This window comes from Grus americana, chromosome 3 (assembly GCF_028858705.1).
Source record: "Grus americana isolate bGruAme1 chromosome 3, bGruAme1.mat, whole genome shotgun sequence".
Taxonomy (NCBI): Eukaryota; Metazoa; Chordata; class Aves; order Gruiformes; family Gruidae; genus Grus; species Grus americana.
Window position 1 is genome coordinate 123868502 of NC_072854.1, and position 144179 is coordinate 124012680.

Below are 144179 nucleotides of genomic sequence, written 5' to 3' on the forward strand. Positions count from 1 at the left end.
TGAAGAAAAACACACAACCATTTCTTGGTGTCCTAAGATGTAATAATATACGTTTCAATCCAAACAGGGTTGCAGCAATTACATTTATGCAGATTATATTTCATGAGATTTCATCAAGGCAGGGAATGATAGAAGAGAAAGACTAAAGCTTCAGAAAGGATTCTGGAAACTAAATATTCCAGGAAGGACCCAATGACCCATCCTACACTGTAAGCTCATCTCCTCCATGAGGCTGAAGCAGCCTCAGGGCTAAGCTTATCCAGTTCAGCCTTTCCAAAAGCATAATTTCATGGTTACAGAGTGCAAACACGTAACATCTTATTCAACTAATTTCCGAGCACATTACACTTTTTTCAATGCTGTGGTTATTTTGCCATTTCTACGCTTACATCTTTGGTTCTCCAGGCAGATGAGCAACCTGAATCATGGACACCTCAAACAAGCAAAGTCACATCTTTTTTGGACCATCCCCAGTGCTTTTCTTTTCTGCAACAGCCTACTTTTATTGCCGGTTGGGTGAAAAGTGTTTTCTCACAACTCTGAGTAGCCCCATTTCTCTACAGAGCCTATAAATTGATTTTCACTAATGCAAAACAAAACAAAGGCAAGACTACAAGGTTCTTCACTCTTCCTTTTCTTGGGAAAGCAGAACAACTTTGCAGCCCCTTCACCTCGGATGATGCAATGAATGTTTCTCCTGCTTCACCCAGTTTAACCCCTGCAAAAGTGTATTGTGGTGTCTACCACAGGTTCATTCCTGTGAGCCTGCAAACTCCTGTGAAACGCTGAGTGGTACCTATTTCTCCTGACTTCAAATTAATCTAAAGTCATGCATATCTTTATAGGGGAATTAAAGCTTTTTAGGATCCCAGCCCTTTGGGTCCAGTTTTGCCTTGGGTAACAGAAACTACCAGAGAGAATATGAGTTTATGCAGTATTTTATGCTTCCTTTACCAATCAATACACTATAAAATACATGCTGAGGTATATACCGAGAGCCAAAGTTTACAAAAAGTTACACTCGCACAACCCCAATCAGCCTCACAGCATCGAAGCAGAGGCTTTCAGCAGTACTTCAGCTTCCTTTGTGCCTTTTGCCTGCAGAGTCCGTTCCTGTCGTGCCCTCAGCTGGAGGACAAAGCTAAGTCATTGCAGAGGGTTGCAAACAAGCGGCTGATTATGGTGCACAATTAAGAGGCAGCGCGCAGGTCCCTGCAGATTGGTGCATCGTGTAACTTTCCATGCTCAAAAGGTCAAAGAAAGTGAACGAGTTGGGTAGTTGGATTCCTGTCACCTGGGAAGCTCACTGCAAGCAGATTCTGGTCTTTTGGGGAATGCATGTATATACATTTAGATTTAATTGAAAATGGCAAACCAGTACGCCAACAAGATGACAGCAAGCTACTCTACTGCAAGCATGTGAGCTTCTGTCATCAGCCCAACGCAGGAAAAAAACCAACAACAAACCTTATAAGCCTGGGAAGGTGATAAACTTTTCTACAAGGATATAAGGATGCTCCTTAGCTGGAAGTGTGACTTGCATATATTTGTTGTCTTTGAGACATCTGTCTCATAAACACAGCCTTTACACCACGAGTCTGACGTGACTTTCACTTACGCTACATTTGCAGCACTTTTCTGCTGAGTTTAATGATATTCTAGTTTGGAGAAGCACATCTCCATGTGAGTTTTAAGATCTATGCAATTTAAGCATATCCTTCCATATTTTAGTTCACTACCTGAAATAGAGGCTGACCAGATTACAGCCCTATGTGAGCAAACACAAGCGAAGAAAATAAAAGCAAAATGGTGAATGCACAGTTCTCCCTAACACAAGCCGATGTGTATTTTTGTTCTACCTGCACACCTCTGGTTCCAGCTGTTACCACAGGTATGAAAACTGAATCTGACACTACAAACCTCACAGGCTAAGTTTTGTCTCGGTAAATAAAACCAGTGGGTTTTTTTTTCTCTGAACAACCTTTAGCAGTTTGATCCTGTCTCCAGGAATGATACTTCCCTTCCAGAAACCAGTCTGAAGGATGACTCACACAGAAGCACTAAATGCTGAGGAAAACCATCAGAAAGAGCAGACCCTCTTGTGCCAAGTCTGCCCCGGGAGGTGAGTGCCGCTCACTTTGAACTGTAAATCCTTTGGCTACTGGTGAGATCCAGTGTAACCTGACATTTTTGCTCCATTTCTGCAAACTTCTCATACCAGGATCTGACCTTTGCTAGATAAATTATGTTCACATATACTATTCAATGAATAAAGTTATATACAATTTCTGTTCTTCCTTGTGCCTTCAAGGGGTGATTTTCCTGGATTCGATGGAATCTGTGCTGATATTTGGGCCATCTGGTGCCAGATGCTTAAAACTGCAGAGTAACCCACAAATCAAACCAGAAGTTGTGGGTTTGCACAGTCTGACCAGAGAAAGAAAGACTGACACTCTTAAAAATACTTCCACTTGAACTTTCTTTTCTGTCTTAGAGGAATAAAGCATTTTTCAAGGAGGTTGAATTTCCTTTTTTGCAATGCCTTCGCTGGAAAGGGAGCACTCTTTCAGGCTCCAAAGACAAAAGATTAAAAAAATCTTTCATGTCTAATTTCAGTTTAACTTCTGTTATGACTCCCTGTCTCTGGCTCTATACCAGGATTTCCTTTGCCTTCTGAAGCAAGAGTAAATTCAAGCATTAAACAAAAACTTCTCTTAAAAAAAAAAAAAATCGAACTTTTCATGTGTAAATGTACACATTTGTTCCAGAAATTTAAACTTAATCTATTATGTCTAACATCTCTATCAAAAAATCACACTGAACACAATGAATAAATTCAAAACAAGAGACAACTATGCACACACAATATAATAGAGTGATAGCAGCTGAAGAGTTAATACTGAAAGGCTGATTTTCTATTCATTTTCTGGGCCTGAGTTCTTCTCTCATGCTTAAATATCTATATTGTGCTATTATTTCACAGAGCCAGAAAAGCACTTGGCAAACGTCGATCCCTATGTAGCAAGTAGGCAGGTCCTGTATAAGCATGACATGCTGAGACACGCTCTGGCCCAAACCATACGAAGACAGTTGTAAAGTCAACCTTCGGATCTAACAATGAGAAAATAGGGACCCAAAACAAAAATGAGAAGATTTATAATGAAAAGATAAGCTGAGGACACAGCACCGCCTTGATCTGGAGCTGATCTCATGCTCTGACTGGAGCACAGCAGGCATACATATACCAGCCCCAATTTCATTTACTTTGGCTCCTCTGGTAGCAGAGGCTTAATACAGAGCAAAAAACTTAGGAGCATATTTAAAGCCAGCTGAGGTGCCCTGGGGCAATGGAGATGTCCCCTTACATACACTCAGATGCAGAGGCTGAGCTCCTTCCAGTCATGCTGACAGCACTCCATGCCCATGGCAGGGATTTGGGCATAAAAATAGCAGATCACAGAGGAAAAAATCTGTGGCCAGTGACATATGCAACCATCATCAGTCACTGTAGATGCGTTGCTGCTAAGTCTGTTTAAAGGCGATCAAAAAAATCATACTCCATTAATTTTTTTCTGAAGTTGCAAATATTGCCACGTGTGCTATGCAAAAATCATATCAATATACTCCTGACATGCATTTAAAAAAAAAAAAAAATACCACTACCTAGGACCAGAAGCATATGGAAAGAAGTTTGAAATGCAGAAGCAGATGATCAGTGACATTCGTCCTGTTTGTTCTTGCCAGAACAATGTTCAAAATTCCCCGAGAAATAAATTTCCTTATAAAGCACAAGTGTTATTTTAAAAGGAGCTTAAAATCACACCACAGCTCAACAGACACACATATGTTCACAGACACAAAGCTATATAACGCCAGGGGAAACTCCAGAAAGATTTCCAGTATATTTTTGCTCACAGCATTGTATGCAAAGCCCACAGCCCATTTCCAACGGCACTAGTGCAAGTGTCGAGCCCTTGTTCTCACATCCTTATCCACGATGTGGCAAGTCTGACTTTAATGGGGTACTTAAGTTACTGCAGAAGGAAAAGCCCAACATCCCCACACATTTCCTTCAGGGCAGAAAACTGGTGTCATTCCATAAACCACCTTATTCATTTAGGTAATAGCAGTTCAGAGCCAACCTCCCAGCACTGCACAGCCCCAAGAGCAAGGGCGTTTCAGGTACCGAATACAGGGATATGGCATAAAAAAGTAATAACTTCTGGCTGTGTAATTATAAGCTGCATCATTATGCGTATGCACGACGGAAGGAGAGGACAAACTGAGGTCACCCAGGAAACTTTGATGCTGGTATTTCTTCACCTCCGAGTGTCTGACTTTGCAGCTTTAATAATATTCTTGTTGTGAAGGGGGTTTGTTTAATTTATATATAGATTATGGGTTGCTGTCTATTGGCAGACACCTACAGTATCGGCTGAACGCAGTTTAAAACAGGAAACCTTCCCCTCTGTTGAAAACACCTGCTTTAACTAGAAGACCATTTCATTGCAGGTGTTACACTCTGAATGAAATAGGAGCCTAATTTTGATTCTGTGATATGCCCAGGGATGACAGCATCATTTAATGTATCCATCAAAAGTTACTAACTTGATGGTAATTGAATGGGGAACAGTGCATCTGACCTTTCCTTTAAATTACCATCGCAAACTTTTAATTGGTTTCTCATAAGTTATTGTTATTAACATGAATATTACAAGAACAAAATCAGGCCATTAAAGCTAGTAATCACAATGCTTAAAGAAAACTGATACCTGCAAATAATCTGCTGAGGTATCAAGAACTGTCTTCTCCCTAAAGAAAGACTAGATTGAGACAAAGATATTGACTGGTAGAGATAAAGATAACGATAGCAACAGAGTTAATCAATTGTTTTATTGAAAGTAATAGAGATAGTGAATTAAATGGGACAATTTAAGAGGCGATATGAAGTTACTTTACAGTGTGTCCTGTGGTTAATAGGCATAAGGTGATCTTTTGCATCTTCCACACTTGGTTTGTTCATAGAATCATAGAATCGCTTAGGTTGGAAAAGACTGATGGATATTAGCTGTATGGTGCAGGGTATCGACCTGTTACATACGCCGTGAACCTGCAGCTATTACCATGGGAGATCCTGCAGCCACATATTATTATTAATGTCAGCTTTGCAGGCAAGGTTAGTGAGCAACACAAGGGAACAAATTCCTAAGCCGCTGTTAACCGCTGCTAACTAGTAACTGAATTTTTTTGAAGATGCCCCCTTTTTATTCTTATTTCTAAATTAGGAGTGAATAAACTGTTCAGTCATTCAGGAGGAAGGAAAAAAAATCTCAGTCACATCTAACTCTCTGTTAGTCAGCTATTAATCTTTCTTTAGTACTCCTAACCACTTGGATCAGTGCTCCAATGGGACTCAGCATCTGCTGTGTATGTATCACTTTTTTTTCTCACTGGAGGAAAAACTACAGAAGTGGGTCTGGAAGATGTCTGCTTATTCATGGAAGAGGTGCAATACACATAGCAGTGGTAAATACTTCCCTAACTATCTTGCCTGTAAGCATGCCCCAGGCTGAAGGGACCATCTCTAGGTTCGAGACAAATGTTTGTGCTTTGGCCTTTTCTGCTAAGAGGCAGGCTAGTTTTTATAGTGTGCAGATTTTTTTATTATAGCCTCTCATTTCTCATGGTCCTCATAAGGAGTTATCAGATCACTACCAATAATACCAAAGCGAGAATAGAGCCCTGACTGCCCTATGTGGTCTAATAGCCCTTTGTCCAATGTTCGTCTATACTTGATTTAATATGCTAAATGCCTTCTTGTGAGCTAAAGTACCATTTACAGAAATCAATGTATAACTAAGTTACTAAGCATGTAAAATTCGCTACAAATAGCAAAGGCATTCTTCCAGTGAGGATTCAGATTTTTTCTACCATGCCATAGTTTCCAGCTATTATTGCCATTTCTTAAGTATAATTATATATAGTTGGTCCTCAACTAAGTTTACAACCTTCTGTAATTCCCTGTTCTCATTTATTTTCTGCCCCAACATGCCTAACTGCCAGTAACAGGAAACATCCACCCCATTTACAAAGAGAAAAACATATTTAATTCCACAGATATATCAACTTAAATGCCATAAAGTTTAATACTGGGCATTGGAAAAAGACACTTAGCTATGTACTATGTTGTTTACATGGACTCAGTATATGCAATGGCTATGTAATACAAGTCACTAAAGACACCAAAAGCTATTGGAAATGGAGCATATCTGGATCTATGAAGCACCATGCCAATAGCTATGTATTATCTGCCTTAGCATCCAGCCTTTTACCTGGCGTTTGGCCAAACCTAATAAAACTAATTACCATGAGATGTTTTTTTACAAATGCAAACGCTGCAGATAGATACAATCTGAGTACTCCACACTGAGCACTGTGCATCAGGCAAACAAATGACTGCCAATTTTTTTTCCTGTGGAGAAAGCAGCTATTTGCTCCTGCTCACTCCAACAGAGAAAGTCATAGCTCTGTTCTCTGGGTCTGCTGTTCCTGGGAGACTGCAGCAGAGAAGATCTGCCTTTTACCATTACGAAAAAGAAGATTCTCGCAGTGGTCTTTATTGAAACACTTACCTGCAGATCCCCTTTCATTATATGCAATTTCTGGTTGCATTTTGCAGATCACATTTTCACACATCCTCAATAATGTTACTGCTGCTGTGTTTCATCTAGTCAAGTCCAACACACAGACACAAAATTTCCTGTTATAGAGAATCCCACAGACTCCTTCAACCCAGCATTTATATAAAAGCTTTTTGATAATCATCTATCCTCTGCAAGAACTATCACATTTCACATCATGCCTGATCATATGGCCTATGGTCTCACTGCAACTTGCTTTCAGCACGTGACAGTGGGCAACTGGTCTGATGCAGGGTTCCTGCCAGGAGGAGCAGAGGCACAAGCAAAGATGCTAAGCAGCTCCAGTGCCTCCAGCCATTGCCCAGGATTGTCTGCAGCCACCACCACAGCTCATCCCGGTCTCACAGCCAGGATTGTGTTGGCACCAAAAAGCACTGTTGATATTTGCCCTGACCTTCCGAAAAATTAGTGGCAAAGGAAATAAAATACCATCAAGGAATAACAGTCTCTGTTTACTCAGGATGAGAACACCAGGAAGGTTACTTGATCGGGAGAGCAAATCTGTCTCCTATGCAGCTGGTGATATTTTAGATGGCACTGAGAAGCCATTTTCACTATTCCAGAGATGCTCTTTTTGGTCTGTGACTACAGACAGCACCTTCAGGGCTATCAGATACAGCTATCCCATCTCAGGTTCCTACACAACTCACCCTGACACTTCCAAAACTGTATGTATGACAACAAAGTGGCTGCATCAACTGGTCTGCTGTGCCACATGCTTCAGAGCCTCCTGGGTTTGGATTGGAGCTGCCCACTGCTCTTATTTGAGAATATTTACTGGAAGGTGCCAACACAAGGAATTTCAGTTTGTCGCTTATTTTCCTTAGTCATTGCCCACATCCTAAGGATCCTGCACTGAGCCTTCCTGGGAATCCATCAGACGTATGTCTTCCTGTCAAGACTAGCCCAGGAAAAAGTGGGTGGTAAAAGGCAAAAGCTATCACACAAAATGGCAAATTAAAAGCAGTGTTTAGCATAAGAAAAAATAGCAAAGGCCCTTCTTGAATGAGAGGATCTGCATCTGAGAATGTGTATCTGGCTATATGGATAGAAAAAATATTATGATATAAGGAAGGACACACAAAAAGGCTCTCAGGAATGTTTTTGCCTGAGAAGAAATCTTTTCCTGAGAGTCTACAAAAACCATTTTTTTTGCCTCGCCTGCTGCCCCATTTACTATGCTGCTGTACAGGTCAAGAGAAGTCAGCTCAGAGTGTTCAGGAACAATTGAACACATTTTTCAATCACCAGTATCCAAAGGAGCGCAGGCACCATGCTGCCATGGACACCTTCAGACCTGGGGGCTCAGACCAGGATCTCTCGCTTCTGCAAGCTTTCAAGGGCATTCCCTTCCTCTCTCTGCATGGTACAAACAAAGTTGCCTGAGCAGATGACTGCACCATTTTGGAGCAGTTTTTCCACTGCTGCGGGCACCTCTGCAGGCTGTGAGTACTTGGTCCAGAGTTTTCACCAAAGTCATACAAATTTTGAAACACAGTGACTCTGCAGCCTTGGCCAAGGATTTCAACTGCGTTCCCCAAGCATTATGCTCACTGTGCTAAAAAGCACCTGCAAAGCATTTCTTTGTGATATTTACTTTATAAAATTAAAGCACAGGGAGAAAAAATCCCACAGTTTCTTTCTGCTATTCCTTAGTTTGCATATGCAGTCGATTGTAAATGTCAAATGCCAGTGGTGCATTAGAAAAGGATCACACTGAAAAATTCTCCTGAAGGCCAGAGCCCAAACTCCTCGCCAGCCCCAAGACTGCTCTAATTTCACCTACAACATCCTACATTAGGACTGTATACAGTAATGCCTAATTTAGCCATCACAACTCCAGTAGCATGGGAGTTAGAGACTCCAACAGCATGCATACAGAGGGCTCACCCTATGCTAAATTTTGAGCAGCACCCCTCTGCTTCAGACAGCTCTTGTCCAGGTTCAAAGGGGTGAACAGGGAATACTGTGAGATCCGAACTCATTAGAGGAGCAGGTGGGGATATCTGCAGCTGAATAAGCAGGTTGCTTTGGGAATAACATGAAACAGATGTCCTGTCTTCGCACTCCCTGAACATTTTCTTCAAATAAATTGCAAGTGCAGGGTTTAAGGCTGAGTCTGTCATTTATCTCTTTAGCAACTCCTCTTCTGCCTGTTTTCTTTCAGGGTAGGAAATCTTTTCTGTAAAAGGATGACTTTAGAAGCTAGAGTGCAAAAAATGCTTTTTGTTTGAGCAAGGGAAATGAAGTGCAGCCTGCCAAATGAGTTTTCTGAAGTTTCAGGTAAAGAATACTGGGAGGTGCTCTGCACATGTTACAAGATAGGCACATATTCAAACAATGTCAAAGCTCATTGAAGAAAACCACATACTAGGCTTTACTAAGGGCATTTCCCTTCAAGACATTTTCCCAGCAACGCTTCTTGTTCAGGTTAGGGAGAAAGTTGGGTTTTTACATATGCTAAGTATAGCTTGTCATCTGTAATTTCAGCACAGCAATGCACTTATTCATTTCAAATGTCTGAAATAGATGAAGGTACACCCATTCTGATTACACACCCATGTCCTTTGGAAATACTCAGGCAGGTCTAGAACCATTCAGTTACCAAAAATGTGCTCTCTTTAAGTAAGAGATTACTTAAAGCACTTACAAAAGCAAAAGAGACTTGATTCTTCTTCATGCATGAAAATTTTACTTTGAAAGACCAAAGCACCCAACCTTCTACAAACAGGCAATGTTTTGGGATGTCTCCTTTTTGGAGACACCACCCCAGCCTCTACCAGTAGGCATTTACTGATCATCAGAAAGTCCTTACCACTCATCATCTAGAAGTATCTCAATGGGCTCCTTCAGGTTAGGCAACCAGCCCCCTTTGTCACGGTCCAGGATTTATATTTAAAACCACACTGCACAGGTAATGTACATGGGACTAAAACAGGCAACAAACTTCTAAGGTCTATTAGTGGAAAAAAAGGGATTTACAGGTCCACTGTCTTACCTTATGATTGCCAACTTAACCCACAGCGATGTAGGAATGCCATTTACTGTCTCCTCTACTGCCTATGCTGCTGGGATAACCATTCCTATGTGCAAGGCTCTTGATAATGTGTATAACTCAGAATTGTGCAAAAGAAACATCCAAAAATCTGCACAGAGAATTAGTTTGAGTCTCAAGACAAAGAAGCAATAATTCACCAACTCCATCAGCACTGTCAGAAGTTAATGCAAAATAAATTCCATGGGAGTTTGCAAAAATGTCAGATGACAATAATACCTTAGTGAGACAGAGCATATTTTATGCATCCTGCTCATTAGCCGTAAAGCCTGTCTGCATGACTGTTTTTTCTCATTTGAATTAATCACACCGTATATTATGAACAGACCCGCTGAGCCCTTTAGTACATAATGCATTTAAAAGATGTTATTAAAAAAGTTATTTTGGAAATTTGCAATTACACATCTATTTGTACACTTGTATTTATTGCTTTTCTTACTGTCAGTCTGTGTCAAGCTAAAGACATAGGAGTCTGTTTACACAGATGAACGTTTGGAGCCATTACAGGCAAGCTTACAAGAAAGTAACAGTATAAATTTTAAAACCCAAGTTACAGAGCAGCTGTTTGGCATAAGTAGATTTGTCAAACTATTGCATATTAAGTTTATAAAGCATCTTAACTTTGATACACATCCCAGTTCCAAAACCAGGAACCCTGAAAATCCATGTTCAATCTAGGCCATGAATAGTGCCAACAACCTCGAAAAAATGCCATGTACTGAAGCTCCTCTATGTTCATTATCTTGGTTAGTCTGGAGCCTTAAACGTGCCTTAAAAGGCACAGAAAAAGCCCTTTGCAAGTCAATGAACCCAACCATCTGTCTACCGACTTACATCCCCTCATGTGAACTAAGTGTCAATCTTAAAAAGAAATTTGACTTTTTGCTTCACCCTTTATACAAAGACACTTTTGCTAGCTTGAAGCACTCTTCCAATTGATACAATAAATGCAGCCACTGCTAGTTTAACCCCATTTTTCCTGCACCAGACAGGTCTTTTCCATCTCTGGTGTTCACCCTCAATCTATTTACAGACAGCAGTATACAATGTCCAGCCAGCCCTAAAAGTGAGACTTGGGCACTGATTTTGGGCTACAGCTTCAGTTTTGTGTACAAGTCGGACAAGAATAATTTCCACACAGAGGGGTCTTCACTCTGCTAACATTATTAAAAGCAGGAGAATAACAGAGTATGAATTTCACAGCCCTAACAATCTTATGAAATTTGTGAAATACAACAGACAAACAGGTTTTGCTCAGGCTCCCACGGACCATGATGGTAGGGCAGTGGACCCAAGTGCTAAATGGATAAAATGGCATCCCATCAGGTTTTTTTCCTCATTCATTGTCAGTGCACTTTTAGAGTCACCACATAACCCTGCCCACCCTTCCCCACAGCGATATCAGTATTGAGTCAATGTCAGCAGAATATTGTCACATTTTACGATATCACCCTTAAATACAAGAGCCCTCAACAGGACAGTGCTGGAGGTTATTGATTTTGAACCACTGACGCAGCAGACAGCATCCCCCCCAGCAGGAGAGATGCCCAAGGTCAAATGCCTTCTTAAAATACACATTTGGCTACCAGGAGTTTCATTAAGTTCAATAAACCATTAGGTATTGACTGGCGGTACTATTTATAAATAATCAGCCTGTATAGTGCTGACCCCTTTTTTTATTTAATGAAATTTGTTTTCTCTTGTCAGTGTCAGGTATTTTGAGTTAGCGAAATGCTGTGACCTCTCCCACGCTGAAAATGAAACTGTGTATAAAGACTGTCATAAAAGCCCAGCAGTAGCAACAGCTCCCGGAAATAGCATGTATCTATTTAGGTAATACAAACAAGATGTCAAGTCTTTAAAAGCCTGAGCTGTTAAACCAAGCGCCAAACCATCCATAAACGTTTGCATACCACGGAACGAGAGAGGGCCCTCTCCTTCATTCAGCCTCCGTAAAATCAATAATATATTATGCACGAGCAAAATTTGTGTTATTACAGCAGTGACAAGTCGTCCTGAATTAAGACATTCAAGAATTAAACCTCTCCATCTTTCTGTGTTTCCTAAAGGGAATATTTCTTGCACAGGAGCTGCGATGTCCCAGAACACTGTGGGCCCAGCTGGAGGGCGCTTGCCAGGACTGAGCTTCAGCAGAGCCCCCCAGCTCCCAGTGCAGGGCCAATGTCCTGCTGTGCACAATCTCCCACACTTTCTTAGTTCAGCATTGCTTTCTCCTCCTTATCCTAGAATTGGAAGGAACTTTATCGACCATAGGCTATCAAAAACTCATTTTGAATTAATGGTCCTTTATTTCCTTATGGACTTTCCTTATTTCTATTCTTTATGCCACGGTGGCAGAGGTAGGGATCCCTCTTCCTCCTCCTGAGCTAGTCTGCTCACCTGACCTTTAAATTCTCCTGCACCATCCATGGGGGTGGGGGGGGGATGGAATCACAACAAAAAAAATCAGGAAATATAAGCTTAAAACTTCAGGCCATACTATATTTAGCAGTTCCCTGGTGTGCTGCTATGTTTTTAATTGCTGTTGTCAGAATATATTTGGGAGAGGTAGCTGCTGTTTTACAAAATAAGAACCCTTTATACCCAGGTGTTAAGTGCCTGACTGTCATCCAACCAGTTAACGGGAGCATGAACTGTCACGGTCAAACACAGCACCTAGACCTTCTTATTTGCCCAAGGCACTGCTCTGCTATACCTGCCATGGAAGTTGGTTGGTTTGGTTCTGTGCATGTGCACGCCCATTCCCACAGAAAGGGGTGCATTTTTGATGTATGTATACATATCTATACATACTATATTGAGTCATGATATTTTGATTTGCAAGCGAGCAGTGTTCAATGATGCAACATTTGTAATGTATATGGGGGATGGATAGATACAGAGTTATTACAAGGCAAGATTAAAACTCTTCAGCTGATCTGTATTGATTTTATTTTTGCAGTACTGTCTGCCTGATCATACATCTTCCCATTTCCACCCTGCTGCTGGGCAGGAGGGGGTGCACTATTCGGCTGAAACTGCAGAGCACAGCATATATCTATGTAGCAAAGAAAAAGCCGCCGGCATCCTTGAGTGGTTACAAATTACAGACCTCTCACTAGGGGACCAGACCAGAGCCAGGATCCAGTTTTTAGTGTGCCAAAGCCAAATACAACTAAATTATACTCTCATCTGCTTTACCAAACAGCCAGTGTGGCAGATGCAGTCACTGGCAGGTCCTCGCGGCCATCCGCACTGATACATGCACAAAGCACGGAGGGGCCGTGCTGCAGGAGGGAGACCCTGTTTGTGATCTGTCATGCTCTGATCAGGTTTAGCCCTTGTACCAGTGCATGAACACATGCAACAGTCAACCAGTTCCCACCCCTCCTTACCAACTGAGAAGCAGCAGATTATTTGAAAGCAGGAAGCAAACACAACCTTGTCAGCATTTGCCTTTTCAACCTTGTTAGCATTTGCCAAGCATCATTTCAACTCTAACATTATAGATGTTTAACAGGTCCATAGTGAAAGTCTTTGAACCTTGCAATCAATACGACTGAGCCACTGCACAAAATTTACCATTGATCCATGTTTCACTTCATTAAATGTTAGTTTTACAAGGTTCAGAATGGGTCTGCTTAAAATTGTTTAACAACCTGTGGTTGCATCATCAGCTCTAAATAGCCACGCAAGACTGACTGCAGGCAAACCCGCTAGTTATTTATTTCTTGCCCTACAACAATATCAGTTTGGCAAACTCACTTTTAAAAGTTAGTAACGTGTTCAGCAATATTCACTTTAAGCTCAAGTATGCTGACAATACTGCTTAATGATAACTCGTTGGGATTCAAACAAAGCCACACCACATCCAACTGTCCCCAATGCATACTCACCGGTAGGTACTGCAAAAACAATGCTGCAAATACAGATAAATTAGACCCCTGAGAAGCTGCTGCCATACCAACTGCATTTCAGCTGTCTCCCCCCGTATTACAGAAGGAAAAGTCAGTACAAAGATGGGAACAGATTGGTACCAGGCTATGTCCTCAGCTTATGCATGGCACAGGGGCAAGACTGTCCATGTGAGGCAGAAAACAGTTGCAGGATTTCTGCGTGTATGTTGCAACTCACCACAGGCAATGCAAGCTTGATGGCAGCGGCACAGAGAAGGAGATAGCATGAACAATAAAACTTTAATGGTGGGCTCACCTTCTCCTTTGAGTGCTGCGGCCAAGCTGCGTACCCCATGGGCCCCAAGGAGGGACTCTCTCCTCTGGAGCAAGCATGCACAAGTGCTGCGGCACATGCCATTAGTCCCTTAAAGACCATACGATCCTGAAGGGGACTAAGCCATACAAATTTGCAACAGCATAAACGAGCATACTCAGCAAATTAATAATCAATTTTGCTTTTTGGCTTCTCTTTCTTGATCCACTGAGTTATGTATGAAACACAAAATCTTGATTCCCGCTACACCAGGCTGGCTGAGAGTATTTATAAAGCCTTTGGTCTACAGGCAATGCTTTGCATGGGATAAACTATGAGAGCTGATAGCAAACCATCACTCTCATACTGCTACTAACAAACATCGTTATTTATCTTTTGGACAAGTTTAGTATTTTAGTGCAAATGGTTTTATGTACTAGTATTTCCTCATTTCTATGGCCTTGGGTTGCCAGCCTCTCTATTTTCACTTCCACAGCCAACAGCTAGTAATGGAGAAAAACATTGTACATTCATTACAGAGGAAAAGCAAATTTCAAGTTTCACATTAACATGATTCCTTTGTGCTGTGGTTAAAGGTTGGACTTTCCCCTTTATTCTTGTCTTCTGTACTTTATTAAACCCTCTGCCACAATAAAATTAATAGCAAGTCTTGGAGTAGGTAAAAATCTATTTATGCAAACAGTTGATATATTGCACAAATCATCAGATAAGAATCAGCATTCTTTAAAGTTTTGTTGGTTTTTTTTTTAAAGCCTATCAGTTGCAGAGGAACTTTGCCACCTACCACTTGCAGATGTGCCAGGCCAGTCAGCCGGAGGGAGAGGCCTCCTTGCTGCCCCCCAGCTGGGACCTGCTTTTGCAAATGGAAATCTGCTCAAGTGTTTTGGAAGTTGCTACTCACTTTTGCTTGTGCTGAGAGCCCAAGTGCCAGTCCAGCAAACGCCTGGGTGTATTGCTCCTCTCCACACAGCACTGTGGTCTTCAGAGGAAGCATTCCTGTTTAAGAATGGGGTATCAGAAAATTAGACCAAGTTTACAGCCCAGAAATGGCAGCTGTCTTGTTCACAAGGCAAGTAATTAGACACTGCAAAATCATAGAAAAGTGCTGGGTTTACACTGGTACTTCATATTACTAAGCTGTGAACTGCTCAATACCAAAATCTCCCAGATGCCATTTCTGAGGTGTTACACTTCAGTTGTTACTCACTCCCCTGTCAACAAACGGGCATTGCTAAGTTTTGAGGGAAACCTCTTTTGGTTGCTCCAGGGCCAGGAGAGGGACACGTGTATATATGTTCAGATTTGGAGGGCTGCACTGCACAGTGATCAAAACCACCCCTGTAATTACATCACGAGGACTTTTAAAGTGCCCACTAAAGTGGCATTAGCAAAGGCATCAGAAAATTCTCGTCCTTTGTGCATTATTTCACTCCATCCCCCAGTTTTGCTTTGAGTGGAGGAGCCCCTCCAACAGCAGAGGCTGTTGGACTTACAGCTAAAGCATCACGCAATGCAATGTTTTTATTGTCATCATCTGCAGGATAAATGGTATTTCTCTGACAGACTGAAAATCATACCCAAATAAACAAATACGCCTACAGGGTAAAAGGAATGGAAAGCCACTCTGGTCACAGACCAGCATGATTTTGCAAGGCCTAGCAGCCTCTGCCAATTTGCTTGGCACAGCCACAAAACCAAATCCAGCATCAAGGCAGGAAAGGAAAAGGACTGAAATCAGCTCTCATCTGTGAAGTTTTATTCCTCTGAGCATCAACAAAATGCAGATGGTCTTTTCTCTGAGCGAAGACCATTCTGCACCTGGAAAACTCAAGTCAGGAAAAGAGACCAGAAGGCGAAGGGGAGAAATCCGTGTGCACAGGCGCTTTGCTTTGCAAACTGAACCGTACCCCTCTAATCAGCAGCAAATGTTCACTGCACAGCAGTAGTATGTGCAAACCAAATGTGTCTCTCAAACAGATGAAGGCATTTCTTCGCGTAAATATAGAAATATTTAGCATTGACTTAAAAATAAAAACAAACCACAAAAAGTGCCTGTTTGGATTTTTAAAATAGAGGGAAAATAATAATAGTGTTAATAAGGCTGCTTGGGACCTGCCTTTCTTTTCTGAAATCATTTTGATGGCACAGAGATGAAGTCAGAAGTGGATTGAAGGTTCCTTTCCCCAGGAGTAGAGTTCAAAAAGCAGTATTTTTCTGAACGGTGTTCCCAAGGAAAGGCCATCAGGCACTTTCACATATCTCCCACTGGTACCATAGAAAATAACGCCATGTCACACACTATGCTAAGGCCAAATAAACTAAGCTTGCATTTTAGCACCAGGCTCCACAAACCTGGAGTAAACCCCATACAGATTTACCTGTCTCTACTAACAGTTTACAAAGCGTTGTCACTGAGCATGTTCACTGGGTTATCCTTCAAGGCATTAACGCATCCCATCTGACAGGTTCCCCTCGAACAACAAGTTTTAGCAAAGCATCCAGTGAACCACAGACCAACATGAAATGAATTTAAGTTCTCACGAGCAGAGGAACACCTTGTCCAAGCTGGTGCCTTATTCGTGTAAAAATACCCCTGTTAGATCTCTACTCCCTCACTGAGTTGTTCTGAGCTGCATAAATTAGTTACACGGGAGTGAACAGGAATGGGAGATATCTGATAGATCCTGTAAATTCCCTGAAGCCCTTTGAAAAATCTAAGCTTCAAGATGATGAAAACATCTTTTAAAACTCCTTTAAGCTGACTTTTAATTACAAAGTATAGATCACTGCACTTCACCCAGTAGATTTTTTTTGTTACAACCCAGCTGCATTTTGTTGTAATTCAACTAGAATTGTATAGTTTGTCAAGTACCATAGCTGTGTCCTTTTGATAAATACCTAATTGTTCTACTAAGCTCTACTATAGCTATTCATGAGAGCAAGAGAGCCTGCAAAATACAATCATTTTTGATCACAACAATTAGATTTCTACTGTTTATGGACCAAATTTTTCTAGGAGGTACAGAGGGGGAAAATCCATTTACAGCTGAGGTATATCAAATGGCATTAGTTCAGGAGCTTACCTAGTGTATTTATCTTTTGTTGGAATAGCTTTGTCACTTCCTTTCAACACACATTATCATTTTTACCATAGTTAGAGGTTTACAATCTCTGCTTCCCTTCCTGAGCCTTAGGCCATTCCCAGCAGCTGCTGACGATGGGCAGTTACCAGTAGTCACAAATGATGGACATGTCCATCATTTCCAAAAATTGTGGTAACCATTGCTTCAAGATAAGAACGATTTCAGGTGTTTTCACCACAAGAAAGGACTTGCAAGGTTAAATTAAATTTTAAATCTTTTTCATTACCAAATTTGACAATTTCCATAGAAAATGCATAATTTTGAGATAATTTTCCAGTCATTTATACCCATGAAACCCCAGTTAACAGGGCTGTGTCCATGAAGCAGCAATAGAAACACAAAGAGAATCAGGTCCTTTCTTTTAAGTGAACGTCTGTCCAGCTAAACTGGCACTACCTTTCCTGGTGGTTAAATATTGTACAAATTGCTCAAGTAATTGAAAACAGCATAAAAAAACCTGGTTTTGCGTGCAGTTATAGTTCAGCTAAGACTCCATCACTGCAGTCATATTTTTCCTGCCCTTTGGTCATCTTTATTTCTCTGTAAAGAATGAAAACTTACAGGACACATCTGAACAGAAACCAAGCCAGAGCATTATTTTGGATTGATTATACAGCGCTCTTCTAATACCATCCTTTAATTTATATAATTTTAGCTCCTCTTGTTCAGGCCACCAGAATTCAGAGCCTAATAATGTGTGAAATAGAAATTACAAATGTGGTTAATAGGCAGTTTAGTTAGAAGCCTTTTAGGGAACATATTTAATTACTCTTAGGAAAAAAAAAAAAAAAAAAGTCTGCCTAATATTTCCTCCCCATCCAAACAAATAGCATGGGATAATTAGACTAAATCTCTTTCCCTCTTGCAATCACTCTGATTTATGGACTTTGCTGTTTATATTGTTTCTACGATGACAGAAAACTAAAATGCAGCAAATATGACTTAGAACACATTTTTATAACATGCATTCAAAAAGTTTTCCTCAATATTTGATACTGATGGCTGCTGAGCATGCAGTTAACCATGGGCAGTAAGCAGAGGAACAAATTATTTATGTAGATGCCGTTCTGCCCAAGGAAATAGTCTTGTCCCTCTAGGACATAAAATGACTGGAAATCTCCAAATTCAAACCAATTTTTCTCCTTCAGACTTGCTCAGCTACGTTGGCAGGGGAACAGGGTTGTGCCCTCACATGCACAGAGTTAAGAGGTCTCAGCTCTTCCCAAATCTTACCACCACCTTGGAGAAATACTCACAAAAGGGGTCAATTTGGGGAGGGAGGACCTGGCTCTGTCCACAACACAGGCTGGGTGCCATGTCCTCCATGCCTGGCTTCGAGGTGACGGGGAGGTAGTTCAGCCCACCCAGAAAATGTAGAGCTTGTTGTGAGGCTCCAATCTACCCCTTAGTGTGAAAACTCAGGTGCAATTTTTTATATATATATCACGAGTACCTGCATTGGATGTTGGTGCCTGGGCGTCGGCCGCACTGTGAGGCAAGGCAGTGAGGGGAGGCGGGGCTGCCCCCTGCTGGGCACAGCTGGTTCCAGCCGGTTCCGGCTGGTTCCGGATGGTTCCAGATGGTTCCGGCAGCCCCAGCACAGCCCTGCTCCTCAGCCTTGCCAGAGGCACCCTCAGGGGAAACAGGTTTAAGAACAGACAAAATGGCACCCAGCAGTGAGGCGTGAGGAGAAAAATGTGAGAAACATCAATTATTTCATCAAGATCAAAGATAAAACCTTATCTGCGCTAGTCTCTGCACCATTCAGTAGCAGACCAGATCAGATCGCTGTCTGAATGTTATCAAAAGCCATCTTCTCTCTATTGTTCTTTCTTCCTGCTAAGGCAGGGATATTAGCAGGGAAAAAGTCAAGTATATGGTCACATGGACCTTTCATCTGAGAAAAGGAAGAGCTTCAAAGGGCCGAGAGACACTACTCAGTCTGAAGTAGTCACCTTTGTTGTTGTTGTTGTTGTTCAGGCAACCACTCTATCTTTTTTTAATCTGAAAATTTCCCCAAAATGACTTTAGAGCAGCATGTTCATTGCACACTGCTGGCACATATCTGCCTTTACCTCAGTCTCAATTTTCCCTTAGCACTTGCTGGACACAGTAAAGCTATTACTTAACATAAGCACATATGGATTATGGATGCCATATATGAATATTCCTGTAGCTTCCATTCTGTCAGAGTACCAACATAGCCTTTGTCGCCATGGTATTTAAACACATCCAGTACCCTTATAAAACAGGGCTGAGGGAGGTGATCCTTCCCCTCTACTTAGCACTGGTGGGACATCGGGAGTGCTTGGTTCACTTTTGGGCTCCTCAGATGGACATGGACATACTGGAATAAGGCCATGGAGGCCACCGGGCTGGCTGTGTGCCTCTTCCCAGAGGTGCCCAGCGAAAGGATAAGAAACAAATGGGAACACAGGGAATTCCGCGCAGATATAAGGATAACTTTCTCATGATGGGGATGATCCAACAGGGTCAAAGACAAAGCAACGCTGTGGTTGGTAAGGGGTGACCAATGCACAGGGATGAACCCCACACATTTGGTACAGTCTAGTCCAAGAGTCTGGTCCACACAGCTCCCCGCTGGCACTCAGCCGCTGGCACATGCCACGGCCAATGGCAACAGCTTCCCTTGCAGATGATTGCAGGGCACTCCTATCCTGTTTACTTGTTATGAATTGTTCCAGCATGTTTTCCAAAGCCTGATTAAATTGTGGTAACTGCTCGTCTGTTCACAAGCGGCTTGTCAAGGTCCTCAGGTGCCTGACCCCTTTTCTCCGCTGTCACGCGCAGTCAGGCCCCGATGTGTAATCACTGGGCAGACCCGCTCTGGCGGACAGCTTAATTACAGCCACATGTTATTGAGGTCAACGCAGAATTTAGAGACTGAACTCCAGGTAACGTATGGCATAATTTATGATTACAGAAATACACTGGTGCCTTCCTGCCTTTCTCCCTGTCTGCCCGGTTATGCACACGGCTGCAAGCCACATGCAGTACATCAGGCCCAAACAGCCCTTTCCAAGAGGGTGAAGGATGGTGGCAGCTCTGCTTTGCCACATCATGCACTCGGTCTTGGGACAAGCTGGCCAGGCTCTCCCTGTGGGATGCAGCAAGAGTATCTGCCCCGACCACAGGGATTGCTGGCCCTTCTTGATAGTCTGTGGCACCTTCGGATACAGAGTGGATATTTTCCTGAAGAGAAACAAACAGTAACGTGCTAACTATGTAGCTCTGCTCGTCTAGTGAAGCCATCTCAGACTATATCGCATTCAACACCTATTTCATTTTCCCCCTAATGTTATTTAATGTGATTTCTGGAGACATTCATCGTTATTTTACCTTTTCTCCCTCCTTTCAAAGTTATTAGCAAAACAATTAAGAGTAACATTTTAACAAAAATTTCTAGCTATAATTAATCTCTGAGAGGTGAAATCTTTTGTTTTGTTTAACATTTACGTATAATTTATTTACTGGGATTAAATGAAGAAGCTTTGGAGTCCTCTTAGCTACAGGTTACCTCATCTGGATGTGAGGTGCTCTACCAGTCTGCAGGCAGCAGACCATCTCCTAGGAGCATGTTTTATTTTGAAATCACTCAATCAGATGCCACTTGAATACCAAGATACGAATAAGCAGTTTGGCTACACATCTTTTTGCTTTTTATTTTACTTTAGGTTCTCTTTTTAAATGTTTGATATGAGTATCCTGATCAGGAAAGCCAAGAAACTGTGCTGGGAACCTTACCAAGAGAAATGTGCTGCCTTTTGGGCGTTGTAGCAGAAAACAGACTTTGCTCAGAAGAGTGCAACATCCCATCTGCAACACCCTCTAACTGCACTACGCACCAGGCCACAACTAACCTCAGTCCTGTTTGTTTAGTGACCTTGAAATAAAGCCTAGTGTGCGCGTGTGAGACCCACAGAGCATGTGTGAGCACCTGAGCAAAAGGGAGGCTGTACCATGCTACGTATTGATCCTGGCAACTAGGAAACTAATAATGTATACTATTCTATTACTACACTGTGCATAAGCTCAGTAGCAGCTCTTAATTCATGCATCATTATGAAAGGCTCGATGTACATTTTTTTTTAAGTGTTTTCACCATTAAAAGGCATCTAACATATGCTCTCCTTCCAGCCCTAAACACCTGTTGGTCATTTAAGGCTGCCAGCAGTCCTGCCAGCGAGGCACGGCGATGCTGCGTGCACCAACAGACTAACGCTTCTGCAGGGATCTGACGGATGGCGGTGCCGGGAGGCAGCTAAGCAAGGCCAGAGGGCATCATGGTTCAGCGAGACAAACTGAACCACAAAGCCTGTGATTTAGGGGTCCTCATGCTATTTGTGATATCTTGTTCCCTTGGAGAGAAGATTTCTTCCCATGCTGTGGAAGATTTGTCTTTCTAGATGGCACTTTCCAGAGCAGGCGGCCTCCAAGAAGCAGTTTTTGCAGTTACGCATATTCAAAGCTTGATGTAAAAGAAAGCTAAACCAGAGCAATCAGTTACACAACAGTAAGAAGCAGCCTTCAACCCCAGCCAATTCCTACTCCATCTCTTCATCCTTTTCCTACTAACTTGGCCGCACATACTTATAAGTTCATCATTGCTCCCCTTGTCTATTGGGCCATGCGACCACCTGGCCTGAACATCAGTGACTCCAAGGGTAGGAGGAAGGCGGTTAACCAAGTCTGAGAAGCGCTCGCTTCTGGCATTCAGTATCACAACTTCTTCCCTGCCACTTTGGTTTTATTTGTCGATAGCTACAAATGCTAACGTTCAGCTAAGCTACTCCGCAATGCCACTCGCACACTGCAGGAGAAAAGCATAAGAGGAAAACTCCAGAATCTTTAGTGAGAAGCCAAAGGGATGCTGCAAAATGGCCATAACAGGCTTAAAAAAACCCCAGAAACAAACATGAGGAAGTGTGAAATTCACAACAGAAAGAAAAGAATGCATTGCTGTAACATCAGTGTAAGGCGAGAACATACAAGAATGCTTGTAAAGGAGGCTTTAAAGTGAGTTTCATAATCTGCTGTGATTGAAGGAAAGGCCTTATTTGAGACATCATTAATCTTGCACTTAACTGTAAGCACATGTTGGGGTTCCAGCCTGAAGCAAAGGGTTAATTCTCCAATTATTTCACAAGATTAAAACTACATTTTTTTCCTCAGGAAATGTAGTGTTATTGTGAAGCCCATCCAGACATGCTATTTCATAATTAATACTAAATAAAAAGTGAATTCTCTCCTTTGTCTAAACAGTTTGCTTTGGCTCAGCTAGGAGCAGCAATTAGCAAGACAGCCTCCCTGAATGTATTTGATCTGCTACAGGGTTTCCTGCTGCGTATCAGAAGAACAAACCTGATTTCACACAATCCGTGGGGTTTATGTTGGCTGGATGTACTATAATTAAAATGATCTTTTTTTCTCCCCCGCCCCCCAAGGGCTTTGTTTCTATGCTTGTGTTTTTTTGTGGGGAGGCATGCACATACCTAATTTAGCAGTTTTGTTGATTTACACTTCTGCTCTTTACTGGTTCCCTTTGTAGCATTCACTGTAGTTTGGTGCTGAAATTGGGACCTGTTATCATTTGTGTTATAGGTCCGTTTTATTAGCAGGAGTAGACAAACAGTTCCCATGGAAACGTTTCCGTGTTTCATGGTGTGCTTTTCCTGGGATTTTCAAGGTTGTGTAGGGTGGGCTCTGGGGCTTTCTAAATGGGCACGTGCAGCAGTCTGTGAATGCTTCCCCTTCAGCAGGGGGAGAAAAAGAACATCTTTTTAGATTGTGTATTTCCTCTCTTACGAAGTCTAATGCCTGTGAAAACAGAGTGGCTCAACAGCCCCATGCCACAGATTGATATTCAGGCCAGTTCCCACCACTGTGACAACAAACCAGATCCTCTTCTGAAGGGCCACCTCAAAACCCAAGAGAGCGCTTTCCTTTCACTCTCTGACCTGTACGATTAAGCCATGAGTGATGCTATGGGTTAACAGGGCTCAGCGCACTCGCCTGAGCCACGATGTCCTCGTGTCACTAGGGATCTTCACAGCTTCTTGAAAAAAACATGCCATCAACCCTCTCCAGTTGACATGTTCAGGCCTGGGGAACGCTACTGCTCATGGGCCAACCCTGTCCCCCAGCATTTACTAAGAGCAATGCTAAAAAAAAAAAATCACAAGTGAAAACATTAAGCCACCTTTTTTTCCTCACACAGCCTTTCTCTCAGGCCTTGATGACTGCCACAGGCACAGGTGAGTTGCATAGCAAATGGCTTGTACCACTAGTCACCTAAATGCTGCTCAAGATTCACCTGCAGCCTGGATCCTGGCAAGACAGGTCCTCATCCCCCTTCCCTTTGTCCTCTTTCTTTCTAGAGTCTGTGGATGGGCTCCCAGTGTTACTTTTTCCTTTACTTCTTCATCTGAAGACTTTTAAATAAATTATTTTAAAAATTTACTTCAATCTATTTACAGTAGTGGGGAAAACCCACCAAACAAACTTCAGAGCCATGGCCACTGCATTGAAGAGACAATTATAACAAATTCTTATCCAAGTGGAGAGTAATTATCATGTTCTAACAAACATATTAAATAATTTATTATTATTACTTTGGCACTTCTTTGTGAACCAGGTGTTTAGGAAGCTGTTTCAGACAGCAGCACGTAATGAAGTCCCTGGGATCCTTCCCCACCAGGCGGTAAGCATGAGAGGGAACCACAAATGCTTGGACAGGGCTGGAGCTACCCAGCGCCTGGCTCCAGCACAGCCAGCAAAGACCTCATATCAGTATCAGAAGATGCTATGGTTTGATTTATTTTTCATCATTCCCCATGAATATTTCTCAATTTTCTAATTACTCCCATGGAAATGTTTGAGCTTTCTCAGTTAAGATTTGAGTAAGGTTTATGTCTCTGGTCCATGCTTTTAAAATGTGGTAATATTTTTATTTATGTAAGACTATTTAAAACTTTATTTTCATTCACACTACTATTTTTGGGTTGTCTGACCCCCCCGCCAAAGTTAGCAGGAGTGCCCAGGAGCATCCCACGTAGTTTCATGCTCCTTTAGCCATTACTAAGCCTTCTCCTCCTCTCTCATCTTTTTATGAAGTGGCCCCAGTATTTGGCTTTTCATAACAACTAAAGTTTCTCTTCCACATATTGAAAATTTCAGCCACGCCATGCTATTTCTGAGATAAAAAAAATCATGAAGAACCTGAAGTCACCATGGAGGAGGGGAGAGAGGTTTTTTTCAAAAAAACCCCGCATTACTAGCAAGAAGATTATTTGCTTTTTCCTCCATTTGCTGTTTCTCCTTCCCCCTCACTCCCAGTACTGCATAGATCAGATGCGAGTTGCCAGCTCTGGCTAACACCATCTCATGATTCACTTCTGGGCCTGACTGCATGTGCTAGAAAGTACCATAACCACGAAGCAGCCCAGCGAATGCCCGTTCACTGGTTCCTTAAATAATGCAGAACCTCTAGTTATTAAATCCAGGCAGAGCTGCTATTGAGTCAGCTGTTCTTACCTTCAGGTTTTTGGATGACCAGAGCTAGTTGCTGGTTTGGGGACGTTCATGGCTGGGGTCCCTCTGTACACAGTTCACGCGAGCCTGGAAAACACAAGTGTGGGGATATAAAGAGGTCTCGGCATTACATACCTGGCAGCTGCATTTGCTAGTCAATTCTGCAGGAATTCAAGAGTCTCAAGACTTTTTCCTCCCAGAAAGTGGGCAAAAATGTGGCTGAACCACTTTTTTCTGTATCAAACTGGTGAGATCAGGATAAAGAATTCACACCACCCTGGGACTTATTTCAAAAAATGTATAAGGAATTAAACAAACCAGTGCCCTGGCAAGAGTGGTATTTGTTGGGGAGGAACCCGACAGCAACACAGAAAGCCTGTGGGGCATTTGGTGTTTGAGAGGTTCAGGCAGCATGAAGAAGCGTGGGGTGAGGTGCCGTCCCCGTGCCGCAGAGGCTCTTTGGGCTGGCTGTGCTCAAAATGTTAAAAAGGGCACACTGGCTTTGTGCCGTGTTCATAAACATGTCCATCAACTGCAACCTTTAGGGAATGGGCTCTACTGAAACCCTTTCACTTGCTGAAAAACAAACTGCCATTCTTTACCTTCTAACCCTTCAGTAAAGCAGCTGTTCTCCACTGCGGAATGTAAAATCCACTCACTACATCCACTATGTGAGTGCTATTTAAAATTCACTCGCATAGTGAATTTTATAGCTCATTCATGCTCAGCTCAGAAGCTGGGAACAGCCCCGTAACAACATGTGCAAATTTTCGATTGAAGCAGAATTATGCTAACAACAACTCAATGAGGAGTCCATGAGGCTTGGCACAATTACGTTTTAGTGAAAAACGCCTAACTGTGTGGGCAGAGAGCAAGACAGACGAGCTGAAGGTCTGTAAGTACTACAGCAATTTTTATTCATTAGTGCAGAGACATACCAGTAGGCTACTGGACCCCTCCAAAGCACTGGCCGTCTTCTCCACACACTGCCCACTTTCTCCTCTCAGCAAGCTGTATTTTTAGGAACCCCCACAGGATTTATTAGCTCCAAGATACTGACTTGTATCTTATTTCCAGAAAGTTTAGTGCAAGTTTTCTGCTCACTGGCACAAGCAGTAATAGGCAGCCCTTTCGCTGCACTTTCCCCTGACACATGCAGGTCCTGGGGCAGAGATGCAGGGGGCACGGGAGGCCACCGAAGACACGCAGCAGGACACAACCAGCCTCCCCCAGTACCACAAAAATGCCTTGCATATCTTACCTGAGTGAAACAGGTCCAGGAGCTCCATATTGCCCTGTCCTTGCCTCAAAGCCACACTGTGCAAGGAGGAGAAAGGGCCCCGCACAGGTGCCCTGGGGCTGCCCTTGCAGCACAGCTGGGGACTTAACACATCACACCTGGGGCACGTGGCTGGTGGCAACCTGGAGCTGCCACACAGTGCCCCCCTGTCCATATTTAATACATACAGTAGCTACCTCAGCATAAAACATATAAGCAAGTCCACGTATCTGGGATTTTTTTAAGACACCTGGAGAGAAAGTGGGAAAAAAAAAAATCTACAACATGCAGATAATTTCTCAAGCAAGCAGGAAACATTTCAAACAGCTCCTTCAAAGCAAACTGCATGAGCCCAAGCACCTCGTGGCTTCGGTCATTAAAGGAGAGCAAACAACGGTGAGATTCTATAATTTATTACTGTCGCTAAGATGAACACAGATACTTGATACCTAATCATATGCAGAACTGTAAAAAAATAGTTTTAATACAGTATCAAAATTTACACAAGTGTAGTGTCAAAAGACCAGTGTCTCTCAAGTTAGCCCCTGCACATACGTACTGCAGGCACAAGTACATGTTTTACAATTTTTCATACATATAGATAGATATATAGGAATACAACAATTGAAGTTTAACTATGCAAACAATACATATGGGAGAAAACAACATGTAAAGATAAGAGACAACTGTTTGGGCTGGGTTATATATAAGAAATTATGCAAGAGTGCAATGTTTCAAGATGGAAGGACGGATTCTGCATTTCCAACTCAAGGAGACAGAGCGAACAGGAGTTTTGCCCGAGAAAGCAATGCTGGATCGGAGGCCTTACGTCAAATGGTACCAAGTAAAAATAACAACAGAAACCAATAAGTACTGCTGCAAATTAACACACTTTTTCTGAAGACAGCAGATTTACATCATACTCCTATAGAACAAAAGATTGTACAGCAACTGAGCTACATTCCACTGCAAATAGCCCACGAATACAGCATGTTGCAAGCTCAGAGAAAACAGAGGTTCTGACTTTGGCTCAAATCTTAGTAACCAAGAACAAACCAGAAACCCAGGAATTGTTGCATTCCTATTTTTTTTTTAAACTTTTATTAGTCTTTTTGATGCTCAGCTATAGTAAAAAGTTAAGCAACAGCATTCAGTCACAAGCCTGTTGCACATTCATACATGAAACTATCATTGCTTTTAGATATACACAAAATACCTATCGTTGCAATTCAATACACACAACTAGTATCATACACAGAGATAAAAATAAACTAAGCACACCTAGAGCGCCGTCTGGTCAAATCTCAGGCAATCTGAACAAGAGCTTTCTGCCTCATAATAATGAAAGACATGCTCTGAGTATAATAAAACCTTTTTTTTTTTTTTTTTGAAAGCTACAGTGGCAAGAAAAGCTTTTTTATAATGCAGTGCAATCTTTTAGATCCTTATAGACTCTTGTTAAGTAAACCAGCATGTCTCTAAATTAAACGGTAGAAATCAGCATCCTGACAATTGGAAAATACTTTCTGAAAAAACCTCTGATGGAAATTCTGATTTGAGACCTGTAATAGTGATACCTAAGTATTCTGTTCATTAAAGGGCTGCGAACATCATACACATCTTCAGAAGATGCGCATCAAAGCGAATCAAAAAGAAAGCTATCTTTACTTTCATTTAGAAAGAAATTGTGTTTCACTACAAGTACTGTAGTTATGCTACACTACTGGCTGGTTAGGAGACTTTATGGTCTTTTAGCACCTCCAAAGGCAGGTATTCTACCAAAGCAAAAAAATCATCTGGAAATTGCCTAAGCACCATTAACCAATATTTTACAGACTGAAGTGTGAGTTACTAAGTAGTGATTTTCTCAAAACTGTGGAGACCAAAGGCACAGTTTATCAATGTCTCTCCAATCTGGTGAAAAACCTCTGTTAAATCCAGTGGAAAATTCATTCAGACTTACTAGAGATTCACTGCAACTAACCAAAATAAAACTTATTTCATGTAACTCCTGCAGAATCCCAATTATATTTTAATTAGGATGGAAATACCTCAGTGCTTCTAAGCGTGGGGTGTTGAAGTGACGATGCAGCGGCAGCGTTTCTCTAGCCAGTATACCAAAACAGCAGTATCCAGGGGACACTGACAACACGGCTCCTCTGAAAGACCTCTGTGCAGAATCTCTACTAGTTTCCAACAAAGTCTCTCGTAGTGCATACAGACGCCCTGTCGTCAGCTGAGAAGTCGCTGTGGACACAGTCAGTTCTTTCTCTCTCATCAGCAGTTCAAACTCTTTCTCTTCAGAGAGCAGACTTGCTCAGGGCCTTTTACATAGGTCCTTTATATTGATTTCCTGACAAATGTTGTCTAATTCCAGGGCACGACCCTGCAGCATCTCCAAGTTTCCTCCACACAACCTAAAGGGAGGGATGGAAAGAGATCTCATTATCACCGGTTAAGATGTACTGGCGTTCATATAGACATGCATCTGGAAACGCCACACGTTCATTTAAAGCAGACCATGCAGCACGTGACAGAGGGGAGGGACACACGACAGGAGAAGAGAATACTTCTCAAGGGATACAACATTCCTTCTGAACACAGAAAGCACATGCTTCTAGGTAAAAATGATTAAAAACAGAGACAAATGAACTAGCACGTGCATCACCAGGATATGTTGTGCTTCAGATACAAGACTGAGGGCATTTACAGGCCTCAACTGAAACTTTTTGTCCAACTATTTCCCAAACTACATTTCTCGCAGGAAGCAATTGAGAAGCACAAAGCTCAGTCCAGAGGAGTCTAAACCGAGTTTAAAAGGAGTTTAAAAGCACTGAGCAGTTCACCTCTTTTTTCAAAGAATTTACTAGTTCTCTTAAAATCAAGCAAGGCATTAAAAGTGTTTATTTCATTTGTTCTTCCTTGAGATCAGAGGAATTGTGCATATAGTTGCTGTTCTATACACGCTTCTGTGTTTCATTGAACCAGAGCAAAATCTACAATTTAGTAGAAGTTAGCAATTTTTTTCTCAGTGCAGACTATATGTTATAAAGGTTTCCTTCCTCAGACTCACATCCACTCCCATTCATGATTGCACAACATCCATGTTAGAATTATGGAATTAAAAACGCAGAGAAGTTATACGTCCAAAAAATTAGGCTAGTATAATACAATGATTTGTAAAAAGATTGACCAACTATAAGCAGGAGAATCACTAGCTTGTGTCGCATCACGAGGCATCTCTTCCAGGGGCCACCAGAAACAAGAATGGTGATTACCACCATACTGTGTATTGCAATTTAAGATTATTTCTGTTTAATAGTAATCAACTAGCAACCAGCTAAAGTATAACTGCTACTAAACCACTCATTAATCTCTGGACAAATAGCAATATGACCGTCAAGAAAGGCAAAACCTGTTTTCCATTGTCATGATTTATTATTTGTATTTTAACAGTGCCTAAAAAGCCCAGGAGCGAATAGAGATTGCATTGGCTGGACCTGAAACACCAAGCAGCTGGATCCTGGGAATTCGACATCCTGAAGAGACAACACAAGCCCCAGTTCCTACAGCTGATGAGCAAAGGCAGAATGACCCCAAGGTCCTACTGTTATTCTGTGTGAGAGATGGGAAAATAACCCAGGTCCCTCTGAGCCTTTGCTGAAGAAAACCTGAGTATAAGCATGAAAAACAGAACTACTCCAAGACTGGAAGCAATAAGACTATCATCTTACTACAGAGGGCCAAACAAATTAAAGTCCTTTAAAGGGAACTGTCTTTAATACTAACAGGTGGGCATAATCCACACCCTGCAAACCTTCCATATGACCAGAATCTTGCAGCCTGAAGTCAGAAGTTATCATCACAAAAATACACACGTGTTTTAGCTATGTTTGCTGTGTTGTGAAACATTGCCATGGTGAAAACGTGAAAAATGGGTTTTCAGTGAAACCTCCCAAATCAGCTGCCTATGGCTGAGCCATCGGAAATGGCGGAGGGCTGGATAGGATGAGACAGGCTTTTCCAATATTTGGTTGCTGATTTTCCTCGCTGACTGTTATCAAAGAGAAAGGTCTCTTGGATAGCTTTTGTGAGAAGGCACATTGTACCTACATATGCCTTTCAACAATTTTTCTGGTCAATAACCATTGGACGATATTTACCAAGCAGCTAATGCTGACACAATAATAAACTAAAAGGTGACACTTCCCAAAGTCCTTCATTTCCAGCTGAACAAACGAGCCCTGATTGCTAGGAAGGGACAAACACACAGAGGACAGCCCTGGAAAGCCGACTTGGAATGGTGGGGTCAAAAGGAATATTCATGCCATTTTGATGGGTGGGAAATGGAGAAATCTTTATCAGCAACCACTTCTGCTTGTGCATACAATGCAACAGATACCTGGGTCTCAAAGGTATCACAGTAATTTTATTTGCCTCCTTTTCAGGAACGCAGAATGATATAGGCTAAATTTCTGCAGACTGATCACCACACTCTCCTTTTGTGCTGGCATATATACAGTTCTCTGCACAATCATGATAGCTGTACATATTGCTGCCTTCTGCACACATATTTATTTGGCCCTCCGCATTGTATGTGCATTTTGGATTTGCATATAGGGTTTTCTTCTCAGTTCACTAGTTCAACACTGACTTGTCATGAGCAGCACTAATAGAATTACTTTGTGTTTACAAGAACTCAAAAGAAAATGTAATACTTAAGCATTCCTGAATGTGTTTTAAATAGTTATGACAGAGTAAAAAGCCCAGTACTCAAAATTTCAGCAGAAACCTTGACTGAATAAAGGACAGTTCATGATATAGTCATGGCAATTCATTTCTAGCTTACTTCCAACACACTGGAGTGAAAGGACAGAGAAGTCTACTCCCTGGAAGCCCGGCAGAAACCTACACCCTAACTGCAGATGACAGCAGCTACATCACCTGCCGACTGCGGTAGCATTTGAGGCCCGTGGTATTTCACGTGCAGCATGAAATACTCGTGGAGATCTATGGGCTTGCTGGCCCCTCTTGCCCAGCGACCCCACCAATCCCATAGGGCATGTCTCATCTTCCCCTCGGCTCCCAGCCCAAGTGAGTGTGCTGCAGCCCTGGGAACAAAACTTACCAGTTCCCCGAGGAAAATCATGAAGAACATCCCTCCAGACAATCCAGACATTCCTGTGCTTTGATATTACCTCCATGCTCACTAACACATGATAAACTACCTCTAAACCCACTGCTACATATTGCTACATTCTCCTAAAACAATGCAAGTATATAAATACAAGGCAAAACCATTCCCAAGTATGTTGTTGATGAGGTGGCACCAATACCATACGCACATCCTGAGGAGAGAATTCACACATCTGTTATCTTGATAAAATATCAACCTGATCATGCAACACCATAAAGTTCATACAACATGAGCTATACATTGTATTTCAGTACCAATTAAGATTATGCACCAAAATTAGAGCACCCAAAATGAAACTTGTCATCATTCCACCGTTTTCAAAGGCAAAACGATGCTGTGGCAATTGTTTCATGTAAAACACCCACAGCGCATAAAGCTGCAGCAAAACAGCGAGCTACAAACTGGAAGGAACTGCAATGAGAATGCAAAAGAAAAGAAACATTATAATTAGTTTATCACAAATCCACTGTACTTTTAACATGGACTAGATGAATATAAGAAAAAGTAAAACCAGAAAGGAAATAACCAACTATTTTAAAAGTATAATAATATATCAATAGTCAAATCAGACATAGATCATAAAAGGCAGAAGAAAAGGTAGTATTTTCAATGCCAACGGCAGAGCTTTGAATGGCTGGGGAGCAAAGAAACAAGGCAGAATACAAGTATATATTTGGGATTTACAAAAATTATTTGATACTGTCAAGTTTAGTATATTAGCATTTTAGAAATGGCATTACTTACATCATGAGAACTTTTATAGATTACTATTAAATATGTATTAGTCAGAAACTGCTTTTTTATCCATAAATTGCAAAGGAATAGTGTAGGCGAGAAAATACACAGGTGCCATTGTACGGATGGGGAAACTGAGGCTGCCAGACTTCATCATACTTGCCAGATCTTTTTCTTATGAAGGATAAATTCAGGTCATCTGAATCATACACTACTTTATCCCAGATACATTATCACACATAGATTTTTCTGATCAATACTGACCAACATGTTAAAATTATAGTGTTCCTAATAAAAGAGTAATTGCATTACAGAAACAGTAATTGACTTAATTTCCATATAAAAATCTTCAAGGGCATATTGTCAGCATTTAAACAAAAAATACTTTGCATCTTCAAGTGTTTCCAGGCTCAGTATGGAATATAAAATTAAACACCTTAAACTTACTGCACATCTCTCCAACCACAGCTTTATCTGTCTCACTAAGGTAGTGGTAAGAGTCTTTAACAGCCTGCTGATTTATATTTCCCTGAGCTTCCAAGACAAGGGCATGTAAAAAAAAAAAAAAAAAAAAAAAGGAAATTTTATTTTACGAATTTGCTTTGCAGCCACAAGTAAGAGCAGTAGTATATTTAAGCTTTCATGGGTCCTTCCTGAGTATAGGCATACGTATATAACTGACCAATTGCATTTAAAGATAATTAGACTGATTACAGTGCTTTGGATTTCAGGGCAGGCAGGATCGTTACGTTTTCTTGCTTGACCTCCTGGGTGCTACAGAACCCTTACCTTTCTGCAGCAACTCCTCCACTTAGCCTCAGAGCTTGTCTTTGATTAAAGCATACCTCACTTTAATTTGTAGATGGCATAGTGGAGTTCCCAGGAGGTGACACTGAACTCAGGATAGGAAAAGCTGATGCAAGTTTCGCAGGTAAGCCTGTGCCCTTGGTTAGTCAGGCAGTCAGACTAGATAACGATCAGCATTCCGTAAATATAAACCCTGGTCTGCAAAGCAAACCTGTGCGGAATATGCACACGTCCATGCACAAGCATGCAGTTTGGTCATATACAACTTGCAAAAAGAAACAAACGCATCCTGTCACATGAAATAACTACTTATATATCCCTAGTGATACCACGTGCTCGTAGGGAATAATCCCATAACCACTGGCAGGGTGGGGAAAATCACCGAGTCCCAGGCATGGGGACACACACACGGAAATTTCTTCTTTCAGCCACCCTGCGTGATGGATCAGGTCACAGAAGAGCCTTTATCAGACCAGCTGTACGGCAAAGCTCCTCTCGCGCTTTCACCACTGTCTCCACCAGTAGGAGATTCACAGGCAATTTTGTTGTTGTTGTTAAAAGTTTCCTCATTACTCAGGAGAAAAACAGCACTATTTTTAGCAATGAGCCCCCTCTGTTTTCTTATGGATCTATCCCTTTGAAATATATTCCCACTCCTTAGATTTCTTGCTGTGCAGAAGGGGATGGCACTATGCTGAGGTTTTGTAACAAAGACTATTTCTTTTTTGCAGGAATTCCAAATTGCCAAATTTGTAAAGAAAAGCAGGCTCCTGACTTTGCCTTGTTCTTCCTTCTGCATCTGATTCTGCTAAGTGATGCAAGCAGGAGCTCTGCATTCCCCAGAAAGGCGGGATAAAACCCGTGTACTTCAGTCTGGAAAACAGCGGGGTTTCCTCCCTGGGTGGGGATGGGGAAGGTTGGGCAGTCTGTTTAGCTGATAGCTCACTTTCCATTTCAAATGGAACAGTATCATTTATATCTATTTCTGCCTGCTGCAATACCTCCTAGCAAACTAAAAGCTGAGCTTTCACATCATATTGAACTAAATTCTGTGTATTTCTTATCAATCCATTTCAGCAACCAAGGTATCAGCCATTGCTCAAATATTTCACTTACACCAACCAGCTATTACAGGTTGTCAAAAGCATGTTGTTAAATGTTCCATCCAGGGAAGTGTCTTTGCCAACGGGTGTTTTAAGAGAACTACAAAAGGCTTTTTTTGATAACTATGCATGATCTCTTGACAAAATTACTTGGTATAGCTTTATCTTCTAGGCAACAGCAGGTGAAATACACCTTGAGCACTGCTGAACCAGGCATGCCTCAGCAGCTGGGAACGGTGGTTCCTCACACCCCTCCTGTCGAGGGTGAGGCCGGACACACTCGCAGGCACGTGGGGGGACGTGGTCAGGGCCATTAGAGAGAGGACTTGCAACTGTGCACGTGGAGAGGGGCTCAAGCACTCTGCTCCCGCTCTCCCCTTCGGAAACCAGAAGAACGGGCAAAGTGGCTGTGGTAAAGCCCTGCGCCCAGGTTTTATGTTACAGGAAGGCATCTGATTGCTGTAATTTGTGCACAGTTCACTTGCATAAACCTATTTCCTCAGGCTTCACAGAGGAGAAGTCAATGTGACCCAGCCATGTGGAAGATAATCACCCTGAGCATAAACTCAGATGTCCAAGCAAGTCAACAGCACTACTGAGCTCTTACTGTGCATCTCCACGAAGCTCAGAAACAGAGCAAATATCTACAAATGTCCCTTCCAATTCTCCCCTGAAGGAATGCAAACCTATCCCCTCCAAGATCTGTATAGGTGGGCAATAACACTCGCTTAACCGAATGAATATTAAAGCAGTTTAGCTAATGAGTGAAGGAGGAGAAAAGATGACCAGAAAACTATCTTGTCTGAGCCAGCGGTAGGAGACAGGAGTACAAAGTCCATGCTCTCTGCTCAGTTCACCATCAGTTTTTAATCCTCTCCAGAGGAGCATGGACACAGCTGACGCCCGTGCTGCAGTGGGACAGTGAACTCACCCAGCTGTTGATTCAGATCACCTGAGAAACCATTGCATCTTGGAGCAGCTTTCTAGGTTTTATTACCTGCAACAGTTTCACTGTTGACATAGGCAAGAACTTGCAACTTTGCCCCTCTGATTGCTTGTGTCAATTGCTGTTTATCAATGCAACATGGGTCTTTGCAATCCAACCCTGACTTCAGGGTAAATCACATCTGCTCTCACAGAAGTTTCAACACTGACCTTGGGATCACGATGCATGGTCTTCAGCCCAAAGTTCTGCTATTGTTATTATGAATATACCACGTGCATTCGCTTTATCTTTACATTACAGTATTTCTCTCTGCATGGGTTACAGGAATCCTTTATATTTCACTGGAGAATAAATATGCATCCTAGATGAAGTAGAAAGACTTCCTCATTCAGAAAAACACCACTTTCAGCTTCAAAGAAAAACTGCAAGTCTGAGTAATTTGGATAGCAGCACAGCTTGCATCATCCCCATTGTAAGGGCCGAGGAACACACAGTCCACAGATGCAATGAGTGACAAACAGAAAAACAATCCCGTTCATGACAGTAACATCCCAGTGGTGTCCACAGGAATGTTGCCAGGACAATACGACACGTGTTGAGTAACAGACACGACGTTTTGCATGGACTGTACCGGAGGAGCGTTACCTTCAGAGCATTTACCACTGAGTCAGACTGCTGAGAGGCTGAGCCATGTCCACTGATGCTAGCTGGCTCGTTTGCAGAGCAGTAACTCCCCTCCGCCCCTCCTGGCATCCTAATGGGATCCTTTGCAAAAAATTAAAAACTATTTAATAGAGAAAAGGGTTGGTACCTAATTAAAACAGATGTAATTTTTTTTTAAAAAAAGCTGAGAAGCACTGAAGGCATGTTTCACTCCAAAGTCCCCGTTTCTGTGCCACAGTAACCAAGATCCACATGCGGTAACTCAAGTGCTACTGTTGAGTGTCACCCCAACACTCTGGCCCTCAAGAGTGTCTATCTGGAAAATCAGGACACAGCAATAAAATTTCTCATGTATGTATGTTGCCTCACAAAAGTGCTGCGAGGTTCAGAGAGATGATTTCAACTCCAGAGGAAGGTTTTGAGAATGTCTAATTTTATCCCACCAATTCTGAAGGTTGCTCCTTCAACAAAACTCACATTTTTAAATGTTGCTGCAAGGTTTGCAACACAAGCTCAGCTACAGCTGACCAGGGAAGGAGCCAGGAGCTCCAGGCTGCCAGCTCACTCCTTCCCTGCCTCTGGCTGCCTTGGTGGAAGGACGTGTCCCTGCTCACCTGCGAGATGTCAATTTATACCCAACAGTGACCACCTCAAGGGCTTTTTCCTCCCAGTGAACACCTGGAAGTGTTCTTCAGGACGCTGCCAAACAAATGCAGGCTACCTAAACACTTACAGCTCAGTCACCTCAAACTTTGCAGGATGTAAAGCATCTCCTGGAGCGACTGTAGTGCTGAGATAGCCTGAGCAAGCAGCCTGCTTTGGAGGAGTGCTAAAAATACCCCTGCTGCATTCACAGGCAGCAATGGGATAGCTGCACCAACAGCCATGGCCCAAGTAGATGCTTCCAAGGTGCTTTCAACCTGTCCAGCTCTTCACTGTCATTCTTCATGCAGAATTTTGGTTAAAAAAGAAAAAAAAGAGAAACATAAAGAAGAAAAACATTTCAAAGACTGAGAGAGGAAAAGTTCCTTTCTTACTGAGTAAGAAACACTGTAGGAAACATTAAGAAATAATGTAGCAGGAATTCCTGCTGGAATGTGTGGGAAATGCATTTCTAAAGGAAAAATAATGACAGTGGAAAGAGCCTCTGATCAGAATCAGTGCCCCGATGTGCACCAATTTGCCCCGCTGAGCAAGTACATAGCAGGCTGCAGTCTTTTTGGGGGTGTCTATAATCTAAACAATAGGAAAGATGAAGGTGGGTGCGGGAGAAAAAGGGCACGGAGAGATGACATGAGGCTAAACTTCGCTGATCCAGTCTGCCTGAAAATGTTTAATTGAAAAGTACCCCAGTCCAAAGCAAGTTTCTATGCTGTGCGTGACTTTGTCAGGATACGCCCAGGCCTTTGTAACCAACACTGCGTTGCTCACAGCATTGCCGAAGGGGCACATCACAGCAAGAACCCTTGCAACTACTGAACATGTTAGACTCGATCCCAGCAATCCTCTGCAGGACTGAACCTCACATCTTAAAAAAACCCCTAAAAACATTAAAAAAAAAAAAAAAGAATGCTGCATATGCTAAGCCCACAGAAAAGGTACCTTGAGTCTGAATACAAAACCTCATTTGGTACATGAATGCATGTTCCAGTGCTGCCCTCCTGCCAAGCAATGGATGCAGTGTAAACTGTAATAGTGGGCACTAATGGGTCTCATAACTAGGCTGATGATACCAGCACACACTTAGGGCAGCGTGCAGTGTATCATCCTACAATTCTCCACAGCAATGACTATTAGCAATTTGCTGTGATGTATAGAGAGAGGCTTAGGACTTATTTTTCTTTGGGAAGGATTCATAGATCTGTTAGTGACTCGGCAGACTTAATGCTACACTTTGGGAAAAGAAACGAAAGAGGAAGGAAAAAGGGTAATAAAGCAGATTGGAGCAATTCTGGTTTAGGATAAATTCCCTCAGTGAGCTTTGGGGTTTTTTTTTAATAAGTCAAAGGATACTGTTTCTTTACTGACACCAGGGCCAGCAAAGATTTTGATCAGTTTTGAATGGTAAAATATAAATATTGCTATTAACAGGTTGGGAAAATCAGTATGAATTGTACATCTAAGGCCTCTTGAATATGAGAAAATCCAAAAGTCCTGTGAATTGTGCTGTTCTCAGAGTTCAGGCCTTTCTCCAGGCAGCTGTCCTCCACAGCCAATTCTGTGTCATATGCAGCACGTTTTTTGCCTCCCTTCATGAGAACGAGAAACTTGTTGTGAACACACTGCTTTAAGCAGACAGCGTTCTCAACACATGCTGGTAGGAAACTGAAAATCAGTATTTCCCCTGTGGACATCCTTCTCCCTCCTCCCTCTGTCCTTGATAAGAGACATAAGCTTTTCTTAAAAAACAAGGCATGCTTTGCAGCCCTGAAGCCCCATCCTCAGCTCAGAGACTTCTCATGTCAGGTGAGGCCACTCCACAGAGGCAGGACAGTTTCTGTCACCTTTGGGGAAAGCTTACTCCAGCAGATGATGGGATTGGGACCAGACTGAACATGGGTCTCCTGTTCCTTGGCAAGTCCTGTGAGCCTGAAGACACTTCGGCACTACTGACTGCATTACGAGTTTCTGAGCCAGTGAAGCAAAACGAGGAAAAGGCACTTTGCCAAAGTGGCAGTGTCTGAAAACAAGGAGCTTTTGGAGACTAGAAAAGCGTGCTTTTCAGTCCTACCACCACAGCTGCTGCTTGCCAGAGGGGAGCATGGCAATGTTTAACCTTCCACCAAAACTTAACCTGAGCTTCCTTGCACTGAGTCCCTTCTCTGCCACTGCCCAACCTAGATTACAACTGGATCCTGAGCAGGACCTTGAGGACGGAAGGTGAAATCCCCTTCCCTTCCTCCTCTTCTCCAGCTCCACACACGCAGCACTTGCGTTCAGCCACTCAAAGTAGGCATCCCACGTGTGCCCACGTGTTTTGGACAGATCTTTTTATTTATTATCCAGTAACAAAGCTGTGGAAGTGGAACCAAATCAGACAGAAGGGATGAAGTTGTGGCTCCATTGTGCTGAAATCTGTACCGACTTTAAATCTATTGCGTCATTTTGAATAAACAGTGCTGCACAACCTCAGCATCTGGGACAGAACTGGGTTTTTTGCCTATCCTACACTGCTAACCTTCCCTACTGCCCCTGTCCAGCCCTTGTGCCCAAGCTAAAGCACGGTTTGCGTGTTGTGTCCTCCGAGTCTAACATGTACTGTGGGCGGATTATACTGCTGCAGAAAGCACACTGACTGAAGCAAGTAAAAACCACATAATACTCCCTGTACATTTTGCCATAAAAACAATAGAGAGAACTGCAATCTCTAAATGTGCAGATCCCTTTTCTGTTGCAAATAAATCTACAAAATATGTAATGCCTATAATACAATGCTAGTGAATAGAAAGCACAGGAAATCTGACTCAACTCCATAATATCACATAACAAAAAATGAGATGAATGGAAATTTAGCTTCTCCCTCATATTGACTGCAAAATGTTAAAGATACTCGGCCATTCTCCCAGAGTGCCAGAGGCAAACCCTGCACTGTACCCTGGTCAGAGTCAGAATAAAGACCCCTGTCTAGAACAGGATACTCTTTGATGGAGAGAACTAATCATAAGCCTACTTCAGCCAGTAGGAAACATCATTTTTTCAATCCATGCTGTTGATAAGGTCAGTCATGAATGAAAACCACTGTAGTGCAAAGCACACTGTACAGCTCAAGCCAGTGGTGGTTTATCTGCCAGCCCCTCTGGAAGAAGCATGTCACTTGCTGCCTGACTCGCAATCTCCCTGAGGCACGCAGGGGTAGCCGAGGAGGAAAAAAAAAAAAACCAGTCCATCTCTGCCCCAAGGACACTTGCAGTCACCTCACCAAAGCTTCTGAGAGAATGCAATTTTCCTGTCCGCTGGGGACTGCTTTGTTCATTTGCCACCCGAGACCACCAAACGGACAAGACATTGTTCTCCAGCTGCCTTTTATTCCAGAGGCAAGTGGTTTACTGGGAAGTATATCCTTCCTTCTGGGTAACTGCCATGCCAGTCCAATCACTACCTGATTTTCGAAGCTTTTTTTCTGATTTCCCCAGCCCTCAATTTCCCTGTTACCTCAAAGAAAACACAGGCTGTGTTTGTCAGCTTGTTTCAAACAGGCAGGAGAAAGGAAAACCAGAAAGCAATAAACTGCAGTATGTTGCTCTGCTGGATTAATAATGCACTAAAAAAAAGGCAACAATTTTTTTAGGGAACATACCTGTCAATTAAAATACACAATTTTAAAATGCTGCAGTTGTTCACCATAATTCCTGTTCTCAAAGACCTCAGCAGAAACCTCTACTTCTGCATAATGCTGCCAAAATCCACATATCCTCATAGCACATTTGAAGCACACTCAGATTTCTAAGTGACCAAAACCATTGCTGGCTACACACCTTCAGAAACAACCATTTTCAGCAGATCCTTCATAAACTTTTTTGCTAATGAACCTGTAAGAGAAAAAGGCTCTGGGCTGTAGCACCTCCAAATCTTGGAGGCCACATGTACAAAGACCACCACTATTTAAAATCTGGAAATTTTGGAAATTAGCCTGGGAAAGAAAAAAAAAAAATCCGTCCTTTTCTCTCAGCTACAACTGGTTTTGTACACCAGTTTTTTCTTGAATCTGTATCCTGGTAACATCAAGCCCATAAGCTCTTATGATATGGACCACCCATGCCCATCAAGATGGAAGTGCTATACGTAGGATGTCCCAAGACAAAGACTCTGGTCAGACCCTCAGCTGTTGTAAACTGAAGTCGCTCCATTAACGACCTATTCATTTAAACTGAGGATGAGAGCACATGAAAGAACAGGGTGGGTGGATGCTGTTGATTTACTTTCAGCAAATATTTGATGACATAGGTAACATAGGTTTGTTCAATAGGTTTTAATTACATTTTGGTTGAAGGATTCCCTATTCTTCTACACGCTATGGAAGGGAGGACACAAACAGTATTGGACTGTGACTGACACAGATTTTACAAAAAAAAATACTAACCAAACAGTTCCTATCTTCTAGTTAGATTTATAACTAAAACCATGCCATGCAGAGAGAAAATAAAAACGACAGATCTCAGCAAAATGTTTTTTGAAAGCTTTGGAAATGGCTTGAAATAAAAAGTGATAACCTAACGGAAGGGGGAAGAAAGAGGGAAACGGAAAATGTTGGAAGTGCTTAAAAATAGCATGTGCCTAAGGGTCATGCCTGCCATTTCACACTTAAACATACCAGGGCTGGAAAAGACTAGCAAGGATGCAAAAACCAGAAAATAGTGCCAGAAGCAACAGCAGAAATGAAAGAGAGACAGCAAAAAGAGATGGAAAAGGACCAAAAGACTTGTAAAGGAAAGAATGGGGACACAGAGGCAGAAAAGCCCAGATGAGAGGGAGCAGAAGGGTTCCGGTTCAGCCTTGCACCACATCGGCCTCATGGCTCTGGTGCTGTGCCCACATATAGCCTCTGGCCCCACTGACTCACGCAGTTTGTTCGCTCAGAAAGCGGCGTCCTAGCAATACTTCCTTTCCCCTTCATTGAAAGGTAAATACAAGGACAAAGAGTGAGAAGGATGAACTGTCTGACAATTCTCCATCTCTGCCTCTTGTTCCCTCCTCCCATGAAACAAAAACTGAAGCAATTTCAATTGGGTGGCTTGCCAAGTATATCTTTTGCAAATGCATTCACTGTCATTATATGACAGATGTCCACATTTCCATAACATTTCAGCTGAGCTTATCAGCCCTGAAATACTACCCCTACAAAAATTCAGGGATATCCTCAGTTAATTGACATGCGGATGCCAGAGCCTGATCTCGTTTCCCCCAGCATAAGGCACGGATAGCAGTTATGCACCACATCAGGTCTGGGAGGACACGCCTGCTTTCAGTTAGCTGAAGTTACCCACTGACATAACAGATCTGTCACAGCCCAGGAAGCTGTAACCGGGATCTGAATACATTGTTTGGTCCCTACATGTTTTCTTAATTATCGCTGAGAATCTTCATTGCAATATGCACAGACACTATGTTCTGGCTAGAACACTGGCCTTACTATCATGGTTTTGGGGTTTTTTTAATCTTAGCAGCAAGACTCAATCCACAGTGATGCTGTGGTTTTGTATACATTTTGAGGCAGCAGAAGGCAGCGGCACTGCCAGAGCCCACGTGCTGCAGAGAGCGTTCCTGCCCCAGCCCCACGGGGGAACTACTCTAGCCTGAAATCCATCCAGCAAAACAGAAACGGTCTCACTCAAATCCTTTTGCCTCCACGCACTGCTGTCACGTGCCCTTATCTACACGTGTGTTTGAGAAGCACCAGCGCTAGCTGCACACCCCTGGTCTCAGGCACAGCCGGCACAGTTTGGCATTCTCAACAGAAGACCCAGCTGCATACCATAAATCTTGGAAAGTATCTGCTTTCTTGCACAAAAATCCTATTTGTGGCCAGAAACTGAAAGGGTCTGGATCATATCTCGTTACATACTACCTAAGAGAAGGAAAAAACCAACAATGGCGAACAGCTAATTACAGGTCTCACCAACACAGCAAACCTACAACCCATCTATGGCTTCTCATAACTCTTCGACCCACTACTATGCTATAAACCACCACCAGAACAACTGTGCAGCACAGGAAGAGACATAAACAGGCTTACGTGAATATGCCCATTTTTATACCTTTTCTATTACCTGATCAAACTAAAATATTGACTCAGCGGTGGTACTGCATCTCGCCTGACAAAGAAGCTCTTCAGTGCAGCAGAGTGAACTAAAACTCAGATTCCATTTGAACAATGATGGCAGCACTTAAAACCATTTTCTCTGGAAATGTTCTTGCCACTAAATATTAATAAAACCTTTACATTTGAGGTCTGTGGGGTTTTGAAAACTAGTATGTATGGAGGGAGACAAAGCAAAAGAAATTGGAAAAGAACCACACCTAAGTGAAAGGAGTGATTTATCTGAAGAGGGTGTCAACAAATGTGCCAGTGCATTTTCATGAGTAAGCAGAAAAGGGGGAAAAGAAAGGATGTTGAAAGCAGAGAGGAAAGAGAAGAAAAGCATGGCAGAAGGAGAGAAAAAAGCCTCAGAAAGCAAGGCAAGGACTCTTCAGTAAAGACCTAGCAGAGGCGTCACAAGTGTGAGTCGTCACCTCTCTCATACGACGTGCAGTCCTGCAACTCCCAGACCCTCCCAGCGCGCCAGTACGCCATCAGAGAGGTGCTATGCAAAAAGCAAAAGGCAACCTCTTACTGAAGCACTGGTGAAATTTTAAGGCACAACACATTAACTAAGACCTGTGCCAAAAACCTTCATCAGTTGTGGGGCTCGTATATTTTCAGCTTTCGTCAAAAGCACTTGGTTTGGCTTAATGCCCAACAAACTCCCATTCCTCCCATTAAATAGCATCGAACCAGTGCCAGGAGCTCATGCATTTCCATGCTGCATCCTTGCCTTTGTGACAGGCCCTGATCACCGCTGATAGCACGTTCAAGGTCTTACTTCCAGGAACAACAAACCCCCAAAACAAACTCATGCAAGTGTAATGTTGAGGTAATCGAATGCGAAGTCAAAATAAACTTGGTGTCTACATTTCCTTCCTCTCCCCAAAGCAATGACTTTCTTCAGGAGGAAAGGTGAGTAAGGTATGCCAGGGAATGCAAGCCCTTGTCACTCATTATTTCTTATAATAAAGCAGCCAGAGATATTAGGAGACTTTTTAAGAACTCTACTACAGATCCTTGTGCCAACAAAACCAAACACAAGACAAACTCTGACCTGTGTAGTTAAAAACAAAAAACAGTTTGCAGGCTTGCTCACCTAGTTCTTCCTCTTCGAAACTCCACAATCAGCATATTTTGTTACAATTACTTTTGCAACAGCTACAGACTTAGGTGCTATTTTCACAAGTGCTTATTTCTGCTTTTGGCAGAAAATATCTAAGATATTTGCAGTGAACTCAATGTGGGCGTTCCAATCTTTGGCAAGATCTGGTAATGCATTTCATGGGTCTCCACCTGAGCGCCTCAAACCCCAGAGAAATAAAACATACGGCCATTTCTAAAGATTTTGCCCACAAAGAATGTTCTGCGCAATTTATCCCCCAGTGTTGTTCCAGACCCAAGACAAACCACAATGGTATGTTTCCGGCAGGTTTGTTAACATTTGCCCTGAACATCGTTCTTGACAAGAAAATAATATTCTTTATCGCTGAAGATCAACCTTTGCCTTCCCTAGTGAAGACTGTATACCTGTTAATGGACAGACATTTAACCATCCTTGCTGTCCCTTCTTTTCAAAAAAATTAGGGTACAGAGAGGTTACATAAATTGCTCAAGTCACTTAGCAAGTCAAGAGCTAATCAAGAGCTATAGAGGCCCTTCCAACTGTCATAATATAGGTGAGAAAAAAACCACCATGCTTTACTTAAAATCTGCCTTAGGAAATTGTTAACCTGGGGCTGAGATCGTCTAGGTAATCTTGGCTTACACAAATGAATAAATTGGAATAAACTTCTAGCTACATCTCACTGTTATCTTGGATTTTACATTCAAATAACAGTACTATGTTCAATAAAAAGCACTTTTCTTCTTCAGACCAATGTCTTCATTTAAACTAGTGTTTGATTTAAACGAAATGCAACTTCTTTTTTCTTCCAGTGGGCAACTTAATTTGCAGACTTTATGGATTCTCCTAAGGATTATTTTACGAATTATAATAGAAATATGTGCTGGGTTGTATGTGTACATATAGCAAACATACAAGTGTCTTTGATTAATTCTTAATGAACTTCAACATTTTTCATCCTTAACATATTGGGAAAATTTTCAACTTCATATTTGCTTACTTATTTAATTTAATTTCTGTCTTGTATTTACATATCTCATATATTCCTCAAAATATTAAAACCAATATAATCCAATTATTATTACTTAAAACATTTGCATTTTTAAAGCAAAATATTTTTGTTAACTATAAAAATTACTTGGTATTTTAATAACAAGAAGCTCTTGGAATAAAACCAGAATGTAAAGGTTCAGTTCACTGTGATTTTCAACTCTTAAATTAATTAACTATAAGTAGCGGCTTCCAGTGAATTTTTCTTAGCAAGGTATCAACACCTGCAAAGGAGAAAAATTAACGAAAGCATTGTCATAGTCTTAAATAAATATCTCACTCAAAAGCAAGAAGAACAAACAGATGTGAGTGCCTTCAATTATCCGAATGATCGGCCTGAGTGTTCAAATGCAGTAACGTGAAATGACAAGTAATACTGGTTTCATCTCAAGCACGAAGACTTGAGTGTTGCTGTCTAGCTGCCGGCTACTGTTCCCACCATCAGAAGTCACCCACCTGGGGCAGCATGCGATTTTCCTCCTCCAGCTGTCTTACTCTTGCCTCCAGCTGCCTAACATAGGACAAGGTTGATTCTAAAAATCAAAAAGAAAAAAACTCACATTATCCACAGAGATCTGCTTGTGTTTACTAGTGTCAGAGCCTGTGCCACATTCTGACTTGTACTCACAGCAGACTGCCTCTCTCAAACGTCCATTAAACATTCAGCTCCGCTCCTCTCAAGAGCAGTGCAAATAACACTGATACTAGAATTAATCCAAGTCCTTGTCGCTTGTGATTCTCAACTACTGTGCTTTAAGGTGGTCCCTTCTCAAGCACAAGGTATCTTACAGAAAGGCAATGCAGACTTGACTTCTTCCAACCCATCCCCCAAGCTCTGTGAGTTTGCACTGTATTTTGGAAATACTCCACAAGACTAATGCGTTATCCCACCAAGTTACCACTGAAAAGCCCACAAAGAGAAGATAGTCTTCTGCAGGAAGACACAGTTAAAGAGGCCCCTCTACAGTCCAGCAGAGGTCTGGTGGCAGACACACACAGCCTCCCCCACCCCTGCAAGCCATGATCTCGCCTGCGGGGAATACAGCAGCTTGCCAGGACGGAGGCTCGAGCCTCAGCCTCTGCTAGGGATCAGACATGTTGTCACAGCTCAAGCCTGTGCTAGAAACCAGATGTGTGTCCCCAGGGCCCTGAGAGAGTTTGGGGCCCAGCACGACAGCCTGGGGCACGGCATTGCTCACAGCGTGTACTCCTCACCCCACGCACGCCAGGGCAGTACCATACTAGGACATGCTCTCACAGCGCTGCTTTCCTATGCCGGCTTGGTTGAAGAGCACAATCCTGCCCGCTCTATTCACAAGTAACCTCAGTGATTCACAAGTAACCTCAGTGACCTTCGTAAGATAATTTGGTTGATTATGGAGAACATGAGTCACTCCTACTCTGCTCTGTTCCCAAGAACTTAATGTAAGAGTAGATCCATGATCCATCCCTAAAAGCATCTGAGAGCTTTCTTATCACGCATTTCTTGGGTCACACAGAATTTCTGCTGTTAAAGTCCTGTATCTAACAGAAATACATGCCTGAGAAAGTAGCACTCGACTGCAAGAGAAAAGATATCTTCTCAGTCCAGAAACACTGCTGTGACTCTTGTACCTCCTCGTATGCAGATGGAAGTCCACCATGTACTCACTCCTGACTCCACGATCCACTCAACTTTCTCTGAGATGTCAATTCCAGTAACATATTTGTACTCATACTACCATGTAACTAGTAAAATTATCTCTTTGATGATTAATGGTACAGAATCCATGGGTATTGGGACAGTACTGTCAGTTGATATAACCCTGCAAAGCTGCACAGATAACAGAATTGTTCACGGGTTTAAATTGACAGATGAATTTGTGCACCAGTTTCCTCAGATAACTAATCACCATGCCAGCCTGCCCATAAAATAAAAGTGATGGGAAATGAGGTGTCACTTACTGCTCTTACGAGACTGTGATAGGCTAAAATATGCATGCACAGACAGTGCATGGGAATTTACACAACATGAAGACAACACACAGTAATTTGTCAAAAATGATTAATACACAGCAAGGCACTGGATTAAAAATAGCATTGTATAATAAAAGGGAAAGAGGTAATCTGAGGTTCTGTGCGCTCTGCTGCATAAGGATTTTCATAGCTAGTGATGGGTGCATCTCTGGAGAGTCACTAAGCCCAGCTCAGATGAGCACTTAGAAGATGAACAGCTTATTCAATTAACTACATATGACAGGGTCCCTCCCATCAAATCAGTTTCCTTCCCAGCAGCAGCACTTTCAGGAGGAGCCGCAGCAGCTCCCTCACCATTAAGGCCATTAGCATAGGCAATAGCTCCCAGCATCTCTCATCTCTTCTCTCTGTTGTTTTCTACATAAGATGGTTTCTGTGGAGCCATCTCTTTGGAGGGACTAACGGTGCTTTCTTTGGCCCTAGCCAGCTCTAAATTCACTGGTTACAAGTCCACTGCTACGTTAGCTTGGGCTTGGACTTCACGCTCAAGTCCAACTTCCCAGCTGTGCCTATCAGCCCACTTCGTGCAAGCTCCCATCTGGATTCTCTTCAACTCTGGGTCTTTTGTAATTTTCTGGTTTGCCATTTATTAGCTCCTCATACAATGTATACCTCTTGGCAAGGTTTGCCTCTCAGTTTTATTTCTTCACTTATATGTTGAGAGTCCAGAGGGGAGATCTCTGCTGCTTCAAATCACACAGCTCTGCTGTCAGTTCACAACTTCCCAATGCCAGTTCATACCAGCTGAGGATTTGGTCTGAAATCTCTGCACCTGTTAACCCTTCTGAAGTGTGAAACAGTTATTTAAATCTCCTTTTGTAATCTGATTAAAATGGAAAATTAGGTCATCTACCAAAGGCTTGATCTAGCAAATCCTTATTTATGTGAGTCTTCTTGACACATAGACTAGGTGCATATATATTTCAGTATCTGTTAATATATTTATGCTGTGATGCTATGAGCTTAGAGGAAAACATGAACAGAAAAGCCAGTCAAGGACATAAGAGATGGAGGAATTGAAAATACACAAAGTGAAACACTGGCACTAGCAACATCAATAGCAGACTTTAAAAAAAAAATAATTTAAAAGTTGCATCTTAAAGGTATTTATGAGAAGGATTACATGATCCATCTATTCTTAATCAGCCTGAAGACCAGTGAAGAGCTCTAAATAAAAAGTAAATCTTAAAATGCCATCCAGAAAATGGTTACCTGATACCACTCCCATTGTCATTCCAGGCAAATTTTCACAAGACAATTAAGCAATTTAAACTGAAGCAGACTGAACTGATGATACTAATGCTTCAGCATCTGAGCTGAAAACAAATGTCTCCCAAAGGGAAAGCAGTACAGAAACTTTGCATCACTTCCATAACATTACTGTTGTCTTATAATAAAGCATTTAATAAGATAGTACAATGTGTCAGACAGCCACTGCTCTGAAAAATAACCTGTGCAAACAAGACAATCCCTAGTTGATGTCATTAGTCATAAAACCTTTCTGTGTTCTATCCTTCCCCAAACAGATTTATCTAACATTGCTCATTTTCTCAGAGCTGCAAGTACACAGAAAAGCCCTCCCTTATTTGCAGAATCTTAAACTCAGGATGTAGACTGCTTATAGATAAACTTCCAAACACACATCTGCTGAGCTTCATCTGCCCAGAACACAGCCAGGGAAAACCAGCAGCTGTATTAACACCAAAAAACCTCAACTATTATGTTCTGGGTAATAGCACAGAAACTGTTAACTATGTTGAGATGCAATGCACACTCAAATACAAACAATTAATTCGGGCCCACATCTAAACAAGATCTGACCACAGAGACATGATACTGCAGTAGCCAAACCACCAGTTTCATCACCTGTGGGCTTCTTGGTTACATTATTCCCACTCCTTCCCATCTTCCATCGCCAGGATCTTCTACAGGAGCAACAATTTTGAACAATTCCCATTCTCAGGAATGGATTCCAATCAAATGAGCTTCCCAGCTTGAGCTTCCCATGCTCTTAGCATGACTGAAAACGTGATCATTGTGTGATTGAAACTAGAATTCTTTCCCAAATTATTAGAGAGACAGTAATATCATGCTTTTAGGGAAATTCAGTGACGATCCACCCTTTCTCCACATCCATCACTCTAACATGTTATTAGAGAACATCAATATTTATGTAGCTGATCTTTTTCTTTTGACATCCACACTCTTGAAGCTAGTACATATTATGGGGTTATGTCAAACTTTATCAGATGTCTACGTTGCTGCCAAAGGTATATTTGTGCCTCAGCTTTATCCATTTTTGTGTCACTGCATCTGATCTCAATCTATCAAGTAAGTCATAATGTTCTTTAAGCTAGATTATCCTCTGCTATTTTAGAATGGTTGAGGATGTCATGTTAAATTCAGATACTTTCCTTTCTTTTTCCTGGGTTTGTTGTTTTGCAGAGACTGGAGGGTTACAACTCACTGGCAACTGTGGGATTGCACTGGAGAACTTCTTAAAGACTGAGGTCCTCTACCTGCCTATTAGCTCCTTGCAAAGCAAATAGACCAGAACCCCATGGAAAGCAAAAACTCAAGGGTTCAACTTACACTTCTACTTGTCCAAATGAGCTTGAGTAATGAGCACAATAAAGCAGGTGGAAGGGATTTTATCTAATGACCAGAGAAGTATCTGAGGTAAAGAAAGAGTAGGAGATGCAACACCTCTAGTACCGATACAGACTCAGAAAGTAATGCACAAGAAGCATTTTAATTCAATGACTAAAATTCATTTTTTCTGCATTTAAAAAAAAAACAATCCACACTGATTCCAAATTATAATAGTTGTCTGCAAAAACTGAGCGCAGGGATTCCATAGACCTGCTTTTGACTGACTTCAAAGGACAAACCCATCAACGCAAAAGATGCTTCAGGGAAGTTAAAAAAAATAAAAAACTATAGAAACTTTTAACTTTGGAGAAAACTGGTAATACAGTGGATAAGCAAAGCAGACATCCCAGAGGAAGTAAAGCAAAATCCTCCAAACTGAAAATACTTAGAAGACTGGAGTTACTAGGAGAAAAGAATAATATTGTTTGCCTTGATCCCTAGCCATTAACTTATGGCCAGCATGAAAAGAAGCTGCTACACTGGGCAGACGGCTGCTCTGAAGCAGCAGCCGGTCCTTACATCCTTACGGCCAGAAAAGGGAAAAAACACGATTTCATGATAACGCAAACATCACCTCAGTTCTGTTAACATCAATGTTTTCTGCTTCCACTGGCTCAGCTCTATTTGGTATTCATGTTCCTAAAGGAGGTCGCCACAATCTGGAGAGCTGTCACATCCCAATACGCGTATTTTAAACACTTAATGCTATAAATGGGGGAAACTGCCAACAATTTACCTCAGCAAAGAATTTAGCATGTTACGTGTAGTGATGCTTTGATGTATGGCAATGAAGGTTCGGTTAAGGTATATTCAGCTTCAATGGGGAAAGTCATTTGTTATGCTGCTCTTCCTGCACTGTGTTGGCAGGAATATAATAATTGGATATCAAATCGTATTTTGGTCATTCAAATCCACACCCAGCATCCCGCAATGAAAGCTAAATAATCTTTCAATAAATGGAAGATGAAAAACAAGGCTGTGCAAGGGCTATTTTAAACCCTCCTGTAATTACCTGACAGCTCCATACGTTTATGAAAGAGTTTCTACGCTAGCTGGGGAGCAGATTCAATGACACACAAAGTATCTCCCTGTCCTATAATTCACAGTCATCTGATTTAATTACTTCAATATTAATATTCATGACTAAAACATGTTATTACTGCAATCCATCCCCTCTCAGCTACCTTGTTCGAATTTAAGAAAAATCACACTGTTGGATTTACGCTAACACAAATTTACACCGCCTACATCTCTACATTGGTGAAGCTGCTCGGTGTTTACACTGGTGGTGTCCAGGCTCCCAGCGGCAGGATCAGATGACCTCCAAAGGTCATTTTTAGCCCTGTCTTCTATGATTTTCTATTATGGTTGCACATCTTACATAACGCTCCTATTGAGTAAGTGCTGGAGAACTTCTCATTAAAGTGCAGCCCAATTCCCCTGTAACGCAGCGACATTAGGATTAGTGCTATCGTGTAGACAGAAAGACGTTTGCCTAAGGCAGAATTTTATTAAGCTCACCAGAATGTTTAGGAGCTATTTACCACTAAGGCACATATTCTGGGAAAGTTCTGGGGCAGCGAACGCCACAAGATTAGCATTAAGAGAGGGTTTGCATTTCTCAATATTGCTGTTGTCTGAAATTCTCCCACCCCAAGCTGAGATGTCTTGTGATTACAGATCCAGCACGTCTTGACTTCTCCATGTAATTAAAAATATAATTAACTAAGCTTAGCTAGTTCACTGAGTATTTCAAAACTGAATCCTAGCAAAGGGAAAAACTTACATATGTTAATTCAAACATCCAGAATGCAACGTTACCCCTGCCACTTAGTTTTATTTCTCAGGCAACACGTGCCATGTTTCCCCTTTTCAACACACATAACACCCAGTCATGTGCTACTTACGGTATCTCTGTAACCAGCCGTTTTTACCCAGATTTCATATAAAAAGTGTTTTCTCAGTTGCAGCAGCTTTTAATCACAAATTATCTATGTATTAATAGAAAAAAATACTTCTGATTGCCTTGAGGCAGCCCTAGCCATGCCTTTAATGATTCGTCAATGCTGTCTGACTCAGATTGCTGATGTGTTTGCCTTTGTCTGGATTTAAGTGTCACTTTGACACTGTGGATGATGCAGTTGTAGCGAGCGGGTCTGGGCTGACCAGACTGTCGTGCACACGCTTCCCTGTGGCGAGGGGCAGCAGGCATCGCTCTGCTGCGGCAGCACCCGGGGCTTTCACTCGTGCTGAGGTCACCCAATTGCTGCCTGTGACACAATCTACTGAAAATACAGGGTTGATTTCCACTTAAGAACTTTATTGATTTAGGTAGGCATTTGTTGGAGGTTTTGTTGCATATTTAGCTTTAGGGTGCAACAAAATTTCCAGCTGAATTCATCTACAAAAAAGCTCTGGTTTAAAAACTCTCATAAAGAAAGAAGATTCGACTACAGGAGCACCTAAAAATGATATCAAAACTCAGCCGAGGTAAGGTTTTGTGTCCTACTTTTCTGAAGCTATCCGTAACACTCTTGGTAACAGCTGGGTAACACTGTCACGCTAATGGCCTGCTGTAACACTAACCTTGGTTTGTTTGGGTTTTTTTGGTGCTAGAGGTGACAACGGCAAAGTTTTTCTTGCTGGCCTGCTTGATATCCTGTTAGCTCCACTTCAGCCTGTGCTAAATGCAATTGCCACGTTATTGATGAAAACTGAGAAAATCAAATCCATTATGCTATTGCTATAACCTTTCCCACTGGCTGTTAGCTTGTTCTGGTATTGATTTTGTGTGTTTCATGATTGGTAAAATCCTTATCGACTCCACTTACTTAACTGCTTGGGTTTGTCCCTATGCCACCGCACTCTCGTTTGCTCATTAGGAGTGTCCCCCAACTTCAGGCGCATCCCCCCCGACTGAAAGCACAGCAGAAGGAGAGGAAGGGTGTTCAGTGGGCTCCTGTGTGAAACCAAATGAAAGACTGGAAAAGGCAAGCCTGAGAATAGCTTTGCTTAGGGAGGGAAGGTGGATGAGGGCACTAGCTTGGAGAGATAAATAAGGGAAAGTTTCACTACTGGTCCATAGAAAGACAGCTGCAAAAAGACATTTTGACCTTACACCACTGCCTCCTGATCACGTCCGTTTGCAGCTGTCCAGTGGTCCCCTGCAAACACATGGCCAGTGTGAAACCCTGCACGCCTTTATCACCCCATGCATCCACAGAACCACCTCCAGCTTCTCCCAGTTCTGCTGTGCCTATGTCAAATGATCATTTGTGGTACAATGAAATGAAAAAACAATACATGAAAATTCAAAGCTTTCCAGCCACAGCAGTATTAGGGCAAAAAGCAGAGGACTAGGGGGTCAAATTGACAAATACACGCGCTAAAGGTCCCTTAGCGTCCCTGCAACTCCCCACAGATACTCATGGCCACCTTTCTTATCATATAGAATTATATTTTTCAGCCTCAAATCATCAGATGTTGAAGAAACATAAAGTAGTAAAGTTAGTTTGGTTGAGAATTTTAGTATTGCTACAGCAGGCTCTAGTTAATAATTGTATTGGCTTCCACTTGGAAGTCTACAATGTAGGCCAAAAGTAAAAACTGCATCTCCAGGAATTCTGAATCAGATCAAATCTCTGAATCATTTTTATGTTTGTCTACTGCCTTGGCAGGAGGCCGTTATCCAACCTGTAAACTCCCTTTTCATGGGTTACTATTTGTGCAACTCAAAACCAAATTCAAATGATGCTCCTGAGAGAGCAGAAATAGAAACTTTCACATTACTTTAGCCGCTGAACAACACCACTTAGACTTTTTCTTGCTGCCATTACAGCATAGATGCCAAAACTCAAAATAAAGATTGATAGCCACATGAATACGTGGAGAAACAACCAACCCAGACTCTTCCTCCTTGCTAAGGTGTTTCTTGTGCAAGTGAAACCAACAGTTCCCATTCTGGGTTTACATGGGGCAAGTTTAGATGAAGAGGAAAAGTCTGGAAAGGATCCCGTAGCTGTGTACGCCATTAAATAAATTGGTCACCACGGCCTGCAAGTATACAGCAGCAGACTGCATCCTACTGGCTATAGGCTGCAGACCACGGCACGTGGCAAGTTGTGTCAGGGAGTCCCTTCCTGACCCCTTACATCTCTCCCTGCTCAGAGAGGCCTCCAGTGAGGTAGTATCGCCTGGGAGAACCTGGACAACCATCCGATCACAGCTTCAAGAGATAAGAGGGGCAGTAATGCCACTCTCTCAGGCTCTGTTTCTAGCTCCTTGGCTCAGTTCTGATCCTGCCGCCGCTCCATTTCCTGCAATAGAAGTGTTCTGGAGTGAACTGCGGTGTGCAGACAGTGGCATGCAGCCTTGCATAAGCCTGCCAGAGAGCCAGCGTGGTGACAGCATCTCCCATGTGCAGCACAATGATGGCACACCCGGTCTTCAGGAGAAAAGTATCACGTAATAATTACCCAAGGATGCAGTAGGATTTAATACAGCTATTAGCTGTGAGACTGCTGTCTCAGGGGTACAGGAGAAGCTGCTGAGGGTCAGGAGTCTTTTACGTTTACTCAAACTTAGATGTGCAAATTGACAACTGTCATGTCAAAGATCAGGAAAAATGCAACCAACCACTTACTACACTGCTTTGGAAACTCCTCCTTAAGTGCATTATGCAGCCCTAATACAACCATTTTTTCAAAGTTTTTGTGGCTTCTCTTACTTTTAAGTGTTCTAAACAATTCCCGCAAATACATCAATCTGAACGGCAGAAAGGCTTTCCGAATGCAGCATGCTGGAGAAAAAGAGTAGCATTTACATTTAGCAAACACAGGAGGGATAATAACTGTCTCAAGCAAATGAAGAAATCAATTCCTTAACCAATGTCAGAGAGGAGAAGGAAGAGGAAGGAAATAGCAAGCTGAATGCCAAGACACTAAATTTAGATCAGCTCTTATTCCCACACCACAACTATCCGCAGACAAAGAACCTTCATATTCCGAGTCGCCATTGCAGCTCATGCAACCTACAACTCAGAATTAAAGCACACGGTCCAAATACCAAGTAAAGCTACAGTGGCAATCGGTTCCGCACAAACACACCAAAATATGTCAACCTACATGAATTAACCAGGTAAATTAAGAGACAAATATCCCAGATGTTCTTAGTGCTTACACCATCTCCCAACTAAATGTGCAAGTTAAAAATACAAGGAATTTCAAATGGTTCTGCCATTTGATCTCAACCAGTGCTCAAGCAACAGAATAGAATAGAAATTCTCCTATATCCTGCTGCTTCACTCACACGGACATCTTGCATATATCCATATCAAACACTATAGTCCTTCATTGAGAAAACCAAGTCAGTACATGGTCTGTATGCCATAAAGGACAGAAAAAATTCAATGTATTTATAGAAAGCTTTCACTTGGTTTGTAAAAGAAGACCTCAGAGTCTTTTCACAATATTGTGGTTATGAAATAAACATATCCCAGTATTTTATGAACAATGAGGAGTCGATAAGGGACATCATTATTCAAATACATATACAAGATAAATGTATTTATCAAATAGTGATGAAGTGCACAGATGTTTCCCCGTGATGCTTTAAGTCCTTATTTCAATTTTCAACCATAAAATGGAAAAGAAAAAGAAAAGAAATTATTTGGGATTACTACCATAGCTGTAAACATTTCCACAAATGTCTTACTAGCTGTGTTAAAAGCTCTGCCAGTATACCATTTCATATTGGAATAATGAGCCCTACTTTCTAATAAGCACGAGATCTAATCTTGAATTTCAGACCTGTCCACCAGTCTCCCCCCAGCTACACACCCTGCCTTGGGCATGGGACATGCTAGGTAGCACTCGACAGGAAGGCACAGAATGGTTTGAGTTGGAAGGGACCTTAAAGCCCATCTAGTTCCACCCCTCTGTCATGGGCAGGGACACCTGCAGGAGCATCAGCAGGAGGCACCAACTACAGCAGGTCACCACCACAGCACCAGGACACTCTGCCCACCCAAGAAGAAGTGGGAGAATGTGCTCCCAAAAATCCTGGGTATCTTACTACACGATGGATATTTACTGGGAAACACGATGGGGAAAACTACAAAACCAGCAGGTATCCAAGGGAAAGAGAAGCTAGATTTATACAATTATCCATCTCTACGGATGAGCGATGAGGAGCAGTCCCATGATCAGGCAAGAGCAGAAGCTGGGGAACTGCCAGAGGAAGACAGGCTAATGTGGGCAAACACAGTGAAGATTTAAAATTACCAGGACAAAAGGGGTTTTTGGATTAATTTCTCTACACACAGTGATTAAGATGTAGGACAGGCTATTAAATGCAGTAAAAGATGTTGCAAGATTAAATATGTCCTCGAGACTCAAACCACCCTCTTGCTTCCCACAGCCCATTAAAGAGCCATCATATAATAACGCCCTCCTGTCCCTACTGAGCCTGGTCACATTTAAAGCAGGAAAGATGACCATTTTGTAAAATTACTCCACTGGCAATTTCAGCACAGAACCTAATTTTGAGGAAAAATTAACTATCCGTTTCATGCTGGCAGTTACATGATAGTGGAGGAGAAGACTGTCTGTGTAGTCCTCTTCTGTAAGACTTTTTGGGGTGGATTGTGAAAGGGAGTAATAAAAAGAAGTATTTAAATGATATGGCTTTTAAGTCAAAATCTGTCAGTGCAAGTATGTCACTATCTGTAGGTGCTCCATCTCCAATAGCCAGCCTGTCAGGTCACGTAACACGAGAGCTCGTGCTGCTTCCTCCTCAGCTGGAGCATCCGTGTCTCCAGACAAAATCCCTAGGAGGGGAAAGCCTCAAGAGGGATCTCACGGATCAGGAATCAGGCTAGATATCCAGCTCCAGCTGACATCAGCACTTTACTGAACTACTTCAGCACTTTGGAAAAATCTCTAGATGTGTCCTGCATCTTCTAGATATGTCAAACAAACCTGACCTCAGATGCCTGTACCAGAGCAGTCCAGGCGCCCACTTAATGCAGGATCCTGCCCCAGCTTCACCTCTTTATTGCCGCAATTTCTGGAGATCCCACCTACTACCTCTGGGGTCGTGATATGATGCTGAAATTATGTGATTATCCAGAGAGATTCTCAGCAGCCATTGCTTCTTCAGAACCACAGCCAGGGCAGCGACTGCCAGGCACAGGGGACTCGGGCGCTGCATACCGAACCCTGCCACGTTGCATTTTGAAGCACACAAGCTCTCCCAGGGACAAGGTTTAGGCACCTTTTACACATTTCCCCATTCATGTCGTCAGACATATGGTTCTTTCTACCCTGAGCCCGCATTTAGGAGAAAGTCGAACAGATCTCCAAGCAGCCCTCCATAAAGGGCAGTAAGCCTTTTGCAGAACTGCCCGTATGCCTTTGCTGCTAGCATTGCCATCAACCACCCAGCAAGGCCACTTTGGAATCTGCATGTCTCACTCTGAGCTCTCAAACACATGAAGCAATGCCAAACTGCTGCTGGCTGCCCCTGCACCTTCTCCTTTTAACGTTTCAAGTACCATTTAATTCAACGGGGACAAAAATCAGTCAAATATAGGAAGCACTCTAGAACCTGAAAATGGTAAACAAACAGTTGCAATAATTCTGCAAGTATTTAAATCATCTGCATTTCTTTAATCAAGGATATAGTACTTTGTTCAGTTGTACAAGGGACTTTGACATCCAGACAAAGCTTAGAATGATTCACAGAGCAGTCAAGCTCAAGAGCTCTCACAGCTGCTTATCTACATCATCGGAACAAAACAAATATTTTAAACAAGGTCTCATCTGTTTATTTCCTGGTTACTTCACAAATGGGAAAGCAATTTACGTATTTCCTCTCCCTAAACATATAAATAATTGAGCAAGGATTTTGGTTACAAAGGCCGTTGGAAACTGTTACGTCCTTCATGCTGAGATTTACACAGAGCGATTCACTACTAGTCCTTGTGTCCCCGGCGCAGGGTGAGGGGCTGCGCCACCTCCCGAGGCCCCTCTCTTGCCCCATTCAGCATCAGGGCCCTCTTACGCTACATGGTGCACACAGAACGATGAGACAGATCTCAAAAATCAAGACTGCATGTTTGTGTGCGCACATGCATGTGAGGTGAGTCTTTTTATTCACCACCTGCCTTAGAGTTACTAGGATTTCATTCTGGCCACATTCTGAAGGCTTTTTTTATAGGATTATAAGGACTAAAAATTTACTCCTTCAGCAGGCAAAAAGACAGAAGAGATTTTTTTGCTCCTTAGCTGAGCATTTCCTGAGCAAGTGGTACTGTACAGTCACAGTTATCATGTCTGATTAATACCAATACTGAAATATAATAATGTTGTGGAATATAATAAATTCTAGAAAAATAAAAAAATACTGATATTTTACTCTCCCAGCAGCTGCAAACTAGGACTGTAATCTCCCGAGACTTTCTAGAATGAAGACAAGAAGAGATGATAATTCCCGGAGTTCTGCGTAATAAAAGACACACGTGACTGTAACCACAAACTGAAGGAAAACTACAAGTAAAACGGGGGGGGGGGGGGGATTACAAATCAGATTATATTACATAATAGGACCACTGCAATTCATGTTAAAAGACAACAAAACCAGACTACCTACTATTCTATTACACAGGGATGAGTTCACATACTGTAGTGCTTAGGGCAAGGAAGGGAGAGTAAGTGTGTAAATGAGCTATCAGGGTAGCTGCTGGAACAAAATGTGGACAGCATCCTGAAATTTCTAAAGAAAATTGAGAAATATAGACAGCCTCAGAGGTTTAAGGCTAGAAAAATGCCATTAAAACGATGCAGTCTGACTTCCTGCCCTGCAGAGACAAAGGAATTTTGAGAATAATTCCAGGAATGCCCAATTTCCTTTTCACTGCTGGAAGTGAATATGGTCAAAAGAAGGCTGCGGGCTTTTTCCTCTACAGAAAGTTTTGGCAAAAATGGAAAAACAATTGGACCAAAATTAAGTTTATGAACAATATTTTTCATGTGACTTAACACAAACATAAGATCTGTAGTAAGAAATTATTGCAGGAGGGTTGTATTCCTGCCATTCGTCAGGACAACCCTGCTTTCATGTTCGCCTCCTGAAATCGCAGGAGAAAACCTGTATAACTTACCCTCCATCATTTCCTTTACATCATGTTGTGTGCCAGAAGGAAACCCATCCACCCCAGCTGGCAAACCACCCACCAGAGGACATCCCATGATGCTTCCTCCATCCACCTGCTTCTACAGGGGTACTGGAATAAGTACCACAGCACCAAGATTTGTCATGCTACAGTTAAGTGTTACGTAAGTCCCTAAATACAGCGAGAAATCTTACACAAAAGATGACCCCCAGCAACCCACTGGTACTTCCTACATGGTAAGAACTGTCTGGCCTCCACCGGAGTTTACCAGAGAACGGTCCTTAGCTCCTCTCTGGCAGAAAGAGGGACTTAGTTCAGGGGCAGGCATTGTGCAGGGCTTGTGCCACTGGCCTTGGAGAAGGCGAGGTTTCGCAAAAGACTGTTGCTCACAAACTCAACAGAAACTTCTAGTCTTAACGAAGACTAAAAGAAAAATCTCAAAAGCATGGGATTGGAGCGTATGAGGAATCTCCTTTCCTCCCATTCTTCTAATAGCACCAATTACGACATACAGACTCCAGAAACAGTTGACACACAAAACAACTTCTTCCTGGAAACGTGCCAGGAGCTCAGGAAAATTATAAGCTTGCCTTTCCTGTAGCATAAACACATTTCAATGAAGTTCCGCAACAACAACAGCAGCAGAATTATCAGGCAGAGCAGCCGCTAAATGCTACATGCCTCACTGCTGACAACTGCCAGCACAGCCGGGCCAGCCTGCACTTTCCAAAGAAAACAGCATTTTCTCAGACAGCTGAGATGACCTTTTCTTGAGTACTCGGGATCCAACGCTGGCGGGAACTGAACTCTTCCAGCGGAGCGCCAAGTTCCATCATTTCTCATCAGACAGGCAGAATTTGGTACGCCAAAGCACTTGGGCAGCAAATGGGGCCAGAAGAGTAGTAATGGGAACTGCCTGCTTTGGTTTTTCATTGGCTTGCTTGGTTGGTTGGTTTTTGACTGGTTTTTTGGGGCTTGGGGTTTTTGTCCCGCTGTTACAAACAGGCAAAAGGAAAAAAGGCATGTAACACATCTCTAAACCACTTCATAGGCCGGAAAATGGTAGTGAGTTGACATTTTTTCCACCTCGGTTTCCTCCTGCTCCCACACCTGCTTGTTACAAGTCCTTCCACAATGACTCACAATATTCCTAGGTTTCATTTTCACTCTCTGTTAAGGGAATGCTTGCAGGGGCAGTGAACACAGTTGGCTGAGTTTCGCTGAGAGTATTTGTTCTATCATGACCAGAGGCCTGGCTCCACAGACAGCATGCAGGAACAACTTACACTGTACAGGACAGCAAAAAAAGTGCTATGGTTGCAGAATGCACATGGTGACTAGAGGGAGGGTATTAAAAGGCCACGGGCTTTTTCTGGTTTGAATGAAGCAATGAATGAAACGATACCAGGATGCTATCAAGTGTTAACATCATTGATCAGAGCATTAAGCTGGCATTTGATACTGGAGACAGGCAGAAGGATTTGGTTTCTGTATTCCCCACAAAGGGAATTGTTACCTGCTCTTACGGCAGGCAGAGAACACTCTTGGTATCTCTGTTTTGTTTTGGTTTTCTATAAACTAACTCAAATTGCTCTAAAGGGCAGACTCTGGGTATCCCAGTAATACCCACAATCCCAGGAACCCTCGCTCCAAGGGCTGCTTCCCATGATCAGAAAAAAAAAGAAAAGCCTGAGATTCAACAGTGTTATACCAGGCTTACCCAGGTGTATGGATTTGGTAACCGTGGTGGAGTCCGTAAGTAAAGAGTTAGAGTTGCCTGGGCAACATTTTAATGAAACATTTATCACTGTGTCACCGAAACATCAGGAGTGAGCATGATCTAAATGCCGTCTAGACATAACCGAGGGCACCATTTTCAGCTAAATGGAGAAGAGGTACAAGCACACAGCAATTTCCTCTAAGACTCATCTGCCTCTGAGCTGCTTCTGGTTTTGACCTCACACAAAACTTCAAGCACGGACACCAGACACAGTGGTGATCCTGTGACCAGGACACTGCAATGAAGGATTAAACTGGTCATTATTTCACACTGGTCACAGACACCAGCTTTCCTTACAAGAAATACCAGTAACAAAAAGAGCCTTTTCTCAACTTCCAGATTTGCTGTTGATTACCATTCTTACCCACGACATTTTATATTTTGATGAAAATGTTTATACTTGTGTTGAGCACGAACATGCAAGTCATTGATCTGTCTTAGAAGAATACAAGATTAAAGGGTCAGGTCTCACAAGGATTGGATATTTTCATTAGAAAAAAGATTACAGGATAGACTCACACTTGGATTTGAAGCTTTCAGAATGGAAAAGAGAAAGAGAAGGAAGCAGAGTCAGAGAAAGGAAACTTGACCTCAATTTGAACTAACAAGTGAGACAAATCTCTTATTGTCAGAAGAACACAGACCTGGTTGGAAAAGTAAAATCAGAGGAAGTAATAATCAGTAAACTTATTTTCAGAAAATCACCTTATCTTTCCTGCCTTATTCTTAACTTGAACACAATGTTTCTTATGTTATGGTAAAGAATTCCCTGTAAATTTAAAAAGTGATTTTTTTTTTCTAGACCGTTTTCTTCAAGTCATCCATTACCTCCAAAGAAAGTCTACAATCCCTTGAGCATCAAAGCATTTGCCACTGACCATGTTAAACATTGGCAATAGCCACTTTTGTTTCAGGAACGCTCACTATGCAGTATCAATTCCTACTTTTCAGTACTAGCTCTTGTCAAAGCCTAAATAATATCCACTGCTGGTGCCACCTAACCTCAGCTGACAACTAAGGACATTTCAGAACCGTAAAATAAATACATTAAAATAAGTTGAAAGTGGTTTTTGTTGAAAGCTCTTATAAGTGCACATTTGTTATGTACCATGGTTACTGCAACAATAGTTGCAGTATGGCCAAAAGTGACATTTTGCTCTGTTTTATTAAAAATATTTGTGTTAGCACATAAGATACTTAACATCTCTCAGCAACTGTGTCAAAACCAAAAGTCTGAGACTCTTCTATCATAACTGAGTTCAACATAACACAGAAGGCTGAAAAAAAAAGTATATACTCTGCAACTGCACAATGTGTTTACAGTAAGCATTAGCCAGATCTAACCTCTGGCATTTTGATCAATACAGAAATTTCATCTGCAAACTGTTTTTCCCCACTTTTATATAAATGTTCACACATATGAGTAAAACTACCAGCAGAACTGACTGTTTTAACGGAAAACACTCTGCTGCTCTCCAAAGCCCATCAGCAAGTGTTCTTGCTCAACTCTATAGTAGTACAGTAACGGTAAGTGAACATGCCATAAGGCTACCTGGAGTGACGGTGCCTAGAGCTGACACTTGGACATGTCAAAATGTCCATTTCTATGAATTTTATAAAGGTGCCTCAGTCCATAATCCCCAGGTGTTCAGATCCCACCTATCTCTCAGGGATTTCCTAGGAACAGGACAATCCATCATAGCCACATACTGCTTTACTACCCAAATCGGTTTTCCTAATCTTTAATCAGAGGCATATATCCCTGTTTAAAAGTTTAGCGCACTGACCTAGGACTAAAGCAGGACAGTTGCAATTTGACTTTCAAATTCAAAAATACTTACAAAGTCGCAAGATGCTTTTGCCACAAAGGCAAGACTAAAATTCAGCCTATGCTTAACCTATTTATATAGGTTATATCTTCATGTTGTAAGAATATTCAATCAACTCTGCTGACTCAGATAAATGTCTTTACAGGAAAAAGGATATTTGTCCTTTGGATTCAGGTTTGGAAAAGATCATGGAAAACACAAGTTTTCACAATCTATGTAGTAAGTGCTGGTAGTCTGGAGAAATGTCTTTGCAAGTTACTATTTACTGCTTGGGGATCATATGTGAGGAAATGTCACATGTCACAGAAAAGCTTTCCCACACTGTAAAAAAAATAATTTCCTATACCATATATTGCAACCCTCTCAAATTAAACTCCTTTCCCCATTGAAATAACGGATCGAACCCATACAGCCTACAGTTCATTTAGTGCATTGAACAGATCACATATCAAACCAAAGTCACTTTGATCCTAAAGAAAAAAAAAAAAGACTGTTGAATCAGCAGAGCAATACACTAGATTAAATTTGCCGCTAATCCACGTATTTCATTAAATAGTGCTGGTTCATAATTCACAGTTAATGTCTCAGTACAAATTAAAAGGGAGTTTAAATTCTACTTCCCCTTGCTGATGTGTATCTTTGTGATCAGCTGCTTTGCCACCCCTGGAAGGGTGTATTGCTACTAATCGCTTCCGTTTTTACAGCGCAGTAAAATGGGTCATATAACTTTGGAGATGACTGATATCGCAGCAGACACGAACTAAGACGCAGCGTAACTGGGCACAAACCACGAGTCTGACCAGGCCTACTGCTGCTCAGCTGGGCGCGGATGATGCCGAGGCAGAAAGGACGAGCTACCCTGCGTCGCAACATGCAACCAGGCGAACACGACGCAACCAGCAAATGTACGTGGGACCTGCTCGAAGTCGTACTCCTGGGCAGAGGTACGTGGATAAATAGTACATTTATATACTTCTGATATTTTTATTCTTTATGTATACTGATACATATGCTTCTGGCAGGCTGTTGCACCCCCTCTCTGCAACTTGGCAGAAGTTCAGCTGCATACTCACTCCCTCTCTGCGGCAATGCTGCCCATAACTTGATGGGTCACATAAGACCCAGGGGAGGCATGACTCTTCATTTGCAGAATTTACATATTAGCCAATTTATATCTCCAAAGTGGGAACCAAAACTAAGAACAAATTTGGACTCCCCCTCACCCCCTGCTGAGCTGTAAAAACAGCTTCACAGTGTGAGTTGCGGCCTCAGAGCAGGGCTGGGGTAGCTCTCCCAAGACAACCTCCCTTCCTTCGTCAGCAGCCTGGAATCAATATTATTGGAGTGGTATCTATTTTCATCATGCTGAGAGTCATTTCCCAAACACTAGTCTTTACCTGCTAATTGTTAAGTTTACATTTTCACCAGCAATTGGCTTTCACCTGCTGCTCTTGCTGCTACAGACTTTAAGACTTAAAGACTTCTTACCAAGAACTCAGTCTAACCAAGCATGGTGAGTTGCTTCACACTATAATTAAGTCTTCCTGGCTGTGTGAACCACAATATAAAAATTAATCAAGTGTAAAAGAAATGAGGGATGTTGCTACTCAAAACACCCAAATTTTACAAGTCATATTTCTTAAATATGCAGGATTATTTCACGTCTGTCATTCTAGCTTCTCTGTGAAAAGACTGCAGAAAAATCATGTTTATTTGAAATGTCACCTTTAGCAATCTTCATACCACGTTTAAGTTCAATAAGCTCATACTACATTAAATTGAAAATCTGTTGAATGAAAGATGAGTTTGACTGCAGTTTTCATAATGTAATAGCACATAATCAAAGGTAAGATTGCTATCCCCAGCAGAACTCTCTCTAGTAAGAAGTCTGTTTCATGCTAAGAGGATAGGTTAATTACTGTTTCCCCCCAATAAAATTACTTTTATATAGTTTTTGCTTATTACATTAGAACAAATGATGTATGCACATTTTAAAATGTGATTTCTCACTTAGTGAAGGCAATCATAATTAGCAAACTCCTAAGTCTTTTATCAGTTTTTACTCCGTTTTTACGTGAAGAAACTCTCACTAAGGATCACAACAATGTCTTTAGATTTTATCCCATTCTCACTACTGTCATTGTCTGACAATCTCTGAGACTAAGAATTAATAAATATTTTCCTTACACTGCAACTTCCTTACATCTTCTTATCATCCATCAACATAACTATTCACTTAAACTCTTAGAGATATGCCAACAAAAATACCGGAAAGTCCATGGAAAGCAGTAAGAGGCGACATACGCTTCCACGTCCTCAAAATTTTGCTTCCTATCTTCTTGTCAAACACGTCTCATAGTTGACACATTTATCAGCTGGATAAATATGCACATTGTCAAATTTCACACTCAGAAGCATCATTTTGACCCTGGGGCAGACATTCACCTTGTATATTTTTGCAGCTGGAGAACCCACAGAAGACAAACATGCTTTGAAAAAGGCAGCAAGATGGAGGCCATGTGAATGAAAACTTAAGATTATGATTTAAGCAAAACAAATTTTTTCTTAATAACAAAGAAAACAAACAAAACATTCAAATGAAGTTAGATCCTGTGGCAAAGAAAAGTCAGAGGACAAGCTTCAAGAGTAAAAAAAAAAGTCCATTTTCAAGTGTGCCACTTAGGGCCTTTTTCAAAGCACTAGCATATGCACAGAAATTTTTTAATGCCTATATAGCATTAAAAAATATGTATCATTTCATATTAGTATGCTGCCGATCTTATATTTGCTGTGAGAATAGCTCTACTACCAATTCCCATGAATTAACTTAGCATTTTACAAAAGTATTGGAGGATGAACTATTTGACACTGAATATAAACAGACTTCATCACAGTATTTTGAAGATCAACACAAGATGTTCTCTTACGCCGACCTCAGTCCCACAATATGCAGCTTACCAAGAGGGGCAGCACGTATGAGAGCGCTTATGGATAAGTAACACCCATTCTGCACACCAGTATTTCCATCCCAGGGTTTTCACAGCACTTTCATTTTCAACCAACAGTTTTCTCTCGCATGTAGAGCTTGCCACGTAGCTGTAAATTTAGGACATTCAAGGGTGGATGAATGATTTTAGTAACACTAACATAATCTGAGCCAAGATTGATTTAAAGATCTCATTCACATGCCTTTTCATTCTGAAGGCTTAGTTTTGCTGCTATTTTTTCAGATTAATACTAGTATAAAAACGATCTGTATTTGGCCATAATGGGGTTTGTCACTTCTTTTATCTGTCTGACCTATCATTTGTACTTTTGCCGTTTTGACTGTTTCTCTGCATCTCCCTTTGCAGCCATCCACTGAGTCATTTCTCAGAGACTGAAGTTCTGCCCAGTTCGGAAGTTTTAGCCTGAAAAGCCTGTCACTGAGCATCGGGCACATGGACTGTTCAAACACCGATGTCTGTGAGCTTTGCAGGGGTGTTTTCAGCAGCTGTCCTCACATGTAGCTGCTCATACCATGCCTGTTTTGTTATACGAGCAAGTAATAACCCTTCCAAATACGAGTTACAAGAACTCACTGCGCTTGGTGTTACATAGTATGGAAGGAATAAAAGAAGAGAGTCATGAAGGGTCTCCTTCACTGCAGTTCGATGAACTGGTAATATCTGCCCAGCCCCGCCGCATGTCCCTCTGTCTGTCCCACACACATCATGTAGGTGAGCTGAGCCACGGGGACCAGAACAGATCCTCTCCTTTAAATGCTCCTTTCAAAACAGGAATTGACCATATGTATCCCTCGGGTCTCTTCCCACCTCCAGAGAGAAAATGTCTAGTTCCTCAGCTCATGTCAAAGCTGATTCACTCACTGACTTACCTCCATGGGAAGAAAGTACTTACGGCATTTTCTTATAAAGGCTTTTAATTCTTAAAGTGTTATAAATGTAATGAACATTATAATATATATGTTCATGACACGTATTTCCTGTAATAAAACAGTTCAAACGATGTCCCCATCCTAAAGAGCCACGATAGGAAGCTGTATGGATAAGATTATTCATGTGCAGAGAGACTGAGTGAAAATTTGGTCCCGATTTGTTTACTTGAATTATTCAATGCAAGCAGGTGTGAAGAGAAGTAATTTTCCCTAAAAACACAGGACAAGCTCCGTATTCTTTATTCTCTCACTGGCTTCTGTGTCAGAAAATCATAAAAGCCTTCTAGCTTCCCTTTTAGAAAAAAACATAAAAGCTTCTTTAAATTACGGCAGATGTGAAGTCAGTGACTGAAATGATGGGACGCTGTCCACGAAGCCGTCCTAGAGGACGTGCTGTCAGTTAAGGATTTGGTTGCAGCTGCACCAACGTTGTCAACAATCTGAAAACATGTCTCGCTCACAGCCACCAGGCCTCCGACAGATGGGAACGCAGCGGAGCCGCAGCTCTTCCTCAGGGTCTGGACCTGACATATTCGCCCTTGAATCGCCAAGTGATGCTTTTTAAGAGAGACATACGTGTGCCTACCACAGTGTGCCTCTACCATTATGTGCCTATAGTTTCAAGTTAGATTTAAAATGCATTTAGACACCTATAGCAGGATTTAAGTGGAACTCAGACTACTGTATCCAAAACTGAACTCTTTTCTTCAAATGCACTTACTTGGGCTCCTCGAATAGACAGAATGCTAAGAAGTGAATTTCACCAGCACAGAACAATGACTGCTGTACACAGCAGAATGTTTTGCGTCGACCTGCTGCAGCACATCCACTGTTTTTCTCTATGGTTCTTTCCACTATCAGAACACCTGCATTCAGCTCCATGAAAGCACAACAATTTGATTTTCACTTCAAGTTATGTAGATACCATACAAATATGTACATGTATTTGCATTTTCCTATACAACTACCATATTAGTAATTGCTCTGGGCACTATAAGAGGAACTCCAGCTTGTGTCAAGTACAGCCTCACTTAAGTGACAGGGGAGCTGGCACCAAGAACAGACGATAAACTGCCACCAGCATCAGGAAACATGGGTGCTAATGCCAGGTTGAGACAGAGCTTTCTTTGTAAATCACCAGAACTCTTCACTTCTCTCTCGCAGAGACACCCACTTCAGTAAAAGGGACTGCCTTGTACTACGCGTTTGCATACTGCCTATTCCAGCAGAGCTGCCGTACTCTCTGGTCTGATATACGGCCATGGAGCAAACCACACACCATCAAGACAAATTCCCTAAGAAAGAGCCCGCTGCAACTAGCCAAAATTGAACAGTCTGGCCTTGGCCAGCAGCCAAGCAGTGTCCCAGCTGAAGCCAACAGTAACTCTTCCACTTTTGTAATGATTAATCTAATGGGTGTATTTATAGTGTAAATGCTGTATATACCCACTGTAAATGCTGACATCCACTGTAAATCCACTGTAAATGCTTACAGTGATTTGTCATTTAATAAATTATGGGTCTGATTTTCAAAGGCAGCCAAGTGCCAGCTCTGTTCCCATTGAAGCCACTAGGAAAAAAATCTCTCTTGATTTCAGTAGAGTCAGATGAAAACTCAAGACTTTTAAAAATTCTTAATTATATGGAGATGTAAAAGCTCACTGAAACAAAATGAGTATATAAAGAACATAAAGTGCTTAAACAATTCTTTAAATTTACATCAGACCAAATTTTGCAGTTTGCAGGTATTTCACATCAAAGCCGTAACAGATGTGAAAGCCAAAAGGAGCAAGAGAGGGAGAATTAATCGAGATGCATGACTCTTCAGTTTCTTACATCCAGATACAATGCATAATGACTGAGTCTTAACCTTGCCCTGAAGTATAAAACATGACAGTACAATGTTTCCTACAGAAAAAGTAGCTATATCTTGTGGCAGTAACATGTAAAATTTAAATGACATGAATAATTAAGAAGAGGTTAATAGATACCTTAAATAAATAATAAGTTTCATGAAAATAGCATCACATATACTTTTTAAAGCCCTTAACTGAAGGTTTAGTAAACAATAAAGCACTTGCAGGAAATAATTTTTACTTTCACAAAACAGCTTATCAGTTTATAATGCGTTTATAGTAGTAACCACCATATATCTGGAGTTTCAGTATAGGGTTTTCTTAGGGGCAACTTAAAGTAGCTGTTTTGTTCAATGTAAGTAAGGATCAGACCTGCTACCTTTACCCATGCCGAGCTCATTCTACTCAGGACCTCATCGTGCTCATATGCTCAAAGTTGGCATTAAGAGTACAAAGGTTTAGCCGTGTATCGCAGTTCCCAGGACAAAGCCCATTTCCTCAGGAAATCCCAGTTTATTTCAGAAGTATCTCCCATCTAATCACTAGCACATGTAATCCTCGGTACCTAGATATTTAGGTACATCCAAGAAGCTAGATCCCATAACATCTGGGTTAATAAAAAAGGTATTTCCAAAAGAAGTGCTGGTGAGGAGTCTTGTCAGGCTCCTGAACCCTTTCAGCACTTAAAAGAGCAGAAATCAGCAGCTTCTATTCATACAGAACTAATGAGATTTCCTTGCCCTCGAGGCAAAGATAACAGTTATAAGAATTTAATAAATAATTATTACCAAAATAACTTCTTGCATGAGGTTCCACGAAGGTAGGTAAATGAGAGGCACTTAAAATGCAGTGAAGCACTTGTTCATTCAGAGTTGTTTGGGTGCAATAGCTCTCAGGAACTGCTCTCTGCTGTAAATCACAACAACAGGCTACTTTACAAAATATAGTGGGGAAGGGATGACGTCAGAAACCAGGCACAGCTCTCAGGTGCACAAGGTGGACAGACATTCTGCATTTCAGAATCATTCTTCAGACCAGAATACTGAGCCCTCAACAGTCAGAGCATTTCCCATCTGTAACTGCATTCTCTGAATGGATCTGAACAGTGAAAAGCCTGAAAAGCAACAGTATTGCAGGTATGCCATTAAATTGCTCTCCCCTACTGTTGTCCCACACAAAGATGACTTCAGAAAAGCCACTTACGAGGAGCTCTTACAACCCAAAGAGCTGTTAATGGAATAGCGAAACTTCCCTGCCAGCACATCAGAGACCTCACGCAGCAGATGTCACCTAAATGTTTCAATGTTTGAGATATAAACCTCCAGAAATAGGATTTCAAGATTATAATTTTCACATTCCCTTGGCTAAGGTGTTACTCTAAAAAGAAACTGCTGAAGAGAAATCTATTACCTGAGGTAAGATTAAAAATAAGGTTTCAGGGCAAGTAAGTTCAATGTAGAATGTATATGTATTTGAGAGACCCATTTACTCCATGCAGTTATATTTCTCCCCGAGCTTCCTTCTCTTTTCATGCAATTATATTTAGAATTAGTAGGATTTGGAATTATATTTAGAATTACATAGACAAAACTGTAGAGCTGTGTCCACCTTTTAAAATGCATTCTAAATCAATTTTCTCAAAGGTTTCTCAGCCATCTGAACTAGATATGGATTTTTTCTCCCCATTTTGCAATTTTACAGGTATCTGGGTTTAAAAAAAAATAAAATGTTTAAAGAAAATTAAGCTTTAAAATAGTACCTGCTAACGACAACCATTTTCTTAATGGTACTTGTACAGACACTGCAGTAAGAGATTGCTTACATGTGCAAACAGAAACCATTTATAAAAATTAGTCCTATAAACCACCATGCATAAATCTATGGGAAATCAATGCCCATGGTTTCTATTAGGAAGTAGTAACGAATTATTACTTATCCAAGAAGTAAAATAAGCTCTTTTTTTTTCCCCCAGTAAAATTCTGAAGACCAAATCCAAAGCTCTTAGCAGTCAGTGAAGCTCCTCATTGACTTCTGCGGGCTTTGGATGACACCCTTCGCCTGTCCTTAATCTTGTCAACAAATTCTATCATATCCTTCAGAGAAAATCCTGTAGTTGTTTTAAGTACGTCTAATCCATAAGGACAAAGCTTTAATGAGTTTCTAAATTTGTATCTTAAGAAGTAAAACAAAATAAAAAAAACCCCTGTGACCTAGAATCTATTCCAAAGCACTGCTCATCTTTTCACGAGCTCCGTGCACTTTCCTGCAGTGAAGTCCCCAGATCAGATTTATCTCACATACATGAGTCAACAGGCAGAAAACAGGAAAGAACTCTTGTGCTACACAGAAATATGTTTTTCACCATGTCCCTCTAAAGACAGCAAAGGGGCCATGCTCTGCATACCCACTATAACCCCAGAGAAGCTACCACCTCATCTGCCTGCAGGTGTACGTCGGTAAAGCACTACATGCATTAATCATGGTTATATGATTTGACATACAACTTGCTGACAGCGTATGGACACGTGTCTATATATAAATGCATGTGTTAATAGAGAGATAATGTATTTAAAGAAGAGATAATGTAAAATTTATATGCAAAAAATCTTCACTACAATCACTTTCCAGCACAGGAGCAAAAGCAGATTTCACCTTGCGATGAATAACCAATTTCTTACTCCTTTTGGCAAGCGTAGGAATGGCTTACCATTCACCAGAGCTTCACGAGGGTAACTGCGATGCAACAGTACTGACAGCCTGGGGAGAGTGCAAAATGTTCGTTACCGGTGGTTTGAAGAAAAAATTAGAGAAGTATTTGTCAGGGAGGGTTGAGATGGAGCTGACTGCCTTGGGCAAGCAGGTCAGCTAGCTGACCCCACAGAGTCCCTTCCATGTGAGTTGTGCGCGTCTCAAAGCATGATGTCATTTCTAGATGAGAGATACTAGTTTTAGGAAAAAACAAGAAGTCAAATAAATGAAGGATGGAGTAGTCCCCTGGAAACAGTAACAGACTTCTCCCTGATTCTCCCTGTCCATCCCGTAGGTGGCTTAATAAAGGGCAGGATGTTGTGCATTGTAAAAGAAGAGAGATAAAATTCATAAGATCTTCTTGTGTTCCACTGAGTTTGTTTACAATTTGGCAGTTCTGTAATTTAAAAGAATTGAACAGTACTTCTCATGCAGACTTTATCAACCTGAGAACAATAACATCCTCATCCGTTACCTTGGGTTTATTACACTTCCAGCAAAATGACAAATGAAAGCAAACACCAACCTTTCACTTGTTCCTATTCAAGAATTTAAATTCCTTCAAATGACCCAATTCTGTACCCTACAGGAAACTGCAAGTCAAAATCACTTACTTAGTCCCTTTTTAATTTTTCATTTCAATTTATTCCCTTTAAGGTAAATAAAATAAACCAAAGCTGGTAAGCAGCTAGGGGAGTGGAAGATGGGTGGGTGAATTCATGGGAAAAGGAAGGGAATTTACTCTGTTTAGTCATGCATGCAGAATGTACAGAAAATATATGAAAATACATAAACATTAAACAATGTGTTTATCACCACACTGATCATTATAGCTGCCTGTGTAGCGCTCTTTGCATCCCTTTTTTTCTTTTATTGTTCTTCTAGTGCATACAGTCTGTGTGGAAAGGACAATATTCCTTTGTGTTTTCACATTGCTAGGCGCATTTGGGCCGCTGCTGCAGTCAAGCCCACGTGAACCTCCAAGGCTAATGTAAGATACAGCAGGGAGGGCCACGAGAGAAAGCAGCAGAAGGGCAGCACCCAACATCTGCTGCAGCAGATGAAAGGACAAACCAGCTTACTTAGTCTTCTCTGTTCTTGAACAGATTTGGGTATTGCTTTTAAGGCTTGACCCAGAATAAGTTGTGACTACATCAGAAAGAGAGGGCCGGGATAGCAGAAGGCACAGGTCAAGGAGATGTAACTTGAAGTTATCACACTTTTTGACTCATAATGGTGATAAAATAGTCCCTATTGATGTTTTGACCTTCTCCTACCTGGTGCCAGGCAGAATCCTGGAAGAAACCCTACCTTTTGTAAAAACAGATTGTAGACAAAACAGGTTGTAGACAAGCTATAGGGGGGAGTCACCAGGCACATAGCAATGCAGAGTGCTCCCCATCCCATCGCTGGTGTACAGAAATAAGGGAGGGAGCAGGTAAAAGCCCAAACCAAACACCTCTTATACTGTGCACCTCTGCCTTTTTGGTCCTGCAGCTTCTGCCCTGCTTGATCCTGCTGAATAGGAAATAAATAATGCCTTTTCCGTCATTTGTGGACACTGTTGAAGGGCTTCTCCCTTGCTTCGTGTTTATATCTATTCAACCTCTTTCCTAACTGTTCAGCCACATTATACAAGCGTGTGTATATCTTTAGAATTCAACCCATGCGGTGTTATTTCTGCACATACAGCCTAAACAAAGTTTCTACTTGTAAACTCCCTTAATTATAACCATCCCCTTGCACTAAAATAGGGTACAGTATTTAATGCTCACAGCCTTCGAAATCATAGCATCCTCAGGATGACCTCACATCAAGTGCAAGCCAAACAATGCATACTAGCTGTATCTATACTGCAAGACTCTTCAAGCAAGGTTCCCCACCAAACGAGCAAGTCTCTGTGCACCAGTGATCTATTAAAAAAAAAAAATAAGTAATGCAAACAATTGTATTCACCATAAATTATGCTTCAACATAGAAGGGTAAATACAGCCTTTAGGTGGACAACAACACAGGAATTACCAATCACACCAACCTGATGTCAGACTAGTCTCTCAGTGATTAGTTCAAGACGCTGCTGAGCAACAGGCAAACACCCCACCACAGGCTGACGCAGGTTAATTTGTCCCTTGTAGTAGGGAACACACCCTGTTCTTTAGTAGACAGGAGTAAACAGAATCTTGAAATGTAATTACTGCATAACACAGTTTGTTCCAGTCGATTATGAGGACCCTGAATGTTCCCAATATCCACATTTCAGTCTTTTTTCAATTATAAATACCTTTCAAGGATCAACCACCTCCTTTGGCTGTAAATTTAATTCATATATTTAAACAACATGTATTTTTTTTTCATTGATTTTGAATTTCCTGCTATTGTATTTCATAGAGTATCTCTCTTACATTTTCTAGAAGTAAAATAAAGCTTCAACCTGTCTTCTGCAATTACACCTCATTTATATATTTTCAATTTTTTTCTCTTCCTCTTCTCCTCAGAGATTAAAGTATTTCCAACTGTCCTTCACCAATTAATTCTTTTTTGTCCCCAAAACAGAGATGACCAGAACTTCACTTACTATTTACAATAAAGTTTATACAAAACATATATGCAATACCATGTTCTCTGTAGCGTTCACAACCCCACGTGACCTAGCATCATCTTTGTTTTTTCTAACCAACGCTGCACATGCACAGGACCTCCTTTCAGCTGTGATGCCCAGGTTCAATACCAGTATTCAGCGCCATCATTTTAACACTGGGGAAAGTGCCTTAGTTATTTCATATCCCTATTAAAGTTATCCTAGCTGGACAGTGGCTCATGTGCTCTTCAGCCTCACAAATCCAAGTAACAGGAAACAACTCACACTGAGGAAAGACTTATATGAAAATGGAAGAGGGTTGCTAGCACTAGCAAGACAGATAACAAGACAGAGTATCCTTTTTGTAAATATTTAGGTTGATACGACACAATGACTTTACATCAAATTCTAGCGGAACTGGACAAATTTACGATATTCAAGTAAGTTTGTTTAGCTATGGAATGTATTTTTTCCATGCATGAGTCACATATTAAGCAAACACGATCCACAATGTGTTTTACTCCCAAGGACATTTGAATCTTTTTCTAAAAAAAGTGACAGAAGGACAAATATTTGAAACGTCCCCTGGGGAAAATCAATTGCTACTTTACTGGGATTTTCTTCCTGTACTCACATCTTGGTTGTGAATTCTGCAGATGCTCCCTTTGTTCTTTTTCAAATGTCACTGTCTCTTCATGTCCCAACCATTTATTTAAAGACAGTTTTTCTTACTTGGTAAAAGGGCATTTGAAGGCATAGCAGTAGCCTAACATTTTCAGTTCCAGTCCTATACTGTGTCAATTTAATTTCATCACTTGTCTCAAAGTCTTTTCATTCTTCTTGTTTAGGAACCTACAGACATATGGCAGTAGTCATCTAGAGGCAGAAAGAAGTGACATGTGGCATGAGCTTAGAGCAAGATAAGAAAAATTAACAAGCAAAAGGTAAGGTTTTTAGCTAGAGGTAACAGAGTTAAATATAGCAGTAAAGCGTCCCAAAAAAAATAACAGCACTTTCTGTACGGGCGCACACACTAGAAATACCTGATTTTCAGGTGGCAGACTTTGGTCGAGTCCAGGCGAGGAGTAGTATTTCTCCTCAGTTGGAATGCCAGCGCTTTCTGTAGCTTCACAGTCGAGTTCACAAAAGGCAACTAATCACTAGGAGCACGCTCCAACAAGGAATCAAAAGCAGCTCCTATTCACTTGCAAGGTCAATACTTAGTCGATAGCAAAAAGCATTTTCTGTGGGAATTTGTAGGTATTTATTTCCCTAGTTGCTCCTGCACTGGTATAGCAAGAGCCAGTGACCCCACGCAACAGATGGGAGATGAGACGCCAGCTGGGAGACCTGCTCTTGCAGTTTACAGGCCAGCCTTATGTTAGTGAACAGCAAAATGCAAAATGATGAAATTAAAGGAAAGGAGATTTAGTCTATATAGATATGAAGGTATTTGCCTCCTTTCTTTAACCTAAAATGTTCCAAAATGAGAGTAAGGACCACCCCACCAGCAAGGGTATATGAAAGTTCATGTACCCATACCTGTTGGATGTACTTTCAGGTGCAAATCAAATGCAGAGTAATACAGATGCTGTTTTAAGTAAGAGATGGGTCTTGCTATTTAACCCCTCTACAGCACCTGCATCATGTCCTCACCTGTTTGGAAGTTACCAGATAACTGGTCCTCCCATCCAGACCCCTGTGAAGTCTGAGCTGCAGCTGAGAGAGGCGCTGGAATATCAACAACACACCCAGCCCACTAGCTGTAAAACGCTGGATATTCTATTTTAACCCAGTACTGATGCTTCTTCACTGAAATTTTCCTTTATTATTCACAGAAAACACTGACAAATCTGTCATCTTTTAGTAAGCTTTAGTTTTAAACCTTTAAGGAACAAAACTGAAAATTAATTGTGTTAACGTATAAGTACAGTAAAAGTAGCGGCTGATAAAAATCCCTGTAAAAATGAAATACAGCTTATTCTTCTTGCAACTTTACATGCAGCTTGCATCTCTTCCTAAAGCTTCAGAAAAGGCCAGGAGACAGATTATTTATCAGAAAACCATCAAGCTAGAATTTCAAGTCAGGCTAAAAAGATCCCAGCTGAGCTGCTTGCTTATAAATAAAAGAACTATGAAGTGTGGTATGGAGCTTGATTTCCTTAGCTTTGAACCCCAAAGCTGAATGGTCAAACCCAGAAAACTCTATCTACAGTTTAATTCATCTTTATTTTTAAAGTTCTGTTGCAGCATCAATCACCTTTGGATTCGCTATCAGGCCTTCCTTGTGCATCAGACTATGAAACACACACAGGGCCCTGCTGAAGCTGTCGGCTTATTACGGAGAGTGAATTCAAAGCTACAGCACTACTGAGACACCCACAAAATGATACTTTTTGCATAGGCTTCTCTAGAGGAGGCCGACAACCAAGAGTTCGGCGTCAACCATGCACACCAGGTGCCATGGCAATGAAGTGGTTAAATAAAAGTACTGGAAATTTAACAGGATTCATGTTACATACATGAGATTCCTTAAAGTTCAGCGGTGGTCTGCTTTCAGACAGAGCTTAAGGCAGCAATGCTTTTGACTGCAGTGACAGAAGAGTTATGGATCCATAATGCCTCACCTTGCAACCAGATCTACTGTGCATAACACAGCTTTAGTGAAGTCCATATCATGAAATACATCAAATATACTGGCTGAGCTTACCAGTTAAAATTGACTTTTTCATTTTATTAAGCAGTAAGTCAGGGTACAGTAGGAAGATGTAAAAAAATCTTATGCATCACTGGGATGGCTACTATCCAAATCTTTCCAGCTTTCCTAAGAGCTGTGAGTATTTGATATAATGTATGAAATGGCTTGAAGATCTGAAAATCTAAGCCAAATTCTTAATCTGTCACAAGTCTGTTGCATTATGCCACCTTATATTAGCTAAGGATTTAGCATGTCCTCCCTTAAAATGTTAAGCTTGCATTTGGTGATTTGGATCATCAACACAAACTGGTACCCATTCCCTATGGCTGCAAGGGGCTGGTTGGATGGAGTTATGTTCACAAGGAAGTTCTCTCACCATTGCTAAAGGGAAGGAGTGATTTAATTTTCACAGCTCTCTAGTCAGGAATCATTTTCTTCCCCCCTCACTACAATGTCTTTGCATTTCTTAAAACTCTTTTGGGAAGAAAAGAGAAAGAAAGTGAAAGCAGCAAGATGTATTAAGACGTATAAATATATAAACAAAAAATCTCTCTTTTCCAACTATTATTAAATTAAATTAAACTAGCTCCCGTAATCAGACCCACCTCTTATCAGAGAAAGTAGAAGTAAAGAAATGGCTGTGAGATAAGAATTGGCCTCAAGAAAAACATCATCATTATTCCCTTTCCACTCCAAAACCTTAAACATATTCAGTCTTACTTGATTTCATCAAGATACTGCCAAGGCAAGTGAAAAGATTCCAAAAATAGCATCAGCACCAAGACTACTTGCACTGCAACATATTCCCGGACACTTTCTTCTGATCTATCCCTTCTGACATGACATCCAGAACATCACCAAAGCTTAGTATCAGACTGTGGCATTCAGCATCTGACGTTGCAGCAATTACCGAGTTACTGTGATTGAACGTCTCTCCCTGAGTAATCCCCACAGACTGGTACTCCGCATCAGAATTTGACTTTTGAAGAGAACACTGATCTTCTACACTCTGACACAGGACGTGTTTTCACATCCTGCACACTCAGCATAACTCAAAGCAGCCCTGATATGAATTTCAACCAGCAGATTAAAGTTCTGGTGTTCTGCAACCTCTACTTACCTTCGAAACAGCTACTTCGGTTTTCTATCCAGACAAAAATCACCCTCAACACATCCCATTGCTTTCTCCCCTTTTCTTGGCTCTAGTACAGTATCTTCAAAACTTGACACCAAATCTGCTCGTTGTTTTAACCACTCATCACATTATGTGTAAGGAATACAGCCTATAAACTATATCTTGCACTTCTTCACTCTCCTTCTGCCTTTCAGAGGCTTTTATGATTCCTGCTGACACTGCCTACCTGGGAAACCTCAGCTCTGGGGAAGGATTTTGTTTTGGTTTCTCTAAGGAAAAGAATACACAAGGGAAAAAAACCAACTCCATCAAATCAATTGCCTCACTCATTAGTCAGGCAAACATTTTGGGGTGTTTTCTGTGCAAGAGCTCTACTTCTGTTCCTACCAGATTAAGAACCAAAACTTCCACTACAGCATGTGTCAGTCTCAGCGGGTGCAGAGGTAACATGACCACACACACACCGATAAGAGTTGTTCCAAATTTGTTTTGGATTTCCAATACAAGACAGACATTCATTCCTTCTTTACTACATTTTTGCCATTCCCTTGGCATTCAACTGGGAAAAGCTAAATTGAAGCACATAGTGCAAAGTGGACACGTGATATGAAGTGCAATATATCCTCAGGTAGGCATCAAATCCAAATTCTGCCTTGGGATGCAAGCATAAAGCTTCTGCAAGTATTTAAGAGAGACAGAACTTGGTCAAGATTTAATCAGGATCACAAAGCAGAAGTGTAATGCTCAAGTTGTCTGAATTGCCAGAACCAGAAGCTGGAATGATGCCTGTGCCTTTTGAAATCCAGCACTTCACAGGATCCAATGCATGGCTCCAGGCAACCTCCTTTCCCTGCTCTTACAGGCACCTGAAGACCAGGCTATTAGTCCTTCACTACTTTCTATTCCAAAGTTTTATCCTGTTTCAAGATCGGCTTTCATTCCTTGCTGTCTGACAACACATTTAGCTTTTTAAAAGTCTTAAGTCTACTAATTATTTATATTCCAAAAAGTAACATTTTTGATGCATATGCTGTTCTTGACCAAAGTATTTTTTACCCCTTTTTCAACCCACGTGGCCTGTGGAACCACTTTTGTTTTACTAAAATGTCCAAAGAAGGGACACTTTCACCAGCATTGAAATACACAGCATCTTTCCTGTCTTACATAAAAATTAAGCCCAACCTGCCATCTGTTCAATCTGTCACAACTAACACTTCCTGCAAAAGAGAGCTAGTTTGATCATCACCCATCTAGACTTTGATAGAGTGATCATAGGAGCCCGTCTAAAGGATAGTAACAAATTTTAGTGTCTCTTCTGTTAGCAACCATAAGGTATTTTAAACTTATGATGAGATCCAGAATTATGCAAAACATCCCCTATTATTCATAATAATAATAAATAAATAAAACCTTTTATTATTACTTATGTTGTAAAGAAAGCGAGGAGTACACTATGGAGACAGAAGGGAGTAGTATTTGCAAAAGAAAACAGTAAAACATATTTTACCACTGAGAGCAAAGCCAAGGCTGAGTGGTTCTGAAAGAGCTCGTGCCTTGAGGACCCTGAACGATAAGGCAGAACACCTATAGGAAATGTGGAAAGCCTATAGCAGGGGGAACAGCAAACAGATCTCAGATTTGACCAGGTTTGTTCTGTTATGTTCAGACAGTACCAGTACAGCCAAGTTAGGATCATTTCTGAGAGGCAGTAAAGAGCCCACAGAGGTCTGGCTGCTGAGGAAAACAAATAAAACTATTTTGAACCTAAGATACATTTCTCTAATATAAAAAGATTTTTCCATAACAGAAGTTTGATGACTTCATATTCCATAAGTGAATAATTTGAAATCATTGGTTTATGACTACGCTGAGCATAAAGCTTAGACCTTGAAAACAAAACCCATGTCTACTGCAACATCAACATTCATTCACTTTTTACAATTTTTCCAAGGGTGAAGACTGAGATGCCAACAGCCCTTTAAGGAAACTGTCTCTTTCTATCTACAGTTGTTCATCAGACAGTCAAGTCAGATGTAAGTATGAAAGTCCAAACACTGATCATTCTGATAAATCCAAGGTGACTGTGTTGGGTTTTGTGTGGCAAGGTTTTGGTAGCAGGAGGGGCTACAGGGGTGGCTTCTGTGGGAAGTTGCTAGAAGCTTCCCCTGTGCCTGATAGAGCCAATGCCAGCCGGCTCCAAGATGAATCCGTCCCTGGCCAAGGCCAAGCCAATCAGCGCCTCTGTGATAACATATTTAAGAAGGAAAACAAAAGAGTTAAAAAAACTTTTGCAACCGGAGAGAGGAGTGAGAAGATGTAAGAAACTCTGCAGACACCAAGGTCAGTGCAGATGGAGGGGGAGGAGGCGCTCCAGACACCAGAGCAGAGATCCCCCTGCAGCCCGTGGTGAAGGCCATGGTGAAGCAGGCTGTCCCCCTGCAGCCCATGGAGGAAGGATGAGGGGGTGTAGAGATTCCACCTGCAGCCCGTGGAGGACCCCACGCTGGAGCAGGTGGAGGCACCTGAAGGAGGCTGTGGCCCGTGGGAAGCCCACGCTGGAGCAAGTCCGGGCCAGACCGGTAGACCCGTGAAGAGGGGAGCCCACACCAGGGCAGGTTTGCTGGCAGGACTTGTGACCCTGTGGGAGAGACCCCACGCTGGAGCAGTCTGCTCCTGAAGGTCTGCACCCTGTGGGAGAGACTACGCTGGAGCGGTTCGTGAAGGACTGTAGCCCGTGGGAGAGACTCCATGTTGGAGCAGGGGAACGATGAGAGGAGTCCTCCCCCTGAGGACAAAGAAGCAGCAGAGACAATGTGTGCTGAACTGACCGCAACCCCCATTCCCTGCCCCCTTGTGCCGCTGAGGGGGGAAGGTTGAAGCCGGGAGTGAAGTTGAGCCCGAGAAGATGGGAGGGGTGGGGGGAGGTGTTTTAAGACTTGATTGTATTTTCTCATTGCTCTACCCTGTTTTGCCTAGTAATAAATTAGATGAATCTCCTCTCTACATTCAGTCTGTTTTGCTCGTGACGGTAATTAGTGAGTGGTCTCTCCCTGTCCTTATCTCGACCCAAGCCTTTTGTTAGACTTCTCCTCTCCCATCCCGCTGGGGGAGGGGTGAGTGAGCGGCCGTGTGGCACCCAGCTACCGGCTGGGCCTAAACCACGACAGTGACAGATAACAAAACAGGGAGATGTAGAAAGAATAACCGTGATTCATTTTTACCGAACAGAATATTCCCTGGTTTGTTGCACTGCAGGGCTTGGTATCTGTAATGTATAGCAATCAGTTGTGAGCAGCTCAGAGGGCACCGCAGTTGTTTTCACATAATCAGAGTACGGGGGATTGCAGAGTCACCTGGTAGTTATTTACCAGCCATGAAAGGCAGAAATCTGGCTTCTATATTTTAAAATTCTTTAGCACTGAATTTTCTGAAGATGTGTAGGGAAACATAAGGAAAACAGCATTTCCAAGAGAGAAAACAGGTCAGAGAAGGGAGGTTTTCCCCAGAACAGGAACGATCTCTTCTTGACAAAGTCCTGGACCATTTCCATCCTCAGCGGGCATTTTTACTTATAATGAAATCTATTTTATCTTCCAAACATCTAACACTGAAGAGTGGCAGGGACATGGGGCAAAGAGACAATATAAGACAAAAGATGGTTGTGATAAAGAGAATAAATAGGTGTTGTGATGAGAGAAGAGAAAGCGAATCTGCTTCAGGACTCGAAGCAGATGGGCATACAGGGCTGCGTTTGCTCAGAAGCACATCGGAGCATCATACAGCAGCTTCTGAACAAGAAGTGACTGATAATACATTGCACCCCTGATGTTTGCAGAGAGTCTTGGAAAAACTTTAAAGCTCTTGGTCTTTGGGACTTCAAATAACAAGTATAAAGCATCTCAGCTTAATATTTCAACCTTTATCCTCACAGCATTTGAGACTGACTCAAAAGATAATGGTTTTTCCATCCCTGTCTAACATACCTGTGTTCCTTCCAAAGGTTAAAAATCCAGGTAATGACCCAGACTGACCCTGCTCAGCTTACAGATGCTGAGAAGAGCCTTGCTTGCAGAAGCACAGCTTCTTTTCTTTTAAATAAATAAAGAATTAAATAAAACACTGAAGCTTTGCTTTTGTTATCTAAGACACTGCTGAGCTCTTCTGCCACTCCGGAACTGCACAAGAGCCGTGCATAAAGGAAGATTATGAAACAGCCTCTGAACAAAGCAAAGTCATTGGCTCACCTGATCTTTGTAGGGCAAGGAGCAAAACCACTAAGCACCTGCAAAATTTCACCTAAGTCCACCATTTAGGTGTTACTGAGACTGTCAGAGCGTATATCCCACGTTGCCTAACTCCACGGATTTATGAAGTGTGGTCAACACCGATGCTTCCACCAGTAGACATGTACAACCCTGAAGCCAGATGCTGCTGAGCTGTTCAGCAGCTGAGATGCTCTTTGCTCCAACAAGACCCTCAAATACACACTGCTCATCTACAGGAGCCAACACACATCATCAGCTCATTTTATATAGTCAAGATTATCAAAATGAGACTTCTAGTACAGGCTAGCTGTATACATTTATGTAGCTCTGAGTTTAAGGAATCCACTCAGGAAGCAGCGCGAGTATCTTCAAACCCTCACAGTGCCTCTCCCCTCTGTATCCTCTGCTGGATGGATTCTCCTCTCAGTTTTCTAGTTTTTGCTAATCCCATGCCTAAACAGGTTATTCTCCCCAGAAGTTAAAGGGTCAATCCAGGTACCTAACTTAGAGCTGAAAATTCCCCTATGTGAGCAAGCCCTGATGTGGGCATTTCACGATGGCCAGTCTCCTACTGCCTAGGGTTTCAAACTGAGGGCTGTCAGCTGAAATCAGCCCAGAAACCACCGTGGGTAACAAAGGACCACACAGAGAGGGATGATCTATTCACTTAAGCTTAAGTCCATTCCCTGAGAGCTTTAAAGAATAAGACCAGTCATTTGATAAGGAACCAGAAAAAAACGAGCTATAAACATCTTTTGCAGCATTAACTGCTGCTAAATTAGGTTTGTACAACATCTCATGGGGAAAAGGGGGGTATTGTTGTGAAAAGCACAATTTTAAAATCTCTCATATTTTTCAGGTTTTTTTTGGTTTGGGGTTTTTTTTAAATGATGTTTATCAACCATATAAGATTCCAGGGGGTACAAGCAAGTGATAACAGGAATGATCCACTGAAAATTAATTCTGCATCTTGGTTCTACTGTTTTAAAAGTAATAAATCATCAATCACCAGCACAGGACCGCAGCACTTTTATCATGGCAAATTTAGCTGTGTCTTATTAAACGGACTGCAGTCTCTGGCCAGCTAGTAGAACTTGAATAGGTTTTCACATTATATTCCTCAGAGCTCAAAATAAATCAAAAAGTCTCAGCATCATGTATCTACGTGATTTTTAGAAAATGACTTAACCATTTCAACTACTGACCTACTCGGCAAGCGTGCAGTTAGTCTGAGGACCAAAAGGTCAAGGAAAATCACTCTTTGGCCCCCATGGCTCTGGCGTAACAATCATATTAAAGATTAAAAAGTTAATTTAGTCTCCATGCAGTCAAGTAGATTTTGTTTATTCATTTTTCATTTTGGGTTGGGGTATTTTTTGAGCATCAGTGAAATAGTCTACACCAACAGAAAAGCACAGAATCACAGGCAAACAATGTGTCTATACCCTGTTCCTCTAGAAATCAATGGCAATATTTCTACAAGAGGATCAAATCTTGTATGATCAATTTCTCATTCAAATTATTTCTTCTTCCCACCAAAAATGAAATCAAAGCAATTTAAGCATTTTCCAAACCCCTCTGTCCCTTCTCCCCATGGTTTACTAGCCATTCTTCTCTGGATATACTATGCGTGGCAACTGTGCCAAGGTTTTATCCCAACCCCACCTGTTTCCTTCATAATATACATACTGATTTTTCATACTTTAACTACTGTGGGAAGTAAAGATTTAGGCAAAGAGTTGACTATCAAGTAGGAAACATATGTTCCTGTGAAAATAAAATCAAAAGAGAATTCTTGTATGACCAGTTCTTTGCAGCAAGATAAATTTCCTCTCTCCTCCTGACATTCCATTTTTCTTAAAAATCAAAATAGGGTTGAACAGGCTGGAAACGGTACTTTGGAACTACCCATGTCATCTGCTAACCTACAGCACCCCAAGTGTTGCGAGGTCAATTGTTGCTCTTGGCAATCTTAATTCTTATTCCTGCTTCAAGGATTCTGCTGTTTGGCAAGAAAACAGGCCCAACAATCCTAGTCCAGTGTTTTCTTCATTCTACTTTGAATCTCTCTCCTGCATGCCTATAAATATAGGATATACATGTATATAGATTTCTCTTTTTTTTAAATCTTTAGTGAAGGGGTGACTGAAAAAGCATATTGTGCTCTTTTCATTCAAGATACTTAAGGACTACAACATGTAATGTTAGCATACATTCAACGAATTCACGGAGTTCTGCCAATTTACCCTCGAGATTCTGGGCTTATCGTTTCAACATGCCTGTTACTGTGACAAACACAGGGTCACAGCGCTGGGACATGAAATACTCATCACACTGACAGTCAGAAGCTACCAAAGCATATCCAAGGCAACTCTCTTGGCTTTTTTTAATCCGAGATATTAAAACGCCAAAGTTTTCAAAAGAAAAATCTGTGATAAATTTAGAAACACTTTTTTCATCTATATGGAGTTATAAAGCTTTGCACCTACCACAAATTTCTGTTTGCCTGACCTTTTACTCTGCGCTGCTAGGTAAATCCCACTCGTGGCTTTCTCCATATGCCTATTCACAAGCCAACTGTTCAGAAAGAGGAGTCAACGTGAGTATTTCCACTGACTTTAACCTCACCTAAAGTGATGACAGGAATAACTGCAGCACAGCAGAACCTCATCTAAAGGCTGCGCAATCCTGTACTTCTTGCCACAGCTTCCACAGCAACCATCACATTTCCCCACCCAGTTCTAGTTTCCTAAAAAGCAGTTAAATACTTCGTGCAATTCCTAGACTTAAGACGAAAAAGCTCTAAATCACACAGCCAAAATCACATTCACAGTAATTGTGACTTTTAAGGTATCAGTAACTAAAATTTGCATTTCCTCAAGGAGAACAGCCAGTCTACCATTATCTACTTAGGAAGCAAACACTGCTGGCCCTTAGCTGTCACCAGAGCAATGTGAAAAGGAAACAGGCAAAACACTATTCCGATCTCCAGAAATATAATCACAATTCATGACACAGCAGCTTGAGTGCTACTCACATATAGTTCTTCCTTTGAAGCATTAGATATAGCCTGACATACAGCAAGGATGTCTCAGACTTTCATAATATTAATTTATTGCAGAGAGCAAGTCTAATTTCCTGCCCTCAGTACGCTAACAGATTGGCAACACTCTTGTATTAATTCTCCTTTCTCTCTTATTGTTGAATGTCAGACAGCCTATATATTTGAATATTGAGCTTATTTGTATAGCTACTGTATAACCTATAGGTTACCGCACTGTGTACCTTCTTGCACTTGACCTATCCTTTTGAAACAGATTTAGAAGTTCCCACAAATACATTCGCGTCCTACCTGGAGTTTTGTACAAAAGCATATATACTGCATGGAAAGAGGGGAGTGGGAGTGTGTGAACGTAGCCCACATCTACGTATTTTCTTGAGAAGCACATATTACCTTGCAAAGAAATTGGAAATATAAAAATCCTCTCTGATAAACATTTAACTTTTCACCAAATACCCTGGCAGTGGGATGGCAGTGCCCAGGCACCTGCATTAGATTACTCTCCACTCTCTCTGCCTCACAGAGAGGTTAAACTTTTTTGAAACAGAAAGGCAATTTCATGTTAGCTCTGTGCAATTAAAAAAATTAAAAACTATTTCTCTTCTCAGTGACCTTCCAGGAAAGTTTTCAATCCCACAGTACCTTTGGTTCATGTTAAATTTTATCAGAATTACCATTTAGACAAACTGAGAGATTAAAGGTGCTTAAGGCTATAGTTAGAAATAGTCGTAAGGCTAAAACTAAGCATCACAAATTATTCAAGAAAGCTTTCAAACCTACTACCTTTGTAACACTATTTAGCCAGGTTTCTTGATAATCTTGAAAACAAAACAAAAAACCTCTCATAATGATTGACCAAAAATTTGTAGTTAACATGTTAGTTATATGGTGCCTTATAACTATATAACATAAAATTAAATTATTATCAAGCAATGCTTGGCAGCCTTTGTAACTGAAGTTAATTCACTGCTTTTACTTTAATGTGTTATGATAATGGATATACAGATGGATAGTCCTATTTGTGCAGTTGAGTGAACATTTTCTATTTGATTTAAATGAGACAAGTGGCCCCTAAATTAATAAATGCTACCATGTATGGACACACAGAAAATGAACCATCAGATTCTTCCCCCACGCAGTTTATCTGAGATTTTTTTTCCTAAGTGCAAAAGCACAGGCACCTATAGGAATTTCATACTGCCATAAACTTCATGCTGCCATATTAATCAGACAGCACTCTGTCATTTAAACAGCTGCTAGACAAGGACTAACAAGAGGAATTCCTACATCCCTGTCTCACTCTGAATAATACATCACTCACTATCAAAAGTAAATCAAGGAAAACCAAACATTTTAGAGGAGTCTCATCTTTTTATAGTCACTGGCAGATTTGCAGTGATACCTCTCGGTGTCGGTACGGGTGAAAGTCAGCCTTCATGGGAACAGGCACAGGGCTGTTGAAACTACAAAAGTCACGTCAGGTCTGGATATGATCCCAAGTTTATCTGACAAACTGGATTATACAGAGGTAGAACACACACACATTAATCTTATACCAATAAGCAAAAGAAATTAACCCTATTTCTTACTACACTGCACCCAATGTACAAAAGGCAACAAAATATAACCCAAGCAGAAAACTTTAATTAAGTGCTGCATTAAACACACTGTGTTTTACAAGAACAGATAGCACTCTCACACCCAAGTCTCAGCTGAGTTTGTGTTGTGTAAGAAAACAAGGGCAGACCATGCTTCTTTTCAAGGATTCTGGTCAACAGTATCTATGAATTTGACCTACATAACGTTTCTTTTGCAATGCCCAAAGCATAGTTTCCAAACCCGGATTTAATTAAAGTTTACTTACCAACATGGTCTGAACTTTAAATGTGCATCAGACTCCCTGAACCACATGATTTCTTGTACTGCCAAGTTTAATGAAGAATACTTTGCCCTTTAAAAGACCAATTCTTCAAATCAGCAAACGCTTTTGTACTTAAAATGAGGATCACACAGAAAAGCTTACAGAAGACAATAGCATCACTTTAGCACATTAGGTTAGAGCTGTTTGTAAATGACCACAGTTCAGGGCCAAAGATACAGGGCTATACACAGAGAAACTGCAACTCCAATGTATTAAGAAAACTGCAACCAAATCCATGTACTAAGCTTTTTTTTTTTATTTCAGAGTAACGTGCGTTGTCCCTGGCCTGATGGATCATTCTGATTATGCTTACATGCACACCACTAAGCTTTTAAGCAGCTCTACAATGATGAAAGAGCAATGTAGTGAAAGCCATCTGGATCTTCCACTGAAAATCCTTATAAGATCCTTCCGTATGGCTTGACTCAACCTCTTTTGCCACTTTGGCCACATTGCTGAATCTGTCCAATTTCAGCACTGAATCTTCAGTTAAATCCCACCAGATTAAAGCAGGTGCAAAGGATTTTGCACTTTGAAGAGAGATGGTTGACTAATTTTTAAGAGTATATATTGTTGCAGCAACAAATTATAAAAAGAGAAGAACTTTACTATTTAAAAGCAAAACTGAGAATCCAAATAACTGGATTACTTCCCTTCTTGTCTGCAAGTAGTCTAAACTGTGTTTATAAAAAGTAGCAAGAGACTGTCTCTGCCCCATATAACTGATATAGCACTCTTACAGATAGCACTGTAATTTTTTTAATCTCACATTAGACTTTTAGTTGGTCTTCCAGTGTAATTGCTTTTTCAACAGCAATAATCATCAAACGACTCATAGTAATGACTTTCACAAATCATTAAGATTAATTTAGTAAAAAGTGGATAGAAAACATATTTTGCTTTCTCCCTTTTAAATAGGAAAGCTCAGATTTAGTAGCAGAGTTCATCAACTAACACAGACTTTTCACCAATGCCATGGCAGCAATTGTTTGAAAAATTAAATATTTAATAATGAAAGACTTCTGCCTTCCAACACTCAGGGGAAGAGTCCTGCTTTACAGAAAGCTCTGGTACAGGAGGGTATATAAAAAGAAATATACATTTCTGCACTATTAACTGCTAGGATTGCTAAAGTAGCTGCAGTCATACTTCGCTACACTCAATCCCAAAAGAAGACTTGCAGTAGGCACCTTCAAGTGCTCAAGATGCCAAAAAAAAAAAAAAAAAAAGCCACGGGGAGGCTCAGAGATGCTACGGAAGTAAAAATCCTGAGCACTCACCATGAGTTGGTCAGGATCAGCACTACCATGATGGCAGCAACACTGTGGCTGGCAGATACTGCAACGAATGCCCTATTTTTCATCTGATAGCAGAATGAGGGGGAAAGGATACCAAATCGATATCTGCAACTGACTAAAAACTGCATAGTCATTAACAAAACCCTTCAATTACTGTATTTATCACCCACAAAAAAGTGATACATAAGTGGTCACTACCTACATCATTTCCTATCATTTCAAATTTGGAAATGCTGGGGATCTGGTTTCCCCTATAATCTTATTCTGTTCTCCTGCACCTCTGTTTCCTGAAAGCAGGGATACCATTAAAAATTGGTGCAAATTCACCATAATCCAACTTTGGGTAACTGGATTATGACATTTTCCCTTCTTCAGAGTCCTTCACTTTACAACCTATGCACTCCTTAATATAACTCTGAATCTGTCTAACCTCATCTAGTTTCCTTCTCTCAGAAAAACCTCAGAAACTACAAATTCTCTTCTGAGCAACTTTATCATCTGTGCTCACTAGGGTGCAACTCAAACCTTCAGCATCAAATACAGCCCATTCCCATTACAGCTACAACACTAGCTTCACATCCGAGTGACATTTCCCTAGAGATGGCAATCAGCTTCTGAACCCACTTTCAGGAGTGAGGAGAAAGGAGATCCTGTTCGGTTCGTCCTTCTCTTTCCTTTCCGCTTCCAGCAATTGTGCACTTGCTACTCCATCTGTAACCCCTCGGGGGGAAGAGAGCTCTCTGCTTCCGTGCTCCAGCTCCCTGAGCACGACTAGTGGAGCTGCTCGCTCGCTCTCTCCTCTCCTGGAGACGGAATATGCTTCATCCCTTGCAGTGTTGTACAAGGGGTACGGGTTGTCAGAGCTCTGTGCTTGGTGCAGCATTTCCAATGCAGCAGAGAGGGAGCCCGACATGCTTCCCCTGCTACTAAAAGCTGCAGGGGCAGCTCCTACTGCATCTTCAGTGAGGGCAGGAGCCCAGCCCTGGGGTGATCAATGAAGGCAGTGCCCCAGGGAGAGAAAGGCCATAGTGATTTTTTGACTGTCTTCAAACCTGGTCTGAGAGTCTCCATGTCAAAATATCAATCTTATTGAAAGCAGACAGTGGAAGAATGGAACTACTTGAAAGAAAACTTGCAAGATTCCCTTCAGATCAGAACATTATGGGTTTCCCTGGAATAAATTTCTAAGTCCCAGCTCCTATTTCCATGACACCACTTAAAAAAAAAAAAAAAAAAAAAAAAGAACCCTGCTTCTAAAAGCCTGTGCACTCAGTGGGAACGTGCAAGTGTATGAAGTCAGCCACCTGCATAAACAAAAGCAGTATCAAACCCTAAATGATTTCATTAGCTAGATCAGTATCTCCCACATGACAACATGGTGAGTCATTTTGTTTCAGAAGAAGCAAGATTACAGCACACATATCCGCACACACGTGCATTTCTATAGCACAGTACACAAGGAGTCTAAAACAGGCAAGTGGTCATTTATTCCAAGTAGCAAAAAGTGCTTCACGTGTTGGTTTAATACAACCTGCATGTATTCCTAGAAGGCATGCTAGGATATTTTCTGGCAGCTCGTCTTTCAAAGTCTGCCCGATTCCATCTTTATGTGCACTCAAGCTGCTGGCTCCTGGATAACATAGCTGCTGGGAAGCAACAGGGCAGCACAGGACCCCGTCCATCAGTCTGGCTCCAGTCTGACACCTCAGAGCATTGCCTAGAGTGGCAAGTAATATAGGTGCTGCTCATCACATACCCGTACCTTGGCAACTTACTTTACTTCAGGAGGACCGCAATAATCAGAATCCTTGCTTTCCCACTGCTGAGTAAGAAGAATAGTTTTAGATCTGAATCATTGCCTGAGAGAAATATTTTTGCTCATTTCTAAAGAAGTTAGAAACTTCTTTAGAAAATTTAACAGGCCAGTTAGCCTCCTGCTCATCATCTCTCACACTGCATAACAGTCTAGCAATGTAGACAAAAGAATACAAAAGTATTCTAGTTATTCTACTCCTCTAACTTTTTCAGCTATGCCAAACTCTTCAGTCTCAGAAATGTTCTCCATTTCCCTTCATTGTATGTAGATGAATGTGTTGCTATTCTACATTTTTTAATGCATGTTTATCACTCAAGCTTCACATGGCTCACACAGAAGAAACACTATCACTTGGAATGTGTATTCACTAGACTGGACACAAAACGTGAGATGAAACCAGTTACCACGTGAGTAGTCCGGATGCTGTATTAGAGGACTCTGTGTCTACTGTCAGTGACATCCCAAGAGTTCATCTTAAAAATAAATTACTATTTTGATCCTTTCAAAATACATGGGAAGTGTTTTGATAAACTTTTTTTTTATGCAATTATCACAATTATATTTCTTACTAATCTGACTTTCTAACTGCTTACTGTTCATTTTTCTTATTCAGGGTTCCAGTTTAATGTCTTGACCTACATCCAGTAAAAGTTTACAGCACGGGATTATCACGTTTTTGTCGTTGTAGTTATAAAATTGGTTAAATAGATTAGGAATGTTTTTACAGGAGAAAATTATATGGCTCTGCAGAAAATTTTACAAGCAAAGATATTTAGACAAGTGCTACATCAGAAGTAGCACCATATGTTCCCATACTTCAGCATGAAAGACAAAATGCCTGTAAAATGAAAAGCAATGAGGTTTTTCCAAAAGCTACTGCCATGAGAACTTAAAAATATGCACTTATTTCAAGTACCGAATAATCAGACCAATCTAATTAGGAAGGAGATAATTAAAAGACTAACAGGTTGCTAAGTCACACTCAGGACACACAACCTGGTGTTTGCTCTAGTTTATAAGTTAAGATTAAAATAGTAACAGTGCCAAAGTCTCTTTAATCTCTGCACAGGTTTAAAACATTAAATTGCACTCAGACCACATTTCATCATAAGAAGTGCCATTAAAAACTCACTACTTAGCACGGCAGGAAGCTGCTGTAATTGCAGTAACTTTCTACTCATAACAAGAATTGTTACTGTAGTCCTGTCATCACATATCACTGACTGGAAATGTTTAGGCTGTCATTTTTGAATGTCAAAGCCTGATTCCCTGCTGAGTTACATTACTATGGAGCTTTAAAATCTTGGACTGAATTCTGATCGGTGCCCTTCATAAACATTTTTAGAAATGACTCTGCTACAGTTACTTTGTACAGGAAACCTCCATCTTTTGGCAGACAGCAAGAACCCAGTCTTCCCTCAAACACAGCCTCTGCTTCACGTGACTAAGTAAGCATTTCAGACCGCAATATTTCACAGATAGCAGCAGCAACCACCTACCTGCTAGAAATGAGTCTACTGGCATTCAGCCAAAAAAAAAAAACCTCAAAATACACTAGTTCACCAAGTTCCTGTCTTCCACATCTGCCAAGTCACACAGATGTTCAGACTGAGACTTGTCATAGAGATTTACAACTGCCAAGTACCACTTCCCCTGTTCCCTGGCATATTCATAAGATGCCACGCTATTGATAGATACTAAGGGTCAAATGACCATCTTGCCAAATTAGTGTGTTCTCATTTTTTTAGAATATAAGAGCTTCCATTTTCAAATTTTATTCTGATGAAAGATGAATACTTCTTTTGATTGTACCAGTTAGCAATGTGAAATCCCCAGCTGATAGCTGACCATGCCTCCAATTTGTATCAGCATCTTGATTTCCCAAATGAAGACAACTACAGTTACACAACTAGTCTGCAACATTAAAAACAGGCCACAAGAAACATGACAGAAAAATATAGCTTCCTCTAGTAAAGCTATTACAGCACTTCATTGTCACTCAAAGTTTGGATTCATTGTAAATCATTTTATGTGCAAAGACACTTTTAAGCACCCCTATAAATGCAAAAGGTACATTAACAAATTCCAATATGCCTGCTGCATGCACACACACACAAAACAGAATTTAAAATAGCTTTGTTTCCCATTGGCTTGGTTAGCATAATTCAGGAAGTTCAGAAAGGAAGGAAACACTGCCTTAAAAGTTGATTTTGAAAGGAAACACATTGAAGATCTTTGTATCAAGCTAATTGCTCATAAAGGTGTTTTCTAGGCATGTGAGTAACCTCAGCCCCAATTTTTACACCACACTTGAAACAGACTTATCTAAGAAAAAAAGCTGTTACAAAAGTGGTATGATGCAATGGAATAATCAGTAGCTAAGACTCAGGAAACCTGGATTTAAGGTTTAGTTGGTGGCTGATTAATCCTGCCTTGTCATTTGTTTAGCCCATTGTTCTTCATGCACAAGATGACAATCACAATATTTGCTTCTTTGGTAAATTATTTTGAGAACTACTGATAAAATTTCTAAGTAATAACCAGGCACTACTAACAGGTAGTCTTCTCAGGTTAACTGCGCATCCATAGCTCACTATGCACATCAAGGTCTCAACTTCACAAAGCCGTTTTGTCTGACTTTGTGCAATCGATATCTTGGCTGCATTCACACACATAAATCAATGCATGTTCCACACACTGATGCTATCCTGGTCAACGCATGAGAGATCTCCAGGGCTAGAACTGCCATGAGTTAATCCATCTCCAGCTGAAAAGCCAAGGCTCTCTAGTCAGAGCTGCTTTATCTCCTAACAGTCAAGCAAGGCTGGTCCACATGCCTCTGCAGGCTCAAACTCTGCAGTCAGAAGCTGGAATGAGGAGAGAACTTTCTGGTGGCTTTTCACAGCCACCAAGTGAGCAAAGAAAAACAGCAATGTCCTCCCCTCCTCTAGCTCCCCTGGCTGGTACCACAGTCCCCATCTCTGAGATCACAGACTTGCTTTGGACCTTTCAGAAGCTCACAGGACTCACTGAAAGACAGAAGCAAGCTTACACAGCACGAACCAGAGCAGAAGTTTTTGGCCCAACAGATTGGGCCTGAAAAGAATAGACATACTGCAACGGCAATTTCCAGAAGATGCACAAACATTATTAGTCTGATGACCAACATGTTACAGATTTTTCAGTCTTTCCCTCTGCCAGATGTTCATGAATTCAGCAAAATTTAAACATACCACAGACACGCAAAACAGGTATCTCTGAACATTTATTTTAGTGGCTTTCAGATCTGATAAATATTCTGGTTTGGGTTTTTCAGAGTTCAGCTTTGTGTTTTTGAAGGTTAAGTTTTGTGCACAATACACAACTGAAAACATGCTTGCAAAACCAGAGCGAGATAACAGGATACAAGATCTGATGACCCCACTGCAGTGATGCCATACCAGAAGGTAAAGGCAGCCATCTGAGCAGTGAGGGCACACCTTGGATTTGAGGAGGGCAGAGGATGCTCAGATCTCTCTGCAAATACTCCCCACCCTGTCGGAATACGCATTAGCAAACTTGCATGCAATGAAATAGATACCAAGCCTTATCTGACTAGCTATGGCTAAAATCTCACACCTCCACACAGTCAGCCTCTAGCGCAGCTGACTGGTTTGCAGCTCCCAGGTCACATCTTGCATGGCATGGAGGATAAGCACTGACAGAGTTGAAAGCAGACAGGCCCACAGACAGCTTAGTCAGCATCATGCCAAGCTGAGATCTACAATCTCATCCATCCCTGGACCTCCACAGATCTGCAGCTGGCTTGAGCCCTGAATTAGAAATACATTTGGATTGCTAAAGGGATGGTGTTTACATGCAGAAGAGAACTGGGCCTGCAATTCATACGTCAAAGACCTATTTCTGATTTACACCATTAAAAAAGAGGAATCTACATTTGCTGAGATATGTTTCTTTATGTATGCAACAAGTGTCTCTGGATGTGGCTAAAATTGAGAATGTTCTCAGCTCTATACTCTCTAGATTTCTGATCAGACTTCTGGAGCAGCGAAGAAACTATCTCTCAAAGCACCTTTCCCACTGTGTTTCACCAGATATAATGGGACACAAACGTAGTACTTGGTAAGCACCGTATCAACCAGCTGGCTGGTTTATCCATCATCTAGCACGACTATTCACAGTCCTGAGGCACCCGAATACTACACTGATGGGTAAAAACACCGATACAGTGAGGCTCAGTGTTTGGAATTAAGATGCTCCTGGTTCCCTGGGAAACAGCATTTCCTAATAAACAGAATACAAACATTATCTGGATTTTTCTTACTCTGGGCAGTGAAAATCTACTAATCATTTTCATCTTCCATTACAGATCCTTTTGCATAAGTTTCAAGAGCCTCTTGCTTCCTGTGCATCGTGATGTATTTCTCAGCAGAACTGCAAGAACAAATCAATTAAAGTCTAACAAAATTTTGGGGATATTAAAAGCACTTGATTAAAAAATGTTCAATTTAAGAGCAAGTGTCACCTGACTCCATCTTCAGAGTCAACACCCTGTTTCTCCTGTAACAAGGACAATGAATATCCAAAAATCTCACATTAGGTTTAAGTGACATCTAGAATTGATATGTAACATTAGCTGAAAAGTGCATCTGCTAAGTGCACCTCTACCAAACACAAAGCAGACAGAGCCAAGTTTTGCAACATTTGAAGTACGGAACTTTTCATATTGATAAATTCAACAGATATTTTGCTCTCAAAGCAAACACTAGTTATTTCTCATTCAAACATTCTTTGTCAATCCTTCAAATACTCATTTTCCAAAAAAGATATCAGAATCAACTCCGTCAATTTTGTTAAAAAAAAAATAAAAATAAAACAAAACCACCATCAAGCAACAGAGGTGGAATAGAATATGTTGCCCAGGAAACTGAGTCTTAGCTTCAGTGTCTGAAGTACACATTTCCAGGTGGCAGTTGACAACCATTGACTTGTCATTTAAGTACAATACACTTTGTTTAATGTGGGTTGTTGCAGACTTATGAAAGAGGGTCAAGCAATTCCTTTTGCGCTACATCTCTTTTTGGACTTCCCCAAGTATCTTTTCAGTATTCCATCAGTCTACGACTTGGTGTAATTGCAGTAGTGTGATCAATACAAGGAGTCAGCACTATCCAACTCATACTTGACAAAACCAGAATGATGGAATGACTTGAGAGGATAAAACCAAGATCCAAGCTTCCAAGATAGTCTGATCAGTCACTTCCATGCTGTCAGGCAATCCAGCAATTCATTTTTATCAGTACATTCTAAAAGGTTAAGAAATCTTTCCATTTTATTACTTGTATAGAGAAGGTAAAATATCCAAATACCAATGCCTTACTGCTGAAATTAGGATCTCTTAATATGCTCAGGATGCTTTTTGTCCTCCTAGTTCTCCAAAATATTTGCACATGCTATGGTTGCAAGCAGTCAAAATGTAGCATTCAGCATTATTGACTGGAGTGGAGATCAGGTGTCAAGTTCCAACAACAAGGAATAAATCAAAAAGTTCTTAGCACCTGTACCTGGAGGAGACATAGATTCTGGTATCTTCTGCTGTTTAGTTAAGACTGCAGAGCCTTTGGTCTTGGTGGTTGGAGAGCTGGTTAGGAAAAAAAACATTGTTGGAACGCTTTGCTTTCGTGTTTTCTTTATGGACTAAATGATATTGCAAAAACCTAAAATTCAAAATTTAACCTCAGGTTACAAAGAAATCCTAAAATGGACACAAGCAAGATGAATGACAACAACAGACAAGTTACTTCATTCAGAGCACTGCAAGAGCACAGCTATTTCAGCATCTTGCTTGTCCGGGCATCCAATTTCAGCACAAGTCAGGTGCCAACAAGGACTGAAGTGCTCAAATAATTTGAAGGATCTAAGCCAATTTTCAGGTTCTAATTCACAGCATTCATATGCCTGTGCTTGATGTAGTCAGCTGCCTTCAGCGAAATGTTCTTTTTCTCTCTCACAATCAAACAGTATTTTTAGAGACCCATCTTAATGTCATCAGTAATGTTTTCAGACCACAAAAATAAGATGGATTTTTAACATCATTAAAATTCATCCACTGTTAAACAAAAATAGAGTTGGAAACCAAGAGGGGATGTGGGTCACCTGTCAATGCTTTTCTCCAGGCTTATCTAAACTTTGCATAAATGTGAGCTACATAGTGATGAATCAGCCCTGTAACCTTTGTGAAAAGCATATATATTTTTTCTTTGAATCCAAGTTACAACTACATGCTCCCTAAACCTACAGCAAGCGTTGATCAACACAAATTTTCACAATTCACAGGAACTTAAAAAGACACAGTGAAAGAAATCTACTGAGTTTTGAGGTCAAACATTTGAAGGAGGTATCTCACTACTGATCAAATTACAGAAGTTTGATATTACAGGCATAAAAGCTCTGGAATAATTTGGGTAACCTTGAGAAAGTACCAAAATGGAGACCTTTGGAAGACATTCAGTATTGTTGCTTACCACATGGCTCACACTGCCTTTTCACCTTTTACTCTTGACAGTGCTTGAACATTGCTGTGTTTGATTAGTCTAATAACCACTTAAGTTTTTAAACGGACTTTAACAAATCAGTATTAAAAACGTTGTCACCACTTTGCCCTTCTGTAACCCAGCAAAATATTTGTAATAATTCAGTACAAAGTTCACACAAATCATGCAAATGAGAAAGTAAAGGTTTGAAGAAACCTGTACTTGCTGAAGTATACAGGTGCAAAACTGCTGGTTCCGTCCTCTTCCCAGGAATGTACAGGAACAATTCAAATATGCCTTAAGTTTTACAGCAGAACTGACAAGTTGAACTAAGACTATTTGTTATTCACAGCCTTCACATCACTCTTCATCTTTTAAAGACAGCCTAGCTCAAGATACCAGCTTTCCCATTCACAATCAATAAATTTGCAAACATTTTCCTGCTGCGTACCGAATGTTCACGGACAGATCTCAAATCACAATCCTGACTCTTTTTTGTGTATCTTGCAGAATCGAAAGTACTAAAAAAAAAAAATTTACAAAAACACTAAATGCGCACAGACTAGTATCATTGGTGTATTTATTTTTTTAAAGACAACTTTACTAGATATCTTTCGCACACACATTATACTTGTATAATTCATTTCCTCCAAAACAGATTACTGTTATTACTAGTATATCTCACTGTCTTTCAGTCCCACTGTTCATGGCCTCTGCCACGTTAATCCTTCTCTTTTCTCATTTTGTTTGGTATCTTTCTGTTATGATACTGTCTGAAAATCCCATCACAAGTGATCAGATTTCAAAAGAAGAAATAACACAAAGAGGGGAAAGAGAACAGTGGATTTTTCTCCTTGTTTACTTAAATATGCTTTTAGATTTCCTGATTGTGAATGCCCCAAAGATTATAGAAAAAAATTCATGTATATAAAGGAACCAAAGAACATTACTAAACCCCTTCACAGTACAAGTTTGCACTAACAGTGAAGATCGTATTATTAAGTCCTCAAGAAATATTACAAGCCACAGCTGGAGAACGAGCGCGTGGAAAAATTGCATCCACATACAAAGGAACAATGACCCAAAGGACCACCTTATAGAAATTAGAAATTGCCACACTGGATCAGACCAATGCAATTAGTATTTTATCATTCCTGCCCCCAACAGGGACCAGGACCAGATGTTTTAGATAGAGGCACACAAATACTTCTGCCATTAACAGCAATGGAACAACACACCAGAGTGAAATTCACCCTCAGTTTCTATTACCTAGCAGCTGATGCTCACCTTAGACCAAATGAATCAGATCTCTTCTCCCAAACACAAGGATTCCCGTATTATCTTTCATTTTGTATTATCCAAAGGAACGTATGATACTTCTCAGGACTTGAACCATCGTTGGCCTCTGTGACGTTTCATAACAACAGGTCTGGCTAAATCTGCTAGCCTGGCTTAAGAGTTTAGTTACAACTGAGCAGCATATTAAAATACTTCTCCAAATTCCATGGCACAGTGCTCTATCCCTTTTACTAAGGCTTAATGCTGCAGTTATCTTCAGACAGACAAGAACACTGATGGTTACACAGTGGACTCTTCTACAGATTCAAGTATACGGTTGTGGTAAAACTGATCGTACCACAAGCACTGTATAATTTGGTTTTAATCTTTTCACAAGTATGGATGTGGTACATTAAGATGCACTTATTTCTGCATTAAGCAAAATTCAAAGCTCAGTGTTTCAGTCCTGGCTGATTGTCCTCACAGAACCCATCCTTTAACTATTCAAGAAGCACATGCAGACAAGATTTATATCAAGATCATGACTTGAAGATAATTCTTAATGCTCTCTCAGTAACTATACATCTGTATATATGACAATAAGACCTCAGACAAACTGTGCTTCAGTTTACTAATTAAGACATGACTTACTAGCTCAGAAGCCAATGAATTTTCATTGCTAGAGTCATTTTCTTATGTACACAAAGCTTTATTGTACCTCATTAAATACCCTATAATTTGGAATGCCTCGCTGCCCTTGACTCCTGTCAACATCTATGCCTTTTGCGTGTGAATGGTAGTACAAATTTTGAACCTCACACTATACTGACTGCTGTGCTCTTCCCTAACTGTTATCTAATTCAGCTCCAATCCCTGCACAACCTGCAGCAACTCTCCATTGTTCACTTCCTAATAAAATTTAAAAAACAAACAAAAAAAAATTAAGAATTCCATTAGTACAGAACAGAAAAGACAGGACACCCTTTCATTAGCACACATAATATACCCTACAAGGCTGAAGTTCTTAAACAAGCAGCACTTACTAAGAGTTATTATAATATTCTAACTCCACATTATAACTGCCAGAGTTCAGAGAATTTCACAATTTAATCATTGTAATATTTCTAAAAACTATTTTACTATTATAAAATCATAACACTAACTCAGAAAGCTGTGCAAAGGACTATGTTACATTAGGTCCTGTACTCAAGTTAAAGGTATTCTCTCCAAGCAAGGACTCAGACAAGGTTTTAATGCGAGGACTCTCAATTCTGGCACTAAAAAAATAAAAGGCTGTCCACATATTTCAGGCAGACAACACTAACAGCCGTGCAAGCTCCTGATGAGCTCTCAGAAGTAAAGACAAATATTTTGCATCTTGATCCAATCACCATGAAAAAGAAATAAATGATTCTATCATCTTCAGTATATACCAAAACAAACTCCCACTCACTACTCAGAAAATACGTTATTCTTAAAAACATACAATGAAATAAACAAAAAAAATCCATGCGTCAGATCCATCCTAGGTGTAACACTAGTAAAGTCAGGGGATGCGCACAAGTGCTGGCTTGCAGAGTGTTTGTCAAGACACTGTCAGTAATGGCACTGTGATTTATTGTTAGCCTTTCGCTTCTGGAGGTCTGTGGTCAGATGTCATTGAAGTTCCAACAGACACTCAAAACAAGAGATATGGCCACACATCTCAAATTAATCAGCCAGCCAGCATAGCTGCTAACCTCTACTTCATACTGGGTAAATGTTGGAAGATAAGGGCACTATTCACAGGTCTGAAGGGAGAGTTACTGAACGGGCTATATCAGTGCTTCTGTGTGATGGTGGTACACCACAGAAACTGGGGGAAACGAGTAATTGACTCATTGGCAGAAGCTGTATAGCCATCACCAATTCCCTCCCACCTCATTAACACCCACCCACCCATCACAGACTAACATGGTTCTAAAGGATATGTAGTATACTGGTGAAGGTTTAAAGACAGTATATCTATATTCCCCACTCTGTTTCTTGCAGTGAAAATGTCATTGCTTCCATCAAAGAAAGACTGAATTAGCATCCAGTCCTTACTGCAAACCCAGATATGCAACCTAAGGGAAAAGGGAAAAAGTATAGAACTTGAAAGTAGTGACTGCACAGAAAGTGCTGTGTGTCACGTGTGGCTCTGGTGCATTCAGAGTCCCATAACAAGAGGCTGTTCAGCTGAATCCTTCCTACTCTTCCCACCATAACATGTAGTGCCACTGCCTATCTAGCATCAGACAGGGACAGAAGCAAACCTCTGTGATCAGCACCAGCCTGTTTGCCACCTTGATCATCCACTGAACGTGGAATATCCATATGCTGGAACATTCACATAACTGTTTGAAACTAGTCAAGTTTCTTTATAAGGAGAGGCAGCAGTCTTAATGTATCAAGAGTTTTGCTGGAAGGATGATCCACCTTCTACTAAAACATTCAAACCAAAACTGGCTTTGTCAGTGAAGTTAAAGATATGTAAGTGTGAACTTCTCCCAAAAGCCCTACAACGTGAGTTTCTAGTAGGTTCATTGTTTTGGTATTACAAGCCACATTTTCAACTTGGTAAATTAGTCCACAAAAAATGAGTTTGGTAATAAATGCAGTGCACACTAGTCACAAACATATTCACATATTGTGCCCCAGTTCTCTTACAGTGTGTAATAGCTAAAACTATTTACAAGTTTGAGGTAAAACCTAGGGAATTCAATTGAACAACTTGGATTGACATAAAGTTTTAGAGCTCTACACTTAAAATAATAAACTTCTGAAATAAACAGTAGATTACTTCATACTGGCAAGCAAAAAATTCTATCAAACCAGTAGCCTTTGTTTATACAGCAGGTTACTCTCAAGAGTAAGGAATGCTGTATCAGGCTCCCAACGGCAGAGGTACAGTAGTGGGTGCCATCGGGAAAGCTCAAGTCACACACAAAGTACTGTACATTGCTATTAATGACAGGCAAATTATTTCCATTTCAACTTTAAGAAACATAACACGTAAGCAAACCTACATCAAAACGTGGCATCATTTCACTATTTGGCCAGCAGGACATGAGCTATTTCCATGGAGAGGATATCAGTTAACTTAGTAACATTATTATAAGCTTTTTCTCTCTGAAGCCATATTGCAGTTCCCTCTTTTTACTCAGCACAGTATTTTCTATTTTCCTTATAAGAAGCACATTTATAGCAGAAATTGCTCAAAATTTAAGCTGAGTGTCCATTTAGCCTACAAATACCTTTGCTCAAGGAGAGGTACTGTTGCATTTGTTCTGCAAGAATCCTCACACCTCCAGCAGTATATATAGTGTTAGTCAGCAGTTTTATTTCTCTTCATTAATAACCTCAGCAGGAAGCAAAAAGCACATATGAAAGCCTTCTGATACTTTCCTTTCACACAAAAGTCAAAGCGCAGAGTAAAACAAAGGACTTCTTAAAATAGAAAGTTTACAATAAATTGCTTAGAATAAAAAACACCACTTAGACTGCAAATGCTGAAAGCACATTAATTTATATAGAGGCACTTATAGCCCACATATTTGTGTCGGAGTTAAACTGTCATGTATTATTCTAGGTTGCATAAATGTTCTCTTTAAAATGGTTTTACCGCTGGTATTTTCTCTTTTAATTTCAGCAATCTTTCTATTCCAAATACCTCTATGCTCATTACCTAGAATGGTTAGGTGTGATCACAGCAAAAGACTGTTATCATGTTTTATTTGGTTAGAGCCTTTAAAATGAAATACATATGTTTTCAATTAACAAACATCAAGCCAAATTTAGCGTGCTTATCCCATTTTCTGTCACTCCAAAGGCTGAGGACACCCATTTCAGAAAAATATATAGGAGAACCCTGAAGTAATTTTTTTTTTAAAGCTTTATAAATCTTATAAATGAAAGCTGACATGTCATACAAGAAAAAATACCAAGATCAAACCTTTGAGCATAGAAAATGAGAAGAATTATGAAAGGAAATGTTATCACCTCATCCTTTATTCCTTCAGCTGTGCCTATGGACCAAAGACAGCTTCAGACTGAAGTAACTTCCCTTGTACCTGATGACAGTTTAAAATATGCATGAAGCCCAAATGATTAATGCATATACCATATCCCGTAAAACAGACTACAGCCACACATCGTATTTCTGATAGCGTTGTAATATCATATTGCAACTGCTTTACCTTTAGCTTAAAAGTTTGTCAGAAACCTGCAAGTGTTCTAACTCCATTCCCCGCATCTTTACATACAAAGTTCTGGTATAGATAACTGTACGCTACTGCATACATTGCTTCTCTGTGGTCACGCAAGTGCTGACAAGACCAGAACTCCAGGTGAATGGGAGCTGTCAGCAGCGGATAGAAGCTCTCATTCCAACAGATATAGCTCAGCCGTTCACAAACATGCTTTCCAATTAGAAACAGCAATTTCCGGTAGACAGTACAGTACTTTTTAGAATGAGGTTTGACACACAGAGGAATAACTTCTCTCAGACTAGATTCAGAGTCAAGACTAAGGAAGATGGGACAGGCATGTACTGAGTCTGGTAAGTTCGGATTCCATAGTTACAATATCGTATTTTATTCCTTTATTTACAAAGGAGTCAGAAGATGTTAGTCTCTGCTATTCATCATCTAGGATCACAAACACTTCACTCTTGCTGCTCAAATGACAATCCACAACTACTGCAATAAGAGTAAAAGTGCCCTGCAAAATAATCACACAGATGTGAAATCAAACATCTACTAGCTAGATATACTCCAAATTTTAAAACAAACTAGGTTCCACCAACATGATATCATATACTTACTATATGATTTTTGGGATAAGAATCAAAAATAGCATCCTTTTTTATTGCCCATCAGAGTTTAGGGCCAGGTTTCCATGCCACTTTCTAACTCATGCTTTCACAATTTCACCACTCCTTACAACAGATGCAAAAGATCAGGACTTTCATTACAGCACAATGCACAGTTCCCCATCTATACTCAGTTGGCAGGTTCATGTACACAGGTATACACAAGACACGCAAATTAAGATTTACACATTACTTTCACAGCAATAACAAGTGATAATGGTCAGCATTTTTACCGCTTCCATACTAACTGTTCTTCTCCATAACTTTACAGTAGCTGACAAAACACAAAACCCCAAAATGATTCAGCCTTGCTGTGAAGACCAAGTTTTCCTGAAGTTTAAGGTCTCTTCCTCAGAGCAAAGCTGTCAAGAGTTTTACCACTAACCAAGGTCAGACAAATGTCGGAATTAAACCTCATGCTTGCATCAAATTATATAAATATGAAAGAAGAGAGGTTTGACAACTTACTGCTGAGAGACGTCCTCTGGAAAAATGATTATATAAAGTGTAGGACAGGCAAAGCTCTGATTAAAGTCAATAAACAGACTCCCAAATCACCGGCTGCCCTCTCCAGCACCTTGTGGCCAGAGTCCAAATTGTAGATACTTGAAATACTCTGCCAAAAGGACACCAGTCAACTGAGGTTTAAAGTAACAACTGCTTTCATTGCACTGTTAATAATATAGCCGAGTTCTTAATGAGACTATTTGGACAAAAAAATAGCAGAAAGCCCACCATGTTGGGAGCAGAAAAAACGTATCTTTGTCTGTGTATGACTTTTAAAAACATATACTTAAAACCTTAGATCACCTTTCTAAATAAACAGTGACTGGACTGATGAATATCATGAGTGCAAGAAGCCACTTTTAGGAAGTCTGATTCCATACTTCACGCTACTTACAGCCAGGTCAATTTTAAACAGAAAGAACTGAGTGGAGAAAGAAATACAGTATTTAATGGAAGCTTTGTAAGACCAACTTTTATAACTTATATATTACACATTTTCAAACAGTTGTCATACACTTATCAATAAGTTTAAAGTCATGAAAAAGAGAAATCTCTACACTTACCACTTTGGGGTTCGCCAGCCCTGTCAAGTATAGGCATTTCACTGAAAGTAAACTGGATTTACCCCTACAGAGCAGGTTATCTTAACTGAAGGCATTCTGTAAGTTAACCGCGATAGGTAAATGTGAGACAGCGATGTGATAGATGATGAGGACAGCACCCGGCACAGAGCTCAGTGTCTCCTCCATCTCACAAGCTGATCCAACAAGTGGTCAGTTCCACCGATGTCAACACAACTTCTCACAGCTGCTTATAAAATGGAAACACATGAACTCCATCCAAGACAATTTACTAAGGCAAAATCCCCACTTTCTTTAGAACTTGACTTCAAATCTAAGCGTAAAGGTCTGAGAAATGGGTTTTCAACTATGACGCTAATATCCTTCATGAAAACATCTTAAAGCGCATAGAAGAAACAAAATGGAGCAGACTATAGACATTCTGCTAAGCCTATAAAAAGTTATTTCTACAGCATAGTAGGATGTCTGAACTTTGATTTTAGTCATTTCATTTGCTGTATTTCATTCATTTCAATATCATTGTAACCACCTGACCTTCAAAAATACCAAAATACTTAAATTGTGACTATCTTAAAGTAATGAATTTCAATCAGTGAGGATACACAGCTCTTAAAATCTAGGCATGTTTACTGGGTATCTTTCTAAAATGCAGCAATAACAACACAAAAAAGCCCCAAACCCTTAAGATCTTCCTTAATTTTTAATTTGTTATAATTAAACACATGTAAACTCAAGGTTTTGAAAAGCTTTAGGAACTATCAGATTCATTTTTATTTATCCTAGCTCTTCATCTACTGTCTTTTCCAGAGTTTATGGAAAAGGATATAAGAATATTACATCAATAAACAGGAAATTTTAAAATATTTAAAGCTACAGAGTAGGTTAGGAAAGTGGAAATGAAATTGGAGACATTCACCTCCATTCTGCTGACTCAAATATAGGCAGGACAAGAAACATACACAATTCCTCTCTGATGTAAACAGCAATCTACCTAGGGACAAACAGTTTACATCTACCAACCACAGAGCAGGAGCAAGGCCAAGAGCTGCTTCTCGATACCTTACCAACACTCAAGATGCACTTTTCCTCTACTTTTTTAATCCACCCAACACCTGCTGGATGGACAAACAGGTTTATTCCAATTAAATCACTTACTAAAGGAATAATGCTGACACCAAATTTGTTACCTTTCATTTCACATAGAACATTATTCCTTTTCCAGAAATAGATGAAATAGCACTGAAACTACCTTAGTAATTTTCAAAATGATTTTTTGCTAAACGTATTGACCCACCATTCATTCCATTGTATATACTTCTGTGGTGAGGTGACAGGTCATCTGTTACTTGTCTCCTGAGGGTACCTTCTCTGCTGCCTCCACTGAGATGTTTGAGGTGCTCTGGGCTCCCTCCATAGTGTTGTTTGAGATGCTCAGGGCTCGTACCCCTCCCTTTGTGGAGATGTTCTGTACTTCCACTTGGCGTGTGCTTTTGAAGATGATCTGGGCTGCCACTGCTGTGCTTTTGATGCTCAGGGCTACTACCAGGCCTCTGCTTTTGAAAGTGTTCAGGGCTACTACTCAAAACGTGCTTTGGGATAGTTTCGGGACTGCTGCTGCTGTGCTTTTGTTGTTCAGGTGCTTTGACAATGGTTTTGTGATGTTCCGGACTTGGTCCTTTCAGGTGATGATCAGGACTGCCAGAACTCCTGGGCTTCTGGAGGTGCTCTGGGCTGATACTCCTGTGTTTCTGATGCTCAGGGCTTCCTTCACCCCGAGTTTTTTGAAGGTGTTCTGGACTAGTACTCGGATGATGTTTATGATGGTCTGGACTGTCTGTACTTCCCGTGCTAGAAGTACTGCTCCCATCACCGACATCTCTTATGTAAGTACTCGTGGCAGTTAACTGGCACAGGCTGATTTGGCTGTCAATAGAGCTCCGGCTGCCTGCTCCACCACTTTTCTCCTCATCCAGCAACACACACAATTCTTTCAGCTCCAGGTTTTCCTTAACAACTTCTTCTTGTCTGACTTCCAATTCTTTCAGCTTCTGTAAGTATAAGGCAACCTCTTTGTGCATCACGCTAGCACTGTATCTGCCCAGTCTCTGCCATTCACGGGACACCTTCTTGCCTTTCTGCCTGTCATCATCCAGAAAGCAGCAAAGGTCTCTCAGTTCTTGGTTATCTTCTTGCAGCTTCTGGTTGATATCCTTTAAAAGAAAGATAATCATGACAGAGAAGTCTCTAAAAGAATTAACATTATACCATTACTGTTATAGAAGCCAGTGAACAGCACTGTTATACACCCATCATCTAAGCACTCGAGCGAGGCATAAATAATTGCGTGGGTAGATCTGGCATGTTATAACATCATCATGTTTCAAACAAACAAAGCTGCTATCCAGTAAAAAGTGACTATAATGTGGAGCCAGTCTTGAAGGGTTCAGAGACTAACTTCTGATACAGCATAAAAGTTTCAGGTGCTTAATTAATTTTCATGCTAAACAGCAGAATCATTTAGCTCCCAAACAGGGCAAAGATCATAAGCGCTCTCATGATGGTCTCACTCCCTTGAGAAATACTCACCTGTGAGTTATCGCTGACTAAAGCCACAAGGTACATCAGAAATACATCACTTAAATAATTAGTTAATTAACATTTATACTCTCTATTCCCTAAAGCATATTCACATATAAAGATGAACTTTTTAGAGATTTAAAATATTTGGGTTTTGTTTGATTTTACTTCAGATTTGCATAAAAGAACCTTGTCAGTCATCACTTAATCAGAATTGCTTCAGCCACTCTGAAACGATCTGCTTTAATAGATTTTTCCCTCCTAACAAAATGAAGTACCTGATTCCATACCCCTCTTTAAGTGAGGAACAGTCTGAAGCAAAAATGTTCAAGCTATTACTATAGCAAAATAATATGCCAAAGAAAACATTTTCAGTATTTTATCCTGCTAGTTTTACTAAACTGGCTTGCAACCATATTTATCTTTCTCCCATCTAAATATTCATTCCTTCTTATGTACGATATAAGAAGTAGAGATTAGCCACAATTTAGCCTCATGGAAAGCCCATTTAGCACTGTATCTTAAGAAAATGAAGCTTTTGTAACTCCACTGCATTCGTGCGCACACATGCATGTGTTTGACCTTTGCCTCAAAATAACTTTGAACTTGACCAATTTCAACCCACATTTGCCAAAGGAGAAATCTCAATGAGGCTACAAGATAGCCTTAAAAAAATCTGTGCTGGTGAGACAGACTTAAAATGACCTCATGGTGGAATTAAAAAAAGTTTGAGGGGGAGCCCACAATTCAGCAGTCAGAGGCAGGAGGCACCCACCCACCCAAACCAGGTGCAGCTGGTCACTGTTACTCATGGAGCAGTTATTTCACACAGGACAAAGGAGGTAGATGTCCAGGACACCAATGTATGGCTCAAAACCTCATTCTCCCAAATTCCTTGTAAAAGTTTCAGCTGAGGCATCTGAACAAAGGGCGGGAGTTAAACATCACTTAAGGAGCTGAGAATTGAGAGAGGAATTTGTCATTCCTTCCTACACATCTTGGTGTGTTTTGTTATTTACCTGGAAGATGCATAAATCCATATGATGTCACAACACCTTTGCACATAACTTGCAGAAAGATACCATTGCTGTAATTTAACTTACATTTAAAGTGTAAGCTTTATTTTTACTAAAGTACTATCACGGATGGGTCTTTTGTACCCCCAGTGACCATATATTGTCAAAAAGAGGGCGGGAGGACACACAACACTCATACTTTGCAGGGCAACTTGGGAGGCAGGAGCAGTCTTCCCCCACATGCTATTTATTTCATGCCACACTATTATCAAAGACATTTTCTCAATAATTTAGTTGCTTAAAGCCATTCTACAAGTCATGAATGCTCTTCTAACGTACTCTCACGTAACAATTCAAAAGCCCACGCTGCATCTCTGTCTCTCCTTCCCTCCAAGCTCACCTCACCAATGGAATTTCCCCATAACAATGTCCTTTCACAAAGCAACAAGACAGAAAATGTTTTGTAGTCGTGCCTACTTTAAGACAACTTTCTAGGTCTATAATACACGTGTACGTGCTACATCAGGGTAATTATCTGTAAATAGTTACACTATCTTCCCAATCCTCAGAACTGAGAAGGAAACATTAGGGACTATACTTCTCATCCAACGAGAGAGTTAAATTAAGGAGGGCTAAAACATTACAGACTGGGTCTGCCTCTCACTGTAGTCTGCCAAAGCATACAATCAAAAATGGTCTGATCAGAGATGTGTTATCAGATGTCTTTTTCAGGCAATAAACTAGGGATTGGTTCTGATCATCCCGAAACAGAGTGTAAGGGTTTGCCATCACCTGCTGCATGCTGCACTGCATCCTGGAAATGCCCAGCTCTCTCCAGCAGCCTACCAAGCTGCCTGATAGATGAGTAAGTCATCTTAAAATAGCGACAGAAAACAGCTTAAGCTATACAAAACCTTTTTAATATCTACAGCTCTGCACACCATTCTTTCACATGCACTTCAGACAGGATCATTTAACCTTACCAAAACCCAATGAAGTCTAACACAAAAGGGACAAGGCTTAAGTGTTTTTATCAACCCCAAGCATACTGGGGCAGAGCATACAACAGCTGTGCTCCACAGCCTGCCGGATAGTTGGTCATCTCTTAACCGGGCACTCGATTTTCAAGCGGGATCAAATGCTATTCAGTCCTTGTTCACTTTTCATGCGATTCTCGGTAACGGCTCCTCCCAGACCATCCACCTGATGAAATTGCTCCCAGCGGGACGGGCGGGGGACGCGGGGACACGGCAGAAAGTTCAGGGGTCCCACCCTGCCCACCCCGCTACCTTCAAGCCACGGATCTCGCCGAGGTGGAGCTGGAGGCGGCGGTTCACCTCGCGGATGAGGTTGCTGTGGTCCAGCATCGCGCTCATCTTCTCGGCCTCGGCGCGGCGGAGGCTGCGGATCAGCTCCTCCTTGCTCCACTTGAGCAGCTCCTCGTCCGACACCTTGGACAAGTCCTCGGCCGGCGCCGCCCCACAACTTTCCGCCGCCACTTTCGACATGGTGGCGGCTCGGCAGCCCGGGGGCACCCCGCCGCCAAGGGGCTACAGACCTCCCGGGGCCGCCCCACCGCCGCGGCCGCCCCGCGGCGCGCCGGGGAAAGGGCAAGCCCGGAGCCGGCGGGCAGCGGTACCCCCAGCTCCAGCGCTTGCGGCGGCTGGGCCGGGCTGGGGGTTACGAGGGAAATCACTTCTGGCCCCAGGCAGCGGATCCTGGAAAAAAGGAGGAAGAGGAGGAGGAAAGGGTGTGGAGGAAGCCGGGCCACAGTCTGGGGAGCAAACTTCCCCCGTCGGGAAGGAAAAAAAGAAAAAGAAAAAAAAAAAGAAAAAAGACCAAGACAAAGGAAACCCCAACAAGCCCGGCTCTTTCAACAGGTCAGCGGTAGCAGCGTGCGCCTCGTCCCCCTTGGTGCGCCAGGGCTGCCCAGCCCTGGAATCGGTGTCTCTCACGGTAACCGATGCCCCTCGGCCGAGGGATGCAGGCGCGCCGAGCGGGGAGGATGCGAAGTCCCGAGCCAACGCACCATGGCGGAAGGAGGGAGGGGAGGGGAGGGGAGGGTCGGGTCGGGTCGCGCGGCCCGGCTCCGCCGCAGCGGGAGGAGCGCGTCCGGCGGGCGCTGCCGGCGCCAGTGGCGGGCGCGGGGCGGCTCGCGGCTTTTCACCGGGGCGCACGCCACGTGCGGGCGGGGGAAGAGACCGGGGGAGGCGGCGCGGCACTGTCCCCGCGCGGCTCGCGGGCGCCACCTGCCGCGCGCTGCCCGCCAGCCCGGCGGGGGCTGCCCCGGGGGGACACGGCCGGGCACCGCCGGTCGCTCCCGCCCGCCCCGCGGCCGGCCTTCACCTCCCCCGGCTGCTTCTGGGGAGGCTTCGCCAGGGCGTGTGGAAATGCTCGGAGGAAGCCCGGAGGGAGGGAGGGAGCACGCCCGAGGAGAGCAGTGCAGCGGTCCCCAGCCCCACGTCTCCAGCCCGCGGTTTAGAAGACACTTCAGGGAGCAGTTTTACATTTGGAAATATGGGTACAAACACAGGCACCTTCCTATCAATCTGATCCCTCCCCTGGGGCAGCGTGTGAGAGGTCACATTACATCACCAAAAGCCAGCACCGCCTCAGCTTTCACCTCATCTTTCATATACAGTAAGAATAGTTAAGCTTTACAGAGCTGTTATCAGACAGAACTATATACAATTCCTTGTTGCAACTCCTTACTCAGGCTGAAGGTCACGTGCCATGAAACGAGCTCCCCACAGGAATTAAAATGGGGATATTCATATTTCTTCCTTGAGAATATTCAGTGGCGGTCTTGTGAGAAGCTTACATTTCCTCATTTGCTTAGAGATACAAAGACTCTACATAAATCTGCCTTGCAGATGATTTGAGAATGAAACTTGATAATCCATTCATGCCGCTTACAAAGAAAGATGATACAATATAGTTTCAGTTCATGCACTTCTGCCACTGAAATATTAGGTGAATAATTGGTTGCATTCCCATTTTTAAATCACCTAGTTCCCCTGAAACAATCCCCTGCAGGCAGAGGAGGGTGCCTTACTTAATAGGCTCTTACTACCTCCAATTTTGAAATTTTATAATTACTTAGCATTAAAGAAGATTTCTGATCCTTGAGGGGAAAATTTAAAGTACTTAATATCAGCACTGGCCGATCACAAGGTTGTAGCCCCACAAGCAGGGCTGGCTCTGCAGAAGGCAGCTGCAGAACATCTGGCCTGCCCATCCCACCACCACCCCCCCAGCTGGCTCCCTTGGCATTGTGCTGCCTTGGGCAACCCTCTTCCCCACCTGCTGGAAGATCAGCCACTGCCACAGGACCAGACTAGCCAAGGATTATTTTCTGCTCTGTTTCTGTTTAAGAGTTGCTGGTTAAATCAAGCACTATTCCTTTGTTCTCATTCCTAATCTTCTTCTTGAACTATCAGCTGTCACTTGATCACGATAAAAGTTCTCCTGCTCCTATCCATCTTGGGCTATACAGTGCATTTTCACCATGCCAAAAAGTCTACATGTTTTCCCTTTCCAAGCACTGTTCAGAGACGGACTTTCAGCTGATTCATTTTTCACATACTTCCAGTTTCCCAGCAACATGCCAGACCTCTGGTTCCATCCAGCTGGGTCCCAGGATGACCCAGCAAGGGCAGCCCCAGAAGCCCATACCAGCTTGTATCCGTAACAGTCACTTGCCAAAGTCCTGGCGCTGGAATTGTATTTGAGTTGCTACCATAGGTACAGGCTGCTAGTCAGGAGAATTACCCGCCACCCCTACTACAAACAGTATCTGTGCCACAGAGTGAAGTGCAAAAGGATGGGCATGTTTGCTGAGCTGCAATGTGAACCCTAAAGCCCATCACTGTCAACAAGAGTTTTAAAGCATGGAGCTTTGCCATCATGAAATCCCATTTCCTGGTCAGTGCTAAGTATTGTGTGAAAATTTTATTTTCTCTGAAAACTCTATCACTCTTAAATCCTCTGATTTTTTCCACTGTAAAGAACAAAGCTTTAGATAAAAGCATCTGACCAGCCACAGCAAAAATACAGTAAAAGGCCATGAAAAGGAACTGTCATCTTTTATGCCCAAATATATTCCATTTTAATGCAACTAAAAAGAACAGCTTGGGGAAAAGGCAGCAACAAATAAAGGCTTTTCTTATTCTTCTAATTCAGCAGTATATTAGTTGAAAGGTCATATAGTGTTAGATATTTTAAAAGTTCAAATGTATTTATTTCCATGAAATAAACAATTGACTGAAAAATGTCTGAAAATTTTTAATCCAAAAGCTTCAGGAAGGAATGTCCACTTGCCTCAGCTCAACATTAACGGCATTTCTCAGGAGTAGCATTTCATAGCTTTTGATCATGGGGTGCCACGGAAAGCATGGTTTTGAGACAAACAGCTCTAGGGAACTCCACGTTCTCTAGAATGCTGTCAATATGCCACCAATAAAAAACGCCTCCACATTTGCGTCTTCAGAAGGCACAGCTTTATTGTATAGACACAAATGTGAGAGAAGAATTCATAAAGTGTGACCATTAGAAATAAAAATCAAACTTCAGAAGTTTGGGACAAATGTAGCTCTAATAATGGAACCAAGAACATATCAAGTGAAACTAATCTGGAACATTTCTATACGGAAAGGATCTAATTTGACATTCACTCATACTTGTGTAACAAGATCAAAATGACAGTAGGAAGTGTGACATAATTATTCCCATCTCCTGGCAATTTGAAAACTTTACTTTCAGACAGTCTACCTTACTGCTGAAACACCAGGTACTTCCCTGTGCCTGGGCTGTTATCAGCAGTGACGACAATTGCCCCCAAACAAATGCTTCATTTTTCATATTAAAGCTGATTTTTTACAATACTGTCTTACTCCCCTGAATAATTCTCATTGACAGGCTGAAGTGGAGAGACTCAGCCAATGAGCTACAGGACTGCAGTGCAGTGGAATGCAGCCTTCGTCCAACAGCAAAGGGGATGGCAGTCCCCCTTCCTTCCAATTCTTTCACACCCTGCGCCAAATGCTAGCAGTGGTGTGGACCCGCATCCAATTAAATCTCCATAGCTGACCAGGGTTCGCTAATTCAGTAACATTTTCACTGCTGTGTCCTGCTTACCCCTGGCTATGCAGATATGCAACCACTGTTGCTGGCAAATTCTCTTGCAAGTCCTTCAGGGCTAGCACTGGCTTTTCATTGCCGCTTGCAGACTATCTAGTGCTTTAAGTCTCTGATTGCTGGGCGGAGTCTCTAAGCATTATTATAACCAATAATAATTATATAATTATTTTTAAAACACTTTTGGACATTTCCAATGAGGCCCTAAAGCTGTTCAATAGCTGTCTGCCAAAAATGTGTCATAGCAAACGAACGCTTTCATAGCAGTCATTTTACACAAAGATGGCTAAACTGTTTTTGTTCAGACTTTCCAAAAATACTTTTGAGAAGAGTTCAGACTTGAAAAATGTCATTCCCAAATTGGAAGGAAGTAGAAAGAGCTTTAAAAAATGAAAAGTTCAAGTAATTTTAGTTCTAGTTGCTTCTAGATGTTCCACCCATCATTCATGTGTCTGCAGCTGACAACCAACACAGCATCACCCACACAGGCTGCTCTCTAGTTGTAGCCCATTAGTTCTCTGCTGGCTCATCACCCATCCCTAGGCAGAGCTCCATACCTTCCCATAGCTAATAAAGAAGATGGCTTCTCCTCCTCGCCTTCCCATCCTGTCCTTCCTAAAGAACCTCTATCCATCCATGGCAGTACCCCGTCATGTAAGCTGTCCCACCATGCCTCCTTGATCCCAATGAGATCATAGCCCTGCCACTGCACACAGACCTCCTATTCCTCCCGTTTGTTCCCCTGCTGTCTGCATACAGGCATTTCAAGGAGGCACCCAGTTGTGCCAATTTCCCTGGAAAAGCAATAGACCTTCCCCTGCAATGCTGTCCTCTTGGCACCTCCTCATTTAGGTGCATATGCTTTAGGTGGGCACCCTTCAGTCCTGCGTGTAATTTCTGATGTCTCTTACCCATATCACCCCTTGTTTACCAATCTGGTCCACTATTTCCTTACTTGTCTGTTTGTCATCAGCTCTCTCCTGTGCATTCCTAGGTTAAAGTTCTCATCACCAGGTTTGCCATGTTGGCAAAAATGCTTTTGCCTGATTTGGTCAGGTGGAGCCCATCTCTTCCTAACAGTCCTTAGCACTCAGAGAGGGCCCCATGGTCATAAAAGCCAAATCCCTGTTGTCAACACCAGCTACGCAAGCGCCCATTGACCACAGGATCCAGCCACTCCTATACAAGCCCTTCTGTCATCGTAGGAGTCTTCATTTTCCAACCTGGCAAGCACAGACACTGGCTACCCCTCCTTTATTCGCTGTACCAGCATAACTTAGATTAATGCATTTACATAAGAATATTTTACAATACAATATAGAACAACTTCTCCTAACAGTCTCATACAGCGTTCATAGAGTGTTAGTACATACAAAAATTAATAGGCTGATATTAGGCAGTCCATATAATATTTTCTACTCCATTGCATACCCACTTTGAACACACAAGGGATATTAGGGATAATGCCATCTAGCTAAAGCTGGCCAGAAGCAAAATCCGTCATTACAGACACCCTGATATTCAAAACATTTACAGACAGAATCCTCATCTTTTGCTCCCAACTTTACAATAGGTAAAGGTAAACAGCCAGCTTTGAACAAACCCAAGCTTCATCATGTTCACAACCCAGTGTGAACTATACTCACTAACCCACTGCTTAGGCATGGTTTATTTATACTGTATCTCTTAATAAAACTATAACAGGTATAGATACACCAGCACACTTTTCAGCTTTAAATGAGATTAAAGACAGTAAGTTATGTGAAAGGGAAAGTGACTCTGAACACCAGTTGTTTTTCTAAAGCTCTTGGGCCCACGTGCCCTTGGCATTTCAGAATGCTTCTCACCATTCTCTGCTTTGACAGGGTTTCATTTGTGAACTCCCTCCCAAGCAACACTAGCCAGCAACCACAGTAAAGCCAACGCACCAGTAGCAGCTGCAGAAAGTGAACAATGAGTGGAAATAGCAGAGACTGCAGACCCTGAGGGCAAGGCTGGCTCCATGAGGGCCCACTGTGTGATTCTTAAACCCTCTTGCAGATGTTTTAGCTTTATTACAACCTAGATGACAAACAACGCCAGAAATATAATTTCCAATGCAACTATGAGCATTTTTTAAAACTAGGCAACATGCAGTTTTCTCATCCCAGAAATATTTTTGGGACACAAAAAGGTTCATGTATTCCAAAATACAAGAAAATATAAAAGAAATCTAGAAGAAATGTTTAAAAATTAACAATCTGGAAAGGGAGAAAAAAGCTCATCTTGAGTTCGTCATTGGGTCTCTTAAAACTTCAGAAAATTTCAACTTTAAACCCTTTAATTACCTTTGATAAATAGTTTCTATTTATTCTGTAAGAAAAAAACCAACTTTTTTCTTGAAATTGTTGAAAAGTTTATCTCTCTTTTTCACAATTAAGAATTTCTAACAAAACAAAGTTTGCAATGAACTTCCTCCTACTGCTACCTACACATTTCTCATGATCTAGCTATCATGCAACCGTGTGGTGAGCTGGATCGGCTTCATGAGTCAATGAAAAAAAGTTAAATTAAAAAACCCACTTAAAAATAATGACTGTTTTTGCAGTGGATGATTGCACTGATCTGGCTCGCAGTACCCATACTGGATGCAAGGGAGGTGGAGGGAACACACAACCCCAGGGATGGAGGTGGAACAAGACCATCCCTGTCGATGGCAGCCTGCATTTAGAGCCAATTAAACAGAACAGAGAGCAGTTAGCATTTCCTGCTCTACTTTACGTAGTGGCTGTGACTCAGCCAGACTTACAGATGTGACTGGGAGTCCATAATAGAATAAAAAAATCCTGAAAGGCCTTATGTGGGCACTTTGATTTTTATTTCAATTGGAAAACTGATTGAAGACTTTTGTGGCCCTCCTTCAGGACAAACCTGGGATCCTCGGGTCATGGATTACTCACAGGAGGTGCCACGAAAGGTACTGCCAGTCAAACTGACTCGGAAATTGCTTTCACAAGTTTTGGTCAATACTCCTAAAGCATTTGTTAAGTTCAGTGAGGTACATGTAAATGAACATGCTTCATAATCTGCTCAAGGTTAAACCATGGTCAGATGACTGATCCTTAGAAACAAAATATAGAAACAGGCACCTTTCCAACTCAGGAGAAAACATACCTGAAACAGTAACTTTAAGACATCCAAAGACGTTAGAATGAAATCGTTAATTATAACATTTTTATGGGGTTGATTTTATCATGAAGAGCTTGGTAACTTTTCTGCACAGCTAACAGTTTGTTCTGGCTGGGATCCAACATAGATGCATAACCAGAGCATCTGTGGGTTTGTTTTAATTGTACTCCTGTTCATCGTTTGGGTAACACTGGACTTCATTTTGTGTTCATATTTGATTAGTGAGTTAATAAGGGGCCAGATGCTTCTTTCCACTATTGCTGATGGAAGTCAAGTAGATGACTATGTGGTGGAAGTGAGAAAAGGTGCATGCCCCTACAGCATCATTCTTTGCTTCCCCCAACCCTGTAAAAGTAGCAAATACTGGCACAGTATCTACAGGGATGAATATGGAGATCTTCTGTCCTCCTTAAAGACACCAACAGAACTGTACTAAAGCATACCTTTAAGCATTTACAACATACTTAGTAAGCACAAGCACTGAATGAGATTAAGGCAGGATAAATACTTGGGGGGGGGGGGAGAAAAAAATTTTGGAAATTAAGCAATATCATGCCAGGAAGACAGGCACCACTGCCTGGAAGGAGGAACATGGAAAAATCCCTTGCCCTGATAGACACCGAATACTTTACATGAGCTTCCGCTTCCCCCCCCCCCCCCCCGCCCCCTTCCTTTCTTGTCTTGTTTTCAAGTTTGAGCTCTGGTATAATGAAAAAAAATTGACACAAATTGACCAGATTAGTGGGTTTTCTTTGGTAACTATACAAAAAACAATACTCAGACTTCAAGTCCATTTACATAAGCCATCATACCAAATAAGCCACGCTTCCTAAGTCCCAAGAACTGTGATCCAAACCAGCTACCCAACCAGTATGGAGGCAAGCCTCCAAATCTATTATCGTTTCACTGAATCTACAACACAAAGGACTGTATTTTCAAGCTAAAAGCTTCTTTTTTTTTTATTCTGTCTCTTTAGTGGCATTGTTGTTACTTGTTAATAAACCCTTTTCATGAAAAAGATTATCCATTGTATTTTTATAAAGCTATGAATGCTTAAATAAAACTAATCTACAACAAGAATATATGGGACAGATCTCCAATAGTTTGTAACACAGTACTTTTCATTTAGAACCATCTTCATTTATCCCAAAATATTTAAATTGCCCACCCATTCTGGCTGCTGCATCGCTACAAGATGGCCTTTTATACCCACCTCCTTCCTTGGTAGGACAGTATTTTGTAATTAGACTGCAGTTTCAACAGATCTCCCCAAAATTCAGTTGCGGCCTGTGATAAGGTGGGCTTTTGTGAAATCATTGGTTATTTATCCATCACTTACCCCTTTGCCAGAGAGACGCTAGCAGTCTGTAGCTGAAGCTGATTTCTCCCTCTCTCTCGCTGTTTCACAGTGACAGCTTCCACAGTGGAGCTCAGTGGGAAACAATTCCAGGGATTTCCAACTTATCTCGATTTCCCATTCTGAAGTGTTCACATCTTTAATAGGATTACCTATTTACAGGGAAGCAAAGGGAGATTCTTTTGAAGATTTCCCTAGACTCACTTTAAATACTAGACTAGCTTAAAGATATGAACAAATCCATTCTTTCCAGCCAAGTATTGGTTCCTGAGTACAAATTGGAAACCAAATAAGGAAAGCAAAGCATAAAACCACACTGTCCATATCAGTCTCATGTCCTCACTGCAACTCTGAGTTCATCTACAGCACTTCTCAAAGCCAACGGTCAGACCACAGCATCTAGAGTACTGTTTTTCAGAGGCCTTGCTTGGGTTCAACAGCCAAGAAAGCAACTCAGCAACAGTTCATTTCCTAATGGGAATTTTCAGAGTCAACCTGCAGTGGTGCACTGCCAGCCCTAAACCCATGCTTCATCTGAGGGGTGCTTTGTTCTGTATAGCTATTTCTGCAAGAGAGAATCCCAAGACAAAAACCCTTCAACTTTTATCTGATAAAAGCAGCAGGAGTAACACAACCTCTCTAGCAGATGCGGCTGTGATAACATTTACTTCCTTTATATCAACTGCAGCTCTGATAATTCCTGTTTCCTTCTCCCTATTCTTTAGAACTGGGCTTTTTTTCCATTCCTTTTTAATTTATAAAAACAAAACCCAACCTTCAATGTTTGTGCTCCTGTAAAGCAAAGCATTCAGAGCTTATCTAACAGAAAGCGATACGTCCTATTGAATGTGCTCCCTGTGTTGCTACAGCAGTTTAAAAAACTATTGCAATATTTTTTAGAGTATATATCACACATCTGATCAAACCCTCAGTCTCCAGTTCACTGGTAATTCTTCACAGTGATCTGGTGCAACAAGCGAACAGTCAGAGCTCTTTGGGATTATTCAAAACATTGGTCATTTCTCCTTTTGTCCAGTGACAGCTACAGGAGATCAGACACCTTTTGTCAATTTAATATTTTTTTTAAAAATGTTATTCACAGATAACTTCTGATGAGAAAACCAAGAAAAAATGTTGGACAAGAAAGAAGAGTTAATGACACCTCAGTGAAATTATCACAATGCCTAGTTAAGTTGGAAGCTTAAGCTGGAACTATAGTAGTTCTACACAGTCATTACCTTCACATCAGTTAGAAATTACATGAATGTAGAAGGAAGCTGCCTGCTAATAGATACACTTTTCACTTGCTCAAGCCTTATGCAGATACTACTGGCTCTAGTAATTCCAGTAATTAATTATCAGTTCTGACAATGCCATTCAGGATGGAATAAAGACTGTAGTGTATTTAGTCACCTTGAGTGTTATTTATTTATACTGCAATAGCATCTGAGATGTGTAGCCGTGGAGTATGATCCCTTTGAGTTGGATCTATAGAACCACAAAATGAAAAGGCTGTCCTTAGTACAGTACATAAAAACACAATGCTCCTAGAATTTACAAGCTACACCTTAGACCTCTGGTTCCTGCAGTGCAGGGGAAGGGGCAGAACTAGTTAAATAAGACTGTCCCATTTAATATATAGTCATTTTTTCACTGTAAATCTACACACACAAACTACTGAAAGAACAAACCGCAGTAAAAGAAGTAGCAAAAGTCAAACAGGAAGATTGTAAGGTTTACAATGAGAAGGAAAATGGGTATTAAGAGACAAAGAAGAATTCTAAGGAGTGCATTAGTGAGAATTATGCCAGTTATAAACCCAGTAAGGTAACCCAAAAAGATTATGAAGGCCATGATAGCAAAACCAAAACAGCTACCTCAAAATGCCTGGGCAGCTGATTTTTATGAAAACCTCAGAACCATTGTGGACGCAAGGCATTGAGCTGTAACAGGGAAAATGACAAAGTATTTAAGTCCTCAAAGCAAGGGTAGTCCCTCTGCAAGTAAGCCTCAACCTGGGCAGCCACAGGGAGATTTATTGATGTGAAATGGTTGAGAGAAGAACAACACACTGTCCCAAATGACAACAGCCTTTGGGAGTTGAGACCACAGGGTCTGTGGAGATTGCAGGGGAGAAGAGACAACTGTCTTCAAACAGGGTGTGTTCTCATATCTGTTCACTCAGTCTGGTGGAAGTGATTGTTTAGGTGGTGCAGTGATGCCAGAGACAGCCTTGTCAATGGCACTGTGCATTGGCCTGGACCTTCCTAGTAGCATTTCTGCTGCTTGCACTAGGTGAAGTTTTATAAAACATTTTGAAAGTGTACAGCTGGTGAAATGTGCAGAGAATGGCCCATGAATCCCATGCTTGCAGGCATCTAATCTGCTTCCGTATCACTGCTAAAATAATCTTCGCTCCATGTCCTGTTCCGACTCCTTGAACAAGTTCAAATGATGTATTGGCTTCCAACTATACTGTCAGCTCAGCAAACAGCAATCAACTTAATATTTACCATCATGTCATGCAATAATACTTTGAAATTCTTTACTGGTTTGGGGCCCTTGAAATATGCATATACATATTAATGCATGCAATACCACAGTTGGAGGAAGGGTATACAGTAATTGGGAAGGCAGCTCACAAGGTTATTGAATGAACAGTGATACCCACAGATCGCCTTCCTCTGCAACTTTCATGTCCATGAACACACTCTTTAGTTATTCTGCTGATTCCTCTCCACAGGAAAAATACATTAAATATTTAATTAAGCTGTGTTCAATATATTAGGTAAGTGAACTATTCTATCTAGTGCTAGCTTGACATTACATGCTGTATCATTACGTTCTGCACAACATAGTGTTGTAATGATATGCACATTATTGGAGATTTTGTTCTATTTGCTTATGAACAGTAAAAGCAAAAAGAAAATGCACACCCAAATCAGAATTTCTAATCTAAGCGTACTCCTTTTAGCTATTCTTATTTAATCAATTTAAGAGGAGATGAACAAACTCTGGAAACTGCTGGTGCACTAATAGGTGGGCATTTAAGTGAGGGGTTTTTTTGCTTGTTTGGGTTTTTAAGTGGAGCAGGAATTAATTGGTAGAGAAAATCCCTGTGTATGGCTTGCACAGCCACAGGCATGACAGACCATAGTGGAAATTTTAACCTGAATAAAACAGAGGTAAACCAGAGGGGCAACTTTGCAATTCTGAGAAGTAACATTTAACCTAAGTACAAACAAACCATTGCTTCAGACTGCCAGCAAAATCTTGCTGACCTCAGTCAATTCCCAGCAATTAGGGATGACATGCACTGTAACATTTGGAATATACAGGGAAAGGAAAGGAATCAAATTGCTGTACATTTTGTCACAGCTGACGTATGACAATTGCCAAGGGCAAGTGTTTCTTAAGATAAAGTGATAGGCTGCAGTTGAAACAACTGCTTCCGACAAGGAAATATTAGAAGCCAAAAAAAAAAAAAAAGCCCAATCTTCAGGGGACGAGTATTTTCTCTGTAACATTAGATAAACAATGTGCACAAAGCAAGATCACTGCATAGGAAATTCTTGCAGCCGCAGCACCATGTGAAATAAAAGAGGATCTAATCCAGAAACTTGATTTCCTAGGCTGACATAGCAAAGATTCATTAAAGGTTAAATAAAAGATTTTAACTTCCTATTATCTGAAGATAGGGACAATTGGGTTCAGTCCTACAACATCTGAAGAACTGGGGATAAGATGCCACTACATAAAATCCCAGAACTGACTAACAGAAAGCTATGATTAAAAAAGGGGACAAACCTCAATATTTTGTTATCAGGAACTCGGTACTATGGAAACAGACAGCTGTTAGATGTTTTAGAATTTGTCCCAAAACTCACTGGCTTCAATAGGTGACCTTCCATTATTTGGAAGGAGTACCAGATTGGTACCCTGCTCAATTACTTACCGATCAGCCTTATTCCTGATCTCTTATTAGAGGCAGGCTGACATTTGCACAGAGAAAATGACAGGGGAAAAAGAGGGAAATAGCTAAGAAAAAAAATAAATCATATTGACTACTTTTTTCTCTTGTCAACTGGAATCCCCTTACAGTTCCAGTAATCCAAGTGGTAAGTACTTCCTTATGGTGCCAAAATGCAAAGATGTTAAAGAGAATTTTGCAAGTCAGCCATGTATCAGAAGAACCCAGATGATTTAACTCTGATAAATGTCTTTTATAGTAAGAGCAAATGTATTCCTTTTTCCACTGTAATGTTGTTTGGGTGTTGGTGTGGGAATTTTTAAGTGGGGCGTCTTATATGCACTAAAACCAAAACATCCTGAAAAATGCAGAACAGAGAGCCTTGTTGCAAGCAGACATGGGAAGATTTGCCAGCTGCCCAATTACTGTTTGGAATTAAAGCAGGTTCCGGAACTAGACTATCTACAACTTTACACAAACCCAGAAAGTCCCTGATCTTGCAGGGGGATGGGGGTGAAGAAGTTTGGACCAAATTGACAGGAAAACTTCCCAAAGGTTTTCTTCCAAGAGGATCAGATGTTGATGCTTCCCTCAAAAGCAGTTATTTCTAAATAAATAAGGCTGAATAGAAACAGTTATTTTCCATACATCCTTCTGAACCACAGGCAAGAATGAAGGACAAGGTCAGCAGGTTTCACCATTATTATTACAGACAGAGAGAGAAAAAAGAGAAAACTACAACCAGATACTGTTAAAGATACTACTGGTTTAAAGCCAACTCCACTTCTTCAATGGGTGACAGAAACATGCTGGCCCCACAGGGAAATCGAGAATCTTCTCATCTTTGTGCTATAATCTTATCGTTTCTAGTCTTCCAGGGCCACAAATCACTACTCAGCACTGCGACACATCCTTCCGTAGGAATACCATCACTAGGCCAGGCTGAATGTGTCCTAGCCTAGCCTTAGACAAGGATAATTTTAGGGTAGAGGGAAGCCATCAGATGCACACGTTCATGTAGGACAAATATAAAAAGATTTATGTATCAACCTGCATAAACAAGCTAGTCGTCTTATTTGTATGTATGGGCACTGCAGGTACATAGTTCACCAGGATTCTAAGGATAGCATTTGGTCCAAAATCATATTCTCTAAGTTTACATCTCAATAATGCAATTAAAATGTACAAGAACTAATTAAACCTAGTGGATAACAATAGTACATAGTAATTTATAGTACTTTATCTTCAATGCACTTTGCAAGCATTAGCTAATTAATGGATAACATGAATTTAAAAATCAATGCATGAGCATAGAATATGATTAGAATTAATATTTCAATTACTCTCCTCCTCTGACCACTACATTCACAAAATGCTTATTTCTTTGTACGTATGTGTAATAATTAAAAAGGATTCTGTACAACTTATTACAAAGTAATTATAGAGTTTCTGAACCATCCTATACACTCAATGGGAAATTGAGCTCACTCAATGAGCTGCTGTTACCCTGGGACTGATGTGCTCACACGCAGACGCAAAAGCTGGATTTAGGAAGCTCCAGGGACCAAATCGCCATCCCTTCTGCCCAAGTGGCAAATACTCTCACCCAGTGATTCCAGCCTTCACTGATCACCACTTCTGGTACCACTAGTGCTAAAACCAGAGCAGTACAGAGCTTGCCATAGGCTAACTGCTCTGGACCTGCTTCATGGGTAAATTTTTTTTATTTTTATTTTATTTTTACCCTGAGCCTTCTGATTGCGCCACAGCAGTTTAAATGCAACACAAGTATATCTGTGCAGGGGCCAAACATGGAAGTCTTCCATCAGGGGGAATTGAGGCTTTCAGAAACAGCAAAACAAAGACATTTTGGCAACTCGTCTTTCCCTGCTGCCAATTTAAAACTTACAGTTTAAAATTACTTCCTTTCAACATCTGTTGTTTTTATGGCTAACTGATTGACCTTTTTGAGAAGGGAAAAGTTCCTTCTGGGTTTTTCTACAGGCCACTCGTCTGCAGGGATATCAGACTGAGCACGTGAATAACTCAACTGTTGTTAGATTATTCCAATAGTTTTCAAGGGTTTTCAGGTACTAAAACCAAACCAAACCAAAAATCCCCAGAGTCGTAAGAGCCCATATACACTAGCTGTCATACACAGCCTACAATAAAAACAAACCTCCCTCAGCTGTCAGGGTAAATGCATTTGCCTCTTCTCCACAACGAGAATTTGCAGCACAGGGTCTCCCTGCTGATGTCTTCCTACCACTGCCCTCTCCATCTGCAGAGTTTCAGTTTGTCCTCCTGCTGTTTCTTGCACTTTTTTAATGAAAATTAATTCATATTGCAGTATTTTCCCTGCTAGATGTGTAGGTTGGGACTCTCTTTGCTCTGCTGTTCTCTGCCTTTCTTTATGGACCAATGCAAATTGCCCAGCTAGGGTTTCCTGTACGAATCTTTTATTCACATGTCCCCACGTAATTGTCAGGCATTATATTTGAACTTGTAAGCGTAGAGAGACAAAAGCATTTATCCAGCCTAATGCAGTTACCTCTTTCAAATGACTTTTCTGCTCATGTCTTAACTCTTTAGCTGGCTGTAGAAGCCTCTGAGTAGCTGGTACCCATTGTAACTTGTCTTTTTTTGGTGCTAGTTACGTTTCCATCAATTAAATCAATAGCACACTTCTCATGTTTTCTCTATTACATAAATAAATATAGATCTAATGCCTCCAGCATACAGGTCAAAGTGACAAAGAAAGGGAAGCACAATAGGGAAAACCAATAGAAATCACTCAAGCCCTTCTGAAGGAAGTTCTTACTAATAATTCAATTATCAGATTTTTTTTTCATATAAATTAATAAAATATCCACAAACTTGTAGCAGGAAAGGCCAGTGCTGATTTTAATCTTGCTCATTATATCATTTGCTTCTGACTAATAGGGCTACAAATATTAATTCTTGTGCTAATTCATTTTTTTATTATTCTTTAAAACAGAGCATTTCTTTAATTTGGAGAGAATATAGCTGGCGATATCTACATAGCAGTATTTAAGCTCACTGCATTTTACTTTCAGCTGTGAAAAAACCTATAACTATGAAGACAAGTTTCAATCAAAATGCAATTGATCACTTCAGAAAAGCATTTCTGTACACACTGTGGAAGAAAAAACTGTGTTTATTCAGTGTTCATAAAGTTTTCTGGACCCTGAATGGAAATTCTCGTTGGGAAGTCTCACTAGCAGGACAGTGCTAAACTCTTACTACTATCTGTGAGGAAAATCTTAGAATAGCAATATTGAGGCAAAGGGGTTGAAATAGGAAAAAAATCCAGGGCCATTACTGCCACACTGAGACAGAACTCTGAAAGTTGAAACATTTGGTTGCTACAATGCAGGAATCAGATTTAATTGCAGACTTTTCCAGACAAACAGAAGGTGCAAGGATTCCTGGTACTCTGATGTGGAGCTCCCCCCAGCAATCCACCTGAACCCATCCACGTGTGCAGTGACTACTGCTGCTACTATCACCCTGTGACCCGTGAAGAAGATAATGAGGGAAAACCACCCAATTTCTAAAGCACAGGAAAACATTTTTAGAAGACCAAGCAACTTTGCCCCATCTTGGTAGGCTTGGGAGAGTTGCTGGGAGAACAAATGAGCATAGGAGAAGAATAATGGTCTGAGCCCAAGAGAGGATTTTTAGACCAGATGCAGGCACTGGCCCAGAGCATGAGGAAATTTCCATTGCTGTTAGTACTGTATGTTATCTGGATAAATAAAGGCTTTCCTAAGCCATCCCCTTCCCATTGCCTTTCAGAAGTACGGCTCTTTTTTTTTTAAAAAAAAAAAAAAAAAAGTAAAAACCTGAAGACTGCAGGAAATGCAAAGTATTTCTCTTTTATAAAAGTGTTCTAAAGGGAAGAGGTATCATATGGAGAAATATTTCACAAGAAATTACAGCCTCATAACTATCCCATTTTGCTTTGCCATTTATCATTTCTACCCACCTGTTCTCCCACCCACACACCCCCAGCATTATTAACGCTTATGAAAGAGCATAAAGTTTTCATAATAAAGAATGTTTTTGTCCATTATCTAGCAAATAATATAGTTCATTCAATATGTTCCCTTGGAGAAAAAAAAAAAACCAACAACATTTTGGTCTGCCGTAACTAGATGCTTTTTCTCAGGACAATACATTGCATTGAACTACCTGATTTTCTTTTGGATTTATAAGGGTACAAACCAGTTCTGCCTGGAGACAGTGATTTTCAGCATGGTGATGCTCACCCACAGACAGTGTCAGGTGTGCTGTTCGCTGCCTATCTTCCTATATCATGTGTTATGTGTAGAACAAGGAGAACTATTTTTTGATCTGATTTTTGAAGCTGATTCTGTTCTTTTTATCTCATTACTGAAAAGACAGATGTGCTAAGGCTCACGTTTTTGTAGTCAAAATCTACTTCAAGGTTATGCTTTGCTGCCATTTATTGTTTACTTCTGGAAAGTTCTTTATTAGCCAGAAATATGGTGATGTCACTAAATCATATACTTGCAAAATGACCTAAATAAACATTTGCTTACACTACCTTAAGGAGTCAGTTGTGGAGCCAAGCATTTCAGCTGACAGTGCTTTACCCTAATATCTACAAGGTTAACGTTAAGGTAAAAACAGCAGGAGCATCTCAGGTAGGCAAGAACATTTAGGCAGAAGAAGGGAGAGGCAGTCCTTGAGGCAGCCAGCATTCAGGCAGTTCAGTGCTCTCTAAATGGAAACTAAAGTTTCAATGTGCCCATGGCAGCAAAATGACAGCCGGCGCTGAACATGGAAGCACTGGTACAGAGTGCTAATGTCAGCCTATAAAACTGGTGGCCATCTTCAGCATTACCTAAAGGTACTGAGCAGTCTTCACGGGTGAACAGTCCTCTATTATTCCACTTACGGTAATCCAGTCTAGAAGGAGCCAGGCAGGGTAACTACAACAAAGACTGCATCAGAAAGAAGTCTGCAAAATGCTGGCCCACTGATGCTGGATGTACCTACACTGAGGTTAAGGCTGCGATCCAGGAATTCAGGGCTGTTGACAAAACAAGCCTGTAGAACGTCATAACCTCTTCAACAACAGGAGCTGACATGATTCACCATAGTGCCCCCAGCATTTTTCATTCCTACATGCCTCATCTCCAAACTGAATTCGTATCATCATGCTTTCCTCTGGGTGCCCTCTCCTAGTCACCTTACAAACACAGGGAAACTAAGGAACTTCAGCTTGCGTGTTGCAAGGAGCGCTAGCTGAAAGCTAGGTGCCTGCTGGATAGGGTAAGGAACTGTTGTTCCCCAAACTCTCACACACACACTGAGCCAGCAAAGCAGCCTAACGATTTATTGGGAGGCAGAGATCTAGCTTGTGAGAGTCCTCAGGAAGTATTTAGCACGGAGGGGACAGTCCCCTAAATATCACTCCCCCAAAATGAAACAATTGCATAGCAGCCTCATCTGTCCATGAGAGGTACTGCATGAGAAGTAGAGAAATACTCAGCAGTGGGGTGACTTCAGTCAGCTTAGTGAGTTTCGTGGATTTGTTATTTAGTGAACATTTATTAAAAAAAAAAAAAAAAAAAAAAAACACCAAACTCACGAAACTGACTTATTCATTGAAATTTTCAAAAATAGCTCTAATAAGAGCTAGCACTGAAATTACAAAAATTAGAAATAAAATAGCAAATAAAATAAAATTGTACTGATGAGCCAAGAGCTACATTCCTCTCTGGCTTTTACCTACTTAAGTCAAATACAGCCTAAATAAACTTTCCCTGTATCTGGCTTTGATTAAAAACACTGACCCAGACTTATCTCCCGTAGTTCTTCCCACCTACCTGAACATGCTCGCACAGAGCTGGTCCCTGGGTGCTCCTAGGGCAGAAAGGCACTCTGAGAGAAAATGGCTCAGCTCTCTAAGAGCCCTGGCAATGCGTCCCCAGCACACAGACCCTCAGGGACAGCAGGCTGAGGGGCCACCTTGTCCAGGCTGCCCACAAGTTAGATAGGGCAAATCCATGCCTTTCTTCCAGCTTAGGAAAAGAATGTTCCCCTCAGAGAGTTCAAATAGCAGATGACTCCCAGCACCACACACCAGAAACAAGTAGTGTGAGTACTGAGAGTCCAGCCCTAAATGGGGATAACAGTAGAGCTACTAATGGAAAGCAGGTTCCCTTAAATGAAATCACTGCCTGTATTAACTCAATTAGAGAGAGTGGAAGATGACTGGGGGTCACACCTGAGAGAGATTCTTCACAGAAAGCAGAGAGGACAGCCTCATGCAGCTAAAATCTTCATCTGGGGCTGAACGCTTAGCTCTCCCTTTGAAAAGCTTCAAGTACAAGGCAGGACAAATGTGTGTGACAGAACACGGCACCAGTCACATCACAAATCTCAAAACACCTTCGGCCTGCCCTTGACTGAGCAGCGTTCACGTTTGTTCCTCTCAATCCAATCTCCTCAGGATTCGCGCTCAGGGTGCCGGTGGCTCCAAATGCCATGAAGGAGCACAGGCCCGTCACCCACCGCTCGTGCTTTCTGAGGAGCCGGGGCCAGGAAAGCCCGATACGGCTTTTCACCTCATCCTGAAACAAAGTCCGGCCGTGAAAACCGAACTCCCGCCGTTTGCCACCGTTCCGCCGGCAGGAAAGGCGGCGGCTCCGGGCCGCGCGGCAGCTCGGCCGGCAGGTGGCGCCCGCACACAGCCGTTACACGGCCGTTAAGCCGCCGCCCAACGGTCGCGCCGCCCCGACGCCCAATGCTGTGAGGAGGGCTGGCACTGGGAGCCAACAGCAGGCAACGCTCTGAGGGCGTTTATGTGCACGTATATACATATACACGTATATACACATACACATATCAGAAGCCTCCCCGGCCTCAACCGAGACCTTCCTCCTCCTCTTCGATCTCCACAGAAGAAAGGGCTTCACCTCAGGCCGTGCCTCTTAACCCCCCCTTTGGATCTTCTGAAGGGCAAATGGCGGGAAGCGGTGCAGCAGCCTTCAGGTCTGCCTCGAGTTTCCTCTCCCAGGGCCTGGCACTGTGCCGTGACACTAGCAAGGGGAAATGGCACCACAGAGAGCGATTCCCACCGGCACCTGTAGGCCTTGGGCTTGCTGTGCCCCTCCTGCTGTGGAGAAAGGCCTCCACCTTCTGTGACATCTGTGACCTGACACAGAAAAGATGCTTCCATGGCTACCAGGCTTGCTTACCAAGAATCAACTGCCATTTTACAGAGTTTCCTCTTTGTAGGCTCTATTTCACTGTATCTCTACACAGGTATTGCTAACCGCATTTTATACATCTGATGAGTTTGAGGTTATACGCCGTCTGCAGTTTAAGGATCGCTGAAGTGATTCTTAAATGTACAAATTGCAGCTTACAATATTGTTTGAGAGAGGAAGGAACCTCAGGCATCGCTTACAGGTAGAGGACTGAAGCAAGCATCTGTAAATCCGAGCAGAACAGGACCCCTATTCTGACTCCTACGCGACATTGTTCCCCCCCAGCACCACCATGATTCAATGTTATTAGACTTATTTTTCAGACAGAAATCCCTGTGAACGTGGGCTCAGAAAGGATAAATGAATTGCCTCAAGCAACAGCAACCCACGGCTGAGGCAGGGAAAGGACAGAAATCCCCACACGTGACAGCTGCTCTAACCATTGGGGCCATCACTGCAAAAACTTCCACCCAGTCTTCCTCTCTCAGTCTCTTCCTCTCTCGCACATAAGTCACAAAAGTCTGTTCAAATACAACCAAATCAAAATTTAAAAAAAAAAAAAGAAACTGGGCAGTTTGCTTTTAGTGCCCAGTGAAGTGCCCTATGAAGATTACTGGGCAGTAACTCACGGTTACTTCTCTCAAGCCATGCTGAAGAAAAACTGAGGGATGTTTCCTGAGAGAACCACAGTCCATCCGGCTGCAGCTCATAAGCCTGAAAGCAGCTGATAAAATAAGCACCAAGAAAGCCAGAATTTCTGTGTGCTATAGCCACCTCAGCCTCTCCAAAAGCATTTGTGCCTAGAAATGCATTTGGGAAACCTCCTTCTCCCCCAATGCATTGCCTTCCTTACAGGAAGGTAGGAAGAAAATATGTCCCTTTAAATACTGCATTTTACTAAGTACAGTAGCTGGATTTCTGTAGAAGTGGACAATTCGCTCTATTGAATGATACTGCCTCACACTATCCGCACAGGGATCTCTGCCAAAGACTGCTGGCAAAGGTACCTTGACAGGCTCGTTCATGCTTGTGGGGCTGAATAAGTTCATTAGGCTTACAAGGAAGAACAAGCTCAAATAAAACTGCTCACATCAATGTGCCCTGCCTTAATTAAAATGTACGATCATCAAACAGCTGACACCCAAAATACTACCGACACAAAGGAACTACACAAGTCCCTCAGTTATTAGTGCTTTATTTTCTGTCAAAACTCTTCAGGCAAGGATTTTTGTTGGGGCTTTTTTTGGGGGGCGGGGGTCAGTGTCTCTATTCATTGGGCATAAGAAGCTGCACCATGTGGAACCAGGTCTCACGAGTTTCTGGATGTGTTTCAGAAAGCAGTTGAAGTTGAGGCTGTCAAGATAGTAATTGGAAAAGATGTGCAGTTTTTAGTGTTTTGGTGATATTTTTGTGATCAAGATTTTGTGAATATCATACAAGTATTGACCATCATTTCCTCTAATTCCCATTTTTGTAGCTGATTGCTGCACTCATGCAAAAGTAAAAGATTTTCTGGTGTTTGCAGAAAATCAGAAGATCCCAGATGATGCCACTGGAGTTTTCCACTTGGATTTTCCCCTGCCTATAAGGCCTCTCCATCTACATCAGGATACATAAGGAACAACCATTCCTGTAGTACAGAGCCCAGTGGCTTAAAATTTTGCTCAGCATCACAGGTGCCCTGCCCTCTGCCCAGCAGTTGTAGCACCAACACTGATGGTGATCTCACTTAAACCCCTTCTCCAGCCTACCTGGAGACACAGCGGACTCTGGCCAAGCCTTTGAATGGTGATCATAAAGCCAAGGGAGTGTTGGTATGTGTTTGAGAGAGGATATATGTATGTACACATATATATCTCAACATGATCAAGACAGAAGAGCAAAGACCCACCCCAGCAAGAGTGCAGCCGTTGGCTTTTTTGTCTTCCACCCGTTCTCTGAAAGGTCTCTCCTCACAGCACTCAGTTTAGGCTTGATCCCACGGATCCAAGGGAGGAAGGACGGAAATTTAGAGCACGGATGGTTTGCAAGACCGGCCCTTTGGGACAAGCACTCTGTGTTCAGTGTCAGACACACCTGTGGCACTAAGAACACTTCAGGGAAAAGGAGCCGAAAAGCTAGTCCAATGTTTGCTGTGCCGAAGAATTATAGGACACAGTTTTAAATTGCAACGGTACATTTACACTTCAGAATGAAATATGAGCATCTGACTAATTATATAGCTTTCTCTCCAGAAGGGGGGAAAAAATGTCAGTCCTGTGCTGCACTTTTAATATTGCCAGACCTCAAGTAATGAATGTTTGCCATGGGTGTTTCAACACTGCTCTGTCCACTAAGTGTTTGTGAATATATGATATGCACTTTCTTCTGACAGCTAACTAATTGATTCTTGGAGAGAATCAGCTTTCCAAAGGTGAGCAAAAATGATTTATGCAAAGAAGCATAAACATAGCTTTAAAGGAAATAACAATTTTACTTGGAATATGACAGAAAAAGCATTTCAGCAAGCAGAATTGTGTTGGCTTGCATTGCTTCTGAGAAGAAAAACATTTGTATTTTTTTTCCTTTGTTCTGTTACTTGTGATATAGACCATTTAGAGTTAAAGTTATTTTTTCTATGCCCGCTTTTATCAACCTGATGTCTTTCCAATGATCTTGTTCATTCTGGCTGCAGAAACTGTGGCATATAATGTTATGCCATTTTGCAACCCATTATGGCATGTTGTTCCAATGATTTGCAAGAGAGTGCAATATAAAGCTGTTTATAAGGCAGTTACTTGTGTATATAGTTTAGCGTAACTAAAAGATATTGAAAAGAAAGGCTCCCAGAGCCATCATTTTTTTATTTGCTCATAAAACTATTCTGGAACTTTAATACTCAAGTGTAAATTTAAGCCAAATTAAAGTGCTGAAATGTTTACTGAGAGTCATATTTTAGGAACAAGTAACTTCAAAAGTATTAAGAAAACAAAAAATAGATCTGAAGGCATACCTCTGCACAGAACAGCAAAATTGAAACAGTATGGTTTAGCCAGAAAACAGTGCATTCACTGAAAGCGAGAAAGCAATGAATAACCCTCTTATAAAGGTGCTTCATATTGAGAAATCCCACCAAACACAAGAGGCTGAGAGACATGTTCAAGTCCCTTTGAACATCAAGTGAAAAATCTAAATCCAATGTACATAGACCCTTCCTTAAAAGAGGCCAGTCTTTGGTAAGTAAAAATAGTTGAACTTTGCTAATTTTGGTAGAGGACTTGAAAGTGTTTTGCAAACGATCTGGGATGCTCCTGGGATGCAAGGGTGTTACTATGCCCGTTTTAGAGAGAACACGCATTAAGCAGATTTTTGCTATCACATTTTAAAATATCAGCCATCAGGTAGAAACAATTTTGAAGCACAGCTGTCCTTAATGGAGTTTTAGGTTGGCTACGCTGACTGCTGCTGCTGGAATGCTGAACTATTAGTCTGATTCAGTACAATTCCTGCATTCCCAAAACTGAGGCAAGAGAGGCTAAAGGCCATCACAAAGAGTACAAAGGCCGGGGAGCAAATTCTTCTTTATTACACTGTGAGTAAACACTGTCTGCTTACTAATAACCCTGACCCAAAGGGAAGACGCTCTTGTAACGGACACGTGTATGAGCAAACCAGAAGCGGATGCTGAGAGGGCCAGCACAGAGCGTGAAGCAGCAGCACACGATGCTGAAGCTCTCCCAGACAGTCAGTGCTCACCTGGTGCTAGGAGAATACTTGCCAGTCGGAGCGGCCCTTTGGGGCAGTATCAGAGACTGAACTTTCTGGGAGGGGACAGCGATCCCCCCTGAGGTGCTCGGTGGTGGTGTTTGGCAACTTCGCTGCTTTCCACATCTTTTGCTGTTTTGCATTACTGAAAAAAGGCAGCATAAAGTGAAAAATGTGTATGTTTTCAGAGAGCAGAGAGGCCGTTTCTGACAGTTTATACAGTATGCCATGCAAGATGGCCCAACTATTTTTCTTTTCTGAAAAAAGAAAAAAAAAAAAAAAAGATTCCCCTGAGCAAGCCTTAATTCACAGTTCCAAACTGACTGGCAACCAGGAGCAGATGAGCGCTCCAGATCACGCTCCATCACAATACAGTTACAACTATTTAAAACCCAATTAATTCTCTTTCTAACTTTCCCATCAAGCTGTAAAGTTCCAGTTGGCAAGGCTTTTTACTTTGATTTTGAATTCCTGCTTGGAAGATTAACTGAAAATGGATTTGGCTTGAACAGCTGCACCGAACATATTTTGTTTTATTTTGTTGCCATCTCAAATAACAATACTTAGCACTCTTCATCTTCAAAGCATTATACAAACATTGAGTCACATCCCCTCACAACACTCTCGTGACATCACCTCCTGTAAATAAAATCATTCTCATTGCAAAGAGGTGGAGAACGAGCAAGAGATCCGCAATTTGTGCAGGGTCACAGGAAGAGCCCTTGGCAGAGGCAGATGTAGAAGCCAGGGGCTCACAGGCCCCTTCTGGTCTTCACTTTATTAATCTCCACTTCTCAGACACATGTGGGTTGTTTTGGCATGGGGTTTTCCTTTCTTTTTTAGCTCAGTTCATACTAAGGTAACATCCATGGTAGCTAGCGTATGCATGTATTAGCTTGCAGGCACTTTCTGCTGCTACGTGCCCTGCCACCTGAAGTCGAGCATGCATGGCTGGGTCTGCAGTAGGGAGTTCCCTTTTCCCTCAGTGACTAAAAGGCATCTCGGGCACGGTGGTATCCAAGTGCGTCTTTGCCCTCCAGTCATGGAGGCACATGCAGCTGGCTGCAGCCAGCCAGGGAAGATCATCCTTTTCCTCACACACACTCAACTTTGACAAGGGAGTGATCTCCTCAGAAGTTCACTGCCTGTGCGGAGAAAGCAGTGCCAAGGCAAGGAGCACTCCACTGAGCCCTCAGCTGGAAGAAAAAGCAGCCTTGACAGCTCCCTAACATCTCCTGTGCTGAGGAACCTGACCACCACTGCTCTGCAGGTGGGCCAGAAGAGATGAGAGTCTGAACGTGTCCGTGCCAGGGCGCAGTCACTGAACAGACCCGAGGCACCCTGGGTCTGCGCTGGGCAGCCTTGACTCTGTTCTTCAACTGGATATGGGCATGGCCTCCCCCGTGCACAGCCTCTGCCTTCCCACCATTGAGGAGGTGAGGTGTACCTTGGCCACAATGTCCCCTGTGGAACAGGGCACCTCCAGCTGGAACCTGCATCCCTCTCTCCAATAACGGCTCTGTCTTCTCCCAGTTCCCCCAGTGCACTCCCAGCAATTTACTCTCAGTGAGGAGGTTCCACTCCTGCGGTACTAGGTGAACCTGACTTGTAGGCTGACCAGAAGGTCTCCTGCTCGAGAGTGCTACAATCTTGCAATGTTTGGCAAAGCCCCCTCCCTCCTTAGCAAATACAGGTTTACAGCAAGGTCTCCACTAGGAAGTCTCAGCCCTACTCAATGAATGAGAACCGTGCAGGGCCCAGTGCTTAATCAGAGTACTGTTTACACAGGGCTAACACATTGGGAATGTAACTTATGTGCCTAAATTAGGAGCCTCGGGTCGCTCTGAACTCAGTGGAGAAAGGTACGTCCTTTCAGGGGGTACTGCAGAGACGTTAATTTAGGCTCCGCTGACTACAGAGAGAGCCTGTGCTCCTAAATTAGACATCTAAATCAGCAGTCTGTGTGAAGCAGAAGTTGTGTGAATACATCCCTATAAATATATATTCTCTGCAGTGCCAGCTCCCATAAAGTGAATTAACGTCAAACATGTAGAGCATATAGTTGTCAGGGCTTCTTTTCCTGAAGAAAACTGACAAAATATTCTGTTTGTGTTCCTCACACATCTTATTTTGATCCCCCCTTATTTGATTCCTCCTATTTGAAGAGATCTTTCAAGACCAAAAGAATTGGATTATTCCCTATAAAACTATAATGTTACCCAGAGAGCCCCTTCCCAAGGTGTTCCAAGTCGCAAGCGAGGGAACTGCTTCTCCTAAGCACGGCAGGTATGTGACAACAAAATCTAGAAGGTTTTGTTGAATTTATGCTTCTTTGTGCAGTCTAGTACCCTCACTTCATTGGGAAGAAATGACATCACAATGAGGCTGAATCATTCGGCTATTAAGACACTGGCCTAGGGTAATTCCCAGGCCCATTACTCCTGCAGCACGGCTTTAAACAAGTTATTTCGCTTCTATTCCTGTAAGCCTTGATCAGGAGACACCGTCAGGTGCTTCCTATATTAAGTCCTAGTGCCAGTTTTTGAGTTCCTGTGAAAATCGTCTGTAGAATTCCCAACAGCGATGCCCACGTGGTGGAGCGGAGCTCTGCTGGTGGGGGAGCGTGAGCAGCCTTGCACCAATACCACTGCCCTATTCCTTCTCTCTGGTAAAATGCCAAGCCAGACCTCCCTTAAGCACAAATGGCGACAGCTCTGTCAAAGTCTTACACGAGCTTCTGGCCCATTTCAAAGCAGTGAAATATTCATATGGACTCTAGCTTACATAAAAAAGTGTGGGGGCATTAAAGAAAAAAAAAATGCAAACCAACATGGCCATTTTATGTTCTGTTTCTGCAAGTAAACTGTTCAAGTAGAACCTGTCCAATTTAGCCCTCCACATCTGTAGTGACAGCTCCTCTGTCAGGACCACAACAACCTGAGGCTTGCAGATCCTCATTGTCAACCACAAACATTGGCCCTCTAAAATAAGCTGAAGTCTTACTGCCTTGACTGCAGGAAATTCCAGCCAGGAAGAAGGTCCTTCAGCTACGGAAGCTGGAGCCAGCGAACCTGAACGCAGAAGGACTGACGAAACGGTCCAAAACCTCACCTAGAGCTTAGGTCACCCTTGCCACTCTTCTCACTGTAGATAATGTATTCCTGGTATCTCAAACTAAAAGGAAAAAATACAAATAAAAATATCACCAATATGCAGCTTTTCAAGCAGCAAGTCTGAGTCCCAAAGCCTAACGCTGTTAGCAACACAGACCGAGCCTACATCTTCAGCAGCAGTTTCTGGCATTTTAAGTCTCCCACAGAGAGCCATTTATGGCCTTTCTATCATTGCGGTAGTAGGAACATATAAAGACACCAAGAGCATATAAAATCCCACAAGAATAGGAGGAGGATATAGCTGAAATAATTTTTGAGAACCTCTTTCTCTCAGTGTCAACTCCCAGGTGCTGGTTTCTGCTTTATTCTGGATCACCTTCGTTTCTTCTGAGACTGTAATCAAGGGACTGAAATAAACCCATCATCGGGACTATCCTGTAGTAAGTGTGTAAAATAATTAATAGTTCAATATTTATCAACCATCTCCACACGTTCTACTTGCACAATGGTAAACTATGGCATGATAAACTGTGTGATGGAAAAAGCAGGAACAAAATCTTGTACTGTTCCCCTTGGACACACTTATGTGCAGTGAATTAAGAGGTGCAGAAGGATGAGTTTGAAATTGATATTTCTCATTGTGCAATAATGCCACTAAAGTTAACAGAGTACCAACACTGAAAGCTGAATCAGATTCAGATTCCCACTGACTTTTCAACATATGACATTTTAGATCTTCCATTAACCACTACTGAAGTTTCAGGTACCAGAACAGTGTTTTATACAGCCTTCACCTCACAGGACCATCACTGTTTTTCAGGTATAATGAAGTGCCGAGTTGTGGAATAAAAAGGAAGAAAATGGTCAAGATAACTATCTAGATACCAAAAGACTATATGCATTTATTACTTCAAAGCGAAAACACAGTGCAGACAGGAAGGGGAAAAGGTTCAGTAAAAGCAGTTTCAGCAGAGGAATTTAAAATTATTCACATATTCCTTGGAAATAATCCATAGCACTTTCATCTGGTAATAGTAGTACTGTTAGGAAACAGCACTTAGAAATTCTGGATTTAATAGCTATCTTGTATAAATCAGGTGGAGGCTATTCGTCCTAGTCATCTATAACCAGAATTAAATCCCTGCAATGATACGCAGTAAAGGACAACGTGTCAGGAGGAATAAAAAGCATTACCGATACAAAACAGAAATGTGGCTGGCATTACTTGTCTTCTCCAAGGGTAAGCTTGGGTTGGTCATGGTAACACCTGATATCATACGAAAGAACATCTTCATCGCACCAACTGCTTCATATGCAGCGGGTATTTACATAAAGCAGCTGATACAAGTAAATAGTCAAAAATGGAAGAGTCCTTTCTTAGATCCACACTTAATCTTTGAAAGTTCAGCAGTTTTGCCATGTTCCTTCACACTTTTACAGCATCTCTCAAAGCCATGTAAAGATAATAACAAAATTGCACCCGGAGATGCTGCGTGCATTTTATACCCAGGCAGCCTGCAGCACAAAGGTCAAGATCCTCACCCGAGGCCAAGAGGAAAGCAGCGATAATGACAAACAAAACCATGTGTGCAGCCAGATCCTCAGAAAATCCACAATTCACTGAAATTAGCTGAATTTTACAGTTTAAGACAGCTGCCTTCCTCCTGTGTGGAGAAGTGATGCTGTTGGGAGAAAAAAAGCAGTATAACCACAACTATATCTAGGTGCAGATTTCAATAGGAACAATTCAAGAGATGACGTCAGGTGCCAGCTCACACACAAGCTTTTAACAGGTTTAAAACCCAATAATCTAGCTAATACTTGATTTTGAATCAGCTGACCTGTCCCAGAGAGCAAACAAAGCAGCATGGGAAGAACGGGAGAGAAAACACACCCCAACCAGACCAGGGCTGAGAGGAAGTTTTGTGGACTGTAATAGCACAGATCCCCTCCCCTAAGTAACAGCTGTTATTCCAAATAGCTCCTGAAAAGCACTTTCATGAAAATTCCATTCCTAAAAAAATAAACAAGCAAGTAAAATGACCACCATAAATACACAAATAAAGAGTAAAAATACACACATGTATGTAATATATATATGTAAATATAAATATAGACAGAGAATGAAATGTTCTCAGTTAAATCTGAGACACCACACAAAGAAAATTTGGTGTTCTTGCCAACCCTGCAGACAGAAAAAGCCCAGCAATTGTGGCCATCAAAGATTTATAGAGGATTTCTGTAAAAAGCAAGAGGCAAAACCCCAGAAGTCACCAAAGCCCATTTCATTAGACAGGCCAACTTAATTAATTTGTTCAATTTGCTCCTCTTCTATGCATGGGTGTAAATGCAGGTTCGAAAGCAGAAGGCTAGAGGTGATGGGAATGAAGCTCATTAGGAAGCAATAAAGAAGGAAGAGACGCCAGAAAATGAATGCTAGTTCATTGGGAGAATTTTAAAAAATGCCATTTGTCTTCATGACACAGAAGGAGAAGAGCTCGGCGAGCCCATGCATATGGTTAGTTTGCAGGGACCTTTGGCTTCTGCTGGCCTTTGACCTCAGTGTTTCAATCAATGCTAAGCTGCACACAGTGCCACCTTTTAGTATCTCGTAACTACAGTTTGTAAAGATTACAAGCCAAACCCAGAATAAAAGGCGACACTTGATATGGGATTTCAGCAGGACGTAGATTACCAATGCCAATGCTGAAAATCCAAGATTACAGGCACCCCAGGCTCTGACGAGCCTAGCCTCCTATCCCCTAACATTTCATACCCTCTGGAGCTCTTTGATCCAAATGTCCTTTTCTGCACGTTGAGTCTCAGTCCACTGCACATCTCCAAAGGAACAGGCACAAACTGGCCTCGGCTTCTCACAAATGACAGTACTGGTAGTCTCTTTTCTTTGGACCATGGCTGAAGGTGGGGCCATGGCATGAGCAGCCTGCTGGTTAAGGATTTGCCTAGCCTGTCAGAGACACTGCTACCATCATTTCTCCTTTTTGCCGTCTTTCAAATTGGCATCTGCCAGAAATTGGTGCTATGCCCCTGGGTAGGGAAAAGAACTGAAATGCAGGAGCAAACCCCCTAGTATCAGGGAGCTACAGCACTCCCCCGGGGACCAGAAGGTTTGGTCCTTCCTCCTCAGGATCATTTAAGCGCTTCTTGTGACCACTGAGAACCTCACCTACCCAACAGAAAAGCGCTGCTGTCTTCCCAGCCCAACAGCAAAGCTTTCACTGCAGGGGCAGAGATTACGCAGTTCAACAAAGACTCAAGTCTTACTGCCCTCCACACAGGTGAGAGAAGAGAGGGAGAATGAAGGAGCTGCAAATCCTGTGCACTGCCCCACGCAGAGCTTCTTCCTGCCCCATGCCCGTGTGACATGCATGAATATTACTCCCTGAAGATGCATCCCACACTTTCATACTAGCTTGGACTTAAATGCTCGTGACCTGGGACCGATTCTCCAGGCAAAAATTTTATTGCCTTTTGGATAGAAATTCATTTTGCATGAGCGGGAACTTGGAGGAAGGCTGTGGCTGGTGAGAGAGACTGAGTGTGTAGCCCTATCCTGGACTCTGGCTGACAGAGGTGGACAGAACACAAGACATCTTTTATTCCCAGCCTCTGCAGACAAAATCTAGTCCAGGAGCCGTGCTGACTGCTGACATACTCTTCTACAATCCTCATGCTACAACCCCTGCACTAAAACATAACTGCACGTATCAAATTATGCAACAAATATTAACTGCTTTCCTAGGCAGTTTCTCATTGCTTTCTCCTTGACTGCTCAAAACCTTCCTGAAGGTGTTTACTCTGCTGGGCTCTTTGAGAAGAGCAGCTGTGGTCATTTCTGCAGTAGGAGAAGGCAGTTGTGCACTTAACCTGGCCAGGGATTGCTGACAGCCATCGGTCACTTCTTCTTCCTCAGTCTGGGCACTGAGCCAGCAGTCTTCTCAAGGAATCTCGACAAGCTGAGACAGCCATATCCCATAAATAAGTCAGACTCAATTATTTTATATCAAAACAATATCTTAGCTTTTAATGAGTGCAACTGCCAATACAGAGAGTCACGCATTATGAATCACTATTTTCTCCTTCCTAGCACTTTCTAATTTCCTGCTAAGGAGACAAGCTGAATGGGGTCATTAATCTGAATTAGAAATACCGTGACCTGCTCTGCACTTTATCTGCTAACATTTTCTGGCATGGCAATATCGGATGGGATTTTGTATTTCAGACAACAGTAGGATGTGAGAAATGTAGGTCCTCATTTTAAATAACCTCAGGAAGAACTCTATTTTTACTAGCAAACTCTTAAATTTAAATGCAGCGCAGAGTTCTCTGTCTTGAAGCATCACAGAAAATATGTTGACCAGACACCAGATAACACGTTCTTTAAACAAGCTAGCATGGGGACTTTGCTCCTTTACCTTCCAATTAAATATTGGAATATTTTTGAAAATACATAGATGAATGAGGTCACAAAACAACTACAAATAGAAATATAAGTTATTACAATATAAAAAAGTAATTACAATGTTCAGAAAATGAATGAAAAACACTGTATCTAATTTTATTTTCCATTTACAATGCAACTTTCCTCACTTGGGAGTCCAAAGGCCCTGACAAAAGACAGGTCATGCTGGGTCTACGCTTTTCAAGCAAAATTGCACTCTGTTCTCAACAGAGAGTTGTTCAAAGACACAAACGTGATATAGCCCAAGGGGTCCAATATCTAAAAACACTTATGCACTCAAGCCTTGCTTTCTTTTTTTGTTATTACTTTCTATTAGACTAAAATGGAAAGTGCAAGCTGTAGTCATGGAGTACATTCCCATTGTGCGAGGCACAGGACAAATTCAGACCAACAAAAATAATACGCCAGAACTGAGACCTAAGTGTTGCCCAGACTTCTTGTCAGCCGTTTTACAAAGGAATGCACCTCCCTCAAAATAACTTTCCGCAAATGGATAATCCCAGCAAAGTCAGTGGGAGTTTTCCACAGGATTTCAACTGCTCATGGAAACAAGAATTTCCAGCATCGAGCCCAAGGCCCCGATGAGCTCGTATGCGAGGTTGCCCAGCTTTCCAGAGCTCCTCTAGCAGGACTGGGCCTAAATCAGAGAATAGCGTTTACAAACGACCATGCCTGGAATGACGAACAGCAGTCACCCGGGACTCAGCATCCTGAACAGCAGCAGCACAAAGGGAAGTTTTGGATGAAGATACTGAAGCAAAGGCAGCCCATAGATCTAACGCGACAGAAAGCAGCCAATTCTCACTACAAATGATTCAGTAATTACTCTCCGATCCCTATATAAGTTTGAGAAACCAAGAAGATTAAAAGGCAGTTGTAAAACTATTTTTCCCCCTTATTTTTTTGGCAAAGTCCTAATTTTCTCCTGCCTACGGTAGTTTTACTATGCCCAAATCCCTTCAGCATTTAATTCTACTTAGAACTAAGTCATCTTTCCTCTCACTCAGACCTCTGCCTCCCAGAGTGTTAAATTTATTATCAGGTTTTGATATCAAGTTAGTTATGTTTCATAGTGTGAACGTTTTTCAGCTTTGCAAACCTCGTTGGCTAAACAGGTATTAAGGTAGACTACAAATGAGAACCAAGTTAGTTAATTAAGGCAGAAGAGAGAGTTTTTCAGTGGTTCAGATTTCTCTTTGTTTCAGTCACTGGTTGGCTGGGCCTCTATCCTTCTCAAGGTGACAAGCAACTCATATTTCAGCAGCTTCTCAATCTGCTGACATGACAGACAAGAGGGGAAAAAAGTCAATGCTGTGCTCCTGAAGTTTATAGATATCAAGAAACAGATTTTAAAACTGCAGGCTTAGATCACTCCGATTTTTGTACAACAGATTCTTTAACAAATGAGCCGTGCTGTGGTGTCCTCCACCCTCACCCCTCCCTCAGCCTTGCATACCACATGGCAAGAGAACACAAAATAAAATGTTAGTTTTTGAAACAAGATGAGCATTGACAGTTCAGCTGATTTCTTCCCTTAACTGCCGTAAAGAAGTTTTACATGAACATCAGAGGGTTTGGTTTTTTTTTTTTGGGGGGGGGGGGGGGCTATTTCTATTAGCATGTGACACTCACAATAGAGGACAAAGCTGGAGCAAATGAAAAATGGCTAGATAGCTTCCCACCGTTTGCTTTCTTCCTAGGTTTGCCCTCCCCACGTCTCCCTTTCTTGTTACTGGGGCATAGAAATGCCCATATATGTTATAACTACTTCCTCTGACTCAAAAAGACAAAAAAAAGATTAAAGAGGGCAAAGAGATGGAAGCTCCTGTCTTGATTTTTTTTTTTTTTAACAAACATACACACTGGCACACAAGCTACAAAGAGCAAGGTGGCCTTTAAAAGTCTGAGTGTACTTAGAAGCAACCTGTGTGTTGTTTAATCAGTTCTGACTTCCTTTTAGTCAAGAGAAAGAACTGCAAACTGCAGTGCTGATGACCTGCGGTTTGACAACTGGTTTAGTATCAGGAAACGACTTGCTCTACACTGGGCCAGCACTGTTTTGTTTTATTTTTTCCTATTTTCAGCCTTTGACTATATATAAAAAAAAAAAAATTATTACCTTTTGGCAAACAGTTAAGAGTGCAGGAACTGCTGGTCAGCAGTCTTACTATTTCAGCATCCTGACTTTGCCAACGGCTTTCAGGAAAGCCATCTTTTTTTTGGTCAAACTTTACGGGTTACTATTGTCACCAGGGCCCATACAAACACTCACTCGTGGCTGTGCCCCCTTGGCTAAGCACATCAAATAGTCTTTCCTCAGCTTTGAAGATGATCCAAACAGTCATCTCATCAGCCTCCTTCACTGCACACTACTAACCTTTGAGGAATTTTATTGTTTCTCAAGGAAAACCTCATGATTTTCCACTGACACGTTTCCATTGCTGAGCAGTACTTCTGTCCTCGCGGTGGGTCACAACACGTCAAGAATAATAAAGTCTATCCCCAAAGGAATTCCGTGTCCAGTTTGAGTTGTGACACCAATAGGTACATCGTAAACTCTCTATTATCTTTCCAAATCCCAGTAAAGCTGTAACGCATTCTAACACTTTTTTTTTTTTCTCTCTCCTTACGCTGCCATCCAGTTTTTCCAAAGGAAACACAGCAGTTCTTTTCATGAGCTTTTTGAGAATTTCGGAGGCTGACACTCAGCCATGCAGTAATTCCTAGAAAAAGTAAAGCAGAACAACTGAACATTTGAACTCCCACAAATAACCTCCGCAATGATTTTCCACATGACCCAGAAGAATTATTTTTAGAACCAGAAAAGTAGCTTTCTTCTCTATTTCCATCTAGTCCTTGTGATTTTGGATAGGACATTCAGTAAGGATGAGTATTATTATTTCTCCATGATGTGTATTCATTTGGAAAAAAATATAATTCCTAGAAGTACCAGCCATGATGAAGACATGCTGTTCTAAGCACTGTGTAACTTATGGTAAGAGACAGCTTCTGCCTCCTGAGAATTTACAATCAAAACAGACGAAACAGAGAAAACAAGAGGATGAGAAGTCTGTTTTGCAGGCAGGGGATCTTCCCTAGGTTCCAGTTTTGCCACACAGTTTTGTGTGAGATAGGACAAGCCATCAATCTTTCTAGACTTAAGACTTTATTCCCTGTTCAATCCTAAGTGTCTTCTGCCTTGACTATCTTGCCATAAACAGAGAGTTTTTGGCAAAGGCACTCAAATGCAGCTTTTCTGAGGGTCGCTTGGGATCGAAGCAGGCAACTTCCCTCTACCCCTGGTTTTTGTTCTCCTTTACTCACTTTCCAGCACTTGGGGGTATTAGGTGGCATTGAGTGTTCATAGAAGAGGCTCAGTGGTGCAAATCAGACGATTGCATTACCAGTTTTGACATCCCCATAACTTCAGAGCCCACCAAAATTCATGTTATTTCCATAGCATCTCTCTTCTGTTCACTTCTCGGCCAATACGTGCTCCTCAAAACCACAACAGGTACCCAGTGTTTACGACTGCCTTACAGGACCCCACCATTTCTGACACTAGTTCTTGAATTCTATCAAACCTTCAATTATTGTAATGCTAAGGGGAGATACATAATATGCTGTCTTGCACGATATAGTAATACTTCCCACACAAATTTACTTGACTTATTTGCTAATCTCTTACTTATTTCTACAGCCTGAGGACAATCAACAGCCAATGACAACTGCTGTGTAAGCAGCTTTTTCTGCATGAAACTACACAGAACTTTAATTTGCATGCCACAGTAAATGAAGCCATAAATTCTTTTTACTGTAAAAGCCCATTACTATATATCATATTACAGCCTAACACAAATTCTAGTGCATGCAACTAAAATGCATTGCAGCAAATGGTTGTGGAGGAGCTATGGAAGTGTGGACAGTGTGATATATTAAGTCCCAAGAAAATGATGCTGCTGTCCACAGATGGGTGATTTTTTTTACCAATTAGTCTTTTGGTTAGACAGAATAGGGTTTGTGCATTGAAAACTTCAGAGATCAAATATAAAAATATAAGTAGAATTCTGAGGTAAAATATAAAAGCTCCTGCAAATACCTGAGCAACTATTCTAATACCTGTTTTAGTAGTTAATAGTAAACATAATCCAAACATTTATAAGCCACTCATTTATTTCTGAAAACCTTTCTAGAATTGGTACACAAGCATTTATTTACACCCGTTGCTTTTCTCCCCTTTACCTACTAGAGCAACCATGCCAACAGCAAGATGCAAGGAACCTATTCCCATTTTTAAACACTTTCCATTTTTACTGCCTTTTTCCTGAAGCCTTGGCTTTTCCAAATGCTGCTTCCTTGGGACCTATGAACTCCATTTGAAGTCCAGGAAAATCAAGGGGAAGCATCAGTTGGCTACAATAGGTTTAGGATTTGTGCCTGCATGAACCAGGACCCGGTTCATCTCTGGGCTCTTCCTTAGTATCAAAAGTACACCAAAACCTCCCACGACATTTATATTCTTACTTCTCAGAATAAACTGGTCTACACAGACCTTTTTGTGCTGTGAAACATTGCCGATGAAGTACCTTGGCTCAGCAAATGCTTCTCTTCAAAGCTTTCACTTCTGCAGTTTCTCTCTCTTGCGATATTCAGTTGACACATCAATAGCAACACTGATACAGGTTCAGTATCCATATTTAATACACATTTGTTTCATGTCAGATTTATTACAGATTTTTAAGCTAAATAAAGATTCCACGAGAATAATCACTTTTAAGAAACCACTGAAAAGCTTCTGTGAGAACAATACAGTTTACAGTGAATCAAAAGCAAAAATTCCAATTACAGAATTTTTACTTTAGAAATTTTGTACAGTGGATTTTACTTTGTGGTCTCATCCAAAATAGTGCAGAACACTTCAGAAACTCATGAAATATCATCTGTCCATTATATATAGACACATGACACACCATGCTACTTATTTAAGCAAGTTGTATTAATTTGCATGTTATAAAAGGCTGTCTTGCTTTTATCCTCATTTTATGGGTAGAAAAAGTTAAATGACAGACTGTAGGAATGTCACAGGAGAGATCTGCGTCTCCCTCACTAATGTGCAGGGCGCAGCTCAAGACACAGGCCTGCACAGAAATTCATTTACCATGAAAACACAGGCAGGAATATTCCCAGAACATATTTGATAAACAAAACAAAACCACCTTATCGGTCCTTCTTCATTTGCCCCTTTCCATGAGCCCTCCTCTGCCCTGTTCTGGAGAAAATTAGATTATTTTTTATACAATGTGTCGCGACGTTACTGTTGTGTTATCTCAGCGGGGAGCAGGCTGCTGGTGAAAGCCGGCACTCGGCAGGGACCAAGCGGTGCTGCAGCTGCACTGGAGCATTATCCCACCAG

General features: G+C 41.5%; 1 protein-coding gene across 9 annotated transcripts; it reads right to left on the minus strand.

The window, feature by feature from the left end:
* Positions 1 to 26356: 26356 nt before the first annotated feature.
* CCDC85A (coiled-coil domain containing 85A) lies at positions 26357 to 108672 on the minus strand. Of its 9 annotated transcripts, XM_054821806.1 has the most exons (7): positions 107820 to 108666; positions 104232 to 105147; positions 44842 to 44918; positions 35393 to 35512; positions 32339 to 32435; positions 31327 to 31328; positions 26375 to 28376 (listed from the first exon to the last, which is right to left on the minus strand). In XM_054821806.1, the coding sequence occupies exons 1-7, from the start codon at positions 108036 to 108038 to the stop codon at positions 28287 to 28289; spliced, it is 1521 nt and encodes a 506-aa protein (XP_054677781.1). In that variant the 5' UTR covers positions 108039 to 108666; the 3' UTR covers positions 26375 to 28286. The 9 variants fall into 9 exon arrangements, 8 of the variants coding, with proteins under 8 accessions (XP_054677774.1, XP_054677775.1, XP_054677777.1 ...); XM_054821799.1 differs by lacking the exons at positions 31327 to 31328; positions 32339 to 32435 and having other exon boundaries at positions 26357 to 28376; positions 107820 to 108672; XR_008576548.1 differs by lacking the exons at positions 31327 to 31328; positions 32339 to 32435; positions 35393 to 35512 and adding an exon at positions 94712 to 94788 and having other exon boundaries at positions 28356 to 28376; positions 107820 to 108664.
* Between the last annotated feature and the right edge of the window lie 35507 nt (positions 108673 to 144179).

Coding starts and splice junctions, on each gene's coding strand:
- CCDC85A (XM_054821806.1), bottom strand. CDS start 108,038: ATGTCGAAAGTGGCGGCGGAAAGTTGTGGGGCGGCGCCGGCCGAGGAC. Junction 105,148..107,819: donor GCGAGATCCGTGGCTTGAAG/GTAGCGGGGTGG, acceptor TTTCTTTTAAAG/GATATCAACCAGAAGCTGCA. Junction 44,919..104,231: donor TATATACAATGGAATGAATG/GTGGGTCAATAC, acceptor TTTGATTTTTAG/AATCAACCTTGTCCTATGTT.